The 121896-nt window shown below is 41.4% G+C and overlaps 1 protein-coding gene across 3 annotated transcripts; it reads right to left on the reverse strand.

The window, feature by feature from the left end:
- Positions 1-61568: 61568 nt before the first annotated feature.
- Positions 61569-114113, reverse strand: mkxa (mohawk homeobox a). 3 transcript variants are annotated; one of them, XM_030123797.1, is made up of 8 exons: positions 113865-114108; positions 112839-112965; positions 112347-112648; positions 110004-110163; positions 105652-105805; positions 84046-84405; positions 63649-63682; positions 61569-63509 (listed from the first exon to the last, which is right to left on the reverse strand). In XM_030123797.1, exons 3-8 carry the CDS (start codon positions 112520-112522, stop codon positions 63302-63304), a joined length of 1092 nt encoding a protein of 363 aa, XP_029979657.1. In that variant the 5' UTR covers positions 112523-112648; positions 112839-112965; positions 113865-114108; the 3' UTR covers positions 61569-63301. The 3 variants fall into 3 exon arrangements, with proteins under 3 accessions (XP_029979657.1, XP_029979658.1, XP_029979656.1); XM_030123798.1 differs by lacking the exon at positions 112839-112965 and having other exon boundaries at positions 61569-63503; positions 113865-114113; XM_030123796.1 differs by lacking the exon at positions 112839-112965.
- Between the last annotated feature and the right edge of the window lie 7783 nt (positions 114114-121896).

Below are 121896 nucleotides of genomic sequence, written 5' to 3' on the forward strand. Positions count from 1 at the left end.
GATCCTCTGATGCAGTTCATTCCTTTTCTTGAAGACCCTGATGCTAAGAGTACTGAAGTCACACAAAAGTCTGTGAAAAATATTTGTAGGGTGGCATTAGCTAAACAAATACAACATGTTTATATGATCAGCTTGAACTGTCCAAAAATGTGACTTCAGTAATTTTGGCACCAAGGTCTTCACTTTCTTTACTTTCTTGGTAAATTGTTGGTGAATAACCTCTCAGGTGGCATGTCTGTTTCAGCACATTAAATTTGACTCCATGGCAACGTGGCCCTATTGTTTATCTGTTGCTAGGTAACTGACATCAATGATGATTACCGTAAATGACTCTGGGCATAGCAACGTGATTGGCCATTGGGGGACCATTGTATTCGAAAATTACTAATATCTCCCAAAATATTGGTCCAGTCAATTTGCCATTGTCACTAGTCTCTTCCTTGACCAAAAATACATAAATATGCCAAACTGCAGCAATCAGCTCTTTCCTGATTTTGTGTGATACCCGAGACATATAGACAGAGTCCACTTCCCTTTTATAAAATAGGATGGAGATGGCCTGTGGTGACATAAGTGTGGAGTGTTGTTAAGGCTGGATCTGACACACCAGATGGTTTTTCCCCCATTGCATGGAAAGGCCAGGTCTATGATGTGGATGAAGTCCTCTGGCCAGATGCTGCACAAAGACATGATGCTGAGGCAGAATGAATCTGTTGTCAGTTTGAGTTGAAGATGTTGAAGATTTTTGAGTGTTTTACAATAATGCACTTTTCTTTTACAGTTTTCTTTGGTCTTTTAAGAAATGCTAAATGTATTTACAAGATGTATATTATGTTGTGTATGAGCTGGATGCAATGTTTTCCATTTTGCTGTGAAGTGTGTGATGACTGCTCCGTAGTGTTACATGTTGCCTGGTTGTGAGTGTGATCTGAAAGCAGTGTTTGCTTTTGAGTGCAAGTAAAACAGTTTTGAGGCAATTGTTTGCTTTTGCAAGAAGAGTGAGAGATTTTGCAAATGTAGTTTGAATTCTGGGTTTTGTGTTTACAGCTTTGAGAAAAGAGTGCAGCTATGGAAAAATGTATCTTGGCAATTGTGAAAAACTGTAATAGAAGAGAAACAAAGCTCTGATACACAAATCCGTTCCCAGTTGTTGCACTTTTTCTGGTGACATCTGATGAGCTTATTGAAATTCAACCATGTGAGAAGTTAAGAGGGAGAAATCACTCTTGGTAAAGCTGTTAAAGACTCAGACATGAAATATGAAGTGACTACATGCTTTTTTTTCAGACATCAGAGGACAAAGACATTGGAAACTACTGCTATTTAGCAGTGCTAGCTTGTTATACACAGCCCAGCCAAAAAAAGAAGTCGCCGCTTCGATTCAACTCAGCAAATAATTCAGATCCTCCTATTGGATAATTACTGTAGTGATTAATATGTTTCAGCTGCAACAAGTTCTTTAACTCTAACTGATGCAGTGAGCAGCTTGTCACTTCTAAAACAACCATCAGTTTGATAGAGAAAATAAGGACTTGGTTTTTGGGCACAAGTACATCAGAAATCTGGTGTCCAGACTCACTTCATTGCCTCAGCACCTCTGATGATCTGCTTTGGTGAAAACTTGTCTTACTCAGCTGTCTGCCTGCCTGTTCCTGCCTGTCCTTCCATCTGTCTGTCTGGCTGCCTGTCCTTCTGTCTGTCTGTCTGTCTGTCTGTGTGTCTTTCTCCTCAGGGCCGTATGGATTAGTGCTCAGACAAGGCCCCCCAGGAGAGCTGTCATACTGTCACATGTAAAAATGTTACGAGACATCGGGCATTGCTTCAGAAGGTGTTGGGTTCCCAGACATCAACAAGTCATACTCAGCTCCGGTTTATCTGTGGATGCAAAACACTGTCAGCTGGAAACTCTCATGATGCCCAAGACACACATTATTTTGTACAAGGTAATGGTTTAGTCTAAACTTTCCTAATTGAATTAGTCTGTTTCCAGATTATTTTGACAATTCAATATACTCTGAACAATGGAAATGAAAATAATCTGCGTTGAGAGAGTGGGCTGTCTTTACATAATTCACAAATCCATTGTCGTCATGTTGTCATATTTATTTATTTCACTTCATTCAGTTTGTTTCATTCTGAACATTTTGATGTTTAATATAGTCTATCATAATATAGCATAAATATTTAATATTGCAGCTGTTGTCTCAAAAGTATGTAAGATAATCTCAGAGTCTTCACTCATATCCATTTATCACAAAAATAAAACAAGAAAAATGTGTTTTCCTTACAATTTCTTCAACCTACCATGGGCTGCAATTCACCATTATTTTTCTTGCCATTTGATCTGCTGATTATTTTCTCAATTTATTAACTTGCAGTTAGGTCTATGGGAATGAAAAGAAAATTAAAAACAAATTCACGTTTAAGAAGTGGGAATCAGAGAATCTTGACTTAAAACATAATATGACTTCAATCAGGTGTTTTCACCGTCCTTACATCAACATCTGTTTGTTCTTTTATTAGCAATTATGGCCAAAAATGTGACTGCGAGCAATCACAGTGAATTTAACCTTTAAACTTTGCCCCCAAAATCATTGTACTTCATCTTGGCATCCACCTGTAAATTTTTTTTGCCAAATTTTGATATTTATTCTGTCAGAGATTGTTATGGTCACATTTTAAATGTAATTTAGACCAACAAAAAGACAGACACACCTTTAACAATTTTTCACAATAGCTGCACCCCTTTACTCAAAACTGTAAACACAAAACTAAGAATTCAAACTACATTCACAAAATCCATCAGTCTTCTTTCAAAAGCAAATTGCCTCAAAACTATTTTACCTGCACTCAAAAGCAAACAATGCTTTCAGATCACACACACAGCCAGGCAACATGTAAACACTGTAAATGACCTAAAATATTATATTTTTCAGTTTATTAAGGCTTTCTGATGATCTATGTAGATTTTGTCTCATTTGGTTAATTATAAAAACGGGTGCTTTTATTTTGAAGATGCTTTTTTTTTGAAGGCGGAAATGCGGTAGGAAGTAAAATAAAAAAGACTGTAACTGTGAACAACTGTTTCTTCTGGATGAAGGAAAAGATAAGCTTTGTTTACTTAGCACCTGGCTGAAAAAGGCACAAGGTTTGACAGTGTTTCTGTCATTTGTGTACAACACTGAGTCACATTATAATGCGCTTTTCTTAGAAGTTTTCAGGGTTTGTGTTGAGTAGGCCTGTATGTGTAAGTTAGCTAAATTGTCATATTAGCACGGTATGTCGAAATTCTGTTGTCATTGCTATTCTTTGGCTAAATTAAGATTGCTAATAACTGGAAATTTGTGTTTAAGGTGTAAGATTTGTTTTGCAATAACTGCAGTAAATTTGAATGTGGGAGGAAGCTTTTGAAACTGTAGTTTATGTGTAATTTGCACATTTTTTTGTGTGATTTATGTTGTATTGTAGCACAGAGTGTAAAATATTTCAGGTTAGATATGCTTGTATATTGGAGATTGTCATTAATCGTTAAAACCGGTTAAAAAGGGTAATTTCATAACTTTATTTGATTAGTAAAGTTAATTCATTTTCAGATTTAAGCTTTAATTTACAGTAAAATCTATTCCATTGAAATTAAATGTTACTGGAATATTTTAAATCTCAAAGGGATAGAATGTTAAAATAATATCTTTGTTTTTTTTTATTTTCTTCCCAGCTCTTTCATTGTGTTCAGAGCAAAGTTTAGGATCTACAGTTTTATAAATGAAGACTTTCATGAACCATCAGTTGGAGAGTAAAGACCATCTTTCAACTGGGATGCTACCAGTGGCGATTTCTCATAGACTGCAAGGGAAGCCCGGCTTCCCCTAAAATTATGAAAATTAAATGGTTAAATATGTACGGTTGTGTTGACATTTTATTGACTACAAATGTGTTAGAACACGTTCATCTCACAGATGAGTTCGTTCAGAATCAGCTTTATCACAAATCAACAGACGCGATGTTGTTCACTTCTCATACATTCCCGTTGCGCTGTTTTCTCATTCGATCTCTGCTCAGTGCATTTGTCCGTAGACGCCGGGCATCTATGGGCTTCAATGGGACTGAGTGGAACAGTTTTTTTCATTGCCTCAAAACTGGACGGTAATTGGATAAATGCCACAATGTTGTCCCACTCCCGGACGCCGGGCGTCTCTGGGGTTGAATGGAGCTGTGGGCGGAGCTCAGCCAGGCTGGACGCCAGAATCCCATGTGCTGATTGGAGGATCAGTCGAAAGGCTGAATCCCGTTTGAGTGACAGCTGTTTTCAGATCTACTCCTTCACTGACACAGTTCAGTTTAATACCGTCGCGCATTCTGCTGTGAAATCAGAGAAACAACTACGAAATTACTCGTTCATTTCTTGCACTGTAAATAAAACACACTCATTGTACTTCCTTGTTTCAATTTATCATAATTTCAGCATTTTCTTGTTTCAGTTACATAATTTAATCATTTCTTGTTCGAGTTTAATATCGTTTTGTAGATAGTTAAATCAATCAAACTGTTGGCTAGGTCAGAGTGAAGGGAGCATCTCTAGTTTAAAAAGGCTAAAGTCTTACACCCACAACACAATGGGCCAAGGCTGTCTAAGCAGCCTGGCTCTGCTGGTCATTGAGAGGACACTGGTCCAGTCCCTGGAAAAGACGCCTACTTGGTATGATAAGGTCACTGACTATTTTCTTAAAAAAGAACGGAGGGCCGAATGTATGTTTAAATAACTTGACAATTTTTTTTTTTTTTTTTTTTTGATGTAAGCCAACAATGAGCTTCCCTTGTCTGAACGACAAGCAGCCGCCACTGGATGCTACAAACACTATAGAGCAGTCATCACACACTACACAGCAAAATGGAAAACATCCAGCGCCTGCACAGCATAAGGTTTATTACAAATTGTAAATACATTTAATATTTCGTAAAAGACCAAAGAAAACTAAAAGAAAAACACATTACTGTAAAACACTCAGAAATCTTGTACATCTTCAAATCAAACTGATGACAGATTCATTCTGCCTCAGCATCATGTCTTTATGCAGCATCTGGCGAGAGGACTTCATCCACATCACAGACTATATTGTTCCTTTCCAGGCAATGGGTGAAAAACTTTCTGGTGTGTCAGATCCTGCCTTAACAACACTCCACACTAATGTCACCACAGACCATCTCCATTGTTTATAAAAGATTTTCCCTGGTATATGGGTTTCAGTCATAGACCTTCCACTGCCGTGCTGTGAAACATTCTTCTGTTGGGCTCAGGAAAGGGCTGTATGGTGGAAGACATACATTTATGAAACTCTGGTTGATACTGAACCACACGGTGAAAGTTGACATTGTCCCAAACCACAACATTAGATAGAATCCTCTGCCTCTCAGGTTGTTTCTCAGGTTGTTTTGTTGGTGTCTGGTGCACTCTGAACTAGCTTATATTATGTACAGTTGGTTTGAAAATAGTGTGTTCAATTTTGAGTGGTTATGTCTACTTATTGACAACTGTGCTCTATTTGTGTTTAACGTTTGCCTCCTGTGCTCACCATTTTGTAGCTCATGTGCATGACAGTGAGAAATTTGTTTTAGAGAGTGAGAATGTGTGTAGAGTTGTACAACAAGTGTGCCACAGGTGTGAAAATTATGTCTATGAAAATCAGCTTAAGGTTGTGCCAAAAGGTTGTGACTTGTTATGTCCCTATACCCACTGAGGTCGTTGGATAAGAACCTACTTATGGTACGTTTTAGGACCTGAGGACACTGCTCTTTCCAGGCTGTTGTGCCAAGGCTCCGGAAGGATCTTCCGCTCTCTTTACGTTCACTGGGCTCTGCAGATCCTCTTAAGAGTAAACTTAAAACCCACCTGTTTTTCCAAGCATTGTAACAACAGTAGATTAGGGGTTGTTATATGACCATCATGTTTATTTTAATTTATACCTTTATGTGATTGTATTTGTATTTATGTTTCCCATTTGTATTTTATTGTTCTTTATGAAGCACTTTGTGACTTCTGTTATCTGTGAAAGGTGCTATATAAATAAACTTTACTTGCTTGCTTGCAAAAGAGGGAATTGATTTGATAAATGAGTTTACGCAACTGAGTAGTTGAATCAGATAATGGGGTTTAGTGTTTTAGCAATTCAGAAAAACTAATAAATAATGAAAGTTAATGAAAGTAATTGCAGATTAGTGTATTAAGTAGAGCTGCAGTTATTTTTGTAATCAATAATTTTCTTTGATTTGATTAAATTATTATTTGAGGAGGCAAAAAACTGTAAAGAAGTGAAACAGACATGTCTGAAATTGACAAACAACTCATCCTTTACTCCAAAACCAGCTGAAATAACAACCATAAAAGTAAAAGGATATATAAAAATATCTATATAAACATATAAAAGCATAAATAAAATATCTATAGATATACACAACAAACAAGTCAAATGACATCTACAAACAATGTGTGCTATAGTCTTTAACACATTTGTATCCAACTTGCAAACTTACAACTTAAGATTGAACTAACATGCAACTTAAAAAGCTAAAGAAATATTTTTAATGTTTATGTGAAAGCTTAAAAGTTTAGTGTGTGGGGGGGTTTAATATCAAATACCACATTAGCTCTGATTTGCTGATGCAACAAGATGTTCTAAGCACTCCTGTGTAATTGTTTTTGAAATTTTTGTCCAAAACCCCTCCCCCCACCCCGAAAATTCCTTTTTTAACTCTGAAAATCGCAACATTCACAGCTTCTCCACTCTTTTGTCCAGTGCAATGTATAAATATGTTCATGATGGGCCATTTAATGATCTTGTAAGTGCCATATTGTATCGAAAGGGTACTTTGTACTATTAAAAGTCTAATGTCAAGCACATGTTGTAGGTTAAAGGTCACCAAAATGCCTAGTTTTTTCAAAAATTCATACTATTCTGACATTTTATCAAATATGTCCTAAGTTCTCTTCCCTCTGGTTTCCTGGAGGGATCCCCCAAGGCCTTATTGCAACATGTACATTCCATTTGAATTTGCCGCCATTAGTGTGGCGGGAAACACTAGCACACATTTTGGCGGGAATCACTAACACTTCATTCTTTCATTTTCTGTACCCACTTTATCCTCACTAGGTCGCTTGGAGCCTATCCTAGCTACTTATGGGCGAAGGCGGGGTACACCCTGGACCAGGGGTCAGCAACTCTGGTCCTAGAGAGCCACTATCCTGCATGTTTTAGATCAGGGGTCACCAACCTTTTCTCCTCTGTGGGCTACTTTTACCTAATGAAGTTGCCGGAGGGCTACTCTAATTTAGCAACATTTATTTACATAGCTATTTTTCATACATACACATATTTTGTATCATACGTTTGTAACATTGTGCTCTTCATTTATTTTATTTATTTATATATCTTTGTTTTAACATTTACAATACTTAAAAAGTGTTAATATGAAACTATTATTTTACTTTAATTAGGAAAATCAAAAGTAGGAAAAAACAAATACAAGCATTTGCATGCTGTATTCCTAAATATTTTAATACTATGTCAAAAATTATGAAATGGAACAATCCTGCATATTTTTATAGAATTACTAAAAACAAATAATACACACCTGTATGTGCATTTTTAATACTTTGAAATTGTGAAAAGGAACGTTGTCACTCACACAATAAAACTTCACTAGCATGTGCTGCTGTTTTTCTGAAGGATTTGACCTTTTCTAAATTCACGTATGCTGTCAAAACATATTAATTAAAACCAGAACTTTGCGCACATAAATCCACCATCCCCATCACTTCTACAGTCATCACACTGGAGTCACACGCAAAGGCACCTGTTCAGGTCCGACTCCAGCTGTCTGAACGCATGCGCAGATAGTGTACATATGTTTGCGCTTGTCCAGGATGTGAACCACTTTCACTTTACTGATGTCTCTGTTGAAGCGCTGGCCTTGGACAGTTTAGTGAACATGGACTGTTGTTTTTGGACTTTAGTTTTCAGCTCTTTTACCTTCTCTTCACGGAGGCTGATTCCCACTGGAGAATCTCCAGAAAAGTTGTTGTGAACTTTGGTGAAATTCCGCTCCACGTTGCATCTTTTACTGACTTCCAGAACGCGCCACAGATCACACACACACACACACACACACACACACACACACACACACACACACACACTCACTCACTCGTCTTTCACATTTGTCAAACAGAAGTCCGTGCTTCATCGTTGGTGAAAATAACTCCCTGACTATATTTGGCCAACATCGTTGCGGGGCTGAACCCACTACCTGCCTGGCATCTGGCTCATCCTGGGCCCCGCCCCTCTCCAATGACAGGCAGCAAACCAGCGCTAAAGTTTGATTGACAGCTAGTTGACCGTTACATCTCGGGAGGGGGACACTTGTAATTTTGATTGGATGGAAATTTAGACCTGTTCTACCAAATGACAAATCAACTTTGTTTTCTTATATTAGTGACCACTGGCGAACCACTGGTAGATCGCGAGCAACGTGTTGGAGAACCCTGAACTAGTTCTATTTTTAGAACAGACCTGCGGGCGACCTGGTGCCCGCGGGCACCGTGTTGGTGAGCCCTGTTTTAGATGTATCCCTCTTCCAACACACCTGATTCAAATGATAAGCCTATCATCAAGCTCTGCAGAAGCCTGATAACGACCATCAGGTGTACTGGAAGAGGGAAACATCTAAAACATGCAGGATAATGGCTCTCTAGGACCAGGGTTGCTGACCCCTGCCCCGGACATTTCACCAGTTAATCACAGGCATATATATATATATATATATATATATATATATATATATATATATATAAATATATATATATATATATATATATATAGAGAGAGAGAGAGAGACAAACAATCACTCTCACATTCACACCTATGGAGGAGCCAGAGAGCAGACACGAGGAGAACATGCAAACTCCAGGTCCCACCCCCATTGACTAGTGTTGGAATCGAACCCAGGACCTTTTTGCTGTGAGGCATGAGTGCTAACCACTGCACCACCCATCACTAACACCACATTACAATCCATTGTCATGGAGCTACAAGTATTGCAATGGGACATTCATTCATTTCCTGAACCTGCTTTATCCTCAGTGGGGGGTCGCTTGGAGCCTATCCCAGCTACGTACGGGCAAAGGCAGGGTTCACCCTGGACATTTTGCCAGTTCATCGCAGGTTTGACATATAGAGACAATCACTCTCACAGCTATGGATGATTTAGATGGTGGGAGAAAGGAGGAGTACTCGGAGAGACATGCAAACTTCACACAGAAAGGTCCCACCGACTGGTGTTGGAATCGAACCCAGGACCTTCTTGCTGTAAGGCATGAGTGCTGTCCACTGCACCACCGTGTCACATGCAACGGGACACGTTCATGTAAATTGCAAAGTCATGTGAAACTACCGTTTGTTATTGTTGACATGTCTCTCTCTCTCTCTCTCTCTCTCTCTCTCTCTCTCTCTCTCTCTCTCTCTCTCTCTCTCTCTCTCTCTCTCTCTCTCTCTTTTTCATTCATTTTCTGAACCCGCTTTATCCTCACTAGGGTCACGGGGGTCGCTTGGAGCCTATCCCAGCTACATAGGGGCGAAGGCGGGGTACACCCTGGACAAGTTGCCGGTTCATCGCAGGGCTGAACATATAGAGACAAACAATCACTCTCACATTCACACCTATGGGCAATTTAGGTTAACCTATTAGTGTATGTCTTTGGATGGTGGGAGGAAGCCAGAGTACCCAGAGAGAACCCACGCAGACACGGGGAGAACATGCAAACTCCACACAGAAAGGTCCCACCTCCCATTGAGTGGTGTTGGAATTGAACCCAGGACCTTCTTGCTGTGAGGCACGAGTGCTAACCACTGCACAACCGTGTCGCCACACACACACGCACGCACGCACACACACACACACACATAAAAAATAGTTCTGTTTAATGTGTCTTATTGAATGGAAGTTGGAAATAGATGTGTTATGAGGAGAGAACCTGAGACAAACATTTTGAAGAACCCACATTAACAGCTTAATTTCATGAAACATGCATTTTTGACCATTTGGTTGACCTTTGACCTATAATTTGACCTTGACACTACACCTTTTGTAGTGCAAAGCACTCTTAAGACATGACATGTCTCACAAAAAACATTTAAGGGCCCAGCATGAGCATATTGCTACATTGTACTTTATCAAAAGTGAAGAAGTTTTGAAAGTTGCCAAAAACCCCACGTTTTCAGGGTTGAAAACGTAATTTTTGGGGTAGGGGGGGTATTTTGGGCTTGATTATAAATTTTTTCGCATTTTTGTATTCCCAAGATATGAGAGCATTAGAAAATCTGGGCTAAAGTTGAATCTGAAAATTTTCCTGAAATAATCCCCACCCACCTATTTAAAGGAGTAAGTGATGGTTCCAATGAGAAAACGCAAGTATATAGACAATTTTTTTTTTATCGATTCAAATTGATTAATTGATAGTATTTAAGTACTTAATTGGTGACCACCTATCACTCATTGAACCATTACAGCTCACAAGTGTGGTTTAACACTTGAGGGGAACATTATAAAACAGCTGAAATATTAGTGACTGGAGCCCCTGTCTTCTTTTTACTTTGTACGTGTAGAATCAAACTATTTTTGTTCCACATATTAAAAGCAGTCCATATCTGTCCTACAAATAACAAATAGCTTTGCATAGGCACAGCTCAAAAGTTGTCCTCCATCAGACAGACATAAGTACCTGGATTTGAACCTCACTAAATAACTCTCACTATGTGGTTGCAAAATACTTGTCACGCCTCTGTTATTCCACATAATCTGATTGAAAGAAAATCCTGCGACAAAGTGGAGAGTGGATACACACTGTCTGAAATAAATGAAACCCATGTACATGTGGAGCTCTGGTGTTTGTGTGACCTGGGTACAATTTCCTTGGAGAGGGCTTTTATTTGACTTGAGGGTGGGAAAAGTAGAGGCTGCCTTTGTGTTTTCAGATTCAGTTGTCCACTGTGCAGTCAAAGAGGCAGAGCTTCCTATGGTTTTCAGTAATAAACCTACCCTGGAGTTACATCCAAAGCAAAGGGCTGCAAATAGTCAGGACAAAAACAAACTGCTGCATGGAGACCTGCACAAAGGTAAGACCTCACTCTCCAGGATCCTGCAGACCTAGAGAAACTGACAAACATTCAACCTCTGAACCTTCTCCCAGGCTGAGGTAGAAAAAAACAGCTTCCATCTCTTCCGCAGCCTTGTCTCTTCAAAGTCAGTGAAAACTTGGTCTTAGTGGTTTACAACATATTCTCTGGTACAACCCCAAAATTGAGATCAGTTTGGCAAAGGAAAATAAGCAGTGCAATTACAACGCAGCGGCTGGATTATTTATACAAAATAATGAATTTGTTTCTATACATGCCAATCATCATACCCAAAGAAAGTTTATTAATGTGGATTTTTTTTTTTTTCACCAAGACCCAAGTGCCACAGTAGAGCATGCCATGAAAATGTTTGAAACATGAGGAAAGCTTACACCCAGCCCATGTTGACACAAAGTGATTAGTTTATTATAGAAGCCAGTTGCCTGAGTAAATGGGTGTTTGCCTCCATGTTGTAGCGGTAGTGTGGGATAGATGTTGTGACACACTGAATGACGACACATGAACGGAATCTGAGCTAAGGAAGCGGCGTGTGGCCGGAGATGTGCCACACAGGATGGGACTACTATCAACAAGGGGAAATATGGGTGGTGGGATGATGAATGAAGTTGCTCATCATTTCATTTGTGGGTCCGCTACCCCCCCTGCCCCACATGCCTGTCCTCGGCCCATGTGCTTATTGTCACAGTAACCCAAGGCTAGGATGAAAGCCTCCCCTGCTGTGATGGGAGTTTTCTCTTTGAGGCCGTGGAGTCACCTTCTGCTGCTTTCCTCAGGGCCTGTACACAGAGCACAGTGTTTTGGAAAATAACAGGAGTGGGTTACAATACAATCATTTAGGTTTAAATTAGATTGACAGTGTATCAAATAGGAGGAAGCTCAATTTCAGACATATTACTCCCTGACTTGACTTACATAGATCCGGGGCAAGAAGTTCTCGCCAAATATGGACTGAGGTTTCCTGCTTACCTAGAGTCTGTTCTGATTAAGTTACAGGCCACTGCTGTGATTGATGGGTGCATTTAGGTCCTTCTGTGGTAGTCTCCTTTACCCACTTGATTTAATGCAATAACCAGGTCAACACAAGGAGGCTGAAGGTGAATGTATAATATGGAACATTTCCACATTAAAATATAAAAAACAATCAGCCCTATGTTATATTTTGTTAACTTGCCTATTTACAATATGTCAAGTGTTTCAAAATGTTGAAATTCAGAAAAATCAGTGTTATTCAGTGTAACAGCCTCTTTCAAATGGTTTCCTGTCAATGGCTCCATGACTAGTTTTACAGGGTAACAAGGTAAACATTGAAAAACTTAACAGTTATTCAGCAGTATTTCAGCAGCACTGCATATTTTCCATTATTTATTTGACACTGTGTAATCAAACATTCCAATAAATTAAAGAGAAAGTTTATCATATATTTCAGTATTAGTATCAATGTCTATCTGTGAGGTGGAGCCACAGTCAACAAGCTAATATGTGTATTAACAAATAAAGTTTTTATGCAATAGCCAGCTGGGGTTTCCTTTCTCCTCTGGAAAATTAAATACAAATCATTACAGTTCTCAATAGATCGTAGTCTGCATCTTTACTGCCAGATGGTGACATTTGCACTTCACACTTTGTGCAGCACATTGTTGTTCTATCTGGGATGCAATGTGCTATGTAAATAAAACATTTCTGACTTTCTTTTTAGTATTTTTATAGAAAAATTCAATGTAAGTCTTTAGGAGCCAGGCCTCTCTGAAGTCAGCATTTAGTGGACGTCAGTGGTACTATGCTTTAAGATAATTACCCACCCCACCCCCCCAAAGGGAAGGCAAGGGGTATTCTATTTGGTTTGGTTTGTTTCTTTGTTTGCAGCAAAACTATTGGTTGAATTCATACCACACTGGGTACATAGGTTGCCAGTGACCCAGAATAGCTGTGATTGCATTTTGGGAAAAGATGGTCAAAGTTAAATTTTCTTCTGAATGTTTAAAATCTTTTTTCCCCCCATTTTATAAAAAAAAAAAAATAGCTATGCTGACATCAACACATGCATAGACATGATGACATCAGCTGGATCAATGTCAAAATAAACTACAATATTTGCAAAGGGGCAGAGTATGTTGTGCTGGCACCACTTGGTCTGCATTGAATTCAGTTTGGAGCTGTGGTCCTTTTCTGTTTTCTTGGTTATTATGGAGCAACAACCCAGTGATGACTAACAAGTGGTTGCTACTTAAATTTATTTGCAAAATGGATTTTTAGATATTCTAACGTATTTTTATAGAAAACGACAACTCCAAAATATCATCAAGAATATATACAAAGTGCCTTTATCTCATATTTTTTTCGTATACTAGTAAGACATACTTTACTGTGTGAAAGTGTAAGGCCAACATTATGTTTGTTGGTTTAGTGAAGTTCTAATGACCACTCATGCATTTCTCAGTCTCTGTATTATGATCAAATCTGGATATATGAAGTATGTACCAGTGGTGGCTGCTCGCCTTTCAGACAGGGGAAGCTCATTGTCAGCTTGCATTAAAAAAAAAAATTAAAAAAATTGTCAAGTTATTTAAACATGCATTCTGTCCTCCGTTCCTTTTTAAGAAAATGGTCAGTGACCTTATCGTACCAAGTAGCCGTCTTTTCCAGGGACTGGACCAGTGTCCTCTCTGCTTAGATTGCCTTGGCCCAGTGTGTTGTGGGTGTAAGACTTCAGCCTTTTTAAACCAGAGATGCTCCTTTCACTCCGACCTAGCCGATAGTTTGACTGATTTAGCTATCTACAAAACGATATTCAACTCGAACAAGAAATGATTAAATTATGTAACTGAAACAAGAAAACGCTGAAATTATGTTAAATTGAAACAAGGAAGTACAATGAGTGTTTTATTTATAGTGCAAGAAATGAACGCGTAATTTCGTAGTGGTTTCTCTCTTGATTTCACAGCAGAATGTGCGACGGTATTAAACTGAACTGTGTCAGTGAAGGAGTAGATCTCAAAATAGCTGTCAATCAAACGGGGTTCAGCCTTTCGACTGATCCTCCAATCAGCACGTGGGATTCTGGCGTCCAGCCTGGCCGAGCTCCACCCACAGCTCCATTTACCCCCAGAGACGCCCGGCGTCTACGGACAAATACACTGAGCAGAGATCGAATGAGAAAACAGCGCAACGGGAATGGATGAGAAGTGAACAACATCGCGTCCGTTAATTTGTGATAAAGCAGATTCTGAACGAACTCGTCTGGGAGATGAATGTGTTCTAACACATTTGTGGTCAATGAAATGTCAACACAACCGAACATATTTAACCATTTAATTTTCATAATTTTAGGGGAAGCCGGGCTTCCCTTGCAGTCTATGAGAAATCGGGGGGGGGGGGGGGCAGCTACCATAAACCCAAGTGGTAGTATTGAGTGTGACCTCCCTTTGTATGTCTTTTACCCTTTTGCTCAGACAATATGAGATTCATTGCCTTAATTGTCTGATGTTTTATACCAGGTTTCCTTAAAGACATGTCAGATGTTTTTTAACTGTTTGTGTTGCTTCTTGTCTTCTATTGTTTAACCCTGATAAGAGAAGAGACACTTTTCATAGAAAAGTGGAAAAGTTATGACATCCTAAGCCTCTCAGGTTGGTTAAGGTGATGAACTAGACATCCACTGAGGTCTCCCCGTGCTGTTTTGAATCCTGCTGCAGTCGCTTCTGTAAATCAGATACATTGAAAAGCTTCTATGAACCAAAGTGATAGATTTTAGGGTGACCTCCCTTTGCACTTAACATGTCTTTAACCCTTTTGTTCAGACAATATGAAATATATTATATTAATTTTGTGATGTTTTATATCAACACATGTAAGATGTTGTTGTTTGTGTTGCTTCTGATCATGGGGTCAGGGATCAAACTAAATAGAGCCTTAAACCTTTACAACCCATTTAGTTCAGTTTTTTGTGTCTTTTAAGGCTGTGCACATATTTCCTGTATTTTCCTATTTTAATTGAAGAAAAGAGAGTGAGAAGTTAATATTTCTCGCTCTCTGTTTTTGTATGTTTATTTCAACCCTTTAACAACAAGTTAAAGGTGGACTAAGACTTTTGCAAAGTATTGTATAGCCCTATAAAAATTATTTTAAATTAGATTTAATTGGAATTTTAATAAGTTCCATCAGAAGTAAATCCATTTCTAATTGTGTTACCATTAAAATTATGCTAGCTATGTTATGCATGGTTATTTGAACTAAATTGAACAACATGAATATACAGAACTGAACATAATGCAAATAACATACATCACTGTATTTCTGCCTGAGTTTTGCAACATTGATTTTCATGTACAACACTAAGCAACAACATCATTATCAAACTACATCTTCTGTGCATTTAGTGACTCGTCTGACTGAGGCCTACAGCTGGTCACACAGGTCAAAATGAATCCACATAAATGACTCCAACAATGTAAACACAAGGTTCCACATAATCAAAGTGTTTCCACCCGCAGTGACAGAGCCATCAGCTGTGGGCATGATGCTCATTACCTCACAGTCTGTGTGAGCTCACAGGGAAACCTAAGAGAGACCAAAGCTTTGGCCGACTTCAGAGGAAGGAGAGAGCGAGCGAACAGGGGCATTTTACTCTACCTCCCTTTAGAATATAAACAATCAAACTGCAGGACCTAAAAGTGTTTCTGCCTAGAACAACGGAGGTCATCTGGAGTGAAAAGGGTTTGATGTTTATAAAGGCTCAACCCTTAAGACCTGAGGGCACTGAACTTAGGTCCAAGAACTGTGAACAGATGTACTATTTTTCTCACTTTTCTCATTCCGTGCGTTTACATGGCAACTTTTATTCCTAGTTAAATTTGATTAAAGGTTAGATCCTATTTAAGATGCCCATGTAAACACCTTATTCCAGTTGAAAAAGAAAAGTTCGGATTAAATTTAAACCCTATTAAAGTCACTGGTTTAATCCCCTTTTAATTCTGATCTAAATAATTCCTCGGACATGTAAACCCTTTATTCTGTTTGGACTTTATTCCTGCCATTCTGCACATGCTCGTTGTCTTGTCCTGTCATGATGATGCACACATTCTGCGCTGGCGGAAGAATATGCAATGGAGTGTAGTCAACCCAAACCATTCCAGTGGGCTATTCTGATGGGCTCTACCAGCCTCTAAAACCCTGAAGGAATAGTTCACCACTTGTTTTTTTTTTTTTTAATTAATTCACTTGTCATGCACTAATGAGTTCAATAAGTGGGCAAATCAGTTTGCACTGCAGTGCACCGATTGCCTTGTTCTCGCAGCCCTTCCTTTAGCTTAGCTTAGCCTAGTTTAGCATAATCGCTTCATTCCTATGGTCAGACATAGCCAGGCTTTTATAGGTGATTTGTAGTATTTTATGAGTGATTTTGTGAAATTCAGTTCTTCCTAATCATTCATTCAGTCCGCTGGGGTCAATATGATCACAAACTGAGGCTCAAATCATGGCGATGTGACTTACTGCAGTAATAATATCTTGGGAAATAAAAACCAATGCAAAGCTAAAACAGTAAAGCAAAGCTAATTTAGCGCATGCATCCCTTCCAACAAAAAGATTTTCCAACTTCCGTCAACACAATAGTCCCAAGATTGTATGAGTGCAGTAAGTAAAGAAATAATTAGGGAGAATCGGATTTCAGAAAATCACTTACAAACGACAACAAATCACCTTTAAAAAACTGGCTACGTGTGACCATGGAAATGCAGTGACTATGCTAAGCTAAGCTAATAGAAGGGCTGCGAGAACAAGGCAATGTGAGCACTGCAGCGCAAACCCTTTTGCTCACTTATCTACCTCATTAATACCGCATGTAAACCTTTATTCGGGTTTAACATTTCCATGTACACAGAAGAGAAAATATTTTAGTTCCGAATTAATTTCTTCTGGAAAAATACATCGGATTTAAAAAACATCATGTAACCGTACCCAATGTCACTAAGCTGTCCTTATGGTGAACATACTGGAACAGGATCCAGTATGAGGCAAGCAAGATTATAAAACGCAAGGTCCAAAGGCACTGTTGCAGTGGCATGCACCGACATTTAGAGGGGCAGGTCCTCAGCCAACAAAAAAGGGCACCCCTCTCCCGAATCTGACAATCCTGATCTGCAGCGTTTTCATAAATATTGGTCAGCAATAACTTGCCATCACTGTTTATTCAGTATTACACATGTGTTAGCATTCTACAAAACAATGTACTGCTACTGCAATGGCCTTACACTTTTCACACCAAATAACTAGAGAAAAACTAACAAAAAAACATTCCACTTGTAAAGTACAATGAGCATAGGCCTTAAGAGTCCAGGAGCAAAAAAAATGACTAGAGGAGAATTATGAACCACCCAACTGTGTAAAAATCTACAAAGCCAAAACTGAGTCACATAACCATGGCAATCACTAATTTACTGAACAACCTCTATCAACCTGAACAAACCAATATCATATAACCAATCTAGGACTGCACACTGACACAACTGTGCATAAGGACTGACATTTGGCTTGATCCAGGACAGAAGAGAGCTGGTACTCTGGACTGCCTGCTGCAAGTCTCTTTCCCACTGTTTCTTTACTCTTTCGTTTCTTGGAATTTTGCTGCAATTGATGAATAAGAAACATCAAATTGCGCACTACAATGAACATTGTAGACCAGGGGTGTCAAAATCATTTTAGTCCAGGGGCCACATATGCTTAATATGATCTAAAGTGGGCCAGACCAGTAAAATAATATAAATAATAGGATAAGAACTTTTGAGTGAAAAAAGTAAATTCTGTAATGAAAATGTTTACATCTGCAAATTGTACTTGAACATAACATGAACAAATATGAACAACCTGAAAATTTGTGAGTAAAATAAGTGCAATGTTAACAATATTACACCTCAGTTTATCATTTATAAAAGTGAATCACAAGTTAGAGATCGCAGTAGATCTACAAATACACAAAACATTAATTAACAGGGAGAATATTATTAAAATGCCAAATACTTCTCTTAAGACATTTCAGATATTCACATTTTTTGTAAAACACTTGTCTGTAAATGTAAACATTTTTGTGTAATTTTACTTTTTTTACGCTAAAACAAAGAGACAAATTTACAGGTTTCATTATTTATAGGTTATTATGATAGTATTTTACTGGTCTGATCCACTTTAGACTGAAATAACCTAAAATGATTTTAACATCCTTGATTGTTAATATCTTCAGTGTAATTTTTGCATTTCACAAATACATCCCAGGGACTGGATTGAACCCTTTGGCGGGCCGGATTTGGGCCCCGGGCCACATGTTGGACACCTGTGTTGTAGACATACAGATTTTTTTTCATGCTTGTGTAACTTATTATAATGACAAACAACAACTTTGACAATAATCTAATAATCTGAAACTTCACATCCCAATAATTTCCAAAAAAAGGGGATTTGATTTAACTTTAATATTGTGTGTAATACTCCAATCAATGTGAATGTAACATGAAGCCTAGCGTCTGGGTGCTCACCTCTGATCTGCTCCTCTGGTCGACTCCCCAGAAACTACAAACTATACTGCCTCTGTTCAGCCTGACACCACAACAACACGCACTTTTAGACACAGTTTGGATTAATAGGCTATTATAGATTTGTGACTCTGGAAATATACCGGGCACTCACAACTTTTCACGCAAATAAGTAGCAGAGGATTTTTGTTGATTTGCTGGTTGGCCCCTCCGTCTCTCCTCACATTATCAAATGCACTGAATTAGCATCACCGGGCCGTGGGCCATGACCTCTGTGACCTCTCTGCTTGCGACACCTAATCACCCAACACAGGCTAGTATTGGGCTACTGGCTACATTAACCAGCCAAACTTGTGGGGAACGGGACAAAGATTTGCTTAAACAGTTGTAATTTAAAGGCACCGCTGTTCTTACCAGTTTGTCTCTTGCAAAAAGTCGAGGCCATGCGATGTGTGATCAGCAACAGCGGAGCTACTGAGTAGCATGAGTGGAACACAAGCAGAGCAGGAGAGAGGCAGAGACAGGAGGAGGACTGGGGGAAGGACAGGAGGGACTGGGAATCAGGGCTGTGCAGAGAGCTATGAAGGGGCAGGGGCTCAAACTTCCAAAAGGGCACATGAAAACAAATAACCACCAATTACATATGATTTGAAATGTTTAATAAATCATTACACAAAGTATACATTTTTACATTAGTTTGGCAGACAGCTACAATAACAATATGATCAGTTACAGATTGCATAAATCGTCTTGAATAAATAAGCCGTCAAGGTTGGCTAACATTAGTTAGGATATAAAGGATAAATAAATAGGATATAAAAGGATATAAAGTTTGCCGGCAAGCTGTTTTGTCACTAAAATAAATCACTAAGGAATGTAATGTTTGCCAGCTAGGTATGAATTGGGGCTGTTCCACTGACAAACATAATGGTGAAATGCACAGATTACGATGGAGCCCATGTGATGACATGTGAAAAAAAACAAAAACATGTGCATGGCTATGATTTAATTAAGCGTGCGCACAAGATGATAAAACGTATGCACGAATTATTAAATCATGAGCATGAGTTAATGAAACGTGCACAGGATTTGGTTGAAATAAGCTTTCATTTTCTTTAATTGAGTGCTTGCTTTATTTAAAGCTATACCGTATGATGTGGCATTTTTACACTTTTCTTTTGTCATCTTAAAATGCTCCTAATAAGTGTGTGTCAAACTAAAATGTAAAAGAAATCCACCAGGTATTGAAACTCAAAAATGTTTAATTCTCATATATTTCTAATAAAAGTCTGACCAATCATTTTAGTCGGTACGAATAAAATAATTGGCCGAACCTGGCTGAGCCTCCTGTCAATCATCCATTACGGCCGTTCAGCATCCGATCCATTATCGCCGTCTCACATCCGATATGTGTCCCTCTGAATCTGACACTTCACTGGCGCTGCTTCTCCTGTCACTGACCACAGTCTACTGTCTAGGATGTGTTTGGATAGAACTGACATGCACATGTGGAAGGGAAAAAACGGATTTATGAACAGAAACAACAACTGGGGGCACAGACGGGAGTCTGGTGAATGAAGGATGGAGATAAAAGTCCGGAAGTCAGCTGTACTGGACTGAACAGGTCTGCATAAAGCTCAGCTTTTATGACGGTGGGACTCATACAGGTACATGTACATGGTGTCACACAATGTAAGATGATGTAGGATGATAACTGTATGGACTATGAAACTTCAAATGTCCACGGAAAATTCGCGGAGGCCGCGCGTTCACAGTGCGCGCGCCCATCCCCTGGGCACTGCAGTGAAGACCCTGACCCAGTACTGCACAGACCAGGTCTACTGATGGAACAGGAGCCGCGGGCCCACGGCAGGTGGATGATGCATCTGATTACTGAGGGAGGGGTCCGCGGACACGCCAAAACGGACCGGACCTCCACCTCTGCTTCCTCCTCTGTTTTCATCGCGCATCAAATTAGAGGAGGAGAGAGGAGGAGGAGCCTCAGAGCTCAGGCAGCGGGAAGGGGGCGGGGCTTTGGAGGGAGGCGGGTTGTTCATGTTCAAACTTCTACTTAGTGCTGTGAGAAATGCCACATCGGTAGGTATAGCTTTAATTGTAAACAAATCCTGTTCCATTATTTGTGCTTCCCATGTCAGAAATGATCAAGTCACAAAAAAGCAACAAACAAGAAGTTTCATTTCCAGTAATTAATACTGTGCTTGTAGTGAACAGGCAAGTGTTTACCTAGCCTATGATTATAGTATTTTACTAGACAGTGACAGCTAACTGTTTCGAAACCCCTTGATGCAGGGCCACTGCCACCAATGGAGCCGAGCCTGAAAGGCTTCAAGGACAGGGGCATCACTGGGGATTTAGTCGACAAACTAGAAAATTAAAAGGTTGTTGTATAAACATGTTTAGCCTAGCCTACTTTATTCATATAAAACAAAAAAAAATCCCTTGAAGCATCACGCAGTTTTGGCGTAGCTAGGGCTAGCCTACTATTTCATTTTCTGCATATAAAATGCTGTTGGCTATTAACCTCAAGACGGGAGGGTATGTACAGCTACATATTTTACCATGATAAGATCTCCCTTATTATTGGATAAAAGGATGAAAGCAACAAGGTATAGCAAGATAACTGTTGAAGTTTCTACATCCGGCTTTTATCTGATCATATACAGTCCATGGTGCTGAATTCCTGAATATGCGGGGAAACACTGACCCTCACTGTTAAACATAATAAAAACTAGGAGTCATAATATGACATTCTTCTGTTAATAAAACACTTTCCCTTCAGCCCCTGCATTTGAGTCCAGTCATTCACTCGATCTTGACAATTTGTGTACAAAAGTGAACACAAAAATGTAATGTTCTTTTACTGGTTTGTTCACTTTATTGCAAGTTTTACAACAGGAAAAGTCAATAGAAAAGTGGCTTTAACTTTACAAATATATATATTTTTACTTAGCACATTGTTTTGTATTTTATATTTTAACACCTGTAACCCTAGTGAGAAAAAAAAGGGTTCAGATAATGAATGAATTGTATTTTAACAATAAACAGTGTTGTTTTTGGAAAAGTTTTGTGTGTGAATGCTCTCTATTCCATAATTAGTGGACGAACAATGTCTCCCAAAGTAAGATACAATTCAACTGCTTGGTGTGAACAATTTGATAACTGTAATCCTCTCTCATATGTGACAACTGCACAAAAATCAAATACATTGGGGTTGCATGGAACAGAGCTGAGGAATATGCAGTTTTCTTTACAGACAGCCAAGTCTTTCTCATTTAGAGGGACAAGATGGTTGTCAGCCCCCAACAGGTGTGATGCCACACTCGACATCAGGTATGCCAGATGGAACATCTGGATTTGCAGAGGGGTGAATGCAATACGCATTCCAGATGCCCCTGATGCTATTTAGCACAAACAGCAAAGTGTAATAGATACTTCCAAGAAAAGAACTAACAACTGAATGGAGCAAATTATGTGCTGCGTATAGGTATATAGCCTAAGCTGCACTGTCACTACACTGAGGGCCAGATCTACTAAAGGTTTGCGTGTATAAAAACATGTGCAAACTCACTGCACATGCAAAAAAATGTATTAACTGATTTACTAACAGTGTGCACTAAGGGTTGTGTCTTTCAAAGGTGCAAAATAGCGTGTCTGCATCCACTTAGTATGTTTGCCACAATGAATATGCAATTGTTCACATGCAATTGTGCAAGTGCTGTAAGAAAAAAAAAAAGTAAATATATTAATTTACCACACGCAAAATGATTTATCAAACCCAAAAGCAATTTTGCTCACAGAAACTGCCTCTATATTTAACATATCTCAAAGGAAGGTACAAACGTATGCGTAATTGTGCACACATATGGAAGTGGTTATTGTTGCAAAAAGGAGAGATCAAAATGATGAAACAAGATGCAGAGAACACATTTTTCACCCTTGTGAACATTTTTGGAATGATTCTTTTCCACTTCATCTGACGATTGTGATTAAAAATACCCACCGACATTAGGCTACAGTGTGACAAAATTATGAGCGCCTGACAGTCAATCCAACAACCCCCACCACCACCTCTAAGATGAAAAATAAATGAATGAATGAGTCATACAATACCTTCTATGACTAAACTCCTCCAACTTTACATTTCCTTGCATCCGGATCATTTAAGCGCACTGTTACCAAGTTTACTTCACTGTTATGCAAATTAGTACATGCAAATTGGGACTTTCGTTGATGTGGTCCTGAGAGTGTTTATGCAAGTCTTTTATGCATTGTACAAGAAAGAGCTAGTGGCATAGGATGGCAAAAAGTTGTGGTTATTAAATGTATCAATCTATTTAAAAGAGTGTAGTTACATTCCCCACCTGAACAGTTCCCATGAAACACACCTGGATCACTGCTTTTTCCAGGTAGTCACCCATGAACCTCATGCTTGAGCTCGCCAAACATCTGGGTGTAGTGCTCAATTCCATCTTTCCTCATCATGCCCCCCCAGCTCTCTATTCTTCGATTCGCACCACTCCTCCCTGTCAAAAAGCTTGACTGGCCCACTCTACTATCTCTGTTATTTTGCGGCGGTACACTTGCATATCCTGAAGGACAACATTCTCCGTCCCCATGTGTGTTGGCATAAGTGTCAGAACTCAATGGACTCTGCGTAATGACCTCCAACCACACGTGGTTCACTATTACTGTGGGCAGCTCTGAGCCATATAACTTTACAGCTGAAACCACCTATTCAGCTGTTAATGCCAGTTTCATATAAGTTCAATTTGTCATAAGAATCTACGTGCTGTATTAAGTTTGGTCCACAAGAAAAGTATAGGCTCCTTTGAAGGCATCGCCAGCGGTGATATTGGGAGCCCTCAGGGTCAAGTTCACTCAGGATGATGTGCACATCCTCTCTCCTGATACGCAAACCGTTATGTATGCATTTCTTGTGCATCCAACAATACCCTTGGAATTTAATGGGGCCTTGGAGTTGGTCCAAAATTAAATCAATAATTAAACACAAATCCTCATAATTACGACAGCGGAGACCATTTGCTCTAAGCTCTCTTTTTAATGTTGCTAGACTGATCACTATCCCATGTTGGGTGGCTAGAGTTGCCAGCATTTATTTTTGCACCATGCCTAATCCATGGTAAACTCTTAGGAGATCCATGTTTAAAGATTCATAGATCTAGATGTTCTTCTGTCTGATAAGGGACGCACGACAGCACCCAACTGAATATAACATGGGCACGTTTTATAAATTGTACTCATGGTTTTCTAGTATATCGTGAGCACAATTTTCAAAAATGTGCACACATTATGTTAGTTGTGACCATGTTTAAGTAAATTGTACCCACAATTTCCTATGATATTGTGTGCACTGTGTGTCCAACTTTTAATCTAACATACTGATAAATATAACTTGAAGCAATAATCATATTCTTTGTTTAGGTTCACTATGATGTTGTCAGGTATTTTCTTACCTGAGAACCATGAGAAAAAGTTACCAAAGGTTAGCAAATTGATACTACGCAGTGCTCATAGACCCTCGGGGTGAAGTCTGAAGAAAGGGGTTTAGACTTTGAATTGTGTATTTTCAAAATATAGCTTACTCAAATCATTTTTCCAGGCTCTCCTACCCACCCTTTAAAAGTGTATTATTATCTTCATTCATTCATTTTCTGAACCCGCTTTATCCTCACTAGGGTCACGGGGGTCACTTGGAGCCTATCCCAGCTACATAGGGGCGAAGGCGGGGTACACCCTGGACAAGTCGCCAGTTCATCGCAGGGCTGAACATATAGAGACAAACAATCACTCTCACATTCACACCTACGGGCAATTTAGATTAACCAATTAACCTATTGCATGTTTTAGTGCATGTCTTTGGATGGTGGGAGGAAGCCGGAGTACCCAGAGAGAACCTACGCAGACACGGGGAGAACATGCAAACTCCACACAGAAAGGTCCCACCCCCCGTCGACTGGTGTTGGAACTGAACCCAGGACCTTCTTGCTGTGAGGCACGAGTGCTAACCACTGCACCACCGTGTCGCCCTTATTATTATGTTGACCTTTGTTAATAAACTCTTGCATGTACAAAAGGAACCAATGAGAAAACATCTGTATTTCTGGTGCTTCCACCAGAATTGAAAAAGAAGGTGCATTATTTAGAAGTCTATGTTAAATAAACACATTTCAGTCAGAGTATTCCAACCCTCAAACAGCGCAGAGTAACAGGGCGGAAAGTATCGCATTTCTGACTCATTTACAAACCAACTTGACTAAAAGCGTAAGACTCAAGCTGCTGTTTCAAATTGGCCCCATTTCCTGACAACTAGAATGTTATCCAAGCATTATGCTGATAAATCAAATCAAATTTTTTTTATATAGCACCAAATCATAACAAAAGTTATCTCATGACACTTTACATATAGAGTTGATCAAAACCAGGCTCTAAGCCAAGTTACAGAAACTCAACAGAATCCTCCAGGAGCAAACACTTGTGACTGGTGACAGTGGCGAGGAAAAACTTCCCTTTAACTGGCAGAAACCTCGAGCAGACCAAGACTCCTGGAGGATGGCTGTCTGCTTTGACCAGTTGGGGTTAAAGAGAGAGGGTAAAGGAAGAGAAAAAGAGAGAGCGATAGAGATAGAGAGAGACTGGGGGAGAGGGGGAGAAGGAGGAAGTAGGGGAGACACATGGATGCAGTTGATGCACAGATAACTGAACTAGAACATCTATGGAACTATATAATAAACAGTGTCATAATTATATGGATAAGTGAGTGATGACGATGAAGGCAGAAGAGAGGCAGGACCACAGCAGCAGGTCCAGAGATGATCCTGGGAAAACCTGTGATGATCCTGGGAAAACCTGTGAGGCGAAAAAGCACAGAGACTCCAGGGAAGAAGTCAAGTCAGTAACATGTATTCACCAGGGCATAAATAGAAGATAAAATTAGGAGAGAAAAAGTCAGGGAGAAAGAGGGGCAGAGAGGAGGTCAGAGAGGAGGAGGAGCAGAGAAGAGCTCAATGTATCCAGATGAGTCTCCCAGCAGCCTAAGCCTGTAGCAGCATAATTAAGAGCAGCCTGAGCTGCCCTAACTATAGGATTCATCAAAAGGAATGTTTTTTACTTACTCTTAAACATAGAGAGGGTGTCTGCCTCCTGGACCGAGGCAGGGAGGTGGTTCTACAATCGTGGAGCTTGATAGCTGAAGGCTCTGGCCCCCGTCCTACTTTTGGAGATTCTAGGGACCACCAGTAAGCCTGCATGTTGAGAGTGTAGTGCTCTAGATGGATTGTATGGAACTAAAAGCTCTTTCAGATAAGTAGGTGCCTGGCCATGAAGGGCTTTGTAAGTGAGGAGGAGTATTTTGAAGTCTATCCTACCTTTTACAGGGAGCCAGTGCAGAGAAGCCAACACAGGTGAAATATGGTCTCTGATACTGGTTCTAGTCAGTACACGGGCAGCAGCATTTTGGATTAGCTGAAGGGTCTTTAAGGACTTTTTGGGACAGCCTGAGAGAAGTAAGTTACAATAATCTAGTCTGGATGTAATAAAAACACTGACTAAATTTTCTGCATCATTCTGTGTTAAAATATGTCTAATTTTAGTAATATTACGCAGATGAAAGAAAGCAGTTCTAGAAATCTGTTTTATGTGAGAGTTAAACGATAGATCCTGATTGAAAATAATGCCTTGATTCCTCACAGTGGTTTTGGTCTCCATGGTAACACCATCCACGGTGACCACTTTGCTGGACACTGCATCCCTAACAGTTTTTGGGCCAAACACAATGACTTCAGTTTTGTTTGAGTTTAACAGCAGAAAGTTGTTGGTCATCCAATCTTTAATATCTTTAATGCACTCCTGCAGTTTGGCTAGCTGATTGGCTTAATCAGGTTTAATGGATAAATATAATTGGGTATCATCAGCGCAGCAATGAAAGTTGATGGAATGTTTTCTCATTAAGTTACCTAAAGGAAGCATGTATAGGATAAACAGTATTGGTCCAAGAACCGAGCCTTGAGGTACACCATAACTAACTGTAGTGCACTGAGAGGATTCATTATTAATGTTAACAAAGTGAGAACGATCTGTTAGATAGGATTTGAACCACATTAATGCCGATCCTTTGATACCAATTGATTGTTCCAAACGTTGCAGAAGGATGTGATGGTCGACAGTGTCAAAAGCCACACTAAGGTCTAATAAAACCAGTATAGAAACAAGACCCTTATCTGAAACAGTGAGAAGGTCATTGGTAACTTTGACCAGTGCCGTTTCTGTACTATGATGTTCCCTAAAACCTGACTGGAAATTCTCAAATAAACTGTTGGCTTGAAGGAAATCACATAACTGATTGGCTACTATTTTCTCCAGAATCTTGGATATGAATGGAAGGTTTGATATGGATCTATAGTTAAAACTGCTAAAGCTAAAACTGCAGGGTTGAGGCTGGGTTTTTTAAGAAGAGGTTTGATTACAGCTACTTTAAAGGAGTCTTACACTCTTTGTTGGTGTCTGTCACTGCCTGCGGGAGATCCTCAGCTTCTTGCAGTGTTGTAAAAAGGTGAGTCTTGCCTCCATACTAGATCCTGAGCTTGCACGGGTTGTACTGAAACCCCCGGAATGCATTAATGTCAATAAAACACTTTATCACAGGTTGAAATCCTTTCCGGGCATGTACCATTTCTGCTGACAGGTCTTGTGTAAAAGTGATTTTCAGCCCGTCATGTTTGATCTCCTTCTTTCTGCCCTCCTGGTAGACAAACTCCTTCTCTTGAAACAGTAAGAACCGGACCAATACCGCTCTGTTTTGGTTCAGTCTCCCAGGTGCCAATGTACGGTGAACTCGTTCTAGTGTAAATGTCTTTTCAGGCGGCAGCCCCAGCCATGTTGATAACATTTCCTTTATCAAGTCAATGAGTGGCTGTGTTCCTTCTGCTCCTTCACGTATTCCAAGGATCCGTAAGTTCTTTCTCCTTCCCCGGTTCTCTGGGTCTTCAGTTTTTGCCTCCAGAAGGGAGATTCATTTGATAGCTGATCTCAGGGCTGTTTCGGTTTCCCCTTGCGCCATTTCTGTCTCATCAATGCGGGCTTCAGCCTGGTTGATGCGAGCTGTATTATTTGTGACGTCTTGTTTTTAACAGCGTCTTTCAGTGCTGTAAGAGTGTTTGTCATATTCACCAGTTTCTGGTCAACAACATCGAATCTTGTTCCAAACTCTGACCGTAGCGCCTTAAGTTCGCGCAGCACGTCTTCAGTGCTAGCCATATTACCACTAGCTGTATTAGCATCTACGCTAGTTGGAGAGCTCGGCTGGACTGTGTCAGTACCCGTCTTTCTTCCATGAGTAAAAAGTTCACACTGCTTTCCACCTAGTTGTTTTGGCATGTCCTCGTCACCTGCTTTTTATAAGATATTGGCAGTTTATAAGGGAAATTAAGAAAGTTCAAACACGGTATCGGAGCTCCACCACTATGCTGCCATCTTGGTCACGAGCCTCCCCGGAAGACCCAGCCATGTGTATGTTACCGGCACCAGGTCTAGGGGAATCTGGACCGGCAACAAAGGTTGCACAGGCAAGGGTGCACCGTGCAGCCAACAAATGAAAAGGTGTGAACTGTGGATCAACGAGAGGGGACAACAAGTTAGTGCTTCGCTTCATTCACCGCTCATTTAATACTGAGCTGTGCATAATTCAGTTACATTTCCATAATGTTAGCTATCTAAAAGCTTCTTGGTTTAATGTTCATCATCCACATTTATACAAAAGTATATTATACAAACAAAATCAATGCAAAAATCCAATTAGCAAGAAACCATATCAAACCCAAAGTAAATTACATGTACAGGGGTTGGACAAAATAATGGAAACACCTTCACCTCAAGATGATAATGCCCCAATCCATACAGCTAGAACTGTTAAGGAATGGCATGAGGAACATTCTAATGAAGTTGAGCATCTCGTATGACCGGCACAGTCCCCAGACCTCAACATTATTGAGCATTTATGGTCAGTTTTACAGATTCAAGTAAGACGTCGATTTCCACCACCATCGTCTCTAAAAGAGTTGGAGGGTATTCTAACTGAAGAATGGCTTAAAATTCCTATGGAAACAATTCACAAGTTGTATGAATCAATACCTCGGAGAATTGAGGCTGTAATTGCCGCAAAAGGCGGACCTACACCATATTAAATTATATTTTGTTGATTTTTTAAGGTGTTTCCATTATTTTGTCCAACCCCTGTACATGAGCTCAAAATAATTTAAATTACATTCCACATAAACAAGAATTGACTAAATTATAACATGAAACTGTACAGAAACAATACCACTCAAAACGCACATCCACTGAACTCAAATACTCACATTCACTCACACTTCAACAAACACAATACAACAACACTCGTACATGATGATGACAAAATCCCCCCCCAAACGTCCACCCATGTTACCCCCAGGTAATATCTGCAAATTACTATAACAAAAACACTTCGGCCAACAGCAACCCGCGAAGGCAATCGCACAAGATGGCGGTCACGACCGGGACACATACTGACAAAAACACCCTCTGCACTCAAAATGCATCCCAAAACCCCATCCAAACTCCACTGAACAGGCCATGAAACATCAACACCACATATTCAATGACACTAATCATAAAAAAACAAGTTTAACCATACCTGTGGATCAGCGAGAGAGGACAACAAGTCAGTGCTTAGCTTCATTCACCGCTCATTTAATACTGAGCTGCGCATGAGCGCAACACAGACCTGAAGTCTCCCTCGCAAATCCACAGTGGGACTACAGCGCCATCTACTGACGCACTCCAGTACTGACCCAATGTCAAAACTGTGATTCTACCTGGACCATTTTAAATGGTCAACAAAAAAAAGATTGGGGGTGTCTGTTTCAATAACAAAAAATTTATATACATGTAGCATTTGCCACCTACTACATGTTTTAGTCTCAAACCCAGAATGCTTATTTCTAAGCATTTTTTCCGTAAAACAAAGTACTGAAGTCCAAATTTCATGGTAGTCTTCAGGAACCCTTGAGACATTTCAGCAGTGGTATAAAAGTAAACTAAACCTTTCAACTAGATTTCCCAGATTAGATTCTGAATCACGTCCAAAAATTTGTAGGCATTTAAAGGTTTGCATAACTTTGCAGTTCAGTGCTGTTGGTGAAATGTTTTTGATTGTGCTTTATTTTAGATGTTAAAGGAAACTGACACCTTCAGATGCCTCAGACCTGCTAACCAGATGTGCATGTGGGTATTCCTTTATGTTTGCCTGCCTGCAGTCTCCCTGTGAGTGAGAATAATGAGAGAGGGGTGTTATGGAATCTACAGTACTGCGTTAGCTATTTTGTCTACACCTCAGCACCAGTGTGGCTCATGTTATGAGCCTGCTGGGCTGCAGCTTGTCTTACTTAATGCAGAGCAGTGCCTACTATATTTTTTCCCTTCCCTGTCTTATTTACATCACTGTGCCCAGAATGAGCTTGTAATATAAGGCTGACACCCCCTATGTTCCACCTCGCTGCTGTTTTGTGCCCTCCTAGGGCTGAGAACAGATATTGTAACAGCAGTGTGAAGGTGTAGGCCAGTGTGACAAACAGCCGTGTGTCACTTAAGTACTAAATACAGACACCTGTGTTCACTTAAGCACTTTAACTTGCACATGTAGTTTACAGCACAGCACTTTAAACATATTTGCACAAACAGTAATTGCACGCAATTGGTTTTTTAAAGTAGTTTATTGATTTTATTGTCTTTCCTTTTCAGTTTTTACATCCAGTGGTGCTTGTATTTTAATTGATTGATGATTGCTTGGCCCTGGAGAAAAGGAGACACAAATTAGACACAAAGATAAAGTGCAATGTAAATGTGCAGTATTTAAGTTTGGTTTGTTTAGTGTCTGTGTGAGTGGATTTTAAAGTGTTTTAGTGAATGGTGTTTTAGTGTTTGTACTTACCCTGTCCTTGTGTCCAGGTCCGTCAGCAAAAAGAGTCCCAGCGTGGACAACAGCCCTTAAGAAGGTTCCGGCCTGGACCAAGCCAGGGAAATGTGTGGGGGAGTCTGGAGATGTATTTTATTGGTTTATGGGTTTTTATGTAACTTTGGTGTTTAGATTTAGAGTTTTAGATATTTAGCTTGGGTTTTAGATAGGTTATGGTTGTGGGTTTTAGTTATGGAGGTTTTAGATTAGTTTTAGCAATTTATGTTGAGTTGTAATTTCCCTATGGAGTTGTAGTGGTTTTAGCCAGTTAAGTTGAACAATATAAAAGGCGCCCATTTCATCAGTTGTGGTTCGACTGCTGGAGAAGATACTGCTGCTCCAACCTCCACATGCACTTGCACTTTTTTTGGCATTTGCACTTTTTTTAGCCTTTGCACTTTCAGCACTTGCACTTTGTGTGAGATAAATATTATTGAAAATATTTAAAAAAAGATTGTGGACCACACCATCTCCTGCCTCTGCCTCGCCTCCTTCTCATTTCACGGACCTCCACCCGCTAAACGGCCAGCCAACGTCACATTTGGTGTCAGAAGTGTGTCCTCGCTGCTGTGAAAGGGAAGATGATGACCAGAGGTGGACGAAGGACCCCAGAAGAGCCAGATGATGGGAGAGTGTTAGCCGAACCCCAGGGGGCAAAGGCAAGTAGTCCGATGGACAAAATGGAGGAACTGGCTGCCATGATGAGGTCGCTAATGGATTCCCAGGCTGCAAGGGACAAAATGGTGGACAAAGAGAGGTCCCTGCAGGAGGAGCGCTGGAAAGGTATGGAAGACAAAGTCCAGCAGATCCAGCAGCAGGTGACAAAAATGCAGTCAGAGCAATTCTGCGCATCAAGCGGACAGGTTAATTGAACCTGAGCCACCATGTCGGGATGATGACCAGTACTCTGAGCCGGAGTATCACTACAGGCCCCAGAGGGAACCCAAGCTACCTCCGTTGGCCCCAGATGACGACATTGAGCACTTCCTCACTACTTTTGAGAGAATGGCCCAGCTGTGTCGGTGGCCAGGGGGTGAGTGGGCTGTTCGCTTGGTCCCCCTACTTACAGGCAAAGCCCGGAGTGCCTATGTGCAAATGGACATTGAAGTCTCGGATGACTACGACAAGGTCAAAGAAGCCATCCTAGCAAAGTACGAGATCACTGATGAAACTTACCGTCGTCGCTTCCGATCCCTGAGGATTGAGCCTGATGAGACGCCACGGGAGCTGTATGTTCGCCTGAAGGACCTTCTCATGAGATGGATCCAGCCAGAAAAATCCACGGTGAGGGAAATCTGTGAGAAGCTGATCTATGGAGCAGTTTCTGCGGATGGTCAGCCCAGAGCTGGAGGGTCTGGATCCGGGAGCATGACCCCAACACCGCTGAAGAAGCAGCCCGCCTGGCCGAGGCCTTCACACTCTGCTCGGAGGGGGACCAGAGCTGACTACTTCGGCCGGGACCTCGCCAAGCCCTGCCAAGTAAGTCCTTTGGGGGTGATAAGGGGTGTGGTCCAGGGTCAGGGTAACAGCAGTAATAGGCCATCTTCATTCCACCGCCAGTCTTGCCCAGCTAAGAAGCCCTCTAGAGCAGCAACACAAGAGGTTAGGTGCTATAATTGTAATGAACTGGGTCATACCCGGCACTTTTGCCCAGCTTTAAAAACCAAGCACTCATTACTTTGTTCTGTACCTAGGCCAGCGACAGTACAGACAGGTCAGAGGTTAGGGCCTATACGCCAGTGCTTGTTAATGGCCATCGTGTGGAGGCACTGTTAGACTCAGGCTGTTTTCAGACTCTAGTTTTGTCTAGTCTTGTTCCACCTGAGCGTCAGTCCACAGACAAAACCCTTTTAATCTGCATTCATGGAGATGAGCATTCCTACCCTACAGCTGAAATTTATTTGACTGTTGGAGGACAAACTTACTTGGTCACTGTTGCATTAGCCAAAAACTTGCCTTATCCAGTCATTCTTGGGAATGACATTCCCCACTTTCTGATCTATTGTCCAGTCTGGCAGTAGCAAGAGTGAGGTGTCAGAACCCACTGTAGTGTCCTCCCCGGTTATTGAGTCCAGTTCTAATCCTGTAAAACAATGTAATATACTTACCAGAGCCCAGATTGCTAGGGGAGTGTTGGAGGAGCTGCCTTTTTGTGATGAGGAGCTAGAGGCTCAGCCAGGCAAGACGAGGAAGTCTAAGGCCCAAAAGAGAAGGGACAAGTTTGCGGGCACACAAAAAGGGAAAGAGGAGCTCTCCAAACCCCTTAGTCCGGTTGACTACTGCATCCCTTCAGATATTGGGGCTCTGCAGAAACAGGACCTTACACTGAAACCCTGGTTTGATAAGGTGTCAGAAAAGCAGGGAGTCAGTAAAGTTAGCTGCTTGGAGGAAGCCAGCTATGTCATTAAAAATGGTCTTCTCTATCAAATTAAAGACAAAAATGTAGCCCTGGCCTTACCAGAGAAGTTCAGAGTGCAAGTAATGGAGCTTGGTCACTCTATTCCCTGGGCGGGCCATATGGCATTTCAAAAGACTTTGAGAAGGATTGGCAGCAGATTTGTTTGGCCGGGCATGTATTCTGAGGTCTCTAAATTTTGTAGTTCCTGTAAAACATGCCAGTTAACATCAGGAAAGAGAGTAGCTCAGGCCCAGTTGCAGCCTTTACCAATTATTGGCACCCCCTTCGACAGAATTGGTATGGACATTGTTGGCCCCTTAGAGAGAAGCTCAACAGGCAACCGTTACATTCTGGTAATTTGTGATTATGCTACACGCTACCCTGAAGCCTTCCCACTCAGGTCCATCAAGGCTAAGCAAATTGCTAACTGTCTGCTTCAGCTCTTTTCTAGGGTAGGGGTAGCCAAGGAAATACTGACGGATTGTGGTACAAATTTTCTGTCTAAACTCCTCCAGCAAGTGTATCAGCTGTTAGGGGTAAAGGGAATTAGGACCACCCCTTATCACCCTCAAACGGACGGGTTGGTGGAGCGTTACAACCAGACACTAAAGAGTATGTTGCGCAAGTTTGTCTCCTCTACAGGAAAGGACTGGGACCAGTGGCTCCCCTACCTGCTTTTCGCATATAGGGAGGTCCCGCAGTCATCAACCGGCTTTTCACCCTTCGAACTGTTATATGGACGCCAGGTGAGAGGGCCTCTGGATCTGCTGAAGGACCACTGGGAGTGCACTGAGTCAGAGGGAGACAACATTGTGGCATATGTCCTGAAAATGAGGGAGAAGCTTGAAGCGATGGCAGCCCTGGCACAGGAAAACCTTAAGGCAGCACAGAGACAACAGAAAACCTGGTATGACCAGAAGGCAAAGGACAGAGTCTTCACCCCAGGCCAGAAAGTACTTTTACTATTACCTACCAGTGATGATAAGCTGCTTGCTAGATGGCATGGGCCATATGAAATCACCAGGCAAACTGGTAATGTCACTTATGAACTGTACATGCCTGAAAGACAGAAAAAACACCAGGTTTTCCATGTAAATCTGTTGAAGGAGTTTCATACCCACCCCGAGCCTTTACAGCAGTTATTGGTGCGAGCTGTAAAGGATGAGGAGGTGTCTGAACAGTTTTTCCCCACCTCTGCCACAGAGTCTGCTGCCATTGACCTGTCTCATCTCTCTCTCCCTCAGCAGGAGGAAATAAACCCTCTATTAGATCCAGATCTGTTTCAGGAGACCCCCGGCTTCACCTCACTGGTACAGCACAAGATCCGGCTCAAGAAGGATGCTCCAGTGAGACAGAGGAGCTACCGGATCCCTGAGCGGTTGGTACCAGTGCTGCAAAAAGAAATTAAATTGATGTTAGAGCTTGGAATTATTGAGGTCTCTAACAGTGAGTGGTGTAGCCCTGTTTGTTCTCGTCCCCAAAAAGGACGGTTCTCTACGCTTTGCATTGATTTCAGATACCTGAATGCATTGTCGAACTTTGACCCTTACCCGATGCCCCGCATTGATGACCTGTTGGAGCGAGTTGGGAGTGCAGCCTACATCACCACACTGGATCTCTCCAGAGGCTATTGGCAGCTGGCATTGGCCCCGGAGGCAAGGGAACTGACTGCCTTCCGAACACCTTTTGGCCTTTACCAGTTCAGGGTGATGCCGTTTGGCCTGCAGGGGGCCCCAGCCACTTTTCAGAGACTTATGGACAATGTGCTGAGGGATGTCTCTGAGTACTCTGCGGCCTATCTGGATGATGTGGTGGTATACAGTCGGTCCTGGGAGGAACATCTCCACCACCTCCAGGAGGTGCTGCAGAGGATCCGTGCTGCAGGACTCACCATCAATCCTCACAAGTGTGCTCTTGCCCGCAGGGAAGTCGAGTACCTGGGTTACACCATCGGCTTCGGCAGGATCAAGCCTCAGGTGGACAAGATGGAAGCAATCAGCGCGTTTCCTTTCCCACCACTAAGCGGAAGGTCAGGGGATTCATCGGCCTGTGTCGGGTGGTACAGGAAGTTCATTCCCCAGTTCGCCGAGAGAACCGCTGTCCTGAATGACCTGACAAAGAACTCAGCCCCTAGCAAAGTTCGCTGGACAGATGAGTGTGACAAGGCCTTCAGAGACCTGAAGGAGGCCATTTGCAGTCATCCTGTCCTCCACAGCCCTGACTTTGACCGGTCCTTCATCCTGCAGACTGATGCTTCTGGGGTGGGACTGGGAGCAGTCCTCCTCCAGGAGAAGGATGGAGAAAGAAGACCAGTCGTGTTCCTCAGTCGTCGCTTGTTGGACCGGGAGACAAGATATCCAACAGTGGAGAAGGAGTGTCTTGCGATGAAGTGGGCCATTGATTCACTGAGATACTACCTGCTCGGGCGTCCCTTCATCCTCGAGACTGATCATCGGGCACTCCAGTGGCTGCACCGCATGAGGGATGCTAACACCCGCATCGCAGGATGGTACCTCGCCCTGCAGCCCTACAACTTCACTGTGCAGTACCGGCCTGGGAAGACCAACATTGTGGCAGACTGTCTGTCCCGTGTGGAAGAAGACTGAGGCTTCGCCTTCCTGAGAAGGGGGGGGAAATGTGACAAACAGCCGTGTGTCACTTAAGTACTAAATACAGACACCTGTGTTCACTTAAGCACTTTAACTTGCACATGTAGTTTACAGCACAGCACTTTAAACATATTTGCACAAACAGTAATTGCACGCAATTGGTTTTTTAAAGTAGTTTATTGATTTTATTGTCTTTCCTTTTCAGTTTTTACATCCAGTGGTGCTTGTATTTTAATTGATTGATGATTGCTTGGCCCTGGAGAAAAGGAGACACAAATTAGACACAAAGATAAAGTGCAATGTAAATGTGCAGTATTTAAGTTTGGTTTGTTTAGTGTCTGTGTGAGTGGATTTTAAAGTGTTTTAGTGAATGGTGTTTTAGTGTTTGTACTTACCCTGTCCTTGTGTCCAGGTCCGTCAGCAAAAAGAGTCCCAGTGTGGACAACAGCCCTTAAGAAGGTTCCGGCCTGGACCAAGCCAGGGAAATGTGTGGGGAGTCTGGAGATTGATTCTATTGGTTTATGGGTTTTATGTAACTTTGGTGTTTAGATTTAGAGTTTTAGATATTTAGCTTGGGTTTAGATAGGTTAGGGTTGTGGGTTTTAGTTATGGAGGTTTTAGATTAGTTTTAGCAATTTATGTTGAGTTGTAATTTCCCTATGGGTTGTAGTGGTTTTAGCCAGTTAAGTTGAACAATATAAAAGGCGCCCATTTCATCAGTTGTGGTTCGACTGCTGGAGAAGATACTGCTGCTCCAACCTCCACATGCACTTGCACTTTTTTTGGCATTTGCACTTTTTTTAGCCTTTGCACTTTCAGCACTTGCACTTTGTGTGAGATAAATATTATTGAAAATATTAAAAAAAAAAGATTGTGGACCACACCATCTCCTGCCTCTGCCTCGCCTCCTTCTCATTTCACGGACCTCCACCCGCTAAACGGCCAGCCAACGTCACAGCCAGTTCTGGTTCTGCCATCTATTCCCACTTCCACTGTGTGGAGGTCAAGGCACACTAGCTTCTGTCGTCAAAATGAGGCAGATTTAAGGACTAAAACTTCAAAAAGGGCTTTTTTTTTCTGTCCCTGGTCTCGGTCCATTTCCCTTCACTGGAGTTCACACTTTAAATAGTGGTTTGAAATTCAGATCAAGATGGCTTTTATATCTGGTCAACAAACGTGAAGCTGTAACCAAGCAAGAGGAAGCAACAAAATGATTCCGCCCTCCAAGACCACCTCACTCCAGAGGGTGACACAGAAGTGGATTTGTACTGCATTCTACTCCTATAATAATACCCCTGTTTCATCCCAGTCCTATGACAGAATTAAAAAAAAAAAAAAAAAAAATCTTCTAGGTCTATGGTGTTCAGTTTTCTTAGGAGTAGCCTTTATTGTTGAGTGTTTTCTGGCATCTGTGACACCTTAAAGTACTGTGTAAAAGTCCTAGAACAACATTATGTTTGTTGCTTTTGTAAAGCTCTAATGAACACACATGTGCATTTCTCAGTCACTGTATTAAGGTACAAGCTGGATATATGTGAAGTATGTTCAGCAAGAAAAACAAAAGTTTCAGGGACTGTGACCTCCCTTTGGATTTAACATATGTTTAACCCTTTAGTTCAGACAACATGAGATTTATTGCATTCATTTTCTGATGTTTCATACCAGGTTTCATTCAACACATGTAAGATGTTTCTACTGTTCGTGCAGCTTCTTATTGTAGGGTCCAAGCTCACACGAAACTTAACGTTAATCTTTAGAACCCATTTAGTTCAGTTTGTTATGTGTCTTTTAAGGCTGTGCACATATTTCTAGTATTTCTTTTTGTATCTAAAGAAAAGAGAGAAAAAAAAAGAATCATTATTCCTGTCTTATCCAAATCCTGTGATAACTGAGTTGCAGGGGCGTATCAAGCATTTGAAAAGTGTGGGGGATGAGCTTTTGCCTACCCTATTATGATCATGGGTTAGTCTTAGGGCTATTCTTTCTTCTCAATGACTGTACATTCTCATTGAAATACCCACATATACAGTAGCAATTACAACTTAAATGTTAAGGTTTCAATTTTCTGTTTAGCATCCCATAATCCAATGTAAACCATGCAATCAAAGCAACAATCCAGATTCATCAAAACCAGAGGCCTATTTAATTACTTACCACATTTAGCTGTGCATCAGCATTGTAATTATCCTTTAAAAGTACACTGACTGATCATCAGTAATCCTTAACCAATGTGTAATATTCTGGTAGTAACCACCCACTGTCAGTCACTGTGAACAAGTATCCATCCATCCATCCATCCATCCATTATCTTCCGCTTATCCGGGGCCTGGTCACGGGGGTAACAGTCTAAGCAGGGATGCCCAGACCTCCCTCTCCCAGAGCACCTCCTCCAGCTCTTCCGGGGGACCCCGAGGCGTTCCCAGGCCAGCCGAGAGACATAGTCTCTCCAACGTGTCCTGGTCTTCCCCGAGGTCTCCTCCCGGTGGGACATGCCCGGAAACCACCTCCCCAGGGAGGCGTCTAGGAGGCATCCGAAACAGGATTCCCGAGCCACCTCAGCTGGCCCCTCTCGATGCGGAGGAGCAGCGGCTCTACTCCGAGCTCCTCCCTGGTGACTGAGCTCCTCACCCTAACCCTAAGGGTGCGCCCAGCCACCCTGCGGAGGAAACTCATTTCGACCGCTTGTATCCGGGATCTTGTCCTTTCGTCATGACCCAAAGCTCATGACCATAGGTGAGGGTAGGAACGTAGATTGACCGGTAATCGAGAGCTTCGCCTCTCGGCTCAGCTCCTTCTTCACCACAACTGACTGATACAACGACTGCATCACTGCAGATGGTGCTTGCACCGATCCGTCTGTCAATCTCACGCTCCATCCTTCCCTCACTCATGAACAAGACCCCAAGATACTTAAACTCCTCCACTTGGGGCAAAAGACTCCCCACCGATCCGGAGAGGGCAAACCACCTTTTTCCGGTTGAGAACCATGGCCTCGGATTTGGAGGTGCTGATCTTCATCCCGCTCAGCCTCACACTCAGCTGCAAACCGCCCCAGGGCACGCTGAAGGTCAAGGTTTGATGAGGCCAACAGGACAACGTCATCTGCAAAAAGCAGAGATGAAAATCCTGTGGTCCCCAAACCAGACCCCTCCGGCCCCTGGCTGCGCCTAGAAATTCTGTCCATAAAAATTATGAACAGAACCGGTGACAAAGCACAGCCCTGCCGGAGTCCAACATGCACCTGGAACAGGTCTGACTTACTGCTGACAATGTTGAACCAGGCTCCTACTTCGGTCATACAAGGATCGGAACTGCCTTAGCAAAGGGCCACAGACCCCATACTCCCGAAGCACCCCCCACAGGATACCAGGAGGGACACGGTCGAGCGCCTTCTCCAGATCCACAAAACACATGTGGACTGGTTGGGTGAACTCCCATGAACCCTCAAGCACCTGATGAAGAGTATAGAACTGGTCCAGTGTTCCGCGACCGGGACGAAAAACCGCATTGTTCTTCCTGGAGTCCAAGGTTCGACTATCGGTCGGATCCTCCTCTCCAGAAACCTGGAATAGACTTTCCCGGGAGACTGAGGAGTGTGATCCCCCTATAGTGGAGCACATCCTCCGGTCCCACCCTTCTTAAAAAGGGGGACCACCACACCCAATCTGCCAATCCAGATGGTACTGTCCCCGAGCTGCCACGTGCTGGTTAATAGAGACGCATCAACCAAGACAGTCCCTGCACATCCAGAGACTTAAGGTACTCAGGGCGAATCTCATCCACCCCCGGAGCCCTGCCACTGAGGAGCTGCTAACCACCTCGGTGACTTCAGCTTGGGTGATGGACGAGTCCACCTCTGAGACCTCAGCCTCTACTTCCTCCATGAAAGCCATGACAGCGGGATTGAGGAGATCCTCAAAGTATTCCTTCCACCGTCCAACAACATCCCCAGTCAAGGTCAGCAGCTCTCCACTTCCACTGTAAACAGTGTTGGTGGCGCACTGCTTTCCCCTCCTGACGCATCGGATGGTTTGCCAGAATTTCCTCAAGGCTGACCGGTAGTCCTCCTCCATGGCCTCCCCAAACTCACCCCAGACCCGAGTTTTTCCTCCCACAACCGCTCGGCCTGCTGCACGCCTGGCCTGCCGGTACCCATCAGCTGCCTTGGGAGTCCCACAGGCCAGCAAGGCCCGATAAGACTCCTTCTTCAGCTTGACAGCATCCCTTACTTCCGGGGTCCACCACCGGGTTCGGGGATTGCCGCCACGACAGGCACCAGAGACCCTGCGACCACAGCTCCGAGCAGCCGCTTCGACAATGGAGGTGGAGAACATGGTCCACTCAGACTCAATGTCCCCAGCCTCCCCCGGGATCTGGGAGAAGCTCTCCTGGAGGTGGGAGTTGAAGGCCGCGCTGACATCGGGTTCTGCCAGACGTTCCCAATAGACCCTCACAACCCATTTGGGCCTGCTGAGTCTGTCCGGTTTCCTCCTTCGCCAGCGGATCCAACTCACCACCAGGTAGTGATCGGTTGACAGCTCTGCCCCTCTCTTCACCCGAGTGTCCAAAACACGCGACTGGAGGTCTGATGATAAGACAGCAAAGTCGATCATCGACCTCCGGCCTATGGTGTCCTGGTGCCAAGCGCACTTGTGGACATCCTTGTGTTCGAACATGGTGTTTGTTATGGACAAACTGTGACTAGCAAAGAAGTCCAATAACAAAACACCACTGGGGTTCAGATCGGGGAGGCCATTCCTCCCCATCACCCCCCTCCAGGTCTCACTGTCGTTGCCCACGTGGGCATTGAAGTCACCCAGGAAAACAATGGAGTCCCCAGTCGGAGCACCATCCAGCACCCCTCCCAGGGACTCCAAGAAGGCCGGGTACTCTGCACTGCTGTTCGGCCCGTAGGCCGAGACAACAGTGAGGCACCTGTCCCCGACCCGAAGGCGCAGGGACGCGACCCTCTCGTTCACCGGGGTGAACTCCAACACATGGTGGCTAAGCTGAGGGGCTATGAGCAAGTCCACGCCAGCCCGCCGCCTCTCACCGTGGGCAACGCCACAGAAGTGGAAAGTCCAGCCCCTTTCGAGGGGTTGGATTCCAGAGCCCAAGCTGTGTGTGGAGGTGAGCCCGACTATATCTAGACAGTATCTCTCAACCTTCCTCACAAGCTCTGGCTCCTTCCCCCCCAGCGAAGTGACATTCCATGTCCCAAGAGCTAGACTCTGCGTCCAGGGATTGGGTTGTCGGGCTCCCTGCTGTCGACTGCCACCCAATCCACATACCACCACACAGCCCCTACGATTCCCTCAGTGGGTGGTGAATCCACCGGAGGGCAGGCCCACGTCGCTCTTTTGGGCTGGGCCTGGCCAGACCCCATGGGCATAGGCCCAGCCACCAGGCGCTCGCATTCGAGCCCCAACCCCGGGCCTGGCTCCAGGGTGGAGCCCTGGCTGTGTCATACTGGGCGACATCACGTTCTTCTAATGTTTTTTTAGTCATAAGGGCTTCTGAACTGCTCTTAGTCTGGCCCGTCACCCAGGACCTGTTTGCCTTGGGAGACCCTACCAGGGGCATAAAGCCCCCGACAACATAGCTCCTGGGATCATTCGGGCACTCAAATTCCCCCACCACGATAAGGTGGCAGTTCAAGGGGGAGTGTGAACAAGTAATGAAAGTTAACCTGTAAAGGTCAAATTTATTTATATAGCATATTTACAGCAATGGAAAAGGGGTTGCCAAACCATTCAGACACTTAAAAACATATAAAACTAGAAGCACTCGGAGAGCGCAGACCTCCACCAAGGCTGATCAGTGGCCCCCCCGTGGGCCCCCCCACCCCCGATCACCACCAAAATTTAATCATTTCTTCCTTATCCCATTTCCAACAAACCCTGAAAATTTCATCAAAATCTGTCCATAACTTTTTGAGTTATGTTGCACACTAACGGACAGAGAAACAGACAGACAGACAGACAGACAGACAAACAAACCCTGGCAAAAACATAACCTCCTTGGTGGAGGTAATAAATCTTAAACTGATAAAAAAAACAAAAAAAAAAACAAAACAAAACAAAACCGAAAGCTAAAATCTCAGTCACAAATCATTCAGTGAAAAGAGCCAAAGGTGCTCTTTCTGTTGTCTTTACAGGACACAAATTGCTGAGCAATTTTTTTTCTCTCCAAGCCATCCAACCTGTCTTTGTGAATGTGACATACAGCAGAGCTGTTGAGGTGGCTCTGGCTCCTGGTGCTGGGGAGCCAAATTTTCAGCCTCCTGAGGCAGCTGAAACCTCTTTCTGATTTTGTTGAAGACACAGGCACAACTAAAAGTAGTTGGGCAACAGTTTCATTTTGGTCAAAAAGACCATGGACTTCAGGGCTCATCCCCTGAAGAAGAGCAATGATATCACCATGGGACTCAAAGCTGTATTTCATTCCAAACATTGCCAGCTGATATCCGAGGATATCCGGGTTCAGTTCTATATACTTTTGCAAAACAGTGTGTACCTGTCCAGTCAAAAATACTTGCTCTAAATTTCTTATTACATTTCTTCTTCTTATAATAATAATAATAATAATAATAATAATAATAATAATAATAATAATAATAATTATTATTATTATTATTATTATTATTAGTATTAATAATAATAATAATAATAATAATAATAATAATAATAATACCCTGTCTCCCAAAGGGAGGCGAAGGGTATTGTTTTTGGTTTGGTTTGTTTGTTAACACTCCAGCAAACTGTTGGTTGAATTCATATCACATTGGGTTTATAGATTGCCAGTAACCCAGAATAGACATGATTACATTTTGGGGAACGTAGGTCAAAGTTCAAAATTTTTTTTTTTTTTATCAATTTTTAAAATCTTTTTTCTCCTCCCATTTACTTACAATGGGCGAAAATTCAAATGTCTATAAAACACGAATTTTGTTTCAATTTACTTCAAACTTGGCACATATATAGAGGCAATTGATATGCTGACATCACCACATGCATAGACATGATGACATCAGCTGGATCGATACCAAAATAAGCTACAATACGTGCGAGTGGCAGGGTTTGTTGTGCCTGCCACCACTTGTTATGAAAGTAAAACCTCCAAAGTTGAAAGGGATAGAAAAGAACAAGCAAATGGATATGACAAGCGAAAACAATTTGGGATGACAAGTTTACAGACTGTTGAGGTTAGAAGCCTGTCTTTCGCTACATGAATGTATGTACCATATGAACGTATGTTGCTCAATGTGCCATTTCATGCTAACTATTGGTTAAGTTAGTATAGGTTGTAGAAGCTGCTAAATGAAATTTCGAACACTGTCAGAATTTTATCCCAGGCCTTCTTTGGTGACAAATCCATGACCAATGATATTGCTACAGTTTGTCACCTTTGGTCTCGGTTGGTCCAAAATGGTGCATAAGTAGCACATAACTGGCTTGAGCCACAACTAAATACAGAATCTAGAAAATTTTGAATTTCAAAGAAAGTCTTATACAGGCATTTTGACCTCACATGTTTCCTGTTGTAAGCGTAACCATAATCTTGAGCAAAAGTCTCTTGAATTTCCACTTAGGGTTTGGATTCCTTGCAAAGCGTAGACATTAAGGCTAAGCTAAGCTACTGACTATGTTTGAACATGCATGAGAGTGGTTTCGATCTTCTCATGTATCTCTTAGCAAAATGCCAATCAAATTAAATACATTTCCCAAGATGACCTTTAACACTGAGCATGCAAATTTGATACTAATGTGAACTCAGAAAGGCAAAGATGCAGAGAGTAGCAATAACAGAAAACAACACATTTATTACTGTTTCTGCATGCCTCCCACTTGTTTCGGACACATTTTTGTTACAGTACATAAGATTTGACTGAGCTGATTTGTCTCCCTAAATACAAACCAAATGGGCCATTAGGCTTTCTTTCAATTGCTATATCTCATTGGTCTCCATACTATCTCTGGCCCAGCCAAACTGCAGAAATTATGACAGCTGTCTCAGGTGAATGGTGTAACATTTACTTTCTGTCATGGCAACACTGACAAATTGTAAGTTACATGTACAGGATCAGATTTGGTACCACTGGAACAAAATACAGTTCCATGTAGATGTTTTGAAGCACGCCTACGTAACATGTGAGGGAGGTGGTACCAGACTCAGTGGTGTGAATATCTACTAACTTGTCATCTCTGCATAGACCCCTCTTAGTGACAGTGATTCACCCTTTCCCTCTGTTCTGAAATGACTGAATGAATGAAATGAATGGCTGAAATGACCCCTGATCACTCCCAGCCAGGCAACTCTGAATAAAAAAGAATACTGTATGTGGCCATACATGTCCTCATGAGGTAGTCCCACAGCACCCAAAAATAGTATCAGGCATGATGATGGAACTAAGTGGAAGAATTCTGACTAACACAGTGTGAACTCTGCAGTCAGAGAAAGGTCTATATTTTCCGAAAGCCTCAGGAGGTCTCATGCAGTTCTTGTTAAACGGTGCTAAAGTAATGCAGTGGGCTAAAGCACTGCCGTACACAAAGGAGGGATATCCTCTGTGGCAGGCGAACTGTGGCTGAAGATGAAGCTGCGGTGTCCTCAACACTGCAAACCCAGATGCACCATGACTTGTGAACAGGCTTGGCAGGCACATGAAGGACAGACAAACCACAGGGGCTGCAGCCCCCTCTTCTTAAGCAGGCACGATGATGTGGATATAGTCCCAAAAAATATGTGTGGTGCTTAGATTATAATAATAATAATAATAATAATAATAATAATAATAATTATTATTATTATTATTATTATTATTATTATTATTATTATTATTATCTTAAGTTCCTTTCAGTGTTCTGTTGTTGCTTTTGTTAATTTATATTGTGCCAGAGTACAGCATTTAACTATTGTAAACAATACACTGGAGGCAGAAGTGACCATATTTGCACAAAAGGGTGGAAATGCTAAGGAATGAGGGGTGATAGTCTAAGTACTAACTCACTGACACAGTAGAAAGTAAACTTCATGATACATTTGCATAACAAAGTTCTATGACAGTCCTCATGGAGTCCTCATAATTCCTGAACAGAAAAGCATGGTAGACCCATTTGCTGGGAAAATGGACCTGTCAGTCAGTGCCTGCACAACATGTATGTCAAAACCTTTTACAGAGAAACAAATTCCCATCCCTTCTGAAGTGCACCATGGGGGAAAATGGATGGATGTTATATAAATAATTTTATACAGAGGTTGTCATAAAGACAGGAAGGTGTCCTCTTTGGAGAGAGGGAAGCATGTTCTGGCTTTCAGTGACATCACACTTTTTATTCATTTAGGCTCTTATTGTTCAGTTCAGTATGTTCACATATAAAGTGCAAAGCCAGTGTTAAAAATATAGAGATTTGTGAAGTCAAGCTGAATAATGAGAAGCTCTAGTTCAAATTTTTGGTTTGGTTTTAATTTTTCTCTGTACTTATATTTTAAATAAACAAGAGATTTTTTTTTTTTTTTCATTTAATCAGTATAAGTTCATTCACACCAAAATAATACTATTCTGAGAAGTCTAAGGATTTTGCCTCAGACAGAGCAGAGATCCACTCTGTAAACCAGACCTGTGAGATTAACATTAACTATAATATTTCCTAGGGCAAATTCATGTGTCCTTCAATTAAAAGAATATAAAGATAAACAAATTAATAAATAAATAATCTGTGTATTATTTACAGAATAGTGTAGGCTTTTAGCTGTGGGCATCTGGTATCTGTGGGATCTAAGACCTTGAAAAAATTAATAATATTTTGAGTACTATTTCCTGAAATTCCCAGAAGTATCAATACTGTTTCACAAAATTACAACAGTCAGCTTTATTTTTTAAAAATGTAAAAAGTTAATGAAATTAATGACCCTTTACCCCCTTTAATACTGTGAAAACACAATAAAACAACAATATCCTAAAAGTTGTCATGAAATTTGACTCCAGGGTTAGGGTTATCCAGCATAGATATATCTTCAACAGCCAGTCAATAAAGAAACTGTTTCCACTGTGTCATCATTAATAGAACAGAAAATAGATCCATCATGAGTCCTCCAAACACTGTTCAAGAGTTAGTGGCAGTAGTGCTTTTGACTCATCTGTGCCCAGCAGTCATATATACCTGCACTTTTTGGAAGGGATTAGCTGTCGGATAAATTTCAGTCCACTTGTGACTGCAATGAGTAAAGTCATAATCTGCCTTCATTAAACTGTGAATCACCCACGTCGAGATCATGAATCCAGACAACTCCACTCCATGATTTTTACACCAAACATGTGTATATATTTATCTGAGAGGGGTGGGGTAAAAAAAATAAAAATGAGCATTTCATAACTAACATCTGGAGTAATGGGCTCCTGCGTTGGCAGAGAGTACCCATTCAATTCCAGATTTATGGTAACATTACAGTTTTAGCTCTGGCTGTATGCTTAAGCAATGTGAGGCCTATTTATTTGCAGGCCTTAAAAACTGGCTGCCACACTCATGCCCTGCTTTCTGCCAGGTCTGCAGCCTCTCACTCTGTCTCCTCCCTCCACCTCTGTATATTAAAATATCACAATATGTTCTTATAAAAGAGCAAAATATGTGAGTGCATAGGTGTTTAATACCTTTAAAATACCACTCTGGCTGTTCTGTAACGCCATCTTTTAAAGTGTCCTGGGACTTTAACTATAGGTTTGGACACTTGGAGGCCCACTTTGTGTGGGATTTTTCCACACAATGATGATCAAGGAGACTGGACCCACCACCCTGTCCCCTTTCACACATGCATATACACCCCCACAGGCAAGACATGCAATCGAGTCCTGCTCAGTCCGTCAACAATACTTTGTGTTCCCAAACACAAAGTATTAACGTGAGAGGACCTTCCAGTCTCTCTCCAGGCCTCACTTGCTGCCAAACCACATTCCTCTGGCAGCTGCCATTTCTTACATCTGCTGCATTGACGTGGTTTCACTTGACTGTAGTGAGGAATTTATTTAGCTTTTCTGTGATGAAATATTACACAGAGACACCAGGCTCTGCTCTCCTCTATGTCTTATTTGTGATCCCGCAGCTGTCATTATGTTATGAGTGGTTGTGGCTTCTGTTTTACTCTGCAGTAGGCCCAGTGTTGTTGCTGGTCCTACAACTTAACACGACTTGTGAAAATACTGAAGATGTGGGATCCAAAATACCAATTGCAAGGTGAAGATTGATTCTCCACACTCAAAAATAGACCTAAAATGCCTGAAAGAGCGGTTAAAACAAAGTCGTCTTTGACTTGCTTATGAATGTCACAGGATGATATATTCAGCTCAGTGAGGCTCTATGTGCAAATTGCAAACATTGCAAATTCCTCTGTCCTTAACAGTGCAATCCATCAGATTAAAACCAACATTTCAATGCCTGGTTGAGGGCAAACCCCACATGGAATGGGCAGTCCTTTAGGCTTTGGAGGTTGAACTTTGGAGGGCAAAGTGGCTCTATTGGTGACACCACAAAATGCAAAAACAGCAATCATACAATCATGGCATAAGGATCTGCAATGAGTTTATTTTTAAATGATGTGACTGGCAACACCCAAAGTTCAGTCACAGGAGCAGACATAAGACTGCAATGACAGGTTTAGTCCAGGGGAAAAAAATAAACCTTCTCATTATGAGACATTTGAAAGATAAAGACCGCAGACATCTGTCTGTACATCATGTCTTATGGACAACTGCCTTTTTCTACACCATTCATTATATTACACTATTTTTGAGTATGTTTACTATTTGGTGTTTAATAATGGTCAAATATGTTGTCAAAGTAAAAAAAAAAAAAAAGTTTTTATTTTTTATTTTTTTTAAACCTACCTTTGGTATTTTCATCAAAATTGTACAAAATCTTGAGATATTGCTAAAAATCAGTATTGTTTGAACACAGGTAACATGACCTTTGACCACCAAAATGTAATCAGTTCATCCATGAGTCCAAGGGAATGTTTGTGGCAAATTTAAAGAAATTTGAAGTGAAAACTTTTCCTGAGATACTGACTTTATATCACTTTACCATTTTCTCTCTCCTGTTTTGAAAATGATTGTAATAAAACTTCTGGTTTAGAATTGTCATGGTAGTTATCTAACTCGTGTTATTATCCACAATGAGTAAAATTTTAGAATCCTGTTTATGTGGTTAATTTGGTTAAAATTTAGCTTTTTAGACAACTTACTACCAATATTAGCAATGTTGTGCACTACCATAATAGATCTGAACTGTGATCTCTGACCTCACTGTCACACATTGAGCATTTTCACTTTATTTGTGTGAGTGGGGTTTTAGTAACATGATGTTGTGCACATTCAGACAGATGTCAGTCAAGTCAGTAAGTCAGTAAAGTTCGCCTGCTCTGATGTGATTACACTAGTCAATCTCTGTTGAATCAGATAAATAAAAATAACGTTTCACGTCCAGCAGCACCAGCTTCAGCACAGAAAACACCCTTAATTAAAAGTAAATGTCCTGATTACTATGAAATAATTTTTAAACATCTGTATAAGAATGATTCTGTTACAAGATCTTTGATTCATGAGATTATTAGCAGTTTTCACTGGTGTTTGTGTAAAACTTAATCAAAATTATTTTCATTTTGAACAGTAGTGTGTTGCTCCTGACAGACTGAATTAATACAGCCTCCTGCTGCTTATTATCCATTTAGAAAAGCCATGAGAAATAATAAATGACAGCTAGTGCTTTATACTCAAACTAAACATAAAAACTCCACAAAATTATGATCAGGTCAACAGTTATAAACACTCCCATTTAATAATCTAATTTCTCCTCAGGTTTTTTGGCCATCCTTTCACTAAGCAGTTTGAGTTAATGTTTTGGGAAATAAAGGTGACAGCGATCAACAGTAAAGTAACTGAACTTGTGGTTTAGACTGGAAGTTAGTTTTCAGAATGACAAAATGGGGAAGTATGTCATTTTAGAAAAAGAATAAGATCAATTGTGTTCACTAGTATCTAATGTAATTGCTGTGGCATAAACTATACATTTTTGAACCTTTTGACTTGGAATATGTGCTGCAACAGATTCACAATGGAAATCCTATTCATATGCTTATTCTATATTCTGTTTTGAAAACATCTAATAATTTTTATAATGTAGATATTTTTTAAGCCTGGAAACTCAAAGATCTTGTCAGACTACCATTACAAATCTGGCTTGTCTTGAATTACTGTCCATGTAACTTGAAAACTAGTGGTATCTGGCAAATTTAGACAAAGTTAGAAACTGTAAACTGGGGATAAATGAGTCTGATACACCTAGGTTTGTGATCCATTTTGTATGTAAGGGATTGATTTCCTCTGTCCACCCATGGACTCACCCATGAATCTTGGCGGAGTTGCATACCTCCAAGCCAGCATTGTGTTTTGTGATTTCTTAAACAATGACTGTGAATGAGCTTATGTGTAAATGAAATTAAAGAGGCTGAGTTCAAAACTTTCTCAGGGAAATTTAGGCACTGTAATATCAAGAAGGTAACTGTCATCAAGAAATTTTCTGTATATATGAAAATAGATATATTATCTTAACTTTTGATTGCATTAGCAGGTGTTCTCACCCCTCTGCTTACATGTCATTCGGTTCTCCACAGGTTCTTGATCCCATGTTGGCAGCCGTGGTCTGACTTGGACCCACAGCACCACTGGAAGGGGTTTCATTGTTTGTAGCAGCTGTTTAGCTCAGAAAGTGGCCAATTACCAGGATTTAGGCTGTTAGGAAACAGCTGAGGTTCAGGCAGCTAAACCACCGGCTTGTCCAGCCCTTTTCTGTTACTGCGTGTACAAGTGACTTTTGGAAGCACTGAGACATGGGATCCAGAGAGGAAATTCACAGACATTACCCTCCAATAAACAAACAGAGATCCACTACATGCAGCAGAGGATCAAGCGCATGGTGGGCCTGTTTGGACGTTGAAGGAAAATTGAAAAGGATCGTACCAAAGTCTGTAAAACAGTGCAGAATATGAGACCTGTTGTGTTGCAGGTTGTTGCGGTGAGGCTGTAAGTGGGATTATGTCAGTTTACAACAAAAAAGAAAGAAATGTTTTACGTGGTTGGGCTTAGTGTAAGCATGGTCTTGCCAACAACACGGCATAGCGCAAATACAAGAATCTGTGGTCAGTGAAACCATGTGAATGAAAGCAAAAACTTGACACCAGGTATCAAAGCAGTGATTTCCTGCATTGTTTCCCCCACAAGACTCATTTCTGTTCCATTTCATGAAAAGTGTGTCTCCCTTTCAGTAAGCGAAGTTTACTCTGGCAACCAAAAGAAGTGTTTCTAAATCTTCAACATTTATTCATTTCCCAATGCTCTCAGGTCAGAACAATGTGCATGCCTCCAAAGTCTGTTCTTACAAGTGTGATTGACCTTTTTTGTTTGAAACTGGCATGTGTCACATTTTTCCCCTGTTTCAGACCCAGACCCTCTCACAAAGCAAAATGGAGATGATATCCACCTGGAATAACACCCAGCATGTCCTCATTTGGCCAAACACAGCATTTACTTGTGGTTCCATGTAAGCATAGCTCATTCCCTCTGTTTCTGGTGGTTTCTGAAGAAGTTTATTATGAGAAATAAAGACAGGAAATATTTTCAACTGCCTTGGGATAATGCAACAAGGAGGAGACTTGCAACAGAGTTAATCCAAAAGAAGAGCTAAAAAAAAATGTGGCTTTAATAAAAATAAAGGAATCAAAAAGACAAACCAAAACTCATTGCTCTCTGCAGAATGAATGATCTGAGGAAATGATACATGAAGGAGTGGAATCTAAGACGGCAAACATTCCCTGTCAGATAGAAAAAACAAAGTCAGAGGATCAGATTCTTAGTTGGGTAAGAAATCAGCAAATAAATCAAAGAAAATTAAATGTTTGCATGAATTCCATAATCAGAACTAATGCTGAAATAACACAGTGTTCCCAGTGCATACTTCCTTCATTAAACTAATGCTTTAAGGCAGTAATCTGTGTAAGCGCTGTGTAGTTTAAACTCTCTTCACTGTTAGCAAATATTTCTAAGGATCATCCGGTGGAAGTTCCCAGTATAAGGCAACCTCAGCCTGCACTCAGATGTGCCCTTCAGCAGAATATGCTAATTTGTGCGATGTAATTTGTCGTAATGCTTCTTTGACCCTTTGTCTTGTGTGTGATTAGCTTCGGTTCATACAGTGTCTATGATCTGAGCAGCGGCCGGCATACATCGCCTCCTTAAACACCCATGAAGTTTCAGCTGATCCAAAACAGCTCAGGTCCTGAAATGATTGCAAAGCTGGACCAAGTTTTTAATCAGTCAGTTCTTTGAGGAATTTAACAATTAGGCAGCATAATTATTCTTATATTTGTGTCCAAGGGCAGGAATAAGCAAAAGACAAACTCCTGGCTCTAATGAACAGGGGCTCCTTGGAGCATCCTTCACAGCAAGGTAACTAATTACTTCAGCATGCCACAGGAGTCATATTTCCTCATCAAATGGGAAATGATTTTCAGAACGTCTGTGTTCTTGGATTTCATTCTGTGTGGTTTTGCCCGATGTCGGTAAAGCTGAATTTCTGGCAGACTAAATAGCCAAGGTGAAGTCTGGAGTCTGTCAAGCAGCAGGCCTCGCCAAGTGAGAAGCTCCACTTGTCTGTCTCCAGCACCAAGATAACCATGTACTTCCACAACTCCTTTCAGATCTTTCAGCAACGAGGAAGGAAGGCATGAATGAAAAAAAAAAAAAAAAAAAAAAAAAACTGAAGCAGGGAGCAATAGACGGCATGGAATATCACTTAGTTTTCCAATGGAAAATGTGGCTCAGTGAAAGGTAGGGTTTGGCCAGCTCTGTGCAATGAGGGATGAGAGGCAGAAAAAAAAAAAAAAACCTGATAGGATTATTTCAGGAAGTGTCAGGGTTAGCCATCTCACAGGGCCAGAGGAAAACCAGTCAGGCTTCTTATCAAATGCTGTGTCACATTTCTGGCCATGTCCTGATTGGTTCAGGCGGACAATGGAACGACAGGATGCAGAGCCTTCCAGTACTGTGCAGCACCCATAGTTTGTGGCATCTCTGCAAACACCCAGGGCAGAGCAGCTGTCAACATCTTTATTTCTGTCTTCCATAAATGTCCTGCTATAGTTTTTTCTTTAACACTACTTTACAGCAAGATACCTATGCTTACAAATGGTTCATGCATTATTAAAGTGTACCTGTGCTGGTCATGCTTGTGAGATTAATAGTGCATTGTCTATTACTTATAAGCAAGAGAGGCAAAATTCAGTAAAAAAAAAATCCCCATAAATGAACCACACTGGACCTTTTTATTATGTGAATAGACCACTTCAGAGTCGACATCACTGTCTACACTGCCTACGTCACCGCAGTTGCACATGCAATCTAGTGGCAGAAAAACACTGTATATCAGTGGGTTCAAATTGAGAGATTGGAGAGAATAGAGAGAAAAGAAGAGAAACAAGAAAAGCACTTGCAGACCTCCGCCAAGACACATCTGCCCCCCCGATCACCACCAAAATTTAATCATGTCTTCCTTGTGCCAGTATCAACATTTCCTGAAAATTTCCTGAAAATCCATCCATAACTTAACTTGCTAACAAACAAACAAAATGCAAACAAACACGCACGAATGCAAACACACAAAGCGAAGCGATCACAATACCTCCTGGCGGAGGTAAAAATGTCTTGTTATGCTGTAGGTTGTCAGAATAGAATGCTAAAAAAAGCAACCTTCACTTCTACAGAATACCATCGTTGAATACACCCTTTGCGGCAAAACGTAGACACTTGTGGTTGCAAGCCATTAAACGGACGGACTGGACTGATGAAATCATCCAGAATTCTCGGCTCTGCAGTGCCCATTTCATATCAGTATGTACATTAAACAACAATTACCCAGCCATGCAAGTGCAGTTGGCTGTCAGTATATAGTTGGTCACTTGTCGATGATCAACAACATCTTGTAAAACTGCGTTTATGTGTTTGTCACTGACTAGGCAGCATGTTGGTCCTCAAAATATGATATCTATCACACAAATCTCAGTATTCAAAATCCTGGACGTGACTGCAAAGTACAAATTTTGTCATATATTACAACCTATTATGTGTTTTTTGTGCTCTTAAACTGAAGGGTCAAATAGGATGTTCACTAAAAAAATGTGAAACAAAAAAGTGGGGCAACATGGGGTGTAGTGGATAGCACTCATGCCTCACAGCAAGAAGGTCCTAGGTTCGATTCCAACACCAGTCGACGGGGGTAGGACCTTTCTGTTTGGAGTTTGCATGTTCTCCCCGTGTCTGCGTGGGTTCTGTCCAGGTACTCCGGCTTCCTCCCACCATCCAAAGCCGTGATAGGTTAATTGGTTAATCTAAATTGCCCATAGGTGTGAATGTGAGAGTGATTGTTTGTCTCTATATGTCAGCCCTGTGATGAAATGGCGAAATGTCCAGGGTGTACCCCGCCTTCCCCCGTAAGTAGCTGGGATAGGCTCCAAGCGACTCCCGTGACCCTAGTGAGGATAAAGTGGGTTCAGAAAATGAATGAATGGATAAAAAAAAGTGACACAGGCTCATTGAGGTCCCATTGAACATGATTTTTCTCCTGTGAATTGTGCGAGTTACCATGGTATTCCTATCCTTAAAATGTCCGGTGCAACAAAGTTATAGGCATCAAGGGATTTGTATGCTTTGAGCTTTTCTTTTGTGTAAATGCTGGGTTTTTCAAAAAGACATAAAAAGATGTCCAGCCACTGTAGCTTTAGCCATTTCATTGGCTCTGTGAGTCACTGAGCCATCAGTGAATATGGATTAGGAAACCTCATCCCGCTGCTAATGATCAATTTATCTTTGTAAGACAACTTGTCTCTCTTTGACAGACCATTAAAATAATCGGAGAAGGCCTCTGCATCTTCCATTACACTGTTGCTCTCCTTATTTTTGCGCTCCTGACACTGGCTTCCATGTGAAATGATCTATTACACGCAGGGGCAGAACCTGCAACCATTGCTGAATGTAGGTTATGTACCGTCGTTGTTTCCAGGTGATGGAGTATGAGTACGCAATCAGTGAGCAGACTGAGTGGAAAGCATGTGTTCGCACTTATTGTTTGTGCAGCCGTAAGCTTTGCACTCCGCTATTGTCCTAGAGACATGACCCAGCACTGGCCGCAAAATGTGTCATCTTAGGCTGGTATTAGAATTAAAATTCATAAATCTGAAGTACTTATATTCATAAATACTTCAGAACTAGATTGATCCCTTGTGAAGTTTGCTCTTCTTGTAAAGTGGTAACGTGCTGGGTCTAGAGGTCTAAGCCTCATCTGAGAATGCGAGCTGTGATAGCAGGTAAGTGGTGGCATGGTAGAGCCATTAATAGAGGGGAAGAGAAGAGACACTGAGCCCTGAGAAAAAGGACACACACTGGAAGAGTGAGAAATAAATTCAGTCTTCCCCTGGCCTCCCCAAGACACCCCTGAACTTAGAAGCAGCACAAAGACTCTGTTGTGTATTGTCACAGGATCCACAATTACCACAAAGTGTTCAAATTATATTCACAGCCTTCCTGAGGTGTCCACATCACTGTATCAGATATAGAAAATCCAAACTTTATGAAATCTGTTTTTAAGGCCATTTATATCTTACTGCTGCCCTCTTGAACCCCTGAGAGACAGATTTTAATCTGATCCTGGGTCAAACAAATAAAGTGAACATCCTTCTGAAGGTAGCAAAAATACACAGGAGACAGCAAACGCTGGGGCCCAAACCACTAATGTGTGGTATGTGGTTGATGGAGCTCACTGGTGTATACATTCAGCTCTACCAACGGTTTGTCATGATTAGTTTGTTTAGCTCTTAAAAACCATCCAGCCTTGTGTATCATAAACAAACATCTATTTTGTGATCAGTGTTGAGCGGTGGCCCATGGTTAGAATTAAAATTTAAGCCTTGTGTAACTGTGAGAAGAGATAGAAATATGTTGAAGTCTAGTCTCTTATAAGTTTTTTTGTCTTCACCAAAAATTTTTAGGGTACCTTTTTTGTGCATGTAAAGTCACCAACTCACCAACTAATGAGAGCAAACTCTGGTCCTTCAGTGTAACTGTACAGCTCTGACAGCTCTGCAGCCCAAACACATAAGAACACATTTCTGACCATGTGATTTGGACAAAATGTGGGTTTTTATTTACTGAAAATGTTAAAAAGAACAAAGTGCAAAATATACCCAAATAACTTGGACATAGAGAGGTCGCTAAAAGATAACACAAATTATAGCAAACCAAACTCAGCAACTCAACCAAACTGAACTTAGGAATAACACAGAGGGCATTGTAGAGGCAGGTCACATAAATAAAAAAATATGAGAGGAAGACAAAGAACAAACAGGCTATTTACGAGTAAACTAAGCCAGTACATAAGACACACAATTATCAAGGCAAATGAACTCAAAATAACCTACAAATCAACTTGCAGATTGCAGGTTGCAGGTAGGTAGGTAGGTAGGTAGATTTCTCTTTTGTCACAGCTGTAAGATGAAGTTTTTAAAAAACACACTCAGGCATTAAAAACACCCCCACACATCAAAAATGCAGTACAACAGATAGAAACAAGTAAAACACATACCAAAATAATCTAATAAGACTAAAAACACAGTGCAGTCTATTATGTGTTAAGAGCAGCTATTGCAGAGGGGATGAAAGATTTTTAATAGATGTTTTTCTGTTGGCCAGTGAGGTTCTGTGGCGTCTGTCTGATGGTAACAGCATGAAGGAGTGGTGGAGGGCATGGGAGGGGTCCTCAGTGATGAGGGTGGCTTTCTTTATCACTGAGCATCCATGCAGTTCACACAGAGGGTGTTGGGCTGTTTGAGTGATTTTACTGGCCTGATTTGTTATTCAGGAGAGTTTTGTTTTGTATTTGATGGTGAGGAGTTTGAACCAAGTTGAGATCTTACAGGTGAGGATGGATTCGATGAGTGATTTGTAAATGAGGGTTACAAAGTCTTTGCTGATGTTAGAAGAACTGAACTTCCTGAGCAGGTAGAAATGCTGTTGTGCCTTTTTGTACACAGTCTGCATGTTGTCCAAAGGACTGGCAGGTTTCAATGTCTGTCCCCAGATATTTAAAACTGTGCACCTGCTCCACACACAGACCATGGATCTGTAGGGGTTGGAACAGGATTGAGCTTTCCCTGAGGACCCACAGCTTTGCTCTTTTGTTTTTGAGATGTTGAGCTATAGTGAACTCTCAGCAAAGGTTTGGACCAGGGTGTGGACCTCCTGCTGGCGTTGTGTCAGGGCCTGGTTGTCAGTAATATGTGCCACCAAGGCCGAGTCATCTGCATATTTAAGAAGTCTCAGTCCTTCCCTGCTGCAGGAGCTGCTGTTGGTGTGTAGGCAGAGAATAAGCTAGGTGAAAAAACACAGCCTTGGGGGTGCCCTGTTTTTAAAACCTTTGAATGAGATTTAAAACCATTTAAAAAGACATGCTGTGGTCTGTCCATTAAAAAGTCCTTTGTCCATAAAATCAGTGTAGGGTGAGGTCCTGGAGGTCAGAGAGGCAGTGTAGCAGGGTGTTGTTATTTACAGTGTTAAAAACTGATGAAAAGTCCATGAATAAATCCTTGTGTATGGATATGTGGTGTCCAGTTGTTTAGGGTCGATATCTAAAAGCATGAGACTTGCATCATCAGTACCTCTTTTTATTTTGTAGGCAAACTGGAGTGGATCCAGTTTGCCTTCAAGCTCACCCAACAGCTGATGACACACTACTCTCTCCATACATTTGCAGAGGATGGTTGTCAGGGCCACTGGTCTATAGTCCTTCAAGTCTTTTGGCTGTGTCTTTTAGGGGATAGGAATGATGGTTTATTCCTTCCCCTGTTTGGGAACGACGCCTGAGTCCAAGAGGAGCTGAAACAACCTGGTAAGCACTCCTCCTAGCTGGATGGAACCATCCTTGAGTACCCTGCCCCTGAGCCTGACTGGGCCAGCAGCTTTGTTGGGGTTTACTTTGCATAGGATGGAGGTTACCAGGTGTTCATTGATGTTGAGGGCTTGTGTGGGAGGACTGAGGGTTGGAGGGGTCCAGATGATCTGTGAGATATTATTGTTTAAACAGGTGAAGAAGGTGTCGCGCTGTTCTACAAGAGAGGCAGAGTCTGGGCAGTCAACCACCACTGGTTTTGATGCTTTGTCCATCATGATGTTTAAGCCCTGCCATGCCTCTCTTGCATTTCCTGATGTTAGTTTTTTCTCCACCTTGTCCTTGTACCTGATTTTAGCCAGCTTGACCTTCCTCCTGAATTCTTTCTGCAGCTCCCTCATTCTAACTTTTTCACCCTGTAGGAAAGCCTTTTTCTTTTCCACCAAACAGGCTTTCATGTCCTTGGAGACCCATTTCTTCAATTCAATTCAGTTTTATTTGTTAGAGCCCTATATCACAACAAGGTTGCCTCACAGGGCTTTACAGAATTATTTGGATATGAAAATAAACAACAGTCAAATAACCAGTAGATCAAGGAAATGGATTAATGTCCCTGTCATCCTCCATCCTTAGACCCTCCTTCTCTGCAACAAAAACTCCAAAAACCCAGTGGGAAAAGAGAAACCTTGGGGAAAACCACAGAGAAGGAGAGATCCACTCCCATGGATAGACAGGCTATAGATGAACCAGGACTGATGGACATCCATGTGTGGATGTAGTTCCAGTCTGTAAAGATGCAGTAGGGTGGGGGCACATGAGAGGGTCCATCTAGTCAGATGAGACAGGTGAGGGTGAGGAGGTCCATCCGGACAGGTGAGGGTGGGGGGGAGAAGGTCCGGGGTCACAGGTCAGGACAGGGCACAGATGAGTCACCTCAGACCCCGGCTACAACTGAAACAGTAGCCAGTGGGGAGTGGGGAAAAGGGACACTGGGTGAATAGTGATGAACAAACTAAGCAAACTCTATATTGGAAATTGTAAGTACAGACAAAAGTGGTACATAGTACCAGAAACAGGTGATTGGACTGTACTTGCCCCAGCATTATTGCCCCTAGGACAGCTTAGACTGAACTGTGGGGTTCAGTCTGTTTTTAACTAGCCTGACCATAAGCTTTTTCAAAGAGGAACGCTTTCAGTCAATCTTAAATGTAGAGACTGTGTCGGCTGTTTTAATGTTATCTGGAAGCTGATTCCATAAGACAGGAGCTTGGTAACTAAAGGCTCTAACTCCTACTGTACTTTTGGAGACACTGGGAACTACCAGTAGACCTGCATTCTGAGACTACGAGGGCTGTTCAATAAGTTCATGGCCTCACCCAGAAATACTGGTTGTTATAATACAGGACGTTACATTCTTTCGTGATGGGATAGTGATGCTTGAACATCGATGGACCAAGTGCATTGCTGTAAAAGGAGATTATGTTGAAAAATAAAATATGAATTATCAGTTTGTGTTGTTCTGTTCTGGGTGAGGCCATGAACTTATTGAACAGCCCTCGTATGTTTATACAAATTGAGATTTCCCCCTCTCTGTTTAAAAAAAAACAAAACACGTGCAGACGTGATCATTTTTGAAAAACTTTGCATCATGTATATTATTTGACATCCTTGCTGGCGTAACTTATTGACCATAAATCTAATCAAGCTGCCTGTCAGGACAAAGCTACATTTTTGTAGTAAATAGAATTCGCAAAGGTATTATAATAATAATAATAATGGATTGGATTTTTATTGCGCTTTTTTTGGCACCCAAAGTGCTTTACATTATTGACCCATTATTCTTTCGCTCTCACGTTCTCCCTCTGGTGGTGGAAAACTACATATCCACATCCACATCCACAGCTGCCCTGGGGCAGACTGACAGAAGTGTGCCTGCCAATTCGTGCCTACACCCCCTCTGACCACCACCGAACATTCATACGCATTCATACACCAGTGTGAGTGGGACTGGAGAGAGGGAGGGTGAAGTGTCTTGCTCAAGGACACGACAGACTGACTAGGACTAGCGGGATTCGAACCAACCCTTCAGTTATTGGACGACCCGCTCTACCACCTGAGCCATGGCCGCCCCAGTAACTTTGGATAACTTTGGATAACTTTGGATAACTTTGGATAACTTTGGAGGTGAGCAGACTGCTATACTCACTTCACCTGTCAATCAAAGCTGGTAATTAATAGATACACCACTAGATCATTTATTACAGGATCCTGGTAAAGCGAATGAAAGCAGAATGACTCCTGGGGAAAAATATGATTGACTTTATATGTTTAGAGCAGTGGTGGCTGCTCGTCTTTCAGACAGGGGAAGCTCATTGTCAGCTTACATAAAAAAATTTTTTTTTTAAATTGTCAAGTTATTTAAACATACATTCGGCCCTCCGTTCCTTTTTAAGAAAATGCTCAGTGACCTTATCGTACCAAGTAGGCGTCTTTTCCAGGGACTGGACCAGTGTCCTCTCTGCTTAGATTGCCTTTGCCCATTGTGTTGTGAGTGTAAGACTTCAGCCTTTTTAAACCAGAGATGCTCCTTTCACTCCGACCTAGCCGACAGTTTGACTGATTTAACTATCTACAAAACGATATTCAACTCGAACAAGAAATGATTAAATTATGTAACTGAAACAAGAAAATGCTGAAATTATGTTAAATTGAAACAAGGAAGTACAATGAGTGTTTTATTTACAGTGCAAGAAATGAACGAGTAATTTCGTAGTGGTTTCTCTCTTGATTTCGCAGCAGAATGTGTGACGGTATTAAACTGAACTGTGTCAGTGAAGGAGTAGATCTCAAAATAGCTGTCAATCAAACGGGGTTCAGCCTTTCGACTGATCCTCCAATCAGCACGTGGGATTCTGGCGTCCAGCCCGTCCGAGCACGGACCGGCCGTGGGCGGACCACAGCTCCATTTACCCCCAGAGACGTCCGGCGTCCGGGGGCAGGACAACATCGTGGCATTTATCCAATTACCGTCCAGTTTTCAGGCAATGAAGAAAACTGTTCCACTCAGTCCCATTGAGGCCAAGAGACGCCCGGCGTCTACGGACAAATGCACTGAGCAGAGATCAAATGAGAAAACAGCGCGATAGGAATGTATGAGAAGTGAACAACATCGCGTCCGTTGATTTGTGATAAAGCTGATTCTGAACGAACTCGTCTGGTAGATGAACGTGTTCTAACACATTTGTGGTCAATGAAATGTCAACACAACCGAACATATTTAACCATTTAATTTTCGTAATTTTAGGGGAAGCCGGGCTTCCCTTGCAGTCTATGAGAAATCGCCACTGAATTAGAGAGAAATCCAATATAGCAGCCAAAGATTTTTGCACCCAGTATTAGTGGTATTACACTTTATTATACTTCTGCTGTGGTTTCATCTTCGAGCTGTGGTTGTTGACAATAATACACCCTATATAACTCACATTAGTCTTATATTTATCACATGGTACTACGATCTATCTGTCTGTCTGTCTGTCTGTCTGTCTCTCTCTCTCTCTCTCTCTCTCTCTCTCATATTTAACTCACCACAGCCAAGGTACGCACAGGCACGCACAGGCTCCAGGTACCAATGATGAATGGGACTCATATGCTTATTTAAAAAAAAAAAAAAAAAAACACCAAAAAACCCCGGTGTACTCAGAGATCTGAGGCTACTGCAAAAACATCACGGGAAATCACGGGGCTTGCCCAGGTCAAACGACGCCCATGGTATGGGCTATATTTAAATCAATAATCGCCACTTAAATTAGCATCTGCTTGACAGCAATGGCATAAATAATATATATTTTTATGTAATTGTAAATAAATTTAGGCAGTAAGGAGATAATGTATGTTCTGACTCACACAGGGCATAATATATGCATTGATAAATTATGTTGAAGTTAGCAGTCTTATGGTGCATGTTTTGTTATTTTAAAACTGTAACTGTAATCCATTTTTTGTTGGACTTAAATGGGCTTGTGAGGTGTGTTTGCTGGATACTTACTAATACATAAACTATTTACAAGAAAATGTTATGTAAACTTTGTGTTACAAAAAAACAAAACAAAACACAATAAATGTACACAATAAATGCACCATGGATACAAGAGTTTTTTCATTTCATTCAGAGGTTTATTCATTGCTTTGACCAAGTAACAACTGTCTTATAAAAGAAATTGTACATGAGAGCAAATTGGACAATACAAGGAGATCGGTATTTGGTCATTGGATTTTAAATCCAGTCTCTATCAAAAGAAACAAAAAAAATCTGAATTTATATAACTTAACAATAAAAAAACAGATTATGGTCACCACTTTCTTTGTTTTTACAAAGTCCATAATAATTTATAGGCTTTAGTACATACCTTTGCTTCCCATTTTTCGGCATGAGTGAAAGCAGGGTTTGTGCTGGGGAAAGGCATGAAAAATACCATAGTCCTGGCTGTAGAAATGCCTTTGTTCTTACCTGCAGTTACTACAATGACGAAAACACTAACAATGGCTGCTCTGATGTCTCTGAAGCCTCCTTCCCCTGTTCGGTCTCTTCCCAGTGAGCAGGTATCGTGTGAGGTGTGAGGGTCGCGAGTGGTCCAGAGGGTCAGAGGTGTGATTAGAAACTCAAGGAGTAAGCCCAGCACTACCCTGCAGCTACCCCGCCTGGATCAGGTGTATAAAAAACACATGTGGGAGCCCACAACCCCCACTGCATATGCAAACAGTGCCTGGGGATTGGGTAGTGCGATTCATTTCATTAGACTTCCATAAGCACGCTAACAGGAATAATATTGGGTGGTTCTTCATTTCTTTCAATTCTCTTCATGTAAAAAACACAATGTCCCCTTTTCCGGTTTTCAGTGGAGGCTATGTGTTTTTTGATTAAAACCAAAGAACTGTAAGTGCAGCTTTTTTTAACAGTTCACACATTCAAGACACAAAAAAGGTCATAAAGTCATTTTGTGCAACTTTACCTCTCTAAAGTCCTTGACCATAAGTACAGTCTGGGTTTTCGGGAAAAAAATGAGTAAGTGTACATTTTGACACACATAAACAGTACCTTCAAGATATATAGGCTACTGTATATAAAATTTAAAAAGTCAGCACAAAGAGCCAACTTCAGTTTCTCCCATAAGTCCAACTTGATTTCCCCTGGTTGTGAACTTGGCATTGGCTGCCGCAAACGTTTATAACATATGCACAGTACATGAGTACTTTTCTATAAAAGAGATTCTTTCCATTGGATGACAAAAGAAGCTCTTTATGCAGCACGGTTAAGTAAAACCAAGTACAAAATTTTGATCAAAAACAAAATGACCACATATATACATACTGACAATAAACACTTTCTTGGCCAACAAAGAGATAATACTGAAATTTTAAAGACAAAAAAACAAAAAAACAAAACAACCACGGGTAAGAAAGTCAAACTTTTATGTCTATCCTCTGGGTTTCTGTAAACAGCAATTTGAACGTAATGCTAAACAGCTGAGAGGGCTGCGGATCAAAAGGTTGAGGAGGGGTTCTTTTTTTTCATTCAACTATCTTGTTCTGAATACAAATGTGAAAAGGCAACACTGTCCATAAAAAAAATCCCTTTTTTAGGTCATGGCATTCTTCCTTTAGCACTGATACAGTACTGAACCTAGTCTACAAATATCTGTCACTGAGAGAACGTGACTTCATCCGGGTCCAGCTGAGTTTTGTGCAGCCGATAAAAAAGGAGTCCTTCGCTGGTTAATGAAATCCAAGGCTGAAATGAATACAAGGTGAAGAACAGTGGCTGCTCATCAATTTCCTGCTCATATTAGAGCAAGTGCTCAGCTTATCTACATCTCCTACATGTCCTACTCCTTTAAGATCTGCCAGCTACAAAAAGTCTGAGACAAAACTGTTTGGTTTACAGTCAAAATGAAGACTCCAGTCAAAACAAGCACAATGTCCTCAAGAAATTACTGCTGTTTATGTGTGCTAATACATAAACAGCACCTCTATTGGTGAGCTCATTCGCTGCTTAAGGCACATATTGATAGGGAGTTTTCCTTCACTAAACACTTCCTTACTGTGACTCTAAATTTAGTAAAATAAACCGTCACCAATCCCACAGAGGCATGTTAATACTGTACTTATATCGGCCACAGCCAGTGAGTTATGTGTTTTAAGAACAAAGGCACTTTGGCAAAATTTGACAAACACATTATGTAGCATACAAAAGAAGAAAAAAATCACTTATTAAAAATAAGTTAACATTACAAAATTGTCTTGTTTTAGGAAAAACTGCAGTGAAACTATCATCAGCTCTTGTCTTTTGAGCATCAGCTGAGCAAAGAAAAAGACGGTCAAGGCCTCTTTTGCACTTTATAAACTTCAAAAACAAAAAAGATTTCTCTTTTCTGTTCAACGCCTCAAAAACCCCCAACAGTTCTCTTTTTGTTCACCTCACAGGGGTAGTTTATTTGGACTCTTGGGAGTTTGCTGTAGGAATGTTTGCCAGTTTGCATAGGAAGACAGGGGGTGATGTGGAGCCACCAGTGGGGGTTAGTATTTCTGCACCAGTGGCACTTTAACAGTCTTGACCTCCGCTATATGGGAGGACTTCTGGATGATGCAGCTGGTGGTCCCCGAGGCACTGTCCTTCCCCTGAGCCAAGTTGGTCAAGGCCATGGCAGCATTAATCTCCTTCCAGTATGTCTCGTCTTTGCCCTTCACCTTCTCTTTCTGTCCAACGCTGATGCCACTGCTGCCACTAATGATCAGTGGAACAAGCAAATGTGCACATGAATGAAAACAGCCAGAGCAGAGGATTAGAGGTCAGGTTTGGCCTGTAATGCATGAGAGGAGATTTGATTTGATTGACACTGCAAAGTTAGACAAAGTCCACTTACATGTCGCATTTACTTGATCCATGGTCTGTGGTTTCTGAAAATAGAAGAAGGAAAAACAATGTTAATTTTCCAGTGTTCCCCTTGGGCTCAAAGAGGATTTGTTAAAACTTAATGGAATATAGAGAATATACAGATTGTACATGAGACATAGCGATTGATTGATAATGGTTAGTTTCTTTGGTTTATTTGAAGTCATTTTGCATTGGCTGTCACCAAGACCAAATGACCGTATTCAGGAAGCGTGACAGGTTGGAAAGCCAAGCTAATGCTACTGGTAACTTACTAAAAAATAAAAACTACACTACTAACTCAAACTCAGATGATAAAAGTCACCAAATACTTTCATCTACTAAATAATGTGAACAGGCACAGATGTATTTGATAGCAGTAATGTTGTCTTCACAAACCATTTAGAAAATACCAAGAAGCTTTATGTCTAATAGACCATAAAATGCAAAACAAAAGTATAGTTAACATTAGCTAATGGAGCAAACCTGACCAGCCAAGAATTGTTAGACTGCTTTCTGGCCATGCATTAATGTCCAAATACCTCAGTCAGAAGTGAACATATCTGCACAAAAGGGCGGAGCTTGGAAAATAAAGAGTGATGAGAAACTACCATCAACTTATTGTCAATGCAATAACTACAAAAAAAGTCTTGTTAGTGTCAATTCTTAACAACTGGTGGACAGATATGTCATGAAAAAATACATTTTATTCAAAGAACGGAATCTCTGACACAGCAAGCAACAAGCTTTTATTCACAAGCCTGCAACACAGTTATCAAAGTACTAAAAATGCCACTAATGAACTATTAGAGCATCCAAATAAAATGAATGAGGCCATAGTGATACCTGGAAAAATATAATGACTTTTTATTTCTAGAAGGAAGTGGCTTTAATGAAAATAATTAGAGGATTTTTGGAGTCAGCATGTATGGTTTTTAGTGGTATTACATTTAAGATTGTTCCAAAAAGTGGCTTCACTTTCAAGTTGGGGTTGTTCCTCCTTAATACTGGCTCCTGAGTGTGTGTTTGTGTGTGTGTTATGTTAGGTCTGTATTTGTACACCCTGTCCTATGCAAACATGTGTTGCTCTGTTTTGTCTCTTTTCTCAGATGCTGGACAAAAAGGACGGTTTGCAAGATGCCGTCAAGAAACAAGGTGACTAATAGAATTGAGTTGAAAGATGTTCTTATGAGTCATACACTCCATTCTCTAATATTTTGTTCGAAAACAAATGGGCCCCGGCCAATGTAATTGAGTTGTCTGAGGAAATCAGATTGAAAATGACTGAGCGTAAAAGATTTGAGTGGGAATGAAAGAGCAGAAAAGTGAGTCAGTGAGAGAAAGACGGATGCCTGCTCTCCCTCTCTCTCTCTTTTTTTAAATGGGAGCAATCTCTATCTCATATGTAAAACATTAGCAGGGAATAGCAAAGTCATTAAACAATGAAACCAAACTTCTCTTCAGGGCAGTCATTGTTTTTACTTCACCTCACTTGGAGAAAAAGACCATGTGCGGTGCACATCATTAAGTGCGTGGGTGTGTATGTGTGCGCTAAACCTGTCTTCTTTCTAGTGTCCAGGTTTCTTTAGGTGAGTTTTGCCCAGCAGTGAATATGATGACACAGGCTTGGTGTTTCATGAGGCATTAAAAGAGAGTGGAGCATCTGGATTTCTTAGCCATGCAGCCTCAGGCACTCTCTTTAAGTTAACTAAACACACAGCTAAGACCCTGTGAGCTTTTAAGAAGTTCAATCTTGACTAGGTATCGAAGACTTAAGATGTTCAAAAGACAGCAAATTCTCTTAAAATTTCATTTTACCCACGAGACCCACAAGACGTTACCTATGTCCCACCACAAAGACACCATATGGGACATGCGGTCACCAAATTTCCAAAATAAAGCCAATGTCTAAACCTGAAGGTCTATTTTTAAACAAGCTCTACCATGCACCACTATCACCACAACAGAACAGTCTACAGGCGTTCCTGAGCTTTCCCTTGTGCTAATGAAAATCTGCTTGCTTCATCTTTGCCCCAATTTATTCTCATGGCTGTTACAAGGGATGGGAGAAGGGTTGTGCGAGGACACTGCATTTCGTACTTCGCAGACAGAAACAGAGGAAGAAAGCTAAAACTCAAATCTCCTCCTTCAGAATCGGAGAAAGAACACAAGACTTCACCATTCTGCTTTGTCACCTCTAACCTCACCAAAGTACTCCACTGTCTTTCCAAAGGTCTGGATTTAGTGTTCAACCTGCAATGAACACCTAATTATTCCAGACTCACTCTGTTCCTCCCTTGTTTTCCAAAAATTTTCCCATGTAGCGTGACCTGTGCTGACTGTACCGGGTTTGCAAGGCCCCGGGCTAATGTGGGTCTGATTATGAAATTTCCTGTAGTTTTCCTGTTCTCTCTGTAATAGGTATATTCCACAGAGAGAGACAGACTTCACTCCACAATTTTCTCCTGTTGATCGTTCTTAGACAGAAGAAGATAGGAACGTGTGCACACGTGTGAGAGGGAGATGAGGAGATGTTAACCCAGAAGTACAAACCACAGAATGAGATTTTTGGTTTTAGTGCATCAAAGCATTTCAACAAAATCCTTGCATTCTGGTCTGGCCACAGCTCCCTGCTGTCCTATCTTTTCCTTTGGCCTTTATCTTGCTTTATCAGTGAGCACTTTTTCTTTATTGATGTTTCTCAGGTCCTTCATCATCTTTACTCCGCTCCTTCACCTCTAGCTGAAGTGATTTGATGTAATATCTGCTGATCCTGGTACTTGAGACTGACCATTCTCATACAGACCAGCCAAAACAAATGCAGTGTTTCCCGTCTATGTTATAATAAAGGTTAACTCTGTGCAATATCCTGATATTGCACAGATATAACCCTTTCACAAGATGTTTTTGAGAATACTTAAATATGATCTTGATTTTATGTTTTCTTTTTGCATTAGTATTTCACTCTGCTCACTTTAAAGGTGTCGTATGTAAGATTGTGGCCAAAACTGGTGCTGCAATCACATTCAAAATACTATAGAGCGTGGTATCCTCTCCTCCTCCCCCCAGGCTAGGGGTTGCCAGATCCAGCATGAGTGTCTACTACAAGGATCTACCATGGCACACAACGAGTACTCCACCGGTACTTAGACCAGGCTCAGTCTCTTCACCCAGGCCACGATCTCTTCTCCCGGGACTGGCCGCAGTGTTTTCCTCGTTGGGGCTGGACGGCGGCTGAGCTGGGCCCAGGTGAAGAGACCGCGGCTCAGCCCGGGTGAAAACATCACAGCCCGGCCTGGGAGAAAAGATCGCAGCTCAGCCTGGGAGAAGACATTGTGGACTGGGCCTGCAGTCTCACCCCCACTGAAAGCCGGGGGAGACCATGGGAGAGCCGGTGTCCATCTTCAAATTCGTCTCCGTTTTCAGCCACCTCCATGTTTCAAAAGCATTTCAAAATGTTCCGGCTGCAGCTCAGTGGGAGCTGGCAACCTGGATGCTGAAACACTACTGACTTCATGATTGGGAGATAGGTGATGGGCGGAGCATCAGACCAAAACACAAAATGACAAAATACACATTATTTAGGGCTGACACTTAGCTTTTCAAATGCAAATATTCGGGCCGGACTACTACAGGTGAGTCCGAAAAAACACTCTTTTCATTTAAAGAAATTGTACCACTGAAATGGAAATGCTTATTTTTCTTTTGATTATACAGTCATATCGATGTGGTTATTGAGCATGTCTGGGCGATTGAATCATTGATTTTATGGCATAGCATAACAGAGGGAATGTCCATTGTTTATTGTGCACCGAAATATCTGCCAACACAGTTTATGCCACCGTGAATGAAATTGAAATTGTCAACCATTACAGCATGTTTACTCGCCATCAAAATGTTTTGTCTCAACGAAGTCGTCCGGCACGACCTTCAACCTGGCTACCATTCAGATTGATGCAAATCTGTGCTCGTTGTCGCATCTCTAACACAGCTCTTCTCGCCATTCGTGTTCGTCGTAGGGCTTGGATTTCAGCCGTGATGCGATTTCGGAGTTCCTGAAGAGTTTGTGGAACAGTCTGATACACACGATTTTTAAGATACCCCCACAACAAAAAATCAAGGGGGGTCAAGTCAACTGCCGGATGGTTTCTTGGACGCTACCAGTTTCGGCAGAATTTTGTCACCATGAAAGCTCTCTGCACATCCGTAAACTGTGGTCTTGCCATGATGAAAACTCCCTGGGCACTGTCATGTAGGCCTATGTCCTGAGTGTGAAAGCAAAGCCCCCGACTCCTGTAATTGTTGTCAATTTCAAGTTTGTTCACTGTGGCATACATTGTGTTGGCAGGTATTTCAGTGCCCAATAAACAATGGACCTTCTCTCTCTTATGCAATGCAATAAATCTATGACTACATCACCAGACATGCTCAATAACCACATCAATATGACTGTATGGTCAAAAGAAAAATCAGTGTTTCCGTTTTAGCAGTACATTTCTTTAAATGGAAAGAGTGTTTTTTCTGACTCACCCTGTACTGTCAGTGATATCAGTATTGAAATGAACATGATTCCTTAATGTCTGGTGACAGGGCAATTTTATGACGACTTGGAACATACAGTAATCTACAAAACGCACCTTTAAGTATCATAGAATACTTTGAAGGCGTCGTTTATCTCCACCCATTCTCCATTTAGTCTCCTTAACTGTTGCCAGTGTTCGAAAGTAGATAGGTCTTGATGAAAAATAAGATGAATTCACAGAGCTGTATTAAGTTAAATTACACTGTTTTCGTGTATTTTTGTGCTGTTGTTTATGCTCCCCCAAGATATATTAGTTCAGTGTTTACTGCTAGCGGTGCTCGAGATATAGATTGGTTGGTGACAGATGCAAGAGGGTCAATAGCAGCAGCAATCAAAGACAAACAACAAGCAGGAGAAAGTGTCTTTAAGTGTGTTGTGAAGTCATTGTGGGCTTTGAAACACACTTTCCATTCAAAGTGTTTCCAGTCTGTGTGTAGCAGCCACTGTCCAGATGGGCCACCACTTAGAGCACATAGAACAGTGTTTTCTGGGGGCTCCAGCAGGTGAAGGTGCTCATATATAGTGGCAGCTGGTGAAATAAATTTTTGGTGGGGCTAAGTATCCAAGTCAGTTTTCAACTGCACTATAACCACATATCACCACTCGGATAGACCAGAGCATCATTATTTTAAAATATAAATTTAAATTAAAATAAAAATACACAGTATGTGTTTTTCAGTCATGTAGTTGATATGTAAATTCAAACATCTCTCCTTCAAACATGCACAGTTTTCTATGACTATTGTTAAAGTCAGACATGTCCCTGACAAGTGTCTTTCCCTCTGATAGTATGGCCAATGTATTTAGACCAGCGGTGAAAGTAGTACGGGTAGACAATGGCACATGACATTAAAAAAAAATTAAACATCAGTGAAGGGCTGAAACATATCAATGATACTGCTCATGTTGGGAATCAATCCCCCACCTCCTGCATCAAAGCCAGTTGTGTTAACCTCTGAGCTTTCCAGCCGGTCAGTCATAGCTCAGTAGTATTACTGACAAACCTATTCACTGATTCCATTTCTGAGGAAGGTCTTGATTATTTTTGGGATGTGACATTTACTCCCGTGGGAGGCTCTACTATCTCTTGTATTGGAGGGGGTCTACTGCGCATGTGCCATTTATAACAAGAGTGTATTATGGTAAATGGAGAGCCTTGGGCACAGATTTTTGCACCCCAAACAGGAAGCGTGTGACTTAAAATGACTGAAAATTAGGGCTGGGCAAGTTAACGCGTTATTACTGCGTTAACACTTTCATTAAATAACGCCGACAATTTTAAAAAATCTCCCGTTAATGCCGTTCTGCCTTTCAAGCAAGTCTTAGTTCATTTATACATATGGACTCTTGTTTGAAACTCATGCTTTATTTTGGCGCTCCACAAGCACCACAAGCTCCAAGCACCGAACTTTCCGAGTAATGCTGAATCAAACTTTGTTAAACTCCTGCAGAAGCAACGCCTGTGTGTATCAATCATTCTGTTGTTTGCTAAATAATTTCACATGCAAACGTGCTGTTAGAAACATGTTTATGACGTTATTTTGGATGTATTTATTACAATGTGTTATTACATGTTAAAGCTAATTGGTTTATGCTAGCAGTCAGAGATGGGTTGCTAATTTCTTCATGCAGGCTCCATGTTAAGTTTATGTAAATGCATTCGTTGTGTTTAGGTATAATATGCCAGCCTTTGAACTAACCTTTACTTATTTACGATGTGATTGTTGTATTAGCAGTCAATTTAAGTTTATAATAATTACATCTATGCATTGTCCGTGAATGTGCATATCATTAATAGACATAACTAATGTGAATTACTTTGTCTTTATTTTATAGTTTCACTCTGTCAATCTGCATGATGTCAAGTATGTACATTAAAGCTGCAAACTTCAAAGAGGACATATCTTGCATCGTCAATTCAAGAGTTAGCTCGCTGTCTAGCTCAGACTAAGTACAGACGTTTTAGCGAGGACAATACACTCCTATTCTTCTGGCCCTGCTTGTGTGCGTGTAGCGATTAGCTTGGCAGATAGACAACAGGTTTACCAAGAAAAGCCGGACGCCGAAAACTTCTCTCCAAATCTTTTACTTGAGACTCACTGTAAAACTGCAACATACATACAAACTATGTCTCAGCTCTGTTCACTGCCTTAGTACATTTACATGACATTATACATTTAAATGAATGGGAAAAAGATTGCTAGCTCGATGCTAACTTGAATGGGAAAATCCATAGACACGCTAACAATTAGCATTTACAGATTAACTTAAGATTTACGTCTTTTTATCGAGCAACAAAGATTCACATCAGAGATATTTTATATTATTCATTATTACAACATCTGAACATAAAATACTCACAGGCAAACGTTTTCAGGCCATACAACAGAGTGAAAGAAACGCGTCTGTTAGTTCCTTCTTATGTCCTAACTGACTATGGGAACACCGCAAGGATAAAACATACATTAGTGCAACTTATTCCGACCACTAGAGGGCCCCCTTTGCTTGCTTTAACACTGAACATCACATATTATTGGGCTTATTAGTATTAGTATTTATTAGTGGGCTTAAGACTCCTGTCAGTCACTCACAAGCGGAAATAAACTGGTGTGGGCATAAACATGGAGAAAAGTACATGGACATTTTCATTTTAAATGTCTTCAGGAGCTTGTTGAGAAGGACACAGTTGTTTGGAAGCACTGCAATGCGGAATTATTTTTTTTATCACCAGAGTACTTCAAGTCTGAACATCACTGAAAGGATATATATGCTGTTGATGCCAGCAACCCCCCCCCCCCCCCCCCCCAATAACTATGCGATTAATCGCGATTAATCACAGAAATGAACGCAATTAATTGCGATTAAAAATTTTGATCGCTGCCCAGCACTACTGAAAATATTTTCAAACTACACTTAAATGCAGATGAGACATGATACAGGGCTGTATCATGTACATAGCTTGTTTTTTTTTGTAAATATTAATGTTTGTTGTAAAATTATTATAGATGATTCCTATTGTCTTCTTCATGTGAGACAGGTGGGGCAGCACCCTAGTGCCATCTATTGACGAGCTGCCACTGCTCTATATGACTTTGATCCAAGCCACCAAAACACCCAGACCCTCCCCTGAGTAAGAACACCCCTACTGGACTCCAAGAACCCTGGACCCCAGGATGTGAAAACGCACCACTGCATAAAAAAAACTGATTTCAAGCTTCTGTGCCTAAAACATCTAAAACTCGATTTTTAAAACAAGATGCGCCAAAGACTCTACAAATCGGTCATAAATCTCAGAGGACCTTTTATTTGCTCCTTTTTTCCCATGTTTTTTTTTCTTTTTTTCTTTACTACTTTGCTACTGAGCCAACTTCCGTAGTCCACTTTTCTGTTGCCTTTGTGGCTTCACTGACAGTGGGGTTTCATGGACCGCCAAAGGGGAAAGCTAAGAAGTCTGATGGTTTCTGGCTCCATGCTGGAAGCCCAAAAATACGAGCTCACTTAACATCAATGACTGCAGAGAAAGAAAAAAGGACCAAAAAAATAAAAAAGAGATGAAGAAAATATGGACATAAACAAGCAGGGGCTGACAATTAGAGAGGGAGTAAGGTTACACCTGTTGCGACGGCAGTGGAGGAGAGTGGTTGACTATCATCATTACCATCTGGTGCTGTTGTTAGCAACATACAACAATAAACAAGGCGGACCCTGTTACACAAACCATGGCTGGGCTGAATTAAACAGACAATAAACAAGCATACACACTTATTATGTTTAGGTTTTCAAATTTAGCTAGTGGTCACTGTGATTCAGAATGAGAATCAATTTTTCAATTGCTAAAATTACCCACTCATAATACAAAGTGTATTAGGATATTACCATGATCATAAATACCATGATCTAAACAGATAAGGAAAAGGGTGCAAAGGAATGTTACACATTTGGTTACATGAGGGAGGAGGAGGAAAGGCTTGTCTGGTTGTGTTCACAGCTCAAAAAATACATTTACCAGAACCTCTAAAGCTCACTAACACATTAACATGTCTTGTTTGTTGGATCTGTACATGAAGACAAAAACAACAAGCTGTTGTTTTCAGGGACTACTATTTCTCTATTTTCTGCTGCCTGTAAAACCACAATGTGGCAACTAATTATACATGTTCATGTGTGAAATTAATACACAGGCTGTGTGGTTCAACCTTACTTGTACTTGAAATAGGGCTCGGAAATGTGATGACCTTGTTTCAAAAACGTTATTTGGTGTATATGATCTTCTTTTCAAGGCATTGTACAAATCACATACAATGCCTGTTGTAAAATAATGATTTACAATGAGAGCGCTTTCCAAACTCATGTAAGTCTTTTAAAGCTGGCAAAGAACCAGTGTAAATACAATTCTTTACAGAGAATTGTTGCATCATGGGTTGTTTGCAGTATTAAAGTTGTGTTTATAGTGATGTTTTAAGGTCTGACTGTGCTTTAAGTATTCATTGGTACACCAGGAGGTGGTGTAACATTCTTTTCTGCTGCTGACAAAATAAAATTATGACAACAAAAAAGGCCTTTAGATCACTTTCAGCTGGTAGTGGCTTGCCACAATCCTAAAACAACTTGCGGACAGATAGATCCAGATGGCTGCAGATGTCAGACAGACCATAAGCCTGCTTTTACATGGATTCCCCAAAGCAATGGTACAAAACACAATGTTTTGAGATCTCTTATGTTCGTATGAGAGGTGGAAAAATATTTTTGGTTCATTATGTGTAAGGTCAAAGTAAACCCAAATATTAATCACTTTAACCAGGTCTCTGATTAGGCTTAGGTTTTTATTTGAGCCACATGATAGTTAGGTTTTGTTTTTGTTGTTTTTTTTTAAATTGTTTTTTTTTGTGTTTTGTTTTTTAGCCCTGTATGAAACACAGAAACAAGAAAATAGTCCCCTTTCAAGTCTTACACTAGCTTTACTACTTCTAAACCTAAGCTGAAATATCATGAAAAGGATGGATGTTTAACTAAGAAAACAATTATTATTATTATTATTATTATTATTATTATTATTATTATTATTAATAATAATAATAATAATAATAATAATAATAATAATAATAATAATGTTTATTATATTAAAATATGGATATTTTGTATTTGATACAATATTGAGTATTAATCATGCAAATAGAGAAATGCATTCCTTCAAAACTGTAGTTAAAGACTGTATTCAAATTATGATCCTTTGGGCAGATGACCCACTCCTGAACACCAAATAAAAATCCTGTTACATTAAGGAACCTTATGTTTTTTTTAAAATAGTTAACCTTAGAAGAAGAGTTGTGTGTCACTGGGATAAAGGCAAAACAAAGTTGTTGTTTCAAGCTTGCTCTGACAGGAATATTTTGCCACGAACTGTCATTGGAACTACTCTGAACTCCAAACCATGACATGAAGAAATGATCAAATTCACTAGAGATACCTAAGAGGCGTTCCAGAGCGGTGTTCCAGGCTTAATAATTTGCTCAACGCTGACCTGTGCAACTGTAGTTGAGGTCAACATGCGGCCAAATCCAACGGCCCCTTTGATTTCAGTGGCAGACAGTCAAAGCCGAGGATGAGTAAAGAGTTACTGCCATGACAGGTGAGTCACAATGCAGTGCCGGACAGAAAAGTATCACCCTGAAGGCCTGTTACATGCACAAAGCCTGTGTCATGAGGCTCAGCTTGCTGGATGTACAGTCACATTCAAACAGCTGAATGTGTAGACACATAAGCACTTGGACCGGTTACTGTTAACCTGTTAATTTTGGCTATGACCAAAGAATGAACGACAAAAGGCTTCAGGCGATGTGTCGCAACGTCTTACTGATGCTATCTTTGACTTGAACAGCCCAAGCCAAAGTCCTGAGCATGAGGTGTGACAGAGTGAGTGCTCACACTTTTTGGTTTTGGTTTGTATCCAGATCTATGTTTTTATATTTGTCTTTAATGATCTGTGCTTTTTATAATGTCAAGAAAAGTCTGTAAATGAAGTTAGAGATGCCTTGGCACTCCCTCTGGCCTGTGCTCTGCCAAGGCTACTTTTATATTACCCCTCCCAAGCGTTTCCCCTGTTCTTTCTGTCTCTTCGGGTGGTGAAAATGTCTGGGCCCCAAAGAACCAAACTGTCAATTCCACTCAATTAGCCAAAGACATCATACACGGTGAGAATTTAATGCCTTCTCCGTTTGTCCTGACAACGCTTTGATTGCTTAAAAAAATACTGAAAAGTGAAAGAATAATTAGCTCTTATACTATTAAAAAGAACATACACACACTGACAAAGCCAGACAGATACTGAGCCACTGCCCAAAATGACTCTCCTATCCACTACATTTCTTTTTCTGTGTTCTTTTTTCCACGTCTGCCCAGCAGATGACACACTGGTGTGGCTTGCGGTTGAGGCAGATACCAAGATCCAGCAACGAGGATTATGCTTTGTGCCTTGCTAGATGGAGAAGAATAATAACAGTGTTTGAGATGTTTAAACATTGCCAGGTTGTCATTGTGTTTATGAGTGCCAGTAACACAGTGTAATCAGGGCCCCCATAAATCAGCCAAATGAGAGGAGCGTCTTGACGGAGAAGTAAATATCAAGACAAAAGTGTCTTCTCTGTGTGTATGGATGTGTGCGTGGACTACAGGGTGTCGCAGACAAACAAAAAAAAGGAACCAACATCATCATCATGAGTGGGGATCAGATTGCAGGATTTGAGATTGGCAGGACAAGTGATGACTCAAAATGATGATCACAAAAGACTGAAAAGGGAGACAGCGATAGTATCTGAGGATTAGGAGGCTCGTACTTATAAAGGCTGACTTCATAACAACAACAACTGTCACTGGAGTTGCCATCATCCTGATGATGACCAGATGAGCTGGTTGATAGATGGTAAAATCAATCAATCAATCAAACTTGCAGAATCACAGTCCAGAAGAAGAAGAAAACAGAATGCACACCATATAGAAGTATGATAAATACATACCATACAAAAGCACAATAGAATAAGATTATACAAAAGTATGAATAATGATTAAAAAAAACATAATAATACAATGTTTAAAAAGAGGTGAAGAGGTGGAAAGTGTCCTATGAAAAAGACTAATTCCACTGATGACTGTTAGATACCAGCTTCAAAACATCCCACCTTCAACAACATCGCTCTACTAAGTCTGTAAACTGTGTCCATTTACATTTATATACTCTTTTTTCTGCACACCATTATACATAAAATGTATAAAAGTGCACAGACACCATAACATCACCTATTGGTTTTTGGAGTTTCAAGTTTGCTTTTTGAACCAGATGTAAATGTATTTGAACAAGAAGAAATAGAGCAATGGAGGACAGGGGAGCTAATGTTAATTATTGGCACAGCAAAATGATCATCTTTGAGAAGCATTGCTGTAGCAAAAGTACTTGATGGTATATAACTGCTTAACCACAACAGAAGGAACTATTAGCTTCTATTAGCTGTTGTCATTTACGGTGAAAACATTTTACAAAGGTCTAACAATGCACATTGTTGCTTTTCCAGGTACAGCTTTTTTTTTTTTAGCTTTTCCACTGTGTGAGAAAAAAAGATCTCCCGGTAATATACACACGGATGCACAGCAAACTGAAATGTAACTGTTAGAACTACATTCTTGTCCTGAAAAAAATCTTAAAATGTTTCAGCTCAGAAATTATGACACAGACTTTTAAGTTCCTTGGTTGTTGCCTTGCCTTATAACTGAAGACCATGTCAGAATAGTTTATGCTGTTTCACTGTGACATCCAATCAGGCTGAGGGAGGACTATACCTGTTCCTGAACCAAGCTATGTGCCAAGTCAAGGTGAGTAGTTCTGATACTGGCAGTGGAAAAGTATCAGTCGAAGGTCCAAAAAAGTGAATGATACAAGAATGTATGGACCAAGAGAAAAGATCAATGGACGTCAACTGGAAATAGCAGCTAGTGGGAGTCAGGGATATTAAAATTTAAGAAGCTTGTACTGGCATCACTTTGAAGCAGAGGTTGTTGGTTGGTTAATGACAACACTCCTTCCAGTATCATAATGTATTGGTAATGTAAAGATCAGCACTACAAAGACTGAGGACCACAAGAGCGTAAGAATAAACATATGGTTCATATGGTATGGTGTGATATAAAGTAAGAAGTATTAAACACCTTCAATTTCTCAGACAAATTTTCATATAAAAAACAAAAAGAACTAGAGGCAAACTCCTCATCTCTGTGATAGCAGGGTTGACCTCAAGGGCCAGAGTGCAAATCAGACAGAACAAGGATGACTTCAGTATCATCAGGGGATAACGGCTGTTGTTTGCGGTGCATGAAACACACACATTAGAGAAAAACCACAAGTAAACATTATTCAGATTTTTAAGCATTTTTCATGTGCCCAAAAATATCCTTTTTTGGGAGGTGGAGGCCAAATGATATGTTTGCACTGCACTCACTGCATCATTATCTTGCAATTCTTCACAGTGGTAGGTTGAATTGCCCTCTCACACTCGCGGTGGGTTTGTGTGTGTGTTCTGTGTCCTCACTAGGTCACACCTCTGTTCTCTCATTAAAGTTCTCTCTCTCTCGCACTCACTCTCTGCCCTCCTCTATCCCGTGGGAACACAATGGCAGCCTATTGTTCTAGACACAGCTTGGTTTTTTAAAATGGAAACAATTTGTGTTTTATACAGACCAGGGCAGTGCGGCTTGGTTTTTCTTACTAGGCAGGCAGCTGTGTTTTCTGAATCTGATGACCTGATTTTGTGTGTGTATGTGTGTGTGTGTGTGTGTGTGTGTGTGGTTCCCAGAAAGCTTTGGTGTGTTGATGATTTAAAAACGATCAGGTTGAGAGGGCTCATTATTCCGCACTCTTCCAGTTCTATGTTAGGGAGTCATATATAAACAGTGTCTGTGCCGATGTTTGTCTGTTAACACTTCTCCGCAGAATGAACACTGTCTCAGTCTGCTGCTGTCTTCTCTGTTTGCCTCGCACCCAGCCTCTGTTTAGTGGTCGGAAGCCAATATCCCATCTTCCAATGGCAGAGGTTCACCATCAGGGTTTTTTTCTTCCCTCTCACTCTGTCCTTTGCTGTCTCTTTATCCACCTTTCCATTCGCATGAAGCTGCACCACAGCTTAATGCCAGGATTATACCTCACCTCTGCCAACTCTCTTCGTTCCCACTGTTGGACTGGGACACACCCTGAAGGACACTCTACTGACTTTCATATACATCACTGAAAACACACATCGTATAGTCAGAGCACAAAAAGTGACTTGAGTGTGTTTGTGTGATATAAAGACCTCATTTGGACACATGAGCACCAAACCAGACTGGCGGTCTGGATTAACACAAAAATGTGAGCATTATATCCATTTTATATGGTGAATACAGGCATTGTGGAAGAATTCAGATCCTGACGAAAAAACTGAAAGTGCATGAAACTTTGGAAGTTAATAAATGTGGGTGAAAAATCTGACTTCAGTAAACTATTATCAGTAAAATGTTTGTAATAGATATAGACGGACAGACAGACAGACAGGCAGGCAGGCAGGCAGATAGATAGATAGATAGATAGATAGATAGATAGATAGATAGATAGATAGATAGATAGATAGATAGATAGATAGATAGACAGACAGACAGACAGACAGACAGACAGACAGACAGACAGATAGATAGAGTATACTTTACTATTATTATATTATAATATTCTGTATTATCATGCAAAATGGTTCTGTCTGTCTTTTTTTTTTATCATTAAATAAACACATGAATCAGCTTTTTATTGCTGCAATTTGTCAGTGTGGAGAAAATTTTCAGTCCTTTTATTGCCCTGGATAAGATCTGCACTGTAGTAAAAAAAAAAGCACATCATCATAAGCATTAAATAAATGAATGAAAAGTACACATGAAAAGTACACATTTGCCTCAGAGATGTAGTAGAGAATCAAACAGTTAAGTATGTGTCAGCTCTGCAAATTACTTTTTACTCACTTTTTAACATCCAGTGTTGACTCATTTCAGGGATAGGATTAGGGTTGCATTTGTTAAACACAGAAACCAGAAGACGTTCCCTTTAAAATGGAATTGTGTACATTCATTTCATTTGAAAGCCTGACACTTCTGTTACATCACTCACTCTGTCTCAGGGCAGAGCTCTGTCTTGTTATAAAGATTTCTTTATTATCTTGTTTTCCATTGGTCTCCTCATTCCTTTGTGCACATCAATACATTTACATACCTTGGAAAATGTATGTGTATTTGTTGCAGAGTTGTTAAGGCTGACTGGCTATACTCAGATCTTAGTATCTAAAACACACATTAGATTTACTCTTACAGATTATTCCACATTCTCATTCAAAACTGAATTTAAAGGACAAGTTCACAAAAAAAAAACAAAAACTGTGAAATCCACGGCACTGAAATACAAAACCATTTTGTAACTTCAAACTAGGAAAAACTTGTCCAGGTAATTCTTGATAACCTACAGACTTCCACAGTTCCCAAAGTGGGTGGCACACACCACACAAAAAAATACATAAACTCCATTTTAAGCAACACTGAAAAACATCTAAAAATAGAAGTAATATCGAGATTACCCAGTTATTTTCTGGAAAGTGTCATCTGCAGCACTATTTATAATAAATATGGAAACATTGTGAGTTCAAATTGACTATCAACCATTTAAAAAAAAAAAAAAAAAAGATTGTTAATTCTAAAGTAAGTATTTTTCTCTAAATCAACAAAGTAACACAGCAGGAGGTTGAGTGAGTAATAGAATTTTGTGACGTCTAGTGGTGAAGTTGCAGATGGCAGCTGACAGAAGCCCTCCTTACCCACCGATACAGTGCCCAAAAAACAGTAAAAGTCCTTTGTTTGAACAAGTGTGTGTTTGGTCTGTTCTGCATTTTTTAATTGAAGGGAATATAAACTCTAGTTGACGCTCAAAAATACACTTATGTATAGTTTCACTTCCATAAGATGGAAAAAGAAGATGAAGTCCATTCTCAGCTACTGTAGAAACATGGTGAAAGGCAGTCTATCCCCTCTGAAGGTAGGAAACAACTCATTTTAAAGGTAGCATAAACACAGTTCTTATTTCCATGTGGTTATACACTGAAGAAAACATAATTATGAATATTATATCCCATTTCTGCGATTAGATCCTCCTCCATCTTGGGCCTTTAATATACTTTATGTGACCTGTTTCATGTCCACATGACAGTTTAAAAATTTGGGAAATACTCTTTGTACTGGAACTATTTTCTACCAAAGAAATTAGTAGGCAGAGAAGCTTTAACAACAGTGAAAGATACTATGTTCATTTTTAACATGGAATTTTAAAGATGAGGATAAGGAAAATTTTAATCATCTGTGTATTGAAGCCAAAGTGTTCACAACTGAACTATACACAATCATAACTAGATATTATTAAATCCAAAAATATTTAATTTTAAGTACCCTCTTTAACTGTCCTTACTGTGATTACACTCGTCTCCCTATCTTTGTAAATAAATCCTTCAACATAAACACACATGCGCTCATTTCTTCCAACCACACTCTCTGTGCGTCTTAGTCACTGCCACCATGCTGTCTTTCTTCTCCCAACAGGCCACTGCTGAAGAGACTTAACTCTTGATCTGGATGGAACAAGTGCCTTCTCCTCCTCCTTCTCCCTCTCCACACTGATTCCTAAAGCCCAACCTGAATCCAATGAGTCTTGGCAAAAGCCACCACATTAGAACAGCAACAACCCCCACCCCCACCCTCACCCCATGCCATCCCTCTCCCTGTCCCGCTCTTTCTCCCTCTGTCTGCCTTTCTCCTTGCCTAACTGTGGAAAAAACCAATTGTAGCCAGTCTATCCACATTTCTGGATCCTGAGATAAGGGGTCCTCATCATCACTGTCCACGAGTGGCTCATTGTCATCTCTGTGAGCATTGTGTCTCTTGTTGCTCTTAGGCGGATGCTGAATTATGCCGCCACTCATCAAGTCAGCGAACACACCATCAGAGTCTCAAATCAGATGCTACAACTAACATTCCTCACCAATACTGAGGAATAAATCTCTGAGGGTTTCTCTTTGGAGACAAAACAAAGGAGACATTAATGGTAAAAGAAACCCAGCAAAATATATCTTGTTTGTCCAAAATATGAAAACAGTAATGATAGAAATCTTTCTCTATTAAGAGCAGCAATGAAGGAATCTAAACATTCAGTCTATTTTTCCACATTAGCATGACTTTTCTTCCATTCACCTGGATGAATCCACAGCTCCTAAAGTGCCACAGAACTCTCCAAGATTCAATAACTGTCTGGCGTTTGCTGTGACCTAATTTGAAAGGCCCTCAGTGGCTGCCATCAAGCTCTGCTGTTTTTGTTGAACATATTTCTAAGAAAACTAAGTGTTACACAGCACCTTCCTTCGAAATAAGCCACTTGAAAGGTGACTTCTTGGCCTTGCATTTGCCAAAAAAAACCTCTGACTCAGATAGTGGTTGATGATGAATGCAATAAACTGAAGTAACAGTCACATATTTTTGCAATCTGCTTGCATAAATTCTATTTTTAAATTACTGAAGGAGCACAATTGCAAGAAAACAATTCAAAATAAATAACAGAACAATGACGGTGTTTTCTGAAATCATTATTTCTAATCAAAAAAATGTTTATTATCTGGATTTAATCAGTGCACTTACCGAAGAAGCACATAAAAATCTAATTATTGGAAACTTGCTTTTGGCTACTGACTAACTTTCACTTATTGGTACTTTTCCACATCAGTTGAAGCCCTGGCAAGATCTCTACAGGCTACTGTACTTAGCTACAACCAGTGTCCATAAAGGACAGAACCTGAGAAAATGTGCCACTGTCATCCTCATGGAAAATGTCCGAGATCTCTCAGCCCGCGTCCGCAGAAACGTTGCCAGTTATTTGGTGTATAATGATCTATATGATATTGGACTGTGCAAAATCTGGTACTGAGCAAGAAGAAAAACATTCATCCAGATTCCTGCCATTTAATATCCCATTAAAGGGTAATTTGGCATGAAATCCCTGGCATGTGTGATGGAATTTTACTGCTCCTTGTGTTCAATGAAATTCCCCACAGGTTTTGGACCATATGCATGTAGGTGTGTGTGCATGTGTGTGTTTGTACTGGATGCATGGGTTGGACGTGTGTGTCCATGTGCTTACGAGGTTTGCAAATGGTACGTATGTCTGTAAGTCCTCTGAAAGCAGGCAGAAGCTTTCCACTGAGGTGAATTTGCACTCTCCATCTCCTACCACATCTGACTGCCCTCTGTAGTCACAGATAACACTGAGGACTTAGGCCTATCCACGACTGCCAACTGGCCCAGTAGTGGACTCTGTAGTGAATGGGGCGACGGTTGCCATGCACGCCACTTTTGCTTCAGCCAATCGTGATTGTTTAACAAGCAGAAATTCTGCAAAAGAATGTGTGAAGAGACACCATTTGTGCTGTAAGTTCAAATTCTTTTCCTCCCCACTGGTTAAAAATGTCAGACATTCTGTCACTGTCAAAAACAAAGTGGGGGAGAACATTTGGAGAGTTAATCTGATTTATTCTATGGATGTTTTTGTCTGTGTAACTGATTCAAGTAGAGATTTATGTGAATCTGCTAAACAGGAAGACATTTTATCTTAAATAAAAACACAATGATTTTTTTTTTTTTTTTTTTTATAAAAAAGAAAAAGAATTTGTCCAGGACAAAAATATCTGGAATGTGCAACACACGCAAAGAAGAGAACTGAAGGGTAAGCAATGCAAACTCAAGTATAAAACTGTTTTCTCTGTCTCCCTCTCTCATTTTCTAAGTTTCATTTTCTCCACTTATTTTTTTTTTCTGACTGGGTGATCAGATCAGAAGGCCCCGGCAGGTGCTCATTCCCTTGAGTCAACACAGCCTCGGAGAACTTTCCATGTGTGGATTCAAAAGCTTCTCTTGCATGTAACAGAGTAACACTTCTGTGAAGATGCCAGAGCCCACGAAATCCAAGAGGGAGGCGTCAGCGCCAAGAAATGATATTAACCATAGAGATAAAATAGTTACTCTCTATTAAAAACAGCAGGCCAGCCAGGTAAATTAATCCTTTTTTTGGGATTTACATTATTAAAATCTGGTAGAGAGGGAGTTATAAGTCTCTCTTGGTCTATCCATCTCTTTATTTCTTTCACCATCTGTGAGTCCCAGCAGGTGCTTTGCTCTGGAAAAAAAAACACCGCGTTTGTTCAGGTCACAGGGTTTGAAGCCTTTCGATCAGGAAGGTTATAACTGTCATAGTTGAAGATGCATTTCATATAACCGACCCTCACCCCAAAACACACACTTACACACTCACACATCACCCCCACGCCCTCTGGCAGAGGCGACTTCATGCTCAGATAATATGAAACACATTTTTCCGTTTGGTGCAGCTTTGATTGAAACAAAATAAAAGCTGCTCTCCCCCCCTTTACAAAACCTCCCCATTCCTCTATCACTCCATCACCTACACCTACAAGTAAGTCCATACTGAAACACACAGTGAAAACATTACTTTTGGTTATGAATTCTGCCTGAACAATGGCCCAGTGTTCACAGCTGAAGAAGAGCTTGGACAGATCTGACCTTGATTGTTTGCAGCTCAGACAAGTTGAAACATCTCACTTGGAGTTTATTTCTTAGCAACAAAATGCCCTAAATAAAAACCACATGGAAGTCTGTGAGACAATTTTTCAGGAATTATTTCCTAACAATAGGTGTTGAAAGCTGTACAGGAGCAAATTTTGCACATGTGAGAAACAATAAAACAATAGCACCTGACTGATGTGCTTTATCATGTTTTATCTCACTCTGGAGGGGGGTTCATTCTGCAGAAAATTAATGGCCCATTGAATAGAGAAAAACAGGACTTGATACCGTTGACACGACTGACTATAAAAACATCAGTAACAATCATGTAATCTTTACTACATGACTGCAATACATTTAAATTGGTCTTGTAACATTCATCAGGTTAAAAGTGATGCATTTAAGCATAAGAGTTACTTTTGAGCTGAAGTTTAGATTCTATTTTAGCCAAATGATGACTAATGCATGCATTTTGGCCTTACACTTGTTCAATTATGATCCTCACCAGAAGCTTACATTAACTTTTTGCCCAGGGTGAAGGTAAAATGAAAAAAGGTGGAAGTTAAAAGGTTAATTTAAAAGTAAAATTCTGTAAGTCTAAAAAAAGACACTTATGCATAACATGCGCCCAGTGTGGCAGTACACAAACACACAGGCCTTTCCCCTCGCCTCTGCTCTCTCAGTCCGACCTCATGGCCGGATCAAAGACATGCCAAACAGCAGTCTGAAAGTGAGCATGTTCCACATGGCCTTGTTGTGTCTGGCCTGTTATAGCCTGGTCTGGGGAGCTGGCTGGGGAGAATTCCTCCTCTACCCAGTGTGTGACGTGATGTAAAATAGTGCATAGTTTTCTCAATTCTTCCAGTAGTCACAAGAATCACATTTAGCAACATAAACACTATATTAAATGAAAGTAGTGAGGTGGGAGAGAACAGTGTGACCTGGCAGCAGCGTGGTGATATAAAGACAGGCTGGAAGGCAGGCAGAGAGAGGCAGACAGCTGTGAAAAATGGACCAGATGCAGGAATTAAAACAAAATGTGCAGATGGAAGGGACAAAAAAAGAACAAAAGTGAAGGATGTCGTGTGAGGGAGACTCTCGAAGGGAAAGAATGTGAGAAATGTGGCTTCTTACCAGCCCGATAAACAAAGTTCGCCTCAGCCTCAGAGGAGGACGGTGATAGCAGGTCATCATCATACTCATTGGAGCTGAAGGAACCGGAGTGGTTCCTCTTACGAGCATCCATGACAGCATTGGCCACCATGACGTGACGCAGTGAGTCATTCAGGTAGCGGTGAAGGAGGCTGCTCTTGTACTTGGGTGGAGACACATAGTCCTCGGTCAGTGAGGCGGCTTCAGCAGCGGACCGCAGACCCGCACCCATACCCATGGCCATGCCCACCATGGAAGAGCCCTCCTTCTTAATGACACTCTGGTACATGGGCTTGTTGAGCTCCTCAGGGCCGCTATGTGTCCTCTGAGGGTTGTCTCCATCTGAATCAAAAATAGAATCATTAATTATTTCAGACATGATGGCATTTCACTTATGTTTTAGCTACACTTTAAAATACATGTTCCTTTCAAATGAAGTTTAATACATACACTTTGGCCTTACATTTCTTCTGTTACAATCCTAATTCTCAGTCTGAGCTCAAAGAGCTTAAGCTTAGGGCTAGGATTCCATGAAAAGCTTTTATAACCTTTATTTTTATAAGTAAGAATTTTTGTGATCCATTGTGGGTTTTAGTATTTTTTGGAAGTTTTTGGCCATCTCACTCCCAGTGGAAATGCAACAGCCTAACTTCCTAAAATAATTTTCTAACTTTCATACGTTCCAAAATCAAACCTGACTCAAAATGTGGCTATTTTAAGAAAATCTTGAGTCCAAACACCAGCACGGGGACATTTCCATCTGGCACTTATGCCCTCCTGTTGGCATAATTTCTACAGCAGAAAGCTCAGGTGAGACTTAAGACACATTACCAAACCAAAACGTATGGTATTCGATTTCCTCTCTGTCTAAAGCACATTCCCCATCTATCCCCATGCAGAAATAAATTATTTCCAGGGTGCTCCACAGCTGAAGGTACGGATCCGTACCTGATGAAAGGAACAGTGAGGAAGATAAAACACCTCACTGAAAAAAATAGATATCCTCTGGCAGGAGGGAAATCAGGGAGAAGTTCACTCTAGAAATTGTCTGCCAAGACTGTAATTTTGTAATTTGGTCAGGTTGGACATTTGATTCAGTCTGGGCCAAATTACAATTATGGCTCCAACATATCAGAACCACATGGAGGTACTTGGTCTCTTTCTCCTGTGCCAATATTTGAGGCAGAATTCACAGAGAGCTTAGTCTGAATGTCCACTTTGACACAATCTGTAATATAATAATACATCTGACCTGTCATTTTAACCATGTGGCAATGTACACCTAGTCAACAGCTCCTGTTCACACCTTCTTGAATCTGTCACTTCTTACCCAAACAGGAATGTAATATATAATGTATATAATGTATATGACATATGTCCCTATATCAAAAGCGATGTTAACGTGATATCTGGAAGAGGATATGTTATTATCTTCTTGATACATAGTAAAATATAAGTTTATAACATTTATGAAGAGAGACTGAATGTGTGCACATCCAGGAAAAACACCAAGGGTCAAGTCGAAAAATGTCTCTTAAAGCTATACCTACCGATCTGCCATGTCTCACAGAACTTTGAAATTCAGAATTTGAACATGAACAACCCGCCTCCCTCCAAAGCCCCACCGGCTTCCCCCTGCCTAAGCCATGATGCTCCCTTCCTCCCCTGACGCGGTGGAGGGGATAAAGGTGGAGGTGCGGTCTGCTTCAGTGCGGCCGTGGACCCCTCCCTCAGCAATCAGACACCTGCTGGGCTCCTTTACCATTAGGAGACCCTGTATTTAAGGGTTTGGTCTGTGCAGCGCTGGATCATTGTCTTCACTATACCTTACCACCTACAATAAAGGCTCCAGTCGGCATATTATGCCATACTGTGAGCAGCGCGGACTCCACTAGACATCTGAGGTTTCCAGTGGCGATTTCTCATAGACTGCAAGGGAAGCCCGGCTTCCCCTAAAATTACGAAAATTAAATGGTTAAATATGTTCGGTTGTGTTGACATTTCATTGACCACAAATGTGTTAGAACACGTTCATCTCCCAGACGAGTTCGTTCAGAATCTGCTTTATCACAAATCAACGGACGCGATGTTGTTCACTTCTCATCCATTCCCGTTGCGCTGTTTTCTCATTCGATCTCTGCTCAGTGTATTTGTCCGTAGACGCCGGGCGTCTATGGGCTTCAATGGAATGGAATGAGTGGAACAGTTTTTTTCATTGCCTGAAAACTGGACGGTAATTGGATAAATGCCACGATGTTGTCCCGCCCCCGGACGCCGGACGTCACAGGGGTAAATGGAGCTGTTGGCGGAGCTCGGCCGGGCTGGACGCCAGAATCCCATGTGCTGATTGGAGGATCAGTCGAAAGGCTGAACCCCGTTTGATTGACAGCTATTTTGAGATCTACTCCTTCACTGACACAGTTCAGTTTAATACCGTCGCACATTCTGCTGCGAAATCAAGAGAGAAACCACTACGAAATTACTCGTTCATTTCTTGCACTGTAAATAAAACACTCATTGTACTTCCTTGTTTCAATTTAACGTAATTTCAGCGTTTTCTTGTTTCAGTTACATAATTTAATCATTTCTTGTTCGAGTTGAATATTGTTTTGTAGATAGTTAAATCAATCAAGCTGTCGGCTAGGTTGGAGTGAAAGGAGCATCTCTGGTTTAAAAAGGCTGAAGTCTTACACTCACAACACAATGGGCCAAGGCAATCTAAGCAGAGAGGACACTGGTCCAGTCCCTGGAAAAGACGCCTACTTGGTACGATAAGGTCACTGACCATTTTCTTAAAAAGGAACAGAGGGCCGAATGTATGTTTAAATAACTTGACAATTTTTTAAAAATTTTTTTATGTAAGCTGACAATGAGCTTCCCCTGTCTGAAAGACGAGCAGCCACCACTGGAGGTTTCATAGTCCATACATTTATCATCCTACATCATCCTACATTGCGTGACACCAAGTACAGGTATGCGGTCATAAAAATTGAGCTTTGGATGGATGTGTCTGCGGAGTTCCGGACTTCATCTCCATCCTTCATTCACAAGACTCTGACTGCTGCAATCAGGTTTTTCTGTTTGTTCCTCTTAGTTGTTTCTGTTAATAAATCTGTTTTTTCCCTTCAACACCATGCCTATGAGTCTTATCCATTCACATCCCCAAACAGGAGGAGCAGCGCGAGTGGCACATCAGATTCAGGGGCACCTGTATCTGATGCGGGACGGCAGTAATGAATGATAGACACAATGCTTATTCAAACCGAATAAAATTATTGGTTAGACTTATATGAGAAATATATGAGCATTAAACATTTTTGAGTTTTAAAACTTGGTGGATTTCTTTTACATTTTAGTTTGCCACATGCTTATTAGGAGCATTTTAAGTTTATAAAAGAAAAGTCAGCGCATAATTAGGCTCCATGAAGGTAATTTAATTGTCTTTAAAACATTTCCTTTGGGGCAGGCAACTTTCAATTTACTTGATCGTCCCCACACCTGAGGAAGATGGTGACTGTGTAAACATTTTAGGTTTTTTAAAACCTGACAGTGCAAAGTCATATAAAGTAATCATAGGTAAATTTGTACTTGTATATATATATATATATATATATATATATATATATATATATATATATATATATATGTATATATATATTCTCTAGGGGTTACAAACAACACAGGGTAGTTCCACTACACACTATATGTAGCTCACATATCAGACTTTCCATATTTTTTTATATTTTTGCCTGCTAAAAACCTCATTAAAAAAACATTGAAACTTGTTCATCCACAGTACTAACACCCCACAAGTTACAACAGTACTTTACCTGTTATCTCAGAAAATGAGTTGGCGAAAGACCCCGGTAAGACAAAAAACTTCATGTCAAGCAGAGAAGCATGTATGAATCTTTTTTTTTTTTTTTTAGGCCCAAGCTGAGTAAAGCCGGTGCAGGGCCTATTGAGTCTGCAGTGGGCGCATGGGGACGAAATCGCCAATGACGCGGTCGCCTTTCGCCACTGTCGTCACTCTCACACATATTCACATTCACGGCACTGAGACCTTTCCGAAAATGTACATGACGTGCACAAATTGCATATTTACACCTACTCAGAATGAATGGGAGTCAATGGGACATGCCCACTCAGGGTCAGTCACGTGGGTGTAAGTGCACGACACATGACATCTGACCCCACAGACATGTGGGGGACCTCGAGAGCTTTCAAATAAAGCTAAATACATGGTTGCCACGGAAACGGCTATATTGTTCTTGCTCAGATTATTATTATTTTATTTTTATTTTTAGTTTTTAGGCTCGAGCCAAGTAAAGCCGGCGCAGGGCCTATTGAGTCTGCAGTGGGTGCATGGGGACGAAATCGCCAGTGACGCGGTCGCCTTTTGCCACTGTTGCCACTCTCACACATATTCACATATGAGACCTTTCCGAAGATGTACATGACATGTGCACAAATCGCATATTTACACCTGCTCAGAGTGAATGGGAGTCAATGGGACACGCCCACTTGGGGTCAGTCACGTAGGTGTAAGTGCACGACACGTGACATCTGACCCCACAGACATGTGGAGGAGCTTGAGAGCTTTCAAATAAGGCCAAATATGTGGTTGCCATAGAAACGGCTATATTGTTCTTGCTCAGATTATTAGGCCCTAGCCGAGTAAAGCCGGCGCAGGGCCTATTGAGTCTGCAGTGGGCGCAAGGGGACGAAATCGCCAGTGACGCGGGCGCCTTTCGCCACTGTCGCCACTCTCACACATATTCACATTCACGGCACTGAGACCTTTCCGACGATGTACATGACATGTGCACAAATCGCATATTTACACCTGCTCAGAATGAATGGGAGTCAATGGGACATGCCCAGTCGGGGTCAGTCACGTGGGTGTAAGTGCACGACACGTGACATCTGACCCCACAGACATGTGGGGGACCTCAAGAGCTTTCAAATAAGGTCAAATATGTGGTTGCCATAGAAACAGCTATATTGTTCTTGCTCAGGTTCTTATTAGGCCCGAATCGAGTAAAGCCGGCGCAGGGCCTATTGAGTCTGCAGTGGGCGCATGGGGACGAAATCGCCAGTGACGTGGGCGCCTTTCGCCACTGTCGCCACTCTCACACATATTCACATTCACCGCACTGAGACCTTTCCGACGATGTACATGACATGTGCACAAATCGCATATTTACACCTGCTCAGAATGAATGGGAGTCAATGGGACACGCCCACTCGGGGTCAGTCACGTGGGTGTAAGTGCACGACATGGGACATCTGACCCCACAGACATGTGGAGGACCTCGAGAGCTTTGACATAAGGCCAAATACGTGCTTGCTATAAAAACGTTTGTATTGTTCTTGCTCAGATTATTATTAGGCCCGAGCCGAGTAAATCCGGCGCAGGGCCTATTGAGTCTGCAGTGGGCGCATGGGGACGAAATCGCCAGTGATGCGGTCGCCTTTCGCCACTGTCGCCACTCTCACACATATTCACATTCATGGCACTGAGACCTTTCCGAAGATGTACATGACATGTGCACAAATCGCATATTTACACCTGCTCAGAATGAATGGGAGTCAATGGGACACGCGCACTCGGGGTCAGTCATGTGTGTGTAAGTGCACGACACGTGACATCTGACCCCACAGACATGTGGGGGACCTCGAGAGCTTTCAAATAAGGCCAACTATGTGGTTGCTATAGAAACGGCTATATTGTTCTTGCTCAGATTCTAATTTTTCTCCTGCTCTTTGAGCTCAATTTTGACCCTCTGAACATTTACGAAAACTCACCAAATTTTGCCTAAAATTCAGAAGTGCGAGAAATTGAATTTACATTTAGGTTTCGTAGATGTCGGTAAAGAAATGTTGCGGCAGCGCCCCCTTGAAAAGTGGAAATGCATTGCGCCAATGGGAGCTCGTCTAACATAAAGTTTGTCGTAGAGCCATGAAAATCGGTACACAGATTCATCATGAAAAGACAAACAAAAAATATTATTATGGCCACGCCCCTAAACCAACCCTTAGTCGGCCATATTGGATTGAAATTTCCAAAATGCTGAGTCAGCATTTTCGCTGACATTGTATTTTAACTATCTCCTACTAAGCCGTTTGGCTGAATGAGCTCAAAATCGGTGTACAGTATCTAGAGAAGTGGGACATCAAAAGTTATCTGAATTTTTTGAATCGGTGTCACCGTTTCTGTGCAACAAGGTTACAAACTTTGCGAAGTTTTTTTGAAAATTTGCCATCACAAAAATTGCTTCAGCTCAGACATACAAACACCGATTTGGCTGAAATTTGACTCAGACGTCCATCTCCCAGGCATACACCCATTTATTGAAAGAAATTGAAATTTCGCACTATAGCGCCCCCTACAAATGTACATTTACAAAAATGACATCAGTTCGGACATACGAACACCGATTTGGCTTAAATTTGACTCAGACATCTGTCTCCCAGGCCTACACCTATTTGTCAAAAGAAACTGAAATTTTGCACTACAGCGCCCCCTACAAAAATTTTTAGTATAAATATATATATAAATATAAATAAATAAATAAATAAATATATATATATATATATATATATATATATATATATATATATATATATATACTTTTTTTTTTTTTATTAAAATTGCTTCAGTTCAGACATACGAACACCAATTTGGCTCAAATTTGACTCAGATGTCTATCTTTCAGGCCTACACCCATATATCAGGAAAAATTTAAATTTGGCGCTATAGCGCCCCCTACAATTTTACCTTTCCAAAAATTACTTTACTTCAGACATACGAACACCAATTTGGCTCAAATTTGAAGCAGTTGTCAATCTCCCAGTCCTACACCCATTCATCAAAATAAATTGCCATTTCGCTCAGTAGTGCCCCCTACAAATTTACCTTCACGAAAATTGCATCAATTCGGACATACGAACACCAATTTGGCTCAAATTTGAATAAGTTGTCAATCTGCCAGGCCTACACCCATTTATCAAAAGAACATGCCATTTCATGCAATAGTGCCCCCTACAAATTTATCTTCACGAAAATTGCATCAGTTCGGACATACGAACACCGATTTGGCTCAAATTTGACTCAGTGGTACATCTCGCAGGCCTACACCCATTCAATGGAACAAATTGAATTTTGGCTCCATAACGCCCCCTACAGATTTATTTTTACAAAAATTTGTTCAGTTCAGACATACGAACACTAATTTGTCTCAAATTTGAGTCAATTGTCAATCTCCCAGGCCTACACCCATTCATTAGAAGACATTGAAATTTGGTGCTAGAGCGCCACCTTCTGAACGATGGACATACTTCTACTGGACGTGCCCGTGGCGAGGGCCTTTAGATGCCGCTTGCGGCTTTAATTTTTCTTTCTCCTGCGCTTTGAGCTCAATTTTGACCCCCTGAACATTTACGAAAACTCACCAAATTTTGCCTAAAATTCAGAAGTGCGAGAAATTGAATTTACATATAGGTTTCGTAGATGTCGGTAAAGAAATGTTGCGACAGCGCTCCCTTGAAAAGTGGAAATGCATTACGCCAATGGGAGCACTTCTAACGTAAAGTTTGTCGTAGAGCCACGAAAATTGGTACATAGATTCATCATGAGGAGACAAAAAAAAATATTATTATGGCCATGCCCCTAAACCACCCCTTAGTCGGCCATATTGGATTGAAATTTCAAAAATGCTGAGCCAGCGTTTCCCCTGACATCGTATTTTTTACTATCTCCTCCTTGGCCGTTTGGCCAAATGAGCTCAAAATTGGTGTACAGTATCTAGAGAAGTGGGGCATCAAAAGTTAGCCAAATTCTTGGGATCGGTGGTACCGTTTTTATGTGACGACATCGCAAACTTTGCAAAGTTTCTTTGGGAATTTACCATTGCAAAAATGGCTTCAGCTCAGACATACGAACACTAATTTGGCTCAAATTTGACTCAGATGTCTATCTCCCAGGCCTACACCCATTTATTAAAAGAAATTGAAATTTTGCGCTATAGCGCCCCCTACAAATTTTTTTTTTTTAATTTTTTTATTCAAATTGCTTCAGTTCGGACATACGAACACCGATTTGGCTCAAATTTGACTCAGTGGTAAATCTCACAGGCCTACACCCCTTTAATGGAACAAATTGAATTCTGGCTGCATAACGCCCCCTACAGATTTAGTTATACAAAAATTTCTTTAGTTTGTACATACAAGCACTGATTTACCTCAAATTTGAGTCAATTGTCAATCTCCCAAGCCTACACCCATTCATCAGAAGATATTAAAATTTGGTGCTAGGGCACCACCTGCTGAACGATGGACATGCTTGTACTGGACGCGCCCATAGTGAGGGCCTTTAGATGCCGCTTGCGGCTTTTTTTTTTTTTAATTAATTTTTTTTCTTTCTCCTGCGCTTTGAGCTCAAATTTGACCCCCTGAACATTTACGAAAACTCACCAAAGTTTGCCCAAAATTCAGAAATGTGCAAAATTGAATTTACATATAAGTTTCGTAGATCTCGGTAAAGAAATGTTGTGTCAGCGCCCCCTTGAAAAGTGGAAATGCATTACGTCAATGGGAGCACGTCCAATGTAAAGTTTGTCATATGGCCACGAAAATTGGTACACAGATTCATCATGAGTAGACAAAAAAAATATTATTATGGCCACGCCCCAAAACCAACCGGAAGTCGGCCACATTGGATTAAAATTTCCAAAATGCTGAGTCACCGTTTTCGCTGATATCATATTTTAACTATCTCCTCCTTGGGTGTTTGGCCGAATGAGCTCAAAATCAGTGTACAGTATCTAGAGAAGTTGGGCATCAAAAGTTAGCTGAATTTTTGGGATCAGTTTCACCGTTTTTGTGCAAGAAGGTCGCAAACTTTGCAAAGTTTTTTCAGAAATTTGCCTTTACAAAACTTACTTTAGTTTGGTCATATTATCACCGATTTGGCTCAAATTTGAATCAGTTGTCAATCTCCCTGGCCTCCAGCCATTTATTGGAAGAAATTGTAATTTTGCGCTATAGCACCCCCTACAAAGTTACACATTAATCTGAAAAATTTGAAATTGTGCTACATAGCGCCCCCTACAAATTTAATTTTACTAAAAGTGGTTCAGTTTGGACATACAATCACCTATTTGGCTCAAATTTGAATAAGTTGTCAATCTCCCAGGCCTACACCCATCTGTCAGAAGACATTGAAAATTCACACAATAGCGCCCCCTACAATTAATCTTTATGAAAATTGCATCAGTTCGGACATACAAAAAGCGATTTGGCTCAAATTTGACTGAGTGGTACATCTCCCAGGCCTACACCCATTCAATGGAAAAAATTTAATTTTGCCTGCATAGCGCCCCCTAAAGATTTACTTATACAAACATTTTCTTTAGTTCATACATACGAACACCGATTTACTTGTACTGTACGTGCCTGTGGCGAGGGCCTTTAGATGCGGCTTGCGGCTTTGATTTTTCTTCTGCTTGTCCAGCATCCTAACAGCAGAATGGCAGTCTGGCTGCCTTTTGGTGCTGAACAAATTTGCTTTGCCAAGGGTAACTTCATAAAGTATATGAACTGTGTACTGTGTTTATTATGAGTTTTGTTGAACCACATTTCGATTGGGGGGGGGGGGGGGGGGTTGTTGAAGGGGAGAGAGAATAAGGTGGCGAAGACCCTCACAAGGAAGTATCAACAATACAAACAGCCATGGTGATAATTATAATGGTAACAGTAACTACAACCAGAACTGAGTTAACTGGGCAGAGGAGAGTGAAAAAACAAAACAAACAAACAAACAAAAAAATACAATAAAATACATAAGACCTATTAAATGATGAATATAAGAAAAGAAAGCATGAACAAAATATCATATACCACGTTCGCACAAATAATACCTGTAACAAATAATACTAGTAACAAATCCACACAACATCAGTTGTTCTCATTAATCTGCTGTGACAGAGTGAACAAGGCAAAGAGACTGAGGTGAAGAACACAGGCATGCAACTGCAACTGTACTCCCTCCAAGGATCAGGGACTGACAAAGTGGGCCCCAAGGCCCTGCCAACCAGCAGACACCACAGAGAGGGGGGATCCAGCCCGCCCCCCTGAGAGGCGACAGTGCGCCCGCCCCGAAGACAGTCGAGGGAGGCTCCCGCCAGAGGCCCCACAGCAGCCAAACACAGGCCCCAGGGGGCCAGGGATGCCAGCCACCACCCCCCCATCGGGGGCCAGCCACTCAGGGGCAAGCGAGGCGCCGGTCCCCGAGCCCCACGAGCCCAGGAGCCACCCGTCCCCCCGGGCAGGGGGTCCTAACCAGCACACTGGGCGGCCGGGCCGGCCCAGACAGCCACCCACCAGCCAGTGCCCACCCCGATGCCACGCCTAAGCACCCCAGGGGCCCAGAAGCCCACCAACCGTCCATACTCCCCATCTCACCAAGCCCAAACCCCACACTCCCTCCAGTACCCCACTCACCCACACAAGCATATGCACACACACCCACTGACACCCAGACACACACACCACCCATCCCACATGTTCGACCACTCTCACACATACACCCACACGCACAAACACCTCCACCCATGCCCATACAAACACCTACCCACATGCATGCCCACACGCACACACCTACATGTACACACATACCCACACATGTACCCACACCCATCAACACCCATCAACAGCCCTTCCCACCCACACACACCTGCATGCACCAGACACGCATACCCGGAGCGCTGCCACCCCCAGCAGCGACCAGCACCGCTGCAAGTCCCCCCAAGGTGAGGCACCCAAGCGCAGCCCCAGCACCAACCACAGCCCAGAGCGGCAACACCAGCTGCCAGAAACCCCACCGCGGTCCACCACCCAGCCAGCAACTGCCCCCCCGCACACACACATCTTTCCCAGTCTTAACGTATACTGCAGCAGGCAAGAGGGTGGCAACCCCCCCCCCCCCCCCCCCCCAACCACAAACTCATGTGCCACATCAGAGGGTGGCACCCCCCCCAGCAATGCAGCCAGGTGAGTCCCAAGCCAATGGTCCAACCCCCCTCCCCCCAGGCCCCCCATCCTGGACGGCAGGGGTGTGGGAAGACCCCCCCCCCTCCCCCTTCACCTCCCCATCAGTGTTTTGAAGTGTGAGGTGTCTATGCAAGCAGATAAAACTGAGGAGCTGAAACTGCGCACCACTGAGGGTGACGCCACACAGGGGCCCACCCACCCGTGCGCTGTGTGGCGCCCACCAGGCGCCACACAGCCCTCCCCCCAAAAGTGAATGTGTGGTGTTAGTTAGTGTTTCTGTGTGTTGTGTTGTGGGTGGGTGTAATTAAAATTGAGGAGTTAGCCACTCCAGGGTACCACAGAGGGGGGCTGTTTTAATGACCCCCCCTGCCCTACCCCCTTGGGACATGCACCCTCCCCAAGACCCTATGTGCTTTGTGTGATGGGGGTGGGGAGGCGAGGGGTTGGGGGATGGTATGACTGGGAGGAAGTTTCCTCCCAGAAGACGAGCCAGTTGACATTCGGCACCCCCGTTCCCCAGTACCTGCCCCCAGGCAGGGGCCGCCAGGGAGCAGGGCGGTCAAGAGACCCCGGGCACCCAGCAACCATAGCCAGAAGGCCGCCGCACCCCCAGAGGCCACTCACACACTCAATCATCCTATGCGGTCGAGGGGGCATGGATCCAGGACCAGCCACCCCAAAGCCCCCCAAACAGGTGTGGGGACCCACCACACTTCATACCTCCCCAGTCTTACACGCACTAGGGATGCAGCAATCACCGGTGCAGTGCCACCCCGCAGCATGAGACCCAGCGACCAGCACCCCCGCCCCAGGTCCCAATCGCCACCATGGCGGCACCCCACCCCAAGAGAACCCCTGGCGACACCCCCCACCCCCCGTAGGGGCAGCAACCCCCCAGGCACACCTGCACAGTCCCCCTCCCCCACCGCCACCACCACCACCACCACACCACAGCCCTCCCTCATTCACCAAACATACATGTACATCAGTGGCGGCTGCTCGTCTTTCAGACAGGGGAAGCTCATTGTCAGCTTACATTAAAAAAAATTACAAAAATTGTCAAGTTATTTAAACATACATTCGGCCCTCCGTTCCTTTTTAAGAAAATGCTCAGTGACCTTATCATACCAAGTAGGCGTCTTTTCCAGGGACTGGACCAGTGTCCTCTCTGCTTAGATTGCCTTGGCCCAGTGTGTTGTGGGTGTAAGACTTCAGCCTTTTTAAACCAGAGATGCTCCTTTCACTCCAACCTAGCCGACAGTTTGATTGATTTAACTATCTACAAAACGATATTCAACTCGAACAAGAAATGATTAAATTATGTAACTGAAACAAGAAAACGCTGAAATTATGTTAAATTGAAACAAGGAAGTACAATGAGTGTTTTATTTACAGTGCAAGAAATGAACGAGTAATTTTGTAGTGGTTTCTCTCTTGATTTCGCAGCAGAATGTGCGACGGTATTAAACTGAACTGTGTCAGTGAAGGAGTAGATCTCAAAATAGCTGTCAATCAAACGGGGTTCAGCCTTTCGACTGATCCTCCAATCAGCATGTGGGATTCTGGCATCCAGCCCGGCCGAGCTCCGCCAACAGCTCCATTTACCCCCAGAGACGTCTGGTGTCCGGGGGCGGGACAACATCGTGGCATTTATCCAATTACCGTCCAGTTTTCAGGCAATGAAAAAAACTGTTCCACTCAGTCCCATTGAAGCCCATAGACGCCTGGCGTCTACAGACAAATACACTGACCAGAGATCGAATGAGAAAACAGCGCAACGGGAATGTATGAGAAGTGAACAACATCGCGTCCGTTGATTTGTGATAAAGCTGATTCTGAACGAACTCGTCTGGGAGATGAACGTGTTCTAACACATTTGTGGTCAATGAAATGTCAACACAACCGAACATATTTAACCATTTAATTTTCGTAATTTTAGGGGAAGCTGGGCTTCCCTTGCAGTCTATGAGAAATCGCCACTGATGTACATCCACACCCACATATCTGCTCCATCGGCCCCCCCACACACTAGCACACACCGACACGCACACACACAGTCGCTCATTCATACTCTTAGGCACACATGAACACATGTTCACGCACACCGACACACACCGGCACACCCACACACACACCGACACATAAACGCACACACACACACACACACACACACACACACACACTCCCCCACCCCAGGACTCCCAGGCACTAGCCAGATATCAGGGCATGCTGCTTGCTGCTGCCCCTGCAGCAGCAAGCTCAGGCCAGCCCAGACACCCCAGCGCACACTGGGCCCCACCTCCCGGGAGGGGCAGCACCCAGCACCCAGGCCCCAGGAACCCCACCCCGCCCACCAGCCACCCGCCCAGCCACCCGACCCGGGAGCCGCCAGCCACCGACCCAGACACAACCCGGAGCCCCCTGCCCCACCGCCACAGGGCAGCATGTATGAATCTTATGTAATTCAGCTTATAATTAGTGAAACAGAATTTAAGCGTCTGTCTTAGTGTGCACTTTGTTGTGCTGTGGTAACATTGACTGTTATGACAATATGACCAATAACTTTCAAACCTGAGAAACTGGCCTGAAATATGTCGTCACTTCATTTCATATATAGAATGTCTATATACGTAGATGTAACATGCATGGGTCAGTCTGCTACTGTAACTACAAAACAAGCTGTACCATTTTAGGTCAGTGACAGGAATGTTTGCTGGGTCAGAGGGGTTAGATCTGACCCCATAAATAGACTCTGAGACAAAAGCACAGGCTTAAAAACATAATGGAAGGCCTTTTGGTGCATGGGTCAGAAGTGGGAGCAGGCTGCGGATAGCTTCATAACCATAATGTGACAGGGAAAAGAGTCAGGCAGATATACGCAGCCTCTGGTGGTACAGTGGCCTGTGGCGGACACAATGCAAACACCATGCACACATTCCTCTGGAAGCCACACGCTCTGCCTCTCCTCCTCAAAAATGTAATTAAAGATTGCTGACACTACAGTGCTCTTCCTCTGTGTTCATTCTTTTACTGCACGGGTATATAAAATTGATTTTTTTTTATTTCCTGACCATGTTTTCAGAGCTGTCAGTGACTAGAAAAAGAAGACAGTACCTCCCTTGAGGATCAGCATGTGTGCATGTGTTTGCAGTAAATGCACGGCTGACAGAGGAGCTACTCATTTCCAATAGCAGGCTGGGAGACAGAGGTTGGCTCAGTGGAGTGTCTTAATGACAGCTCATTGTCTCTTATCTTATCTTATCTTATCTTATCTTATCTTATCTTATCTTATCTTATCTCACACACTCACCATTTATATATACCCAGAACACGGCTCTGCATAGTATCAGGCCACTTTAGGATATGCAGACAGAAAGATGGACTGGCCTTTGGCCTCATTTCACTAAATCATAGTTTTGGGGGAGCGAGAGGTATAATGTAAGGAGAAATTACCACTCTGTGAAAAGAGCGACAGGTTTACATCTGAATTTCTTATTCAAAACCAGGCTTTCTGATGTACATCTCTGATGTGACCATCCATCAGACTGATGGATGGAACTGCACCGCAAATGGAAAAATTTTTCACCATATATATTGATGCTTTACTGTAGACCTATGTTAAATACTGCCAATCATACAACTTTTTTTATGGTGACATACATGGAGATTCATGAAAAAATACTGTCACTGCTGCTTTATCAAATGCAAGCTTTTGAACAGCACTGCATAATATTACACTTTTTAGGTCATCATTGGAATCAGCCATAACTAAGAATTAATGGGTCACAGACAAAAAAAAAAAAAAAATCTAAAATGAGGGACTGCAAGACCAATGACCAGAATAGAAGACTAACAGCTGGCTGGGGCATTCAGGCAGGCATAGAGGATCATATGAACCCATGCCATTTGTCTTGGAATGGAGCAGAAGTCAGGAATTCTTAGCCTGTCATGATCCCTCTCTTTAAAATATGTAGCTTAACGGATGGAAATTCAGTACCGCACTATTGTGTGCAAGTGTGTAAGTAACTCTGCATTCACTTCCTCAGGTTTTACATAATTTCATGTGATCAGTTTAGTTGTTGTTGTGAATTAAACCATAAACACATCTCAATTATAAATGGAGGTCATATAAAATTAAAAGAGAAATAAAAAAGAATAGAAGCTGCTGTTTATGGGAGCTTTCACACCAAAGTCTTGAATCTTGGTCCAATGAAAAGATGGTCTGGATCAAACTAATCCATGGTTTGATCCATTCCTAGTGTGAAAAAAGCTTTTTGGATGGTTTAGACCTTTGGACCAACTACAGGACATTATAGCAGACTACTGTCGGTCATTAAACAAAGAAGGAACCAGAGGGGGAAAAAAATTAGCAGCTGTAGCGTATACGGCATATTTTTTTGTACAAATATGTTCCGACACTGTCCTGAAAAGTCTGCTTAGTAAAACAAATAAAATTAAAGCCGCAAGCGGCATCTAAAGGCCCTCACCACGGGCACGTCCAGTAGAAGTATGCTCATCGTTCAGCAGGTGGCGCTCTAGCACCAAATTTCAATGTCTTCTGATGAATGGGTGTAGGCCTGGGAGATTGACAACTGATTCAAATTTGAGGCAAATCTTTGTTCGTATGTCCAAACTAAAGAAAATTTTGTATAAGTAAATCTGTAGGGGGCGCTATGCAGCTAAAATTAAATTTCTTCCATTGAATGGGTGTAGGCCTGCGAGATATACCACTGAGTCAAATGTGAGCCAAAACGGTGTTCGTATGTCCGAACTGATTCAATTTTCGTGAAGGTAAATTTGTAGGGGGCGGTGTAGTGCAAAATTTCAGTTTCTTTTGACAAATAGGTGTAGGCCTGGGAGACAGATGTCTGAGTCAAATTTGAACCAAATCAGTGTTCGTATGTCCGAATTAATGCAATTTTCGTGAAGGTAAATTTGTAGGGGGCGCTATTGAGCGAAATGGCAATTTCTTTTGATAAATGGGTGTAGGCCTGGGAGATTGACAACTGATTCAAATTTGAGCGAAATTGGTGTTCGTATGTCCGAGCTGAAGCAATTTTAATAAAAAAAAAAATTTTTTTTAACTTGTAGGGGGCGCTGCAGTGCACAATTTCAGTTTCTTTTGACAAATAGGTGTGGGGCTGGGAGAAAGATGTCTGAGTCAAATTTGAGCCAAATCGGTGTTCATATGTCCAAACTGATATCATTTTTGTAAATGTACATTTGGAGGGGGCGCTATAGTGCGAAATTTAAATTTCTTTTAATAAATGGGTGTAGGCCTGGGAGATACACGTCTGAGTCAAATTTCAGCCAAATCAGTGTTTGTATGTCTAAGCTGAAGCAATTTTTGTGATGGTAAATTTTCGAAAAAACTTCGCAAAGTTTGCAACCTCGTCGCACAAAAACGGTGACGCCAATTCAAAAACTTCGGCTAACTTTTGATGCACCACTTCTCAGAGACTGTACACTGATTTTGAGCTCATTTGGCCAAACGGCTTAGTAGGAGATAGTTAAAATATGACATCAGCGAAAATGCTGACTCAGCATTTTGGAAATTTCAATCCAATATGGCTGACTAAGGGTTGGTTTAGAGGCGTGGCCATGATAATATTTTTTCTTTGTGTCCTCATGATGAATCTGTGTGCCGATTTTCGTGGCTCTACGACAAACTTTATGTTGGACGAGCTCCCATTGGCGCAATGCATTTCCACTTTTCAAGGGGGCGCTGTAGCAACATTTCTTTACCGACATCTACAAAACGTATACGTAAATTAAATTTTGCACATTTCTGAATTTTGGGCAAATTTTGGTGAGTTTTCATAAATGTTTAGGGGGTCAAAATTGAGCTCAAAGCGCAGGAGAAAGAAAAATAAGACAAAAAAAAAATAAATAAAAAAAATAAAAAATAATAATAATCTGAGCAAGAACAATATAGCTGTTTCCATGGTAACAACATATTTGGCCTTATTTGAAAGCTCTCGAGGTCCCCCACATGTCTGTGGGGTCAGATGTCACGTGTCGTGCACTTACACCCGCATGACTGACCCCGACTGGGCGTGTCCCATTGACTCCCATTCATTCTGAGCAGGTGTAAATATGCGACTTGTGCACATGTCATGTACATCTTCGGAAAGGTCTCAGCGCCGTGAATGTGAATATGTGTGAGAGTGGCGACAGTGGCGAAAGGCGACCGCGTCACTGGTGATTTTGTCCCCATGCGCCCACTGCAGACTCAATAGGCCCTGCGCCGGCTTTACTCGGCTCGGGCCTAATAATCTGAGCAAGAACAACATAGCCGTTTCCGTGGCAGCCACGTATTTGGCCTTATTTGAAAGCTCTCAAGTTCCCCCACGTGTCTGTGGGGTCAGATGTCACATGTCGTGCACTTACACCCATGTGACTGACCCCGAGTGGGCATGTCCCATTGACTCCCATTCATTCTGAGCAGGTGTAAATATGCGATTTGTGCACATGTCATGTACATCTTCGGAAAGGTCTCAGTGCCATGAATGTGAATGTGTGTGAGAGTGGTGACAGTGGCGAAAGGCGACCGCGTCATTGGCGATTTCGTCCCCATGCGCCCACTGCAGACTCAATAGGCCCTGCGCCGGCTTTACTCGGCTCGGGCCTAAAAATAATAATAATCTCAGCAAGAACAATATAGCCGTTTCCGTGGCAACCACATATTTGGCCTTATTTGAAAGCTCTGGAGGTCCCCCACATGTCTGTGGGGTCAGATGTCATGTGTCGTGCACTTACACCCACGTGACTGACCCCAAGTGGGCGTGTCCCATTGACTCCCATTCATTCTGAGCAGGTGTAAATATGCGACTTGTGCACATGTCATGTACATCTTCGGAAAGGTCTCAGCGCCGTGAATGTGAATATGTGTGAGAGTGGCGACAGTGGCGAAAGGCGACCGCGTCACTGGTGATTTTGTCCCCATGCGCCCACTGCAGACTCAATAGGCCCTGCGCCGGCTTTACTCGGCTCGGGCCTAAAAATAATAATAATCTGAGCAAGAACAATATAGTCGTTTCCGTGGCAACCACGTATTTGGCCTAATTTGAAAGCTCTCAAGCTCCCCCACATGTCTGTGGGGTCAGATGTCACGTGTCGTGCACTTACACCCATGTGACTGACCCTGAGTGGGCGTGGCCCATTGACTCCCATTCATTCTGAGCAGGTGTAAATATGCGATTTGTGCACGTCATATACATCTTCGGAAAGGTCTCAGTGCCGTGAATGTGAATGTGTGTGAGAGTGGCGACAGTGGCGAAAGGCGACCGCATCACTGGCGATTTTGTCCCCATGCACCCACTGCAGACTCAATAGGCCCTGCGCCGGCTTTACTCGGCTCGGGCCTAATAATCTGAGCAAGAACAACATAGCCGTTTCCGTGGCAGCCACGTATTTGGCCTTATTTGAAAGCTCTCAAGTTCCCCCACATGTCTGTGGGGTCAGATGTCACATGTCGTGCACTTACACCCATGTGACTGACCCCGAGTGGGCATGTCCCATTGACTCCCATTCATTCTGAGCAGGTGTAAATATGCGATTTATGCACATGTCATGTACATCTTCGGAAAGGTCTCAGTGCCGTGAATGTGAATGTGTGTGAGAGTGGTAACAGTGGCGAAAGGCGACCGCGTCATTGGCGATTTCGTCCCCATGCGCCCACTGCAGACTCAGTAGGCCCTGCGCCGGCTTTACTCGGCTCGGGCCTAAAAATAATAATAATCTCAGCAAGAACAATATAGCCGTTTCCGTGGCAACCACATATTTGGCCTTATTTGAAAGCTCTGGAGGTCCCCCACATGTCTGTGGGGTCAGATGTCATGTGTCGTGCACTTACACCCACGTGACTGACCCCGAGTGGGCGTGTCCCATTGACTCCCATTCATTCTGAGCAGGTGTAAATATGCGATTTGTGCACATGTCATGTACATCGTCGGAAAGGTCTCAGTGCCGTGAATGTGAATATGTGTGAGAGTGGCGACAGTGGCGAAAGGTGACCGCGTCACTGGCGATTTCGTCCCCATGCGCCCACTGCAGACTCAATAGGCCCTGCGCCGGTTTTACTCGGCTCGGGCCTAAAAATAAAAAATAATTAAAGCCGCAAGCGGCATCTAAACGCCCTTGCCACAGGCACGTCCAGTAGAAGTATGTCCATCGTTCAGCAGGTGGCGCTCTAGCACCAAATTTCATAGTCTTCTGATGAATGGGTGTAGGCCTGGGAGATTGACAGCTGATTCAAAATTGAGGCAGATCTTTGTTTTTATGTCCAAACTAAAGACATTTTTGTATAAGTAAATCTGTAGGGGGTGCTATGCAGCTGAAATTAAATTTCTTCCTTTGAATGGGTGTAGGCCTGCGAGATGTACCACTGAGTCAAATTTGAGCCAAATCGGTGTTCGTATGTCTGAATTAATGCAATTTTCGTGAAGGTAAATTTGTAGGGGGCGCTACTGAGCAAAGTGGCAATTTCTTTTGATAAATGAGTGTAGGCCTGGGAGATTGACAACTGATTCAAATTTGGGCCAAATTGGTGTTCGTATGTCTAAAGTGAAGTAATTTTCATAAAGGTAAAATTGTAGGGGGCGCTATGGCACCGAATTTAAAATTTTTCTGATAAATAGGTGTAGGCCTGGGAGACAGACGTCTGAGTCAAATTTGAGCCAAATCGGTGTTCGTATGTCCGAACTGAAGCAATTTTAATAAAAAAATATTAAAAATTTTTGTAGGGGGCGCTGTAGTGCAAAATTTCAGTTTCTTTTGACAGATAGGTGTAGGCCTGGGAGACAGATGTCTGAGTCAAATTTGAGCCAAATCGGTGTTCATATGTCCGAACTGATGTCATTTTTGTAAATGTACATTTGTAGGGGGCGCTATAGTGCGAAATTTCAATTTCTTTTAATAAATGGGTGTAGGCCTGGGAGATAGACGTCTGAGTCAAATTTTAGCCAAATCGGTGTTTGTATGTCTAAGCTGAAGCAATTTTTATGATGGTAAATTTTTGAAAAATCTTCACAAAGTTTGCAACCTCGTCGCACAAAAACGGTGACACTAATTCAAAAAATTCAGCTAACTTTTGATGCCCCACTTCTCTAGATACTGTACACCAATTTTGAGCTCATTCGGCAAAACGGCTTAGTAGGAGATAGTTAAAATACAACGTCAGCGAAAACGCTGACTCAGCATTTTTGAAATTTCAATCCAATATGGCCGACTAAGGGTTGGTTTAGGGGCTTGCCCATAATAATATTTTTTGTTTGTCTCCTCATGATGAATCTGTCTACCGATTTTCGTGGCTCTACGACAAACTTTATGTTGGACTCGCTTCCATTGGCGCAATGCATTTCCACTTTTCAAGGGGGCGCTGCCGCAACATTTCTTTACCAACATCTACGAAACCTATATGTAAATTCAATTTCTCGCACTTCTGAATTTTAGGCAAAATTTGGTGAGTTTTCGTAAATGTTCAGGGGGTCAAAATTGAGCTCAAAGAGCAGGAGAAGAAAAAGAAATTAAAAAAAAAAAAAAAGAATCTGAGCAAGAACAATATAGCCGTTTCTATGGCAACCACATATCTGGCCTTATTTGAAAGCTCTCGAGGTCCCCCACATGTCTGTGGGGTCAGATGTCACATGTCGTGCACTTACACCCACGTGACTGACCCCGAGTGGGTGTGTCCCATTGACTCCCATTCATTCTGAGCAGGTGTAAATATGTGACAAGTGCACATGTCATGCACATCTTCGGAAAGGTCTCAGTGCCGTGAATGTGAATGTGTGTGAGAGTGGCGACAGTGGTGAAAGGCGACCGCGTCACTGGCGATTTCGTCCCCATTCGCCCACTGCAGACTCAATAGGCCCTGCGCCGGCTTTACTTGGCTCGGGCCTAATAATGATAATCTGAGCAAGAACAATATAGCCGTTTCTATGGCAACCACGTATTTGGCCTTATTTGAAAGCTCTCGAGCTCCCCCACATGTCTGTGGGGTCAGATGTCACGTGTCGTGCAATTAGACCCAAGTGACTGACCCCGAGTGGGCGTGTCCCATTGACTCCCATTCATTCTGAGCAGGTGTAAATATGCGATTTGTGCACATGTCATGTACATCTTCGGAAAGGTCTCTGTGCCGTTAATGTGAATATGTGTGAGAGTGGCGACAGTGGCGAAAAGCGACCGCGTCATTGGCGATTTCGTCCCCATGCACCCACTGCAGACTCAATAGGCCCTGCGCCGGCTTTACTCAGCTCGGGCCTAATTATCGAGTGTTGTGCTCAAGGTTGATGCTTGTGGTAGTAATGCCATAATAATAAATCAGATGTAAAAGGCTACCCGGTGAACAGACATGTCAATCTGCATGAAATATAGACAAATGGAATGACATAGATATATGCAGAGCTCACATAATTGCAATATGAAACCAAGCCTGACTGAAACAAATGTATCTGGTTTAACAGAAACATGAACCTTAGTTTGGATCTTGGTTTGGAAAATCAGGTGTGAAAAGGCCCTAAAGTGCCATACCCTCTGAGCAGCTGTCGTCGCTGCTGACGCTCAGCCTCTCAGCATTGCCCTGGACATATTTATTGTAGAGTTTGATCCTTAGTGCCCAGCTCAGGTCCGGCTGCCTCACCGTGTTCTTCAGTCGCCTCCTGGCATTAGCGAACCAGTTGGAGACCTGAGAAAGAGACAGGAATGGAAAGTGAGGAAAAAGAAGGGACACACACAGCAAATAGAAACATATGTTATTGCTTTGATTCGAAACACCTCCACATCCATAGCAAACCAAAGACTATCCTTTATGAAATCGTCTGCTCTGTGCCTGCCATCCGTCTCATTCAGAAAAACCAAGAGATAAGCCGAGGAAAAGACAGAGTCAAAGTCAGGTTGCGGAGCGTCGTGCTGAAACTGAACCTTAAAAAACATCCCAGACCCTCCGGAGAGACAACCCAGCATGCATCTTTTCTGTATCAACGCCATGTAGAAACATTTAACACCATCTGAAAACTGGACAGCCAACGAATGCAACGTTTCATTAACCAACGTTCCAACTGAGATGTAAGTCCCCTGTGCTTATTCTGGACTCACACAGGCTCCCTTCAATAACACATTTTTTCCAAACACTGTCTTCAAGATGCAATAAAAAAGACACTTGAGTCGGCAGTCTTCCTTTCACTGGGAGGGGAGACCATTAGATGTTATACTAGAATAACTTTTCATGCTCAATAGACTTCAAGCGGCTTATGAAGGGGCTGGGACAGGGGCCTTATGCTAGAGTACTTATTTTTCTGATCCCGTGCTCTCTTTCAATATCATGTTTCTTGTTAAATAAGACCATCCCACATCCTTTTGTTTCGGGCCCAGCACCAGGGGGAAGGCGGCAACTTGTACATGTGGCTTCGGCAGATGAGCGGGAGGCAAGGCATGGGATGGCTCACTAATGAGGACCGTTAATGGGGTGTGAGGAACAGAAAAGGTTGGAGGGAGATGGATGCTCAGATGACACTTGAAAATAAAATAAAAGTGTAGAGGGGGAGTTTGGCAGCCAAAACAGCTCTCACCCGTGGGCCTGTCTGCACGGTATTTACCATAGAGGAAAAGGCACATAGGCACGCCAATTGCCATGATCAGAGAGTGGCTCTAAACAATGATGGCACTGGATAATTAGCACAAACTATAAAAGTAATAATTCATAATGTTGCATGGAAGAAAGGAGTTGTTTTGCTGAAACATGACAGGCTTTATTGCATTAAACACCTGATGCCAGATGGAAAAAAAACCCTGTGATGCACAGGAGGTGATGCGTTACTGGCAGCACTAATGTTAGCGTGGCTGGATAAAACAGTGGAAGAACTGGGGAGTTTACACAGACACCGACAGCATGGAAGGAAAGAGCAGAGTGTGGCTATGTGTGTATAAATATATACACACACACGTGTGTGTGTGTGTGTGTGTGTGTGTATGTGTGTGTAAAATATATGTACCAGTATATAAGTATATATGTGTATATAATATTTTTTGTCTCAGAAAAAAATATGAGGTCATCTCATTGTCCTAAAATGGTCCTAGTTGTTTTGTAGATTGCAGTAACAAACCAACCCATTCACAGACTTAACACATAAACATACACAACATGCATTGTATTTCCATAACATATGTTTGCAATTTAAGTGAAAACATATGTGCACACCATACAAAACCAAATATGGCACCTATTATAATTTCAAACCATTTCATATATTGACACAACACATATGTTATGTGTAGCATAGCTCCTACTTTACAACTACTCTTATGCACGTTTTAGATTTGTTTGGTTACTCATTAGCTTGTAAACACTTGGTGAGCCATTAATAACATGGTGAACCATATAAAAAAAAATACGTCCTGTTATTACCAAATAGTGAGTTCACATATATGTTTAATGTTAGGGTTAGGGTTCAGTGGCTGCCTAGCTTTGTTTGTGTGCTCTTTAACAGCATTTGTTAATAAGCTGCTAGAATTTGACCACCATCAGCACATCTTTGAGGTTTATTATGTAAGATTTGTGAGTACCGGCTGTTATCAAGGATATAGGCAAGGCTTGTTGGCTTAGAAAAAGTTAGCTAAAAACAAAAAACATGAAAAATGATGTTGTCAAATAGTGATCCTGAATCAATGCATGAAAGCTGGTGTATATCTCAAAAAGTCTATTTAGCAACCAAAATATAAATACCTTATAGCCTTGTTGCTAAGTGATATAAAATGTATTCCAAATACATTTGCAAATGCATATTATACTATGTCATTTCTACATCTATAGATTCAAACATTCAGCGGATATCTGTATTTGATAATAACATACTGTATTTCCATGTACAGTATATGGTTAGAACACCATAATAATGGATAATGGATAATGGAGCAAATACTGTCTGTCATATATTATATTTCTGATTGGGAATCAAGTCATATATTTTTTTTAATTCCCAAATGTTGGAAGATGATTACCCTAGCTGTCAATCTGTACACCTTTGACCTTTGACCCTGCTGCTGGTATTTGGTGTCATCCTAAACACATACATGTGTGTGAGCCCTTGTGAGAGAGTGTGTGCACGAAGCATCCCGGTGTCCAACACAAAGCATTCCTCTGCACTCTGCTCAGATCGCACCAAAACAAACAGCTACACCGTGGCCCCAAAATGAGAACCAGATTAAGCATCGTGGGCTGGCGGCCTGAAAAAAGCCACCACAGCCTCGCAGAGGCTGTATCAGTGACCTTGTCAGCCAGATGATACTGTGCATACACAGCTGCACGCGCCAGACACAAACACACTCATTCAAGACTTGGGATGCAAGGCAGTGTTTCCTCTTGGTGGTCAGTTTCTCAATCAGGTTCTCCACTGTTCTCCTGTAAATCAGAAGAGGATGCAAGAGAACTTAAAGCAAACTAGAAACCTGAAATAACGGCAGTGGTTTCCAGTATGAGTCCAAGTCTCAAGACAAATAAGGTGGGCCATGACTTGAGTGAAACTACTTGCAAACTACTGGATAGCCTGACATTTTAATACCCACAAATGTATTTAAATGATAGAAAATACAAAATGTGAAAACAGAGCACTGCAGAGAGTATATGTAGGAAATAAATGTGAAGAAAGATCCACATATTTATCACAATAATTTTTGGTGACAGAGTTTTGATTCTTAGAGACACTGTAGTTTTTGAATGAATAGTTTAAACACAAAGATTAGTTTCAGGCATTTTGTGTTGTCTTTACGGGTTCAGTCTGTATGATTTACAGGGGTTTAGGAGGGTCTAATTACAGAAATGTAATACCTATCCATAATTCTGTTTTCATTAGTGTATAATTGCTTGAAAATATAAATCAGTGCACTTATGTTTCCTTATAATGAGTCATTTATATCCACAGAAGTTGCAGGTCACCTTTCATAGAGTCTGACATGTTGCAGAGTTGTTTTCTACAGTAGCACAGGACAGACTTTAAGCTCTATTTTCTGTTTTGTGGCTGATGGCAGCCAGCGATGAAGTTGTGTCACTTTCACATACTATGGTTGAGTGCCAACCAGATTTATTTCTCCTTAACTATAGACTTCTGTGTTTTTTGAAGCCACTGTATGGTAGGGTGAAGGGGGTATCAGGTTTTTGCAATCTACAACTAAAGAGGGAGCGATGTGTTGTGAGGAGGAGGTGACTATGGCATGCTAACTGGTGTAAGGGTACATTTTACATCTTCTCCACTAGATGTCTCTGTATACTTCACACTGATCCGTAAACCTCAACTGCTACGTAGCAGCGTGGTGTCCATCTTCAGCCATGTGACACTTTCACTCCTACTTAAAAGGTTTTTACTCAGATTTAGCACACATGATGTTTTTCTAAAATTCTATTTGAAAATGAAAATATTTTGCCTTGCTAATCATACTGCTACATATTGCTGCATATTGAATGGTAACCCCTGCATCATGATCTGTATCACCATAGTCTTATACAGCCCCACTCAGAAGTCAAAAAGTCTGACAACTGCTGACCACAAATTTGACTAGATCACAATAAGTTTTTCACATTTGTGGAAAATAAAAGCACCAAGTGCCAACTGTAGCCTTTGGAAGAAAGCAGGAATAACAATATTCACTGCTGTATGAGTGTTGTAAAATAAACAGCTCAAGATGTGAAAACACTCTCTGCACTGCTTCCTAATTGCAAATGCAGGTTAAAATCCAGCTTTTCAGAGTTGATTAAACAGACACTCCACCGCAGAAATCAAATTTCACTTTTTCCCTCACTGATCTTGAATAGGCAGTGACTTTCTTCACTTACCCATCATCGTAACTTTCCTTTTTTTTTCCTTCTATCAACAGCCTCCACTCTATCTCACCTGCACCAGGGTCATTTGTGAGCCAAGTGCCAGCAGGATTTTCTCCGTCTTGGTTGGATAGGGGTTGTCTCGGTGCTTGTAGAGCCACTGCTTGAGTGGCCGTGCCATGTCCTGTAGGGCCTGACGCTTGTGTCGCACTTTACCGCCACTGGGACGGCCCCTGTGGAGGAACAGAGGACAGTACGTCAGCCAAAGAGTGCACTGAAAACATCAAGATATCACAAACAAAAAAGTCCAGTTATTACAGGGCCTTCTTCATCTAATCTAATCTAATCTAATCTAATCATTTGTTCCATTTTCTTTTAATATGTAAAATGTCCTACCTGTGTTTTATTAGTATTCATTTAGTAAAAAACCTGAAATATTAAATACAATTAAATCCTCCTTCATAGGTTTAAGAGGGTAGAATGGACACATATTATTTTACCTTATATTGATTAAGTTCATCAAATTAGTAAAAATGTACTTGAAGGTTCTGCTTTACTAAAAGAGAATTAAGATTATGTTAATCATTTAACTGAAATGGGCAATTTTCTTCAGCTGCAAAGTGAAATCACAAGTGTCCCTACATGTTATGTTGTCTCTGAGTTTGTTGGTCATAGTTCACAAACTGAACTCTCCAAACACTGTGCAATTTTGTCACCCAAAGCCCAGTAATTAAGATAAGAGAGGTTGCTTTAAAGCATACAACGACACACAGAAACAGCAGAACAAACACAAGAAGCACACTCAGACTGAGAGGATCGAACAGCACGGAGGACCACTGGCAGTTTTACTTTCCAATACGTGTCCCACACAACCTCCAGCCGGCCATGGAGCCAGCCAACACATTGCAATGAAACAAACAAAAACATCTTGCTTGGGGCCTCTGCATTTTTGCCAGATTAACATTTCACACTCGGGGAGAAGTGGAACAAGAACAATGTAGCTGGGTCAGAGTCACAGCCAAGCCATCACACAAGGGATTGACCTAAAACTGAAATTATACTTCTGGGTTTTCCCGAGCAGAAAAGACCTATGACACATGCTCAAAGGATGCTATAAAAACATCAGAGGAAGGGTGCAACTGGCACGTGGGAGATTAAATATATGTGTGATAAAGACATGAGTTCAGATGCAGAACAGCTGAAAGGATTTTAGAATATAAAACATAATCAAATGAGGTGTTTTTAAATCCATTACTGAAAAACAGACGAAACTGTTCTGGAAGTGTGACACTGTTTTTGGTGCGGCGTCTCACCTGAGCTTCAGGTTTTCTGAACCTGTAGATGTCACTATGGTGCTGTATGTGCTCTGCTTTTACTCTGCCTTTATCTCAACAAAAAGGCTCCACTGTAACATATTTTAGACTAACCTCAACTCTGCCTGAGGTTCATGTTCTACAAATATTTTCCTTGTAATCTAGATCGGTATGAACATCCTAAAGGACATTTTACTCCGTGTTCTGAACTTTTGTTAAAACACTTGCACACACGTACCTCTGTTTAATAATTTAATGTCCTTTATAAGGACTGGGGAGCACCTCCAAGTCACTGAAGTTCACACAGTGCTCTGTTATTGTTTAAATGGAAGAAGTCACTGCTATCTCTCTGCAGGACAAACAAGAAAATATTACACTTTGTCGACAAATAAAGGCCAGAAATGATATTTTTCCTGCACCAGCATCTTATCACAAATATAAAACACAAAGGGGATTATTCCTATAGAACACTGGGCCTTTGTGTCATTGACTAGACCACACAGAAAGTTGAAGGACAAATGAATTTACTGGAAACAGATGGAGACCTCTATAAGACAGGCTACTGAACATTTCTGACATAGCCTACTTATTAATGTTGAAGCTTAGCTGTGAACATCAACAGCTAAACTGGGAGCAGATAGAGGAGACTCCGTGATCAGTCAGATGCGTTGAAAAGACGTGCAACCAGACGTATTTCAGTCTGAGGAACTGAATTATGATTTGTTATTTTTGCCAGTTATCAGTGCGTACATGTTTGCGTAAAAGGCGCATTTCAGTTCCAAAAAGAGTTGTGTATTATATGTAACCCGTGGAAAAGATTCATGGAGGTAGTATTAGAAAATATTTTTGTACTAATTTGACGCAGTTGGCTTTGTCTGTTGGACTTTTCTTATCACGCCTTGCTTTTACGCACAAGAGTAGAAGGATTAACTTCCAAGGGAGAGTCGAAGGTCTGATAACAAAACCGTCATTGTTGTTCATTCGGGGTCTACTAACTTGTGCTGAATGAAATAACCGTGAAATGGACGCTGTCCTCATCAGTAACACATGCTAACCAGCAGCGCACACACGCGCAGTAAAAAGCAGAGGAGTTGGTCACATACCCGCTCCTCCTGTGTCTGATGGCCTGGTTGTCTCTGATTGTCTGGTTGCTGGAGAGGAGGTCTGGATGTTGCCCGTCGATGACTTCTAAATAATTTCTGCTGCTCATTTCCACCTCTTTCGCCTTCTCCTCAAACAGGACCTGGCTGCTCAGCTTGTTAAAGACAATGGTGTTCATCTTTGGACAGATATTCCTCTGATTTCTCTCTTGAGCAAAAATTAAAAAAAAAAAAAAAAAAAAAAAAAAAAAAAAAAAGAACAAAACCTCCTTTGATGCGTCTGTCACACTGTCCCCGTGTCACTCCTGTGGAAACAGTGTGAACAATTTATTAAAATCAGAACAGACATAGACTTATTTAGTGTAATGCATCGTCCTTAAATGATGACATGTCTCTGGTGAAGATTTTATGAGATCATTTTAAAATCAGATAGATTTGCAGACCTATTTGCTGGTCGGTCATGATTCATGCGTTTAACATGACCTTGACACTGACCGTACGGGGCTAAATGTCTGTTCAACGACACAGTACTACGCTTTGACTTGTGTGTTGTTGTGATGCGTAAGTTTAAGGTCTGTTTGTAAACAGCTGCATCTGCGCCTCCAACTAATAACTAAGTAATCTGTAACCATGTATATGATTTAGCCACACCTCAACTCATTTTAGAATAAGCAAGATCAAATCAAAGAAAACGATATTTAAGCTTTATCAATGCGGACACCCTGTCTATTGTGAAGAATAAGGGTAAATACATTTAATTGCAGTCATGTACAAAAATGGATAACTGAAATAGGCTATAAAAACACTTTGAGGAATTAAAACCATGCTGGACTTAATTTTTGCTGCACAAAATAATTTCGATAATTTCTGACTTAATGAATTTTTACTTTAAAAATCTCTGTTTTCCCAATCTGTTTTTATCAGAGAACAGACCACAGTCTAATCTAGTGCGCGCTCTGTTGTTTACACTGTAAATAACCGATTTGAGTCTCAAAAATGTAGTGTACAAGCAGCTTGCATACTTTGTGCAGTGGCTCCGCTTCACAGCGATCTTTTGTCACTATAAACCTCTCAGTGGTTTATTTTGGTTGGTGCGCTCTCCTTTTAATAGAAAACAATCAGCGCTGCAGGCTCGGCATGTGACACTGCTGTCCTCTTCAGCCCCCATTCATAAATCCTCAATACTAGTTCACAGGATCTAAAGTGTCTGGGATAAAGACGCACTGTGACGCACTGTGATGCATCACCAAATTGTTGTTACAAAATATGTAATATATCATGTAGGCTGCTACGCAATGATATACACGTACAGAAACAACACCCCGAAGGCATGGTGTTTAGAATTGATCATCACACTACATATCCGTTTAGGCTTCTATCTTGGTGAATAATATCATCAGAAGTTTAGTAAAAGTCCGGTCCATTCAATGGTGGTTAAAGTTTTTAAGTGTTGTTTTCCTCCCCCACATCTTAGACTCTGAATGTGTCATTGTGTTCATATTAAAGCTGTTGATCAGTTACCTGTCCCGGGCCCCTCCTGCGTCTCTCTGCCGTGTAGAACAATAATCCTCTTTCCAGTCGCCCATTCCCTGCTCACATGTTCCCGTCTGGAGATCCTGAGCTCAAACCACACGGACCGCCGTCTCCTCCTCTGCTTTATCCAGCGGCAGTGCGCCGCGCCGCCCGGGACTCTGAATATGTCACCGTGCTCATGTTTCCTAGTACAGAGGCCGAGCCTGCGAACATACTGAGGATGGTTTAGACCGCTTCAGGGGCCTCGGGCAGAGAGCGGGAGGCAGGCATCACGCTGCAAAAAGTAGGCTGTCTGAATTAGTTGAGGCTCTGCTACAGTCTCAGTGTTACTTGTCTACGAACAAATGCGCGCATATGACACGGGGAAAACATCTATTCATACTAACGACAGATACATTTAGGAACTCACCTCAAATAGAGGTGACTTTTCTGTACTGGGGCCATTTTACAAGAAAACAAACTTTATAAGGATGTATTAATGTATACACATTAATACATCCTTATAAAGTTGTTTTCAGAGACCTCCTTTATTTACAGTTATATAAACATTACTAATGTGACATTGATCACAAAGAAGATGTTAATAAAAGTCCTTTGTGTTTGTCTTTTTATTGTGTTGCAGATGTTGTTTTTAAGTAGATTTATACACTCAGTCACAGTGATTCACACAACCCAACCAGGTAACCCAACTGCTCTTGTTTCAGAATTCGTCACATCTAAATTTAAATGTCATTTGAACTATGCAGTCTTGTGTTTGTTAGTTCATTAAAACAAATTAAAGTAAATAATTTAACCCAGTCTATACAGTTTAAAAGGATTTAATGATAAATAAGGACAGACAGAACCATTCTACATAATGAGTGTATAGTATAGTATAGTATAGTATAGTATAGTATAGTATAGTATAGTATAGTATAGTAATAGTAATAGTCAATTTGCACTTAACCTATGTCATCTTTTTTCTTTTGTTTTTTTCCTTTAGGAGTACCTTCAAAATCACTTTCAGGGTCAGGATGTTGGTTCCAGCTATTGGTGACTCAACAATACAACAAAGACAATACACAGGTAATTCATAGTAATTTAAGTAATAATATCACATTATAATAGTAATAATATAAATAATACTAGAAAAGCACTCAGAGAGCACAGACCTCCACAGTCACCCCCCATCACCACGAAAACTTAATCAGTTGTTCGTTGTGCCAGTATCAACATTTCCTGAAAATTTCATCAAATCCGACCATAACTTTTTGAGTTATCTTGCTAACAAACAAACAAACAAAAAATCTGCCTGCCCCCCCCCCCCCCCCCCACCATTCCCAATCACCACCAAAATTTAAGGATTTGTTTCTTGTGCCAGTATCAACATTTCCTGAAAATTTCATCCAAATCCGTACATAACTTATTGAGTTATCTTGCTAACAGACAAACAAACAAACAAACAAACAAACAAACAAACAAAACAGACAAACCCTGATGAAAACATAACCTCCACCGGTCCTTGGCAGAGGTAATAAGAAATACATAAAGCACAACTTTGTACTAGGAATGTAGGAATGCACTCAGAGAGCACAGACCTCCACCAAGGCAGATCAGCCCCCCCCCCATCACCACCAAAATTTAATCATTTGTTCCTTGTGTCAGTATCAACATTTCCTGGCTGAAAATTTCATCAAAATCCAGCGGAAGTAATTATAATGATACTTATGATGATTTCTTTGTTGAACAGAGAAAACAAAGAAGTGGAAAGTAACATCGGTATCAGCATCTGCTAGCAGACATAATGTCATTTTAACCCCCAAAGACCTAAACAACCACCAGCGACTAAATGCATCTGCTGATCAGTCACATCTGAACCATTGATCCTATTAATACATTTAAACAATTCATGTAATGTTCAGTTTCTCAGTTTTTCATCATGATCAGATATGACCCATTTGGATGTTCAAAGGTTCTTCTACAACGTTGATTCACCAGTAAAACCCATATATAGTTTGATAAATGATAGGGGTTGGAAACACTTGTTTATGATATATTTTGCTGGAAATGTTACTTTTTCTGTTTTGATATAATAACCTTTAAATTTACTTTAAGCTTTAATAAAAATCTACATGGCCAGTAAATTAATTACAGGAAAATACCTGATTTTCACAAAAAATGCTTAATGTAGAGGATAATATAGAGGATACATGTTGATAAATTGTTAGCAAAAGGTTAAATGTCAGTCAGTCAGTCAGTCAGTCAGTCAGTCACTCACTCACTCACTCACTCACTCACTCACTCACTCACTCACTCACTCACTCATCTTCTGAACAGCTTTTATCCTCGAGAGGGTTGGGAGGGTGCCAGAACCTATCCTAGCTATGGTCAAAGGCAGGGTACACCCTGGACGTGTTGCAGTTCATCACAGCGCTGACATATTGAGACAAACAACCAATCACTCTCACATTCACACCTATGGGCAACTTTAGCTTGACCAATTTACCTATTAGCCTCTGACAAGCAGCCTGTTTCTCTGAGCTATTGAAAGGCCAATTCTTCAGAGACATGTGGTTCTTACAGGACAGCAAGAGCAACAATTGATGATCTAGATGGTATCAGACACACTGATGTAGGTTAAACTGCTAACAATATATCAGTTCAAATCTATTTTTATTTATATAGTGCCAAATCATAACAAACGTAATCTCATGACACTTTACATATAGAGCTGGTCGAAACCAGACTCTTAAGCCAATTTGCAGAAACCCCACAGAATCCTCCAGGAGCAAATACGTGGTGACAGTGGCAAGGAAAAACTTCCTTTTAACAGGGAGAAACCTCAAGTAGACCCCGACTCGTGGAGGATGGTCAACTGCTTTGACCAGTTGGGGTTTAAGAGAGAGGGTTAAAGGAGGAGAGAGAGAGTGAGAGAGAGAGAGAGAGAGATTGGGAAGGGGGGTGACAGGAGGAGACACATGGATGCACAGCAGACTGAACTAGAACTGTTAGAAACTATAACAGCTGATACTTGTATAATTAGGGGCTTGGGGCTTGTGGCAAAGCCACGAGCACCTATTGTTCTTCTGCACGTTTATACTTATTTTTCATCTTTCGCCACATTTTCGTCCATTAATAGGGCCTAGGGCGTTGTGAAGACCCTTGCAAATTATACATCAAAACGTGCGGTTTCATCGGGAATAGTGTGCTATGTACTTTTCTTAGAGATTCACAAATTTTTCGCAGAGTTATTTGTGAAAAACATGCGAAAAAAATCCCATAGAAATGAACAGGGAGAGGAAAAAATCAGCCAGAAAAGTCCACTTTTTTCCGGCCACTACTACTTCGCCATACTTTTACTTACAGACTTCATTTAAACTTTAAAATGCACGAATGTACTTGATATGAGGATGGGGTTTACAGTTTTCAATAGGTGAGTCTTCAAAAACCCCTGGGTTGAGGGAAAATTGTCCAAATTTCCTGAGTGTGTGATGTCATAACACTAGAATGTAAGAGCAGCGAAAATTCAACTAAAAATTCTCTGAATAACTCGCCCTCCCAGCCAAATGATACATTGCAGGTGAATGATACTTTCAAAAAATGTAGCCACGGATCCTGGGATTCATATGAACCCATGTTTGAAGACCTAGCTCTTTTTAAAGGGAAATGACAGGCAGTAGTCTGGAGGCTCATACCTTCTTTCCTGCCAATAAGTCCCCATTGTAACAGATTTCTTCTTGTCATGGTCAGTTGACTGTTTTTACACTGTCCTAACTCGGTCATTTCTCACAGTACGAGAAAAAAACTACATCTATGCGTTCCCCAGGTCTGTCTGACACTCGTGATTATCTCAGTTTTTACCTATGTTTTACAGTTTTCCCATAATTAGCAGTTGTTCGGGAGCTGTTTTTATTCTTTTCAGAGGGTTAAATCTGCTCCGTTTGTCTCTGTCTGTCTCTGAGCTGCACTGACCGTCTCCATGGTAACGGCACCTCTGGTCTGTGTCAGGTGCCTGGTGTCGGGTTACAGCTGATTAAGGCTCCACAGACACAGACAAACAACTGACAGGAAAACCACCATGGAGGCAATTTACATTCAACACAGACACACACATACAGCACACAGGTTTAGGATACACTAACCGGTCAAAAAATAAATAAATAAATGAAGGAATAAAAAAATGCTGAAAAATACAGTTAAAATAAAATTAAAAATAAATAAATCAAAATAGTGAATACAATAAAAAATTAATATAAAGCTGAAAAACTTCCTATAAATTCTCTATGTGAAATTAATGAGTTCGATCACATACACAGACATATGGAACTATTCAATTAACGGAGCCTATTTAAACACTGCTTTAACAGGACTGACACAGCCAGGTGTGTCCAATAAACCTAATCCACCTGACATGTTTCTCCTCCCATAGCAACCCTGTAGAGTCCATAGCAACGCTGTATGTGTGAGAGTACTGCCACTACTACTATTACTGTCACTAATACTGTTACTACTACTCCTCCTATTACTGATAGAATAAACTGATTCAAACTGATTCTCTCTCATACACACACACACACACACACACACACACACACACACACACACACACACACACACACACACACACACACACACACACACAGCTCTTCAATTCTCAGCTGCAGACAGAGTATAGAACACAGACAGATGAAGCTCAGGTGTCAGGTGATCAACATCAGCTAATCAGGTCACAAATTACTAAAACTAATGAATAAAGTCTCCTGTCATTTCTGCTATGTTTCTCAAACATTTCTCTGTGTCATTGTCCAGCTACATGCTGCTTCAGCCTGAACTTGGACTCAAACTGGCATGTCCCCCCACCACCACCCCCGATCCCCTCTCACGATTTCCATGTGGGGAAATTGTCTAGTTACCAACAGCTAGAACAAATGCCCATAACTACTAATACTACTACTCCAAATACAAGTATTAACAGTGGAAATACTGCAACTGTTAGTACAAATAATAGAAACCTCTATACAGTTATAGTTAGTTATGTAACTATAGAAATAAACACTATCACAATAAGCTAAGCTAAGCTAAGCTAAGATAAGATAAGATAAGATAAGATAAGATAAGATAAGACAGGACTTTATTTATCCCACCATGGGGAAATTTCACAGTTAACAGCAGCAACATACAATGAGCAATTGCAGAGAAAAAGGCTGGTAAAGAAAACCACAAACAAGTGAAAGGAAATCTAAAAGAAAAATCCGAAATTTGCTATTCATATAAATATTTATGTAAATATAGAATCAAAAATTGAATATTATTCACATATGAACACATTAACATTGTGGTTGGACATTGTGGTTGGACATGCACATATGGAGGGGGGGTTACTACAAACTGTTACATAGTCCGATGGCTGGGGGGAACGAATGCGGTATCACTCCTTGCACAAGGGAAAACACTGACAGGGATCATTTTATGGAAAAATGGCTGTGATTTCTCATACCTGAGGTACATTCTGCTGATAAACCTCTCTGGAACTTTAATTTGTAGCAGAACTTTAACTTGTACCTCAGTATTTTCACTGTGTGAAACTTTTTTACTGAAGGAAATGATCTGAAGGCTTCTTCCACCACTCACTGCTGTTTTGTCTGGTTCTTTTCTGCATACAGAGTTGTGTAGCGGTTTTCTTTGCATTCCAGACCTGAGTAAACTTGACCATTTTTTTTCTCAGCATTCAAAACATCCAATAAGACTGTCTGAAGCTGAAGAAGCTGGTATCAAAATATCCAGAAGGAGCAGTATGTTCCCTGTGACAGTAATTATCCCATCAGGATCGAACCAAACACAATCCATGGTTCTTTGGTAAAACCTTGAGGAAAAAAAGATGATTCTTACTGTATTTAGCTGTGCCACAGCTGATTACGCCTGATGAACCCTCTCATTGCCTTCCATTATAAAACCTGTCACATTATGGGCTCATGAGTCAGACATTCTGAGGTCCTCAGCTGTGTGTTCCTCTGGGGTTTATCCAAGGTAGTGATTCGAAGGTCATGACTAAGCAGCAAGCCCCATATGAAGCGTTAGAGATCCGTGTAATTATTGTTTATTTGTGCTTATTTTCATTTAAAGGAGGAAGTCAGCTTTTACTAACAGCTTGTGCAAACATGCTATGAATGGCCTAGTCATGTAATCACTTTAATTAAGGTTAGGGAGGGTTTATTTTCTTAGGTTATATACAATATGTACATTTTCCCTCTGGCCTCAAGTGAACTTGTGTTACCTGCTGTGACCTTGTAGCTCTTACCCAAAGTTGTGGGTCAGCCTGGCCTTCCCTAGAGATGGAAAAATATGGATGCTTGTCACTATCATCACTTTAATCCTTTTCCACCAGTTGGGCTCTCTAAAGCCTCGGCCCTGGCTCCCACCCGCTGTGAGTGTACAAAGCGATTCAACAGGTAAGAACACAACATTAATCACGAGCCTCCCTCTTTGTAGGGTTTGGTGGCTGTACACACAGACAAACACATACAGCCCTGTTTCGTCTCAGGCTGGGGCTCATGTACTGATCTGGCATCTGCTTTTCTGTGGCGTCTAATCTTTATGGCTAGACTGGTGACTTTGGTTTGATCAGGAATGGCTTTTGAAACTTGGCACCAGCCATTATTTTTGCGTCTGGAGTCACAGACAGACTGCAGATTTTCAACGTCTTTGGACATTTTTTATGCTCAGGTGTTACAGGAGTTTGGTGTGTTCTCAGAGCATAAATTTTTGTCAGCATAAAAAAAACATCTTAACCTACCCTTACACAGAGAATCCACCAACAGGTTAAAATAGCAGGCTGAAGTTTTGGTGCAACGTTTTCCCAAGTTCCCAGGATAGCACCGGAGAAGCTCTCCTTACATTTACTGTGTAAAAGTGTGCACTTTGCAGTTTTACTGGTCAAGGAGCAGTTTTACATTAATTCTAGATTCAAGTTTTAATACAAGTAATTAATAAAGGTACATTCAATGTATTTTTGCAGATAAATGCCACTTTTGTTTTAAGTAGCACTCATCAGGTTGTTAAAAATACTGTATAATGTTTATGGAGCATCTTGGATTTGAATGTGAAATTTGAAAGAGGCTGTGATGTGTTGGATGGTAGGGGTGAGAGGTGATTACAACTGTTGGAATCAGCTGTTTAAGGGTTAATGCCGCTTCGGCTGTTACATACCAAGTTGGCTTCATCTGAGGCTTGAAAAAAATCTTGAGTTGCTTGAGTAATTGCAACTAGTGTGTTACTGTGACCATTATTTACAAGTCTCCACCTAGATTTAACTCAGCAAATAGTTGAGATCCTTCCATTGGATAATGACTGTAGTGATTAATATGTTTTATCTGCATCAAGTTCTTTAACCCTTTAACTGATACAGAACTGAGAAGTTTCTTAGTTCTGAGAAGTTTAGAAACTTCTGAGAAACTTCTTAAACTGATTGCCCATCATGCAAACTATCTATGAATATGTCAGTGAAATCTAAAAATATGGTAGTGGACTCAGTGATGAAACCACAAAGATGAAAAAAATTCCAGGCTGTATTATTAATTTCAACATAATGATGGATAATGATGGAACGTCTGTTTTATAGTCATTTTATTAACACTGCTGGTATCTGTATTATTTATTCCAGTGTCACTCAGGTACCCAAATTTACAAAAATACATCATGAACTGCCACAATGTCTGTATTTTTACTGACTTATTGGAATTTTTTTTTTTGTAATGTTTTAATTTTTTTTTACCTAATTTTTGTCTTGCTATGTCTTTACATTATTTTCATTTTGTTTCATCTTATCATCAATGTGCATGCGTCAACCGAAATGCAGCCTGTTGCAGTTGCTTCTGCACAAACTTTTAAACTTTTTTTTTTCTCACTTTCTTTGCCTCTTTTTCGTACCTTTAGTTGTAACAGTGATTTAGGTGCCTGCCCTCTTAAACATGTGGGTTGAGAGTTTTTATCCTCACACAATTTCCTCTGGGATTAATAAAGTATTCTAAATCTGAATCTTTTT

This window comes from Sphaeramia orbicularis, chromosome 20 (assembly GCF_902148855.1).
Source record: "Sphaeramia orbicularis chromosome 20, fSphaOr1.1, whole genome shotgun sequence".
Taxonomy (NCBI): Eukaryota; Metazoa; Chordata; class Actinopteri; order Kurtiformes; family Apogonidae; genus Sphaeramia; species Sphaeramia orbicularis.

Coding starts and splice junctions, on each gene's coding strand:
- mkxa (XM_030123796.1), bottom strand. CDS start 112,522: ATGAACACCATTGTCTTTAACAAGCTGAGCAGCCAGGTCCTGTTTGAG. Junction 110,164..112,346: donor ATCAGACACAGGAGGAGCGG/GTATGTGACCAA, acceptor GTTCCTCCACAG/GGGCCGTCCCAGTGGCGGTA. Junction 84,406..105,651: donor CGACGACAGCTGCTCAGAGG/GTATGGCACTTT, acceptor TTTTTGATTCAG/ATGGAGACAACCCTCAGAGG.